This window comes from Excalfactoria chinensis, chromosome 4 (assembly GCF_039878825.1).
Source record: "Excalfactoria chinensis isolate bCotChi1 chromosome 4, bCotChi1.hap2, whole genome shotgun sequence".
Classification (NCBI taxonomy): domain Eukaryota; kingdom Metazoa; phylum Chordata; class Aves; order Galliformes; family Phasianidae; genus Excalfactoria; species Excalfactoria chinensis.
Genome location: NC_092828.1, coordinates 83,197,442 through 83,333,860, shown reverse-complemented (window position 1 = coordinate 83,333,860; position 136,419 = coordinate 83,197,442). Strand labels below are relative to the sequence as shown.

The 136,419-nt window shown below is 47.4% G+C and overlaps 5 protein-coding genes across 27 annotated transcripts; 1 reads left to right on the top strand and 4 right to left on the bottom strand.

Moving 5' to 3' along the window:
• Positions 1-15,783: 15,783 nt before the first annotated feature.
• LOC140251218 (protein FAM162B-like) lies at positions 15,784-28,186 on the bottom strand. Of its 3 annotated transcripts, none has more exons than XM_072334719.1 (6): positions 28,138-28,186; positions 24,814-24,929; positions 19,395-19,466; positions 18,253-18,349; positions 17,292-17,400; positions 15,784-16,621 (listed from the first exon to the last, which is right to left on the bottom strand). In XM_072334719.1, exons 2-6 carry the CDS (start codon positions 24,845-24,847, stop codon positions 16,514-16,516), a joined length of 420 nt encoding a protein of 139 aa, XP_072190820.1. In that variant the 5' UTR covers positions 24,848-24,929; positions 28,138-28,186; the 3' UTR covers positions 15,784-16,513. The 3 variants fall into 3 exon arrangements, with proteins under 3 accessions (XP_072190820.1, XP_072190817.1, XP_072190818.1); XM_072334716.1 differs by lacking the exon at positions 28,138-28,186 and adding an exon at positions 26,366-26,442; XM_072334717.1 differs by lacking the exons at positions 24,814-24,929; positions 28,138-28,186 and adding an exon at positions 19,970-20,170.
• Positions 28,187-30,651: 2,465 nt separating this feature from the next.
• SLC6A14 (solute carrier family 6 member 14) lies at positions 30,652-48,183 on the bottom strand. Of its 8 annotated transcripts, none has more exons than XM_072334709.1 (15): positions 48,075-48,183; positions 47,644-47,753; positions 44,238-44,406; positions 42,450-42,581; positions 40,860-41,021; positions 39,678-39,813; positions 38,855-38,987; positions 36,971-37,111; positions 35,738-35,966; positions 35,523-35,648; positions 35,311-35,429; positions 34,005-34,104; positions 33,650-33,759; positions 32,329-32,496; positions 30,652-32,035 (listed from the first exon to the last, which is right to left on the bottom strand). In XM_072334709.1, exons 3-15 carry the CDS (start codon positions 44,305-44,307, stop codon positions 31,886-31,888), a joined length of 1,776 nt encoding a protein of 591 aa, XP_072190810.1. In that variant the 5' UTR covers positions 44,308-44,406; positions 47,644-47,753; positions 48,075-48,183; the 3' UTR covers positions 30,652-31,885. The 8 variants fall into 8 exon arrangements, with proteins under 8 accessions (XP_072190810.1, XP_072190812.1, XP_072190813.1 ...); XM_072334711.1 differs by lacking the exon at positions 48,075-48,183 and adding an exon at positions 47,844-47,937; XM_072334712.1 differs by lacking the exon at positions 48,075-48,183 and adding an exon at positions 47,877-47,929.
• Positions 48,184-71,242: 23,059 nt separating this feature from the next.
• AGTR2 (angiotensin II receptor type 2) lies at positions 71,243-86,293 on the bottom strand. Of its 3 annotated transcripts, none has more exons than XM_072335595.1 (3): positions 86,179-86,249; positions 76,765-76,897; positions 71,243-75,128 (listed from the first exon to the last, which is right to left on the bottom strand). In XM_072335595.1, exon 3 carries the CDS (start codon positions 75,053-75,055, stop codon positions 73,934-73,936), a length of 1,122 nt encoding a protein of 373 aa, XP_072191696.1. In that variant the 5' UTR covers positions 75,056-75,128; positions 76,765-76,897; positions 86,179-86,249; the 3' UTR covers positions 71,243-73,933. The 3 variants fall into 3 exon arrangements, with proteins under 3 accessions (XP_072191696.1, XP_072191697.1, XP_072191698.1); XM_072335596.1 differs by lacking the exon at positions 86,179-86,249 and adding an exon at positions 77,184-77,249 and having other exon boundaries at positions 76,765-76,905; XM_072335597.1 differs by lacking the exon at positions 76,765-76,897 and having other exon boundaries at positions 86,179-86,293.
• Positions 83,124-84,329, top strand: LOC140251766 (uncharacterized). Its single transcript, XM_072335836.1, has one exon. The coding sequence runs from the start codon at positions 83,124-83,126 to the stop codon at positions 84,327-84,329; it is 1,206 nt and encodes a 401-aa protein (XP_072191937.1).
• A 2,596-nt stretch (positions 86,294-88,889) lies between the features above and the next one.
• Positions 88,890-133,439, bottom strand: PLS3 (plastin 3). Of its 12 annotated transcripts, none has more exons than XM_072335004.1 (19): positions 133,344-133,415; positions 128,527-128,616; positions 127,868-128,014; positions 106,470-106,557; positions 101,378-101,541; positions 99,197-99,326; positions 98,630-98,762; positions 97,802-97,883; positions 96,994-97,159; positions 96,235-96,377; positions 95,344-95,370; positions 95,126-95,221; positions 94,430-94,625; positions 93,767-93,845; positions 93,043-93,157; positions 92,765-92,898; positions 91,782-91,905; positions 91,141-91,265; positions 88,890-90,349 (listed from the first exon to the last, which is right to left on the bottom strand). In XM_072335004.1, the coding sequence occupies exons 4-19, from the start codon at positions 106,534-106,536 to the stop codon at positions 90,217-90,219; spliced, it is 1,914 nt and encodes a 637-aa protein (XP_072191105.1). In that variant the 5' UTR covers positions 106,537-106,557; positions 127,868-128,014; positions 128,527-128,616; positions 133,344-133,415; the 3' UTR covers positions 88,890-90,216. The 12 variants fall into 12 exon arrangements, with proteins under 12 accessions (XP_072191105.1, XP_072191106.1, XP_072191109.1 ...); XM_072335005.1 differs by having other exon boundaries at positions 127,868-128,011; XM_072335008.1 differs by lacking the exon at positions 128,527-128,616 and having other exon boundaries at positions 133,344-133,439.
• Positions 133,440-136,419: the final 2,980 nt, after the last annotated feature.

Sequence of the window (136,419 nt, the reverse complement as noted above, 5' to 3'; positions counted from 1 at the left end):
TCAAATCAACACATTTAAAAATAATACGTGGGGCTTTTTTTCTTCTTTCTTGCTTGTGACTCCAGCTTTTTGAGTTATCTCCATAACTACAGGCAGAGCTGAGCTGTCTGCAGGATGAGCTTCCCCATATGCAGCGCTCAGGTTGCCCCATCCTGGGAAAAGCTGATGGTCTGTTTGCTAAAATGCAGCCAGTAACTGCATCCCAGTCTACATATCTCTGGTATGGGAACATTCCTATTGCACACAGTTGTTGTCACGGACAGATTTTCAGTCTTATTGACGGAGGGATGCAGCAGAACAGACAGCTACTGGAATTAACCATACCCACGTTCCTTGCTTCTGGACATTGGACTTCTTACAAATCAAAGGGCTTGCATTAAAAATCTGTGGTCATTTTTCTGGTGTATCATTGCTGCATCCTGATTTATTTGGGTTCTGGACCCTTTTCATCACATGGTGCTCCATGTCAAACACTTCATAACACACGATGTTCCAAAGAGCACAGCAGCACGCAGGACGTCTCTCTAATAGACACTCACACCTTTTATCTTCTTTCACTTCAAAACACCAAACATTTCCAGGCACTCTAGATAGTCAGCACGAACTCCACAGCTCCCCGAGATCAACCTGCACTTTTAATGTACTTTTGTCAGAAGATATTAGTGCAGCTAATGGCAACATAATGAGGCAAAGCTTACCCCAGCTGCATGACAGCTGAAGGAGATGAATGTTATTCCACAGGATCTAGCCTTTCTGCAGAGAAGTCACCTGTCTGTCTGGGTGCCAGACAGTTTCCTCTGATGCGAAATCTACCTTTCAGCCAAAAAATAAAAGAGATACATTTGACATCGGGAGCTTAAGCCAACTTCATTTGCACTGATAATTTGTGGGTTTGAGGAAGTTGCCATCTGGAACAACTACGAGAAACATCAGAAGATCCTGGGAAAATGTAAAGCACGTAAAAGCCATTCATTCACTCCTGGGAGTGTGGGTTCAGGTGTTCAGTGATGGACAGAGGCAGCATCCCTGCATCTCACTGTCATCTTCAGGGTGGGATAAATCCTTCCCATCCAGAGCATGTGCAGGGATGCTCTGAAGCTTTTCACCTCCACTAATTTTGCTTATTTATATGAGAACATTTGCTTATTTATATATCTCTTGGCATACTTTTCAGATGTTATTTATACACATTTCTTGACTCATATCAATGAATTAGATGAATTGTAGAAATCAGTTGGCAACAGCACCAAGTCCAGCACGGCGAAGAGATCAGTACCATTTGGATAAAGCCTTTTCTTGTTACTGGAGAACACAACCCTGCACAGCTCAGATTGCTGGAGGCCCAGATAGGCAAATATGGGTCTGCACATGTGTTTCTGCTTCCTTTGGAAAGGCTCCTTAGCTTTTCATGGCTTAATGCTATTCATGAGAACTGCAGGATTCCACAGCAACATTTTCAAGCACCTTCATGCTGAAGGTAGAAAAGCAAACAAAAACAATAAGAAAAAACAAGACCCTGCCATAGCAAAGCCTGAGTACCCACCCCCCAATGTGTCCACCCAGCCATCCCCAGGAGCCACATGCGTTTCTGCTCTACCTACCACAGCCCCTCTGCAAATAGACCAGAGCTCAGCACTGCTTCCAGCCATACCCATCAGACAGATTTCAGTGGGGATCCACCCAACCATGAGAATGGCATTCATGAATAACCCATCAATTAGCCATCTGCTAAAAAGGCAGAGTCAATTAGACACCTCTTGGTCTCCCTGGGTCAGTGAAGCACTCCCGGGTGAGTGGGAGCAGCCATGAATGGCTCTTCCCATCTCCCATATTTGTGCCGTTGGGATCAGGAGCCTCATACTAGAATAGCTTTCATTCTCATCTGTTTGCTCTTCATATTTTATTTCAGATCTGGGACTAATTTAGTTTAAGATGCGCAGTAAATGTATACTGTATGTTGATAAATTATTAGCCTTCTTACATAGCATGCCATTCAGTAAATCCACAGAGAGCTCCTTACCATTCCCCACTGTGAATCTTAGGACATTTGCTTAATAACTCTATATCCAGATGCATTCAGTGAAGCACAGGGAAAGTGTCGTTGTTTACCAATCTGAGAGAATGTCCTAGATCCAAGAAGACGTAAATCCTACCCAGACCAGCTGTCAGCTACGTGTGTGCCTCTCTTTGGAAAATCTAGTTTAATAAAGGCAACACAAATATCTCCCTACAAGCCTGAGCACTACACAAACAGAGACGCCAGGTACCAAAACAATGGCCATATGGATTTTCTCCTATGGAAGACGTGCAGTAAATTGACTGGGACACAAGCTCTCCCCTGCATTAACTCTAGGTAGGTTCACCCTTCTAAACTCATTCCCTTGCAAAAGCTGCAAACAGGCTAAAAATTCACCTCCAGCTGTTTTGACTGACTTTTTTTTTTTCTTCTCAACTTTATTTTTGGAGCTGGCCTGGAATCCTATTGCTGCCCATTCTTAATGCCTTGTTTTCCTTCCTTCTTAGGAACCTGTTCTACATTGATTTGTTTATTTTCTTAAGTGACAACAGAAAGCAAGAAGTCATACAAAACTGGAAACACTTTAAAGCTGGCAACACAAGGATGCTTTGGCCATGTCATGGAATCACAGAATGGTTTGGGTTGGAAGGGACCTCTAAGATCATGCAGTTCCACCCCCCTGCTATAGCAGGGACACCTCCCTCTAGCCCAGGTTGCTCACAGCCCCATCCATCCAGCCTGGCCTTGAGCCCTGCCAGGGAGGGGGCACCCACAATCTCACTGAGCACCCTGCTCTGAGTCAAGAGCATCTCTTTTAGCTTTGCCTTTTATGAACTGATGAGAGCCTGCTCTTTCTCACAACCTCAGAACTGAAATGCAGAATCTCAAAAGTGCAGCCTCTAAAATAGTTGGGTTATTAACTACAGCGCTAAGATTATTTGCTAAATTACAGCATGGAAGTATTCTCCAGCTTATTATTTCTGACAACAGGCATCTTTTATTAAGAAACTCAACTTGGATAACCAAGAACCACCCACTGTGAAATGAATGTAGTGTGTTCTCCAGAGAGCACAATGACTTTCTTTACCAGTGCTTTGCCTCAACAGAATAGGAATACATCCCTGACTTGGCAAATGGGGCTTTGGAGAAGAAATGATGATTTTTTCTATTTTTCTTTCTTTTTTTTTCTCTTTCAGACAGATGAAATTGTGAAATTAAAGCAAAGTCTCGAGGAGTGAGAAGTTAATAAATAGTGAACAAACAGCAGACCTAATGGACCGGCACTAAAGGCAGAGTCCCTTCCTATCCATCAGCTCCTCATTCCAAAGAAACCCAGTGAGTAAAAGCAGTAAAAATGTTTCTTTTCAGACAAATTTAACTCTTTAAAAAACGAAATATAGATGTCAGTGAAAGGGTTTGCTGACACCACCCCTGTTTCACCATCATCACGTCTTTGTAGTGAAGGCTTTGGGACCCGCCAAACAGCTCTGCAGGATGAATTGGTTGTTTTGTACCGTAGGGTTGGCCAACTGAAGTGGTCTTGAGGTAAGCATGGCTGGGCACGGCTAAGCCTGCCTTCATGATTCCTTCCAGACCTGGAAAGACTTTCTTCCCAGTACAGATAGCAAGAGAATCAACCTAACTTTCATGGCCAGGATGCCCCTTGTTGGGGGAAGTTCCTATGCTCACCACTGAGCAGGAGACTTCAATGAGGGAAGATGACCAGAAAACTTGATTGTGTGGCAGCAAACAGCATGAGCTCAAAGAATTCACTTTCTGTGGAAAGGGAGACATCTAAAGAGGCTCACTGGTCATCCTGCAAGCAAGGATGAATGAGCCTCCAAATCAACCAGTTTCACAAAATGCAGCGTCAAAAATTAAGGAAAGGTGAATTTTATCTTATTTGGCATGGAAAGAAATGGATGCATTGGTTTGCACTCTACAATCCAGCAAGCTTGAATCCCTGGGTCAAAATGCCTCTTGCACAGTATCAAAGATTGGCACATCTGTTAGCTCTTAACACTTAAGGAACTTCCAGTAAGTCTTAATTATATCCATTTTGGTGCAAATTTATGTCTGCTGAGCTTTGCTTGCTGGACAGCAGCAAGAAGGATGAACTGTTCAGAGGCACCCTACTGATGTAGCAGCTTCACATCACGCATCAGGAAACTTCTACATAAAGATTTTTCCTTGCCCTCTGTACAAAGCTGTTGTGCCCATCCACATGGGCTTCACTCCCTCCTGCAGCAGCAAGGCAGGCTCTGCCTTTCTCCATCCTGCTCTGGAGACAGAGCTTCCCTATCAGCAGCAGTGCTGGACCAGCCCACTCCTTAAGCTTCACAAGACACATCACTGGGTTCAGGTTTGCATTTGGACTCCCAACAAAGAGAAACCTGTTCTAAAAGGTTCTCTTGGCCAAACTACAGATCTGAGCTTTTTTGTTGTTTTGTTTTCTTTTCCTTCTTTGTAAGCATGCACCATCCTAGCAAAGCATAGTCAAAGGAACACCAAGTTTGTTTTGTTTGCAGAACGCATTCTCTGAGGCACAATGCTTGCCGTAACAGTGCAACAAGCTGTTCCAAGGAACACAGAAATCAGACAGAATATAAACCTCCTCTACTGTATTGGAGCCTTTTCCCTATTTCCATGGAGATCGCAGCTGGAGGGATACTCTTGCTTTTAATTTTACTGGATTTGATGAAGTTCTGTAAAGATTGAACCATCAAGTAGTGCTGGATTTTTCCTTTTCCTTTTTTTTTTTACTACTGACATAACATCGTTATGTTGTTTGTAGGAATTACGGTTTTTATCTTCCTGTCAACAGAATATGCATGCAAATAGACTTAGATTATTTATAGAGCAACATCAAATTAAACTGCTTGTATAATGACTTAAAACTGGTTATCGCTATCCTGCATAATATCTGTTTAAACACACCACTCGCAACGAGCTTTCCTAATCAAAGGAGGAAACAAAAACACAATGTTGCTAATTTTATGAGTGCTGTGCAGCTCTCAGCACTGTGTCCATGTGCAGTGCTGGAGGATGATGCTGTTTTTACCCACATGTGCTCTTCAGTTTCCACAGAGCTTTTTGGAGAGCAATGAGTTGGCTGAATTTTGGATAGATTGGATATAAGGGAATAGTTTCTTTCACAGTAGGGTTAATGAAGCACTGGCATGGGATCCTAGAGAGGTGGTGATTCCCCATTGCTGTAGACACCTGAGGTCAGATTGGATGAGCTCTGATGGAGCTGTGGGTGTGCCTGCCCAGTGCAGGGGATGTGGACCAGATGGCCTTGAAGAGTCCCAACTCCAATCTTATAATTCTATGCAAAGCTTCTGGAAAATTCAGCCATGTCCTCCTCTTCCTGCCATGCATTACAGCAGGCTCCAGTCTCTCTTTGCACAGATGTCATTCCCCAGTTGCACACCCACAGCAGTGAGCACAAGACCCTTCCCCATGCACACCTATGAGCCATGAAAACCATGGGGACATGAGGAGCCCCATGCAGCCCATACCGTGTCTCAGTGCTTTGTCCCAGGCCAGCAGAGCCCCGGCCTGTTTTCACATTAAAGTCTGGGCTAATCAATTCAACACACCAGTGCTCCCTTTGTCTTCTTAGCCTTCATGCATAATGGATTTGTTTCTTCAGGGCAGACCACTAATGAGATAGTAACAGTATAAGCGTGTCTGTTGTAACTCCATGAGAGCTCTTCCACTGCTATGGCAATGAGCAGTTTGTTTGTTTCTCTTTGCAAGAACAAGCATAGGTCCATCAGCTTCATAAGTGATGGCACACAGAAAAGTACAGCTCAGATATCCTTCCCTGCCAGTCTGTGTGGGGAAAACATGGCAAGCCAGAGTACAGCTGGGGGGAGATGGGAATCACAGAATGGCTGAGGTTGGAAGGGACCTCAAAGCTCATCAAGCTCCAACCTGTGCTATGAGCTGGCTGCCTCCCACCAGCTCAGGTTGCCCAGGTCCCAGCCTGGCCTTGGGCACCTCCAGGGATGGAGCACCCACAGATCTCTTGGCATCCTCTACCAAGACCTCACCACAGTCTGAGTGAAGAATATCTTCCTAACATCTAACCAAAGCTGCTGCTGTTCCCAGTGCCATCCCTCTGCACTGTACTCTGCATTGCTCCGCTGGTTTGCATCACCTCCGGTGGTTCTGGAGCCCAGCATGGAGCTGCTTTCCACATTTTGCTCTTCCTGGCTTAGTCTCATCTGCTCACATCAAGTGAAAGCTGTTCAAATCAAAACTGCCTTCTGGCCACCTTCCCCCTGGCCAGAGCAATACCTCAGAATGGAAGGAGCCTTACCCCAGCACCACAAACCTCCCCTACCCCTTTCCTCACCCCCTCCTTGCCTTCCTGTCCATACACCTGTGACAGAGTGCTAGACAGTGTCCTGGCACCAGTGATAGAAATGCATTGAATGCCCGAGAGAAGGGTTTACCTGCAGTGACAGTTCATACTGCATTTCCTTGGCTGGAACAGGTGATGACCCCAAGAGATGATGGAAAAATAGGATTTATTTCCAAAACTTAACCAAACCAATCAAAACAATAAAAAGGAGCTGTCAGTGTATGCAGGGAGTGCGGATGGCTCAAGGAGAGTCTGCTCAGTGCTCACAAGGCAGACAGTGTCACATCGGAGCATGGGAGAACATGACAGGAAATAGATAGGACCTTCAGTCAACCATTTAGAAGTGGTAGAAGCTCCCCAGTGGAGGCTATTCAATTTGGTAAGGGGAAAGGAAAAAAAGAAACGGAGGTGGACACATCTCTTCCTGCCTTTCTATTTTTACCTCTTGGACTTGCTCTGCTGGTGACGGAGGAGCTGGTGCCATGAGAAGAGTCATTTTGGTGGCTCTGGTCCACACAGAAGCAGGAATTGCCCTCCATTTATATGAGCTGCTATTTTCCTGAACGCTTTAACGATGCTGGGTTTGAAGTGCTGCTGTTTGCTCATCCAGGAAAGTGCAAAGGGCCAAATCCTTCCATTTTATTTCTGCTGTTCATCATAACTATAACCCTGTCTTATGCCACTTATGCATTCACATAATTATGCCAATTGTGGGACAGGTTCTCCCTTGCAATATGGTGCTGTTGGCATTGGGAAGGGTGGGTGGCTGAGGAGGAGGAGCAAGGTCCTTCTAATCCCCTGAGATCCACTGCCTCATGTTGCTGCTGGAAGGAATGAGAAACCATCCCTGATCTCAGAAACCATCATGGAATGAAAAAGTAGTGACAAAAAAAAGTCAAATGAATCATCTTCATCCCAAAGGAAAGGAAGGCCAAGGTAAGTATACACTTACAGCTCCTACGCAAACTCCACTTTGCACCAACAAATGCCTATTTAAATGGAAGCAGTCCTACCCTCAGAGCTCACACTCTGCCCTCTCTTCTGACTCTTGCATAGCAAATTTTGCTTTCTCCACATTTTCCAGTCAGATTATGGATTCCCTGAAATTTAAAAGTGATTCAGCAACATGATACTGACCAGCACCGAAGGCAGGAGCTGTTCTGAGGGCATTTCCTAAGCTGTCAGAGTCCCTCTGAAGGGCACCTGAAAGCAGCAATCCTCTCAGATTACCCCAGAGGTGACAGCATTTCTAATGCCAGGGATGCAGGCCAGTAGGGCTTTCTGCAAACACGCTGCTACCTTTCTCTGTTGGTGTAAGGTGCCTGGATCCTACACGTGCATTGCTAATCTGCAGGGCAGGTGTCCTCTCTGCAACCACTCCACAGCCAAGGAATCCATTGAGGTGCAGGCAGAGAATGCTGCTCACTGTGTCCTGGAGGTTGCGCAGGTGACAGTGTTGGCACAGGAACCCTCAGTCAAACCAGCCCCATGGCATGGCCAGGGAAAGCTCCCAGCAATGCCAGTCCTCTGTTTCCCTGGAACCACGGCAACTGGAGAATGGCTTTAAAAACAATTAAAAATAAGTAAGTAAATAAACCTGCTTCTCAGCCTCTGCCCAAACACACAATGGAAATTTTGAGTGCTGTGAAATGAAGCAGGGGAGGAAACGTCTGTGCGTATTTAGTTGAGCAGAGCTGACACCAACCCCGTCTGGTGGCCGTGTGGCAAAGTTGTCATGCATGGCATGGTCACAGCACAGCTGGCACTGGAGGTGGCACAGCACTGGGGGCCACAATGGGGCTCCTATGGCCTCTGCCAAACACAACCAGGGCAGCCCAGTGCTGCCCAGCATGAAAGAAGAGGGGAAAAAAAGAAGTCAAAGAAGGACTGGAAAGCCCAACCAGAGAGAAAGTCAGGCTGTTCTGTCCTTTCCATTTGACAGCTTTCCCATCCTAACCGAAGCACAACGTTGGTAAACAATATCTCGTGTCCTCACTTTCCACTGACATGTTGACGTGCAATTCCTCATCCTTTTTTATTATGCATCCTGAGCACAGCACCCAGAGCCTTCCTGCAGTCACAGCTGACAGCCTGGAGTTCTCCCTCATCGCAGCTAAGGCGTTAATAAAAGCTGTTTTGCTCGCGTTGGTGAGGCTGAATCTGAGCTTAATGGATTTTTCCGCTACAAGAACGAAAGAAAAGAATTAAAACAGTATTCTGGAATGGCTTAAATCTTAAAGTCACACCGTGACGAGCCAAAGGGAGGAGAAAGTTCTTCTACAATGCGTCCAGGCTTCAGAGAAAGACTTCAGAAAGGGGCATTTTGTGGATGGGAAGGTGCCAAGAGGGCGTTTTCCCCGCAGCAGGCTCGTGTTGGAGGACCTGAAAATTGTACTTAAACACTGAATTGCTCCCATTGTTCGAAGCACTTAAAACATAAAACCTACCAGAAACACGTTTCCCTGTGCGGGCTGTGGGAGCGAGAGCGGCTTTTAGATCCGTTGTTATGCAAATCTGCCTCGAGTTCCAAGCTAGGTTAACATCTATTCTCCAGGCAATTAAAATAGGAGTCACTAAAGCGGTTCTCGCACCGAGGTTAATTTCCTACAGGTGTCAAGCGGTGGGTTTGCATTTTAAAGTAACGGGAGGAGCCCCCTTCCCCTCTACCAGGGACGGAAGGTCACTGGAAGGACATCGGTGTCGGTACAGGAGAGCTCTGCCCTGACCGCCCCCCCAAAGCCAGGCAGGAAATCCCAGTTTGCAGCTCCTTACCGAGCCCATCGCAGCCCACGGGAGCTTGCTAAGAAAGCTCAAGAAACAAACTCACCTCCCGTTGTGCCCAGCCAAGTGAACGGCCAAGCATCACGAACTAGCAAGCAACTGAGTGCCCCAGGGTTATATATGAGAGCAGCAGGAGAGCTGCATTTCCTGCATCTGGGCGATTTGGGCTGGGTTTTCCAACAGGTGGAGCGCTGCTGGTTGCTCTTGCATGAGAGGATCCCAGCTGCAGGCACTCAGTACCCAGCAGGATCAGTGCAGGGACTTCGGTGTGCTAAGGGTGGGCTGAGGACTGGCTCAGGATGCAGAGCACAGCAGGGGGTAATGGGGGGTAATGGCTGTGCAGTTAGAAGTCATATTCGTTCAGCCCACGCAGTGGGCTAGTTTCCAAGAGAGCCGTTATCTTGGCTCTGGTGCGTGGATATCAGAGCTCCTGTGCCCGTTTTATTGGTTAAGTGCATGGTTTTATGGTTGTTTATAGGAGTTCTCCTGCATACAGAGCAGCAGGGGGGACTACTGCATGGGTAGCACTGAGCTTGCACCAATGGCTGTGTGAGCATCCCAACCCAGCCAAGGCGTTTGGATTGGGTGAGCACATGCAGAAGGCTGCCTTAATTTCCAGGTCACGATCCCTGTAAAAACTGCTCCAACCACTTTCCCTTGCCGATGGAAAGATTAAATGGGAGCATGGAGGCAGAGGGAGGCTCACAGCCAGCCGCAGGCTTGGAACCACAGCCGTTCAGGAGGCCACAGCTCTAAAAGCAAAACAGAAATGGTTGCAGCCCATGACAGCCCACACTTGCACTTGTCTCCTCTCACAGCATCCCTGCTGAATTGCACAACCTCATTACTCAGCTGTGTTGCATGTGATACCTTTCCCGCATCTGGCACAGCAGGGAAAGCAGCTTTTTCTCTTTCCTTGGCAAAGGTGGGAATGAGAGCCCTGGCAGCACCCACACGTGTTCCTGCTGAGCCCATCACATCCCACAATGAGCACAGCACATGGGGCAAACAGAATGCGTAACACTAAATGCAGCTCTCTCCAACTGGTTTGGGGTTGTCTGAGCACTGCCATGAGACATAGGGAACTGCTTCTGGGACACCTCAAGCCGTGCCCATCCCTCACCTCCTTGCCTCTGAAATGAGTGAAATAGCAGCATCATCCTCAGGGAGCCATGGAGGCAGGCAGGGTGAGAGCCTCTGCTTTGCAGAGGTGGTAGAAAAGCAGCTCCTCAGCTGCCAGCTTAAAACTTCCACCTTCTTTCCGCAGGGCTGAAAGTGAAATCCTCATCATTCATCCATCAGATGAGACATCCGTGCTATTTCATTCAGTCTCAAGGGAAACCTGCTTTTGAGATAAAGATAGGATGCAGAGATTTTATTTTCCTTTATGTAAATATATGTGTAAAAGGAGAAAAAAAAACCCAACCAACCCAACAACCCCAAACCTCAGGGATATTGCAAATCATTTTCCAGGCTGGTGCACTGCTGTGTGCACTGAAAGTGACTGTGGAGGTGGGTGACTCAAGCTCATATTCAGACACACTTTTGCCAGGACTTTTTATTAGTATCATTTCTAATCAAACCAAAATAAGATAGCAGAGCTCAGGCTGCTCTGCAGAGCTCTCTGTCCTAGTTCTTCCTGTAGAGAAAGCTGAGCGGCCATAAAGCAGTCACTGTACATCCTGAGCTTCTCAAGGAAAGGCCAACGTCTCAACCCACAAACATCACAGCCTATGAGTTGTGAGAAACCTGGATGATCCCCAGCAGCTATCAGGGTGAGCAGAATAAGGACATGAGAACAGGAGGGTCCCTGTAGCTGGGCACCCTCCCCAGAGCCCCGTCACCCCCAGGGCAGGTGGGTCGTGGCACTGCAGATCATGCCTGTGCTGTGTAGTTGATGCTGCCTGTAGCAGCTGGGTTCTCACAGCCTGGCATTGGGAGCATGACACCATCTGCTGCACAGCACCCAGGTGCCAGATCAGAGCTTGGCCTGGGGTGAAGGACACCAGGTGACATCCAGGCAGTAGTTCTCTGCTCTTCATCCTGTGCAGATTGCTTCCCAGACAGCATCTCAGTAGGACAGCTGTGTGTTCCACAGCCAGGTGCCACCCACGGAAGTCAGTAGGCACCTGGACTTCACTGGCAATGAGCTCAAAATACATCCCCGATGCATTCAGCAAAAGCAGTAAGGAGATAAAAACTCCTCAGTCGGTACATATGGGCAGCTACAGAGAGGCTGTGGGAGGTGGCACGTGGAATGCTGCAGCTGCACAGGCAGCTCTTTGCCCATTCCTGCAGTGTCAGAGCGCAGTGCGTGCAGCCCCGCTGCCTCCCCAGCTCACGTGTGCAGCAGTGGATCTTCAGCTCACAGCATCCCCTGCACAGCCCACACAGCAGCTCTGGGAGGAAAGAAATGGATCTGAGTGGGAGAGCACAATGGGCAATGCTTGTATTTTTGTTTCGCACTGAAGTTTGTCAAGGAAAAAGCTTGGGTGCTTAACTTCCCATCTTTCAAGCCTTATTTTGGCCCCTTGGTACGATGTGAAACTATTGTGGAGACCAGAGCAGCATTACTTTAATGGTACTTTTGCATCCCTAGAGGATGCCCTTTAGCTCTGATGTTAGAAATCTGTTGCAGGACAGTGGTAGGACCATGAGAAAACAGCTCACAGAGCTGTGTGGGACTCGTGGTGCATTAATGCAGCCTGCAGAAACACCAGCCATTCGGAATGATTGTCATTAGCATATGACTAATTCATTGGGCTATTTCGGTTTCTATTTCATCTACAAAAAGTCTCCTGACCGTCTCTCATCTGCATATTACAAACTGGCATGCAGATCCCTTGATTTTCTGGTCTAGCCTCCCTGGCAGTTGCTATGAACAGCTCACACTGCAGAGCATACATAAGCCACGAGTGAGCTCAGCTAAATCCTGTTCCCAGACTGCTCTCCTCCCCTGCTGAGCCCTCATACACCCAGCAGATAACAACCCCTGACCAAACAGCAGAAGGTCTGGACCTCTTCACGGGGGAGATGCGATGCTCCAGAGGAAGAACCGGATCCAAGCTCCAGGTTTCTGCATAGCAGCTGCCTCTGTGCAGAGCCCAGGTGCGGGGCCAGCATGGCTGTGCAGAGCAGAAAGGTGCAGCGCTCCATTTGGAATGCTGAGCCTTTCAGGAGTCACCTACTCCTCATCTGACAGTCACAGTGGTTTTGCAATAAATCATACAGCCCTAATGACTGTCAAACCACTTAACCATGGAAAATTGCTTTAACGCTACCTCAGCGCATTAATGAACGATCCTTTAATTAATTCAAATTATTGAGCATTGGTCTTGCTTCCCTGCTAGGTTAGAATGACTTCGTGCCAAAATCAAACAGGAGAGCGGTGTTTAAACTCTCCCTGCAGCCACTATGGGTGTGAGCTGCACAGATCTCCTTTGGGCCAGCAGCAGCCACAGCTTATTTGCTGCAATGAGGGAGCACGAGGCTGGGGAGGGGAGGCCTTCAACCTTGAATCTCCTTTGAACAGATCCCAGGAACAAAAGCCTTCTCCCAGCCTTGCAGCCATGCTGCTCCTGCAGGCATTGGAGCCACAGGCACAGAGCAACCTCAGCCTCTGCAGCATTACCACTGTGCAACGGGATTCCCAAGGGCGGCTGGTAGAAGTCTGAACAGCTCTTAGATCTTTTCATGAAAGCACTAGATCAGGTTATTGATTTGATGCTAATACTATTCATTTTGATTGTTTGTGAAGAGGATCCTAACCTTAGTAAATCTCTTGCTACAGGAGCAAACCCAGTGTGCATCACCCAATGGGCCAGTAAGCCAGTGCCACCCACCAAGCAACAGTCAGAAACAACAGGTGCACAACCAGCTGCACACAGAAAAGAACTGAGATGGGGTGTTTTCTCCTCCATAGAGAGGACAACCTCCAAAGCCTGGAAGCTGAGTGTGGGTGCACCCTGCCTTACAATGAGCATTAGTTTCCAGCTTGGTGGGAGGAAAAACTGCAGAAGTCTTTAAACAGGAAAGGCTTTAAAATGAGATCTGAATGGCAAGATGTTGTCTGCATCTAGGGAAATTATACTCTGCTAGTGCGGGTTGACATGGGCCTTAATGCATACCAGAGAGGAGCGGTACATAGCAGATGGATGGGAGGAAACCAAGTGTCGCTAGAAACTCCCGAGTGAGTCAAAAAGAGAGGCAAAATGAGCAAGGAAGAGCCTGAGATCTCCAGAGCTCCGATTTTCAATCTCATCCTTTGTCTGAGGCACTGGGAGCTCATCGGGGACCTCATCACAGCGGCAGAAGAAAGCCCAGGTGCATCCATGGCTGCCCCACAGCAATCCTGGGGAAGGCAATCCTCTGTAAAACAGATGGATTTCTAAAAGCAATGGATAATGGATAATACCTCTAATTCACAGCCAGGAGGAATCACAGCATTGATTTTAATGGAAGTAGAATTAGGTAAACTCCAACCACTAAGCAAAGTATTCCCCAGCAATCACTATAAGACAAACCTCTCTGGCAGCAGCCTACAGCCCGCTGTTAACCATTTCCACGTAGGGGTTCATTAAAATGGCAAAAGCCCTACAAGGAAGGAAGCTTTCTTTCCTTCTGATGCAGAGGGATAAACAAGGAGGTGAGAGCTGAAAAGACTCACTTTTGAGCCCTGTGGCAAAGCAGTGCTGCCAGCTCCATCCCCTGCCTTACGGCCAGGCTGAGGAAATACAGTGCACGTTTTTAAAGGGGGAAGAATCACTCCTTCCTAACAACAACTTCTGCCTCCTTTTTAAACGGCTGTGGGATCAGGTGTGACTCTGAACCAACAGAGATGGAGGAGAAATAATAAACGCCACTAGCCTAAGGTGGCGAGGATATGGAAGCTGTGTTAATTAGGAGCTTTTCCAAAGGAGAGTCAAAGGACTCTGCAAACACAGATGGATACCGATTTTAGCAAGCAGTGCTACGTCCCACTGCTGGAGAGGCATCAGCGCAGTGTCCTCTGCTGGCATCTCCCGTTACTACAGGGGATGGCTCCAGATGGGGCTGTGCTACAGCAGCACAGTGCGAGCCAGTGATTAATCCGATTGATTTTGGAGGGTGAATATTGCTGTATTAAAATGAATTATCTTGTAGCCAGCACCGGAAAAGGATTATCCCCTACATTATGCTCATTGCTCTTCATAAGAGCCCAAAAGCAGCTGGGTCACTTGATCAAACCAAGATGGCCCATTGTCACTGGATCAGGGAGGAGGAATTGATTTTTCCTTCTTCTTAACGTCAGCATGTAGCACAGCAGCTTTACGCACTACTCAACAGAGACCAAGGTTATCCAAGAGGATTTGAAAATAGCCCATATCTGAAACAGGTTGGCTGCTTGTTTGTTTCCCCCCCAGGCACAGGGAAGTGCAGAACAGAACGAGTCACGATGAACGTGTTTGTTCTCTGAACACAGTTGTGGCCATCTCCTTTTCTGCTTTAGTCAGGCAAGTTCAGAATGCAGAAGTGATTTTGTTTATGAGCATCAGAATGGGCTCCTTTATGTGTTACATGCATCCTCTTAGCAATGGCCCAAGAAGGCCATTTAATAATTTAGAACCTATCCAGGGGACTGAGCGTTTTAGTTTATCCCCACACAAACATTAACTCTGAGGAAATCCTTCCAGGTTAGTGCACTAGCCAAGGAAACCATGCCACGTTCACCCAATGGGCATGGATTACCTGTGCCAGCAGAGCTGCCCTCTCAGTAGGCACTTGCTCACTCTATGCTTGTCCTAGCCCATTATTTTCACTTTCCTGAGATGCACTGTGAGGAATACTGCAGGGAGCAGGCATCACTTGTTACGATTTGTACTGCACGGCTCTGTGAGTCTGAAACAAGGGCTTCAAACACCAAGATGTGACAGATGTAACATCCCCTCACGCAGCCCCTCATCCTCCACGGGCGGTGCAGAAGGAAGAAATCACCACTAGCAAACGCCCAAAGAGCACAGAGCCAGCAGCACCAGAGCCCAACAGCTGCTGAGCGCTGACCCCAAGCCCTGGGGAAAAGCCCACCATTGCCAGCAGCTTCTTCATGGAGTGACACACCAGTGAGGAGTGGACATCATTTTTTGGTACAATAAACACAGATACCTGCATGGAATCTTCCAGACTGCTGGAATACGTGGTCCAGGTACCAAACCTTGCAGCAGCAGAGCCAAGCCTTGGTGTGACTATGTCGGTTACAGTTTTTGCCACCTCCTATGGTGGCTGGGATGAGATGGTGGGTTTTGTTGCTCCACATCCCCTGGTATCCCATGCAGCACATCCAGCTCCATGGGCTCAACTTACGGGTCTTAAGGGTTTATCTGTTTTAGCAGGCTTGATGGTGATGGGTTGACAGTTGAACTTGAACTTAGTGGTCTATTCCAACCTTAATGATTCTATGACATGAGTGATGCACAGAGGCTCAGACCACAGGGGTGAGCTGAGGTCTGTCTTAAAGTTGAATGACTTTATGGAAACGGAACTTTCAGTATTTCATGAGGATTCCTCCCATTAAGCATCATCTCAGAGTTTGGTGACACTTAAAACGAAGCCGTGAAGAGAAGTGTTTGTCTTAGATGTAATTGGACAGCTGTTTTATTATGAGTTAATGACCTATGGTGATTAAAAAGAATTCAGTTTTAGCAAACCATGTATTAGCAATTAATCCTAACTAAAATCACAACTAAGCAAGTGCTAGGGAGCTTTCATGCCAACGTTTGGAAGCAGAAGATGAAGAAGCAAAGCCAGTGAAGTGCAACAGGACGGGCAATGCCCCTGGCTGGGCTCCCTGCTCCTGGGAGGGCAGCTGTCCACCACCACCAAACCACCCCATGAGCCCACACTGCCAACCCACGTCCACAGCAGCTCCTCTGACCCAGGGGCTTTTTGGCCAATTCAGTCACCAGGGCTGCTCGTAACCCTCCATCTTTTCTTGCTCATGTCCCCCTGTGAGGGGCTGGAGAGAGGGGGTGGGACAGCAGAGTCAGAGGAGGAGATATTTGACCTCTTCTTGTTCTGAGGATACATTTCAGACCTGCTTTTTGCCTGCCCCAGATCCCTCTGGCCAAGCCTGTGTGCACTAGAGGAAATGCACAGCCTGGGATGCTGTCTGACATAGGGTTGCATCCTTCCAGAGGCCAAAGAAAGAAGCTGTGGGGGTTTCCACCAGAGCTTCACAGTTCACATGGAGCAGTCTTCACTCTGACAGAGTTGCAGGCAAAAAGATCCAAGGAGTAAAACGAAGACAGGTACATATGGCATGTGTGCAAATCACTTCTCTCCCGCTGTTAAAGCAAACCTGCTCCTGATCATGGTGCCTTCACAGCAGCTGTCTCCTGATCCTTCTTTGCTTCAGCCCTCCATTTAGCCTTCTTCTCTTCATTCACCCTCAGCAGCGTGTAATCGTTTTTAGCAGCCTTTGGAAAGAAATGGTGAAAGCCATTGCATGCATATATTTCCCACCACTAAAGCTCCCTGCGTTTGCACCGCTTGCTTTGACACCCCACTGTCCTCTTTGATATTTCGCAATGAAAGACATGAATGTGCTTCTTTGTTTTACTGATTTGTCACCATTTTCAGCTTCTAAGTAGCAGAAAATTTACACTGCGTGATGTTTACAGGTGCATGAGAAGGTAGGAAGATGACAGTGCGCTTGCAACTAGGACCAGCTGGGCTGCAGATCCACCTTCCATACATGTGGCACAGGTGAAGAGAGCATCACAGCCATGTGGCCACGGTGGCATGTTGAGCAGAACCACAGGAGCCCGTCACCCATGGCCACAGGGCAGGAGCAGGCTCTGCAAACACTATCTGAGCTGCTCCACAACCTTTGGACTTGCTGAAACACCGTGATAAGGAGGCACTATGCGCACGGGTTTATGGTGAAGTGTGCCAGAAGGAACACTCTAACAAGCAAATTGTGCTTCCCCATGCCAACCTCTCCCCTGGAGAATGGGGCAATAGAGATCTCATGCTAATATCGTTAATATGGACTTCATCTCAAAGCATGCCAGCTGGGTGTTTATTTATAAAGCAAGTCCACATAGACCACCTGATAAGTGTGTCATCCAGAAAAAAAATACTCACCTCTTTGCCTGTGATGACCATGGCCAAGCAACCCAGCAAGGTCAGTGCAATCATGATGTAGCAAACCTTTATCCTCACGGTGTTCCTTGCTGCATCCAGAACCTCAGGCCTGTGGAGGACAGAGCAGATTTCCCATCCTGCAGCAGCATGTGGGAAATGAGATTGCGAGGAGCTCAGTAAAAGATCCTCATGTCTTCCAGCAGCTGCCTGTTTGCACACCATGAAGTGGAAGGCTGAGCCTGAGCTGGAGCGCATGACCACCATCCATCCAGAGTCAGCGTCCCAAGCAGCTTTTCGCAACCACTGCTGAGAAATCTCCACTGCCTTCCACAAGTGACTCACAGCATTAATCCAACCACTCATGCTTGCAAGACACTGCAAGGTGACAGCCTGAGTCATTCACAAAATAATATCCACCTATGGATTCCACTATGTCTGCAAGGGAAAGAAAGGCCAACCCCCAGGGACACCACAAGGCAGGGGGCACTGGGACTCTGAAATGAAACACAACCCTGTAACGAAATACCTTGACAAAGGGGTAAAACCACAGACCAGACACCAGCATGTCTGTTTGCAGATGTCTTCCACCAGATCTGTGAATAACACTTAACGTTACTTTAATAAAGGCTAGCAAAACCTGTAAAAACCCAAAGCGGATGATGTTCTACCATGGTGACTCCTGAACTACAGAACCACCAGCCTTGCAAAAGTCACTTCTGATGAGTCTGAAACGGATGACAACAAAAACAAGTGAACCCAGTTTACATCAGAGTTCACGCTCCCAACAGTCGGGATTCATTTTGGACACCAGTAGCTGTGAGCAACATTGGCGTGGCAGACCACAAATACCAACCATGTGAGCAACCTTCTGACTGATGCAGGATGGGGTCTCAACCTGTAAGTTCACCTCTGTCAGCACCGCTCAGCAGAATGAAGATCAGAAGAAAGAAGGTCTACTTACGTTATGTACTTGGGAATGTCCTCCTCCTTTTTAAAGCGTCCTGCCCACACCAACACCTTTTTGTCAAAATTGGTAGGCCTCCTTTCATTCTTGAATACTTTAAGAGATTTTGCAAAAGAAAAGGGTGAGTTAAGAAGAGAAAGAAGAAGCCATTGAATCAATAAGGCTGAAAAGTCCTCTAAGATCTGACCCCAACCCACCCCACCATGCCCATCATCAGGTCCCTCAGTGCCACATCCCCACAGTTCTAGGACTCCTCCAGGAGCAGCTGTGCCAACACTGATACAACTATGGGGGAAAGGAACCCAAAGTTTAGAACAGCACTTTCTTATTCTTTGAGAACAAAATGTCAATAAGATCCAGCAGCTGGGATGAGGTGCTTTGTTGTATTTAGAACTGACTCATCCCTTAAACTTTTATTTTTTAAGGTTTAAAACTAAAAATCTCCCCAGCTTTCTCTATTCTGAAAGGAAGAGCTGTGGGGCTGCAGTCACCCATCCCACAGCATGCTGTCACCCTGCTTGCCTCCTGCTTTTCATCAGGCAGCTCAGCAAACTGCCAGCAGCACCAGGAACTCCTCCACAGCATCTCATTCAGAAAGGGCTGATGGAGAGATGAGGTCTGTGAAAGTACAGCCTGGTGGGAGGCTGTCGTTCTCATGCAAGCTGGGTACCAGGTTGCTGTACTCTAATGATGATACATGACACCCCAGCAGTGTGCTGCAGCAATGCCATTAGTATGCTGTCACTGTGAGCATCGTGAGAGAGAGACTCCAGCGCCTCTTGATGGAAACAAGTCCAATGACAGGCCACAGTGAGGCCACAGTCCCCTGTGGAAATAGGGGAAGCAATGGCCAGTCCAAATGCTGGCTTTTGCCTTAAACAACTGTACAGGCAACCACTGCTCACACAGCCAGGCAAGGTGCACACCAGATGCTGGGCGACGGTGACCTGTGCTTGCAGCTGTGGACAGGTGCAGTGCCAGGGAGACCAGAGATGGATCTGAAATATCACTGAGTCTGAATTAGATCAGCAGACGCACAGGTTGCTATAAGGACAGGTTCCAACCCCAAGGAGACCTGGGTAAAGTCCCATGCTGCAGACCTATGGCAGCACTGGCAGCCCCACACAGTCTGAACTCACCAGGGCGAGAAGTTTGGTGCAGAGACCTCGTCTGCAGCGGGCACCAAGCAGCTCTCTGGTGGGAAGACCAGCCTGGAAGGATGTGCAACCACAATTAGGACATTCATTCTCATTGGAAGGAGCAACAAACACATCCACTGCCTGGAAGGTGCTGTGCTGAGCCATTGCAGTGTCCCTGTTCAGATTGGCACATCTCTGGTTTCCATTGCGCTCTGGGTGGGATGTGGCAGCACCATACCTGTGGGAGTGGGGAGTGCACCATCCTCCTCCAGAAACCCAGCAGCAAGCTGCAAGAAGGAACTTTCACTTTCTTTTTCAGCTAACAGATTCCCAGACATAAGACATCGCTTTGCATTTGCCACCGTAAGAGCAGAACTATTCAGCACACACACAAAAAAAACCCTTTATCCCTCTACTTGGAGCTCCCAATTGTCTCCGTATCCCCAAAAGCATCCATAGCACCAACACAGCACTGCAGCAGCTCAGAACAGGGATCATTCCCCAAGCTGTTCCCTGCACAAACCCTTCTCCCCCATTCTGCAGCATGAAACAGCGACCAAAGCACTTCCACCCACCTGGAGCAGCTGTGTGCAGCACCGCACCCTGCGCACCCCTGGCACAGCACAGCACTGGTGGAGCAGCGTGGGGGTCTCGGGTGTGTGGGTGAGCCCCCCACCTCCACCACCCCACAGCACCACGGCCCAGAAGCCTCCCCAGCATCCCAATACACCACCTCGGAAGGCTGACCCTGGGCTTGGTTCCACAAAACTACCTCTTCCTGTGAGCAGGGAGGAGCACCCTTTCCTACGTTGGCTGCTGGCAGTTTGTTTCTACGTCACAGCATTCTCTGCTTGCCAAAATGACACACCTCCCATGCTGCACAGGCAGCTCACACCCTATGCAGGCACTGCACCAGGCTCCTGCTCTGAGTACAGGTGGGGACTGATATTAGTGTTCTCCCTCCTCATTATAATAGGGCTACAATAGGACTGCGTGCTATCCTTTGCACAAAGATAAGCTTTGTTAATTGTCACAGTTAGAGTTTTTGATTGTTCTCAGCTTAAAAACAAAGTAAAACAAAACAAAAACCTTGCAAATCAGCACCTCACCACCCTTATAACCAATAACTTCTTCCTTACATCCATTCTAAATCTCCCCTCATCCTGACACAACAAACCCTGCTACAGGGTCTGTCCCCTCCTATCTTACAGCCCCTGTAAGTACTGACAGGCCACTCTCAGCCCTCCCCAGAGCCTTCTCTTCTCAGCCTGCCCAGCGCAGGATCCATCCCTTGGATTTCAGATCTCATCGGATCAGTAAACTAAAAGAAACATACAAAACCTGAGGTGATGAGTGTTTGTCAACAAGCTCAACTGGCCTTAGAGAAATGACAGCTAAAGGATCGGCCCTCTTGGAGTTCACTCTCTGCCAAGCCTGAGAAGCACTGAGAAGTTTGTCTGACACCAGCTGTGCTACCCAGAGACCAAACCCCAAACGCTGCTGTTTCATCACTTTGACAGTTTCTCCTGCATTTTGCATGAAACTCTCCCTGATGGGTCAGGAAATGAAAATGCAAACGACTCGTCTCATTGGGAACACTGAGGTGTTTATTCTCCTTAAACATACAAAGATCTAAAGCTGACTTACAACCAGGGGAAAGGAAAAAACATCCATCTGAGAGGAAAAAGCCATTGCCAACAGGAAAATGATCAGAACTATTTAATAACACCATCAAGAGAAATATTGCAGATAACCAAAGTGCGTCTGACTGTGAAGGGAGGAACTGCAAGGGAACAGAGCTTGGGATGTTGGCAGGGAAGTTCTTTTATGGCTGAGAGGATGAAAGATGTGAGACAGATGCAGATCCAGCTCCCGGCCCCGAGCAAAAACTCCGCTGTTAATAGAGACATTTTATATGTCTGAGAACACAAAGTTACCAATATTGAGGAAAGGAGAAACTTGCAACAATTACAAACACTCTTTTTTTTCTCTTGCACTAAAGCCCTGCGACGCATCCGGGCATTACACAACACGTTCAGCTTAATTTGCTTGTAATTCACTAAAGTAAATTAGATCCATTTCCAGATTAGGAACCCATACAGAAAATAAATGGAGGTTTGAGCTTCCAGCTGCAAGCTGGATCTGCAGACAAGCAGAAACCAGCGGCTGTGATTGCACTGGAAGGAACAGAAGGGAAATCTGCTATGATCATTGCATCCTGCTAAGGATTGTCCTGGGGGGTACAGGATGTGCGGAGGGGAAAGCTACATTTATACAGCATTGAGTTTACAGGGCCCAGCACGCCTGAGCATCCCCATAGGCCCCTTCTCCCCCTGCAGAAGGGCTGCTGGGTAGGAAATACATCTTGTCCGCTTGGCCATCTCTATGTCAGGGCAGGTGGGGTGAGTGAGCTGCTGTCATTCCCACCTTAACAGCCACATTCTGAAATGCCAATTGCATTTAGTCCCAGAGGAAAACAGAGATTTAAAGAATGTATATATATATATATATATATATATATATATATACATATATATATATAGCTTCTCAAACAAGGAGAAAATCACAGGATTTTCACGCCTCTGCCCACTGAGAAGCTGCCATTTGTTTCCTCTTAAGGACACACCAGCAAACAGCTGTATTAACTGTGTCTGCTGCGAGCAGAAAAGCACTTCAGGATTTATTATGGCAGAACTCAGAAGCGCAAAGACACCCGGGCCTTCATGAACCCACAAAGGCAGTTATTTGCTCCTGCATTTTACTTCTTTCTCTGGCACTGGGAACAATTATGACCGGGATGAGTTTTGCTGCAGTGCAAGATAGCTAATAAAAAGCAAAACACACCACTGCTTTAGGAAATCAGGCTTTCCCTTGTGCACTGTGGATCTTTCTCCGGCTTAGAGCATCTTCAGTCCCTCCCTGAGCAGAGGAGAGATGCAGAGCCTTCTGCGTCACCCTCGCACCCTTCTCTGCTCCCATGGGCAGGAGCAGCAGCCAGTTCTCCTCCCCTCCCTGAATGTACACAAAAGCCTTTGTGGAACGGGAGTTGAAAAGGCCACACTATAAAACCCATTGCTCTTTGCTTTCTGACTGCCTTTATGCTGTAATTCCCAGCACCTTCCTTCGGATCTCAGCCAAACAATTGCACAACGAGCAATCCGGAGCCAGGTTCTCCTCACCTGTTCTGCTTCATCTGCTTTCAACAATCACAGGAATAAAAGTTTACCCCTCCAAAAAGCGCAGGTGGGACCAGAAGGCCTCTTCCCATCTCCTGGTTCATTTTCATAAGCTTGCACAGCACTTTTTAGTCACACATATAGAAAAGAACTCAGAGGATTGTTCAACCAACTCCTCTGTTTCCACATGCAGCATCCTCAGAGCAAAAAGGCTCAACATCCCTCAGCCTTGTGTGCCACAGGAAGCTTTACACGTTGAAGACACAACGAGGAGCAGAACAACAGCACACCCGGGCTCAGAGGGTCTGTAGGACCAAAACCAGGCATCAGCGTGAGGCTTCCATCACTTCAGAACTTGCTTTTTGATAATCTGGAGTGTTATCAATACAACAAGACACCTGCTAGAAGGGAGTCTGGGCAGTGAAGGACACCCCTTCCCTTTCTGCTTTAAACTTCAGTAGTGCTTCTAGAAATAGAATCTAGATTCAACTCCACACCAGTTCCACAGTTGTCGAAAAGTTTGCATTTTCCATTATTAGAGTCATAGAATCCTTAGAGTTGGACTTTAAAAGGTCAGTTAGTCCAACTCCCCCTTGTTGTTTCCATTCCTCCACTGCAATTAAATCACCCAGCACCCATAAATATGACATCAAACTCTACTAAGCACTCCACTTACCCAGGTAAATATTGCCTAATTTACACTAGATGAGCCTTCTTGCTGTTGGTCTCTTAATATGGAAAGGTGATGGACAGAACCTGTTTAGTGTTTTCCAGGGCTGGAACAGTCATTTTCCACAGGTGAGAAAGATTTGGGCTGGTCTCTACCTTTGCCTTCAACACAAGACGGCAGGATTTGGCCTCCTGCCTGAGCTGGTGTATTTTGGCACTTCATATAAGCAGAATAGTTGAATCTATTAGCTTGGAAAGACCGCTAACACCCCCAAGTCCAACCTCAAGCCACCCCACCATGCCCATCCCCACGTCCCTCAGTACCACATCCCAATGGATCTAGCTGTGTCATGCCCTTTGTACAAAGTGCAGGGTTTATAACACCTGGGGCCAGAAGGATGAAGCTAATAGCAACAACAGGGAGTTGCTGTGCTGACAAAGCCCCAGCATGACCTTTCCCCGGGGTTTGGGATGATGATAAAGAGGCAATAGAATGACGCATGGCCTTCAGCACAGCGGGGCTTGGCACATGGGCCAATGGGCTGAAGTGAGGGGTGGCTGCCTAGGGCTGGCTTTATCATGGGAGCCACAGGAAATCCTGAGGTGCTGAGGAAATAGTGAAATTGCAGGTTTTACAACCAAGGAAATCAATGCATTATGAACTTTGCACTGATTTCTGGGATACTGCACGACTAGACTCGATAGCAAAAAAAACTGAGCAAAACCCTCAGAGGAAAACAAAGCCATTGGAAGGAGAACCATTTCCATTTCGACTCAGGGTGCAGAGAAGCACTTAATTTAAACCTTGTCCACAGCTGTTATCCCAGCTGAGAAGCGCACTGCCAAGGACAGGCTTGTTGCTCACTTGTCACTTAACGATTTTCTTTCCTGAGAAAAATGGCATTGTCTTCAAATAACAGACACATTCAGAAATGTGTCAGCCCATTAGTCGATAGATGGGGGGGGGGAAAGAAACCTAATTTAAACAGATTGGACAATTCAGTGTGGAAATGCCTTTCCCCCACACTTGGTTTAATGTAAGGATGACTTGGACGTTTTAAGCTCCTGCAGAGGAGCTGTGTGCTATCCATCAGGCCAATAAACCTGCTGAGATCGTTATGAGCCTCAGCTTGATGGGGTCAACTTTTACTTTTTAGGGACTGGTTGAGCATGTATGTAATCAATATAAGAGGGAATGTACCCATAGCTGTACAGGAGGAGGTGGTGCTGCAGGGACAGGTTTGTCCCAGCAAGGCACACCATGGGAGTCCACAATAGGGCTGGGTGCCTCCTCAGATTTATGAGCTGTGTCTTGGTCAGCCCTCTGAAGAGAACACAGAACTCTTCCAAGCACTCCTAAGTGATACAGCTGACCCATATGATTAGATTCAGTTTCCCAGCAGCTTTTACATAACCAAATGTGAGGAAGAAGCACCTCTTGAGAGAAGCACAGTCTCTCAAGTGCAGCTCAAGGAGAAGATGTATGACAAGGTCTAGGGGCCTCTGTGCTCAAATGTTGCCTTGGTACCTTGTTCAAACCAAACTTGGTACCTTGTTCAAACCAAACTTGGTACCTTGTTCACACGTGCTCGTGTTGGGCTCAGCCATGCCTGGACTCCAGCTGGCGGCTCCTCCACTCCGTGCTTGGACAATATCTTGCAGAAGGAGTTCCAGGCTGTTACTGAAGCTCCTGCATAATACAGTAAAGAGATAATGAGGAGGAAGGAAATGAAACACTCATCATGAGAAGACATATAATGTCTACTAGCAAGCCAGAAGCTGGCTTCACCCTTCATAAACAAGATTTTACTTCTCTAGCCATAACACAAAGTTGTCCTGCATTATCTGGACCGTGTATATCATGGAAATGCATACAAAGCCAGAATTGTGGAATCACTATGCTTGGAAAAGACCACTAAGCCCAACCATCAACCCACTCCCACCACACCCACCTACCACGTCCTGTGGATCAGCTTAAGGCCATCACCTCTCATCCTGCTTCCAGTGTGCAGTCATAGAATCATAGAATGGTCTGGGTTGAAAAGGACCTCAAAAATCATCTCATTTCAACCCCCCTGCCATGGGCAGGGTTGCTAACCACCAGACCAGGCTGCCCAATACACATTAGGTGGGGAATCCTCTTTTGCTTAGACTTCAGTAGAACACCCTCCACAGCTACAAATGCTATGGTTGGTGAGCCATAAAAAAAAACCAATCAGTTAAAGAAGGAAGTAGCTAAAGTGAGGATGGTGTTGCCAAGGACACACAGAAGTCAATGAGAAGGAAATAATGTAGTTGAGATGATCTCAAGGGATTTTGCTGTGGTAACAGGACAAAGAGCACAGAGTGGAAGGTCAGCTCTTTGGGGCTAGGAATGAAGATTTCTGGGTGTAATAGTTTAACTCAGGATGGCTCTGGGCTTCCCAGGGGATGCTGCTGAAAAAGTAGATGAAGTTTTAAGTTGTACAAGAAAAGTCTCTCCAGCAGAGAGAGAACACGTGGGATCCTTGTGTGAGATATCTCTGACAGCGTACACTGTTCAATTAAGAACCAGAGAAGAACAGCTAGGTGGGCTAAATTACAGCACTGATACCTGAGCAGAAGATATACGTTGTCCCTGGTGGATGCCAAGGGCTTCCCATCCCTCCTGCTGCTTCTTGTACCATGAAGCAAAGAGAGGGACTGTTTCCACCCCTGTGTTAGCTAATGATGAAGCACATGTGGTAACACAGACAGCCCGGCCACGTGGCTCACCAGGCTTCTGCAGCACTGCTGGGAAGCTTAACTTTGGGCTGTAACTGCACAGTCATTAGTGTTTACAAAACAAGCTTCCAGGGAAGCAAAATTACACACTGAGGAAATAATAAGAAGCAATGTAATCAGATGTGAGGGGGAGATCATTTCATTACCTGAACCAGGCCTCATTATTCACCATTTCCCTGGCAAGAGCTGATAAATGCAGGTTAATGAATTTGAGTGCTGTGGACGAGGGGGAGGAGTGCTGGCTCAGCGCTGCCGCATGCTGAGCAGGACCTGAGGATCCAAAAGCACAATTGCAAGGGGTAAAACACTAATGGGCCCCTCACAGCACTGCAGGGAGACAAGAGAAGCAAAGACTAGCTGTACCTTTTTCTACTCCTTTTGTCCAGTTCACAAGCAGCATAGCTCTCATATTTCACATGAGGCATCAGAACATTTGGCAATGCTCCCCTGGAAGGTTCATACACACCACCAACATAAGATGAAAACCTATTCAGAGAGGAGCACACATATCCTAGTACTACAGGGAAATGTTGCCCTCGTCTATCTTCCAGTGACAAGTTTTATTTTCCTACCTACCATGCACAAACCATCCATCACTTCCAGAAAGAAAAGGTCACTCTGCTCTTGCAAGCAACTCCCAAGTCTGTACCTGGACCCAGGGCCATTAACAATGCTGTTGTTGGGAATTGGAGTCAATACAACTGTGCTGGTGCAGTGGGGTTTGAACATAGAAATATCTCGATTGTCTGTATTGAATGAGAAAATGGTGTCCTGGCCAAAAGAAGACCTTGTAGGTTCATTTATAAAGATAAAACCATACACCCCCATTGCCTGGGAGTGAGAGCACTGAGAGGCAGTGGCAGGCTCAGCAGGAGCAGAGGTCCTTCCAGCCATCACCTCCTCCTCACCTCTCCCAGCTCTGTGCTCCAGGGCCTGGCCAATACCTCAGCAATCACAGTCTCTCATTACAGCCTTTCTGCCCGGCACGTTAATTTGATCTGTCATTTCACAGCCCAGCAGCTCCCTCTGAACAGGTGGAACACAGCAGATTCCTCTCATTATTTGAGCCTTCGTCAAACCAACATGAAATCAGAGTATTCTACATATTTCTAGACTTTCCCCTGGGCATTCATCATTCTCTGATCAACAGCTGTATCAAATACACCACAGTATTACTACCTCCCACTGTGCTGTCTGCAACATGCCCTGTAAATACGACCACTGTTTGGCCTTTTTGGCTCATGCTCAACGTTTGCTTATTCATTTCTCTCTTTTCTCTCAAGGCACTTGAAAACTACTGAAAGTAAAACACAAGCGCATGGTTACAAGCTGCCTCGTGAGCTTTCTTTCTGTGTCTGCAAGAGGGGACGTGCCTTTCCCGAGCACTGAAATAGGCACACATTCACTGCACACCATTGATGCAATTGTGCCCAGCTCCCACCAGCACTGCAGCCTTCCAGCCAGTGCAGCCAGGCCTGCAGAGCTCTGTTGGCACCCTACCACCTCTCAGCTCTGCAGATGTGCTGCTAATCAAGGAGCTGCACTGTGCTCCAACCATTTCTTAATAAAACTCTCCACTGGGATCTGACCTGAGACACTCAGTTGAGCATCCAGCTCAGCAAACCTCTGCCCCTACTTCCCTGCCTAGAGGTTTGCATCCCACCTTGTGCAACACCATTGCAACCACAAAGCCGTGCACCCAGCCCCTCATGCTCAGTGCCTGTAAAGCTGCACCAGGTGAACATGGTGGGGTGCATCTCTGCCTGTGCACACTTACAGGTGAGGGGACAGCCCATGCTTTCACTCCACCCCAGGCTCCCACAAACAGAAATGCAGCTCTGTCTTTGTGCACAACCTTCTCAGTAGCAATGCTATTTATACCCAGCTGTGCTTTTGCTTTTTTCTGCTGCCATCTAGATTCTGACAGTAACAAAAACAAGTGAATGCAGTCCCTCTGTTTGCTTGTTTCCCTGTCCACTCTCTACCAGGCCTGACACAGAAAGTTGCTCACATCAACCATAGAGTTCCTTGCAAACTCTTCTGCACACCCAGCTGTTGGGCTGGGGGAACCCTGCGCTGTATTCAAGGTGCCTATGCAGATTTCACCTCCATACCTCCCTGAGGTGCAGTCTTACCTACATAATTGGCTGCATCTTCATGCACTGACAAAGCAGCTCAGGAAAGCTGTCTCACATTGGTTTAACTGGGGAAGAAAGTCTGCCTTTAATAGCTGTGACCATGCTACCAGCTGAACTGACCTTAATGGAGCTCAGGTGAGGCTGCCACTCCCCACAGCAATTCTTTCAGCAGAGGATCCAATTTACACGTTGCTGCCTCTTTCACCATAGCTTCTCAGCCCAACATCACATCCTGTGGCCTGGCCAGAGGCTGCTGTCTTTGATTTATCTCATTTCTACAGCTCCAGCCTTCCAAGGATCTACTGAATAATCCCAAGCCAGTCCAAAATCAACTTCTTTCCCTGTTCTACTTTTCTCTTTCCAAGAGTTTTTCTCTCTGTTTTGTTTCATCCATGAAATGAGAACAGGGCAACCCCAAGGACTGCATGGAATCATTGGAGTTGGAAGAGACCCTTAAAGGGGTCCAACTCCCTGCACTGAGCAGGGACACCCATAGCTCCATCAGTGCTCAGACCCCATCCATGATGACCTGGAGTGTCTGCAGGGATGGGACACCACCACCTCTCTGGGCACCCTGTGCCTCCTTCACCATCATTGGAAAAAAAAACTTCTTCCTTATATCCACTCTAAATGTCCCCTCTTTTAGTTTGAAACCTTTTCCCTTTATCCTGTCACAATAGACCCCGCTAAAGTGTCTGTCCCCTTCTTTCTCACAGTCCCTCTAGATACTGAAAGGCTGCTCTCAGCTCTCCTTGCAGCCTTCTATTCTCCAAAGAGAATTCAATTTTCAGCCTGAAATGCAAAGGGTAAAATGCTAACTTACCCCCTTACCACATTTGGGGGGGCACAAAGCTACATTGTAGGGCTGGGAAGGTCCATTTATGGGTACAACCTGTCTGCTGGGGTGACCATGGTCAACTTCTGTCATATTCTGTACATATATATTCTGTATTACCAACAGAAACACTTTGCTGAGACAGCGCAGAGCTCAGACAGAGCACTGAGCATCTTTCTTTCCATCCAGCTGAAACGTAAAAGATAACAATACAAACAAAACTAGGGAAAAAAAGAGGGAAAGGGAAAGAAGAGAAGGTAAGAAAGACCATTCCAGCCGGGCAGGAGCGAGCGCCAAATGACTCAGCTTTAGGAGCAGCGCTGCGCCCGCAGCACGAAGCCACGCTGCTCCCTGCTGGTCGGCGCAGCACCGCGCAGCCCCGGCTGCACTGCGAGCTGTGCGGATGGACGGTGCGACAGAAGTGCAGCCTGCTGGCTTTTGTAGCTTGAATTCAAGCCCGTGGAGCGCCTTCCCAGTGGAAATAAGTGAGGGGATTTATATTTGCTCTCCTGTGCTGGGCCCCGAACTAACTGCCTTGCGTACATCTACAAACACCGCTTGGAATACTTCTTTTGAAACGTTTCCATGCTGTAGATGTGGCTTTTCAGGCTTTCTGGAGCTGCTCACATGTCTGTGTTCTCTTTCTGTCTGGAGACATACTTGTGTTTTGAGCCAGCCCCAAATCCACTTCTGTCCCTCTTCTACTTTTCTCTTTCCAAGAGTTTTCCTGTCTGTTTAGTTTGATCCGAAGCAGAACCTTAAAGGAACACACAAACAGAGTATTTAAATCCCTTGCCCAGCACAGAATGCCCTCCCATCCCAGTAACATCCCATACCCTGCAACACAATGAGCACTGAGATGTTTGGCACCAGCCCTCACTGCAGAGGAAAGCACTTGGATCAGCTGCCTCTGCACAGAGGGACAATAACTCCTCATGTAACCCCCAGGGGCCATCCTACAAACCCAGGGGATGGGCCAGAGCCATGACTGGAGAAGAATATGAATGCCAAGTCTTAAATATTCTTGACAGCTCCTTGGTGGATGGCAGCACTCAGCATATAAAGGAGAAAATCAGCTTCTCCCAAAAAAGTGAACAGGAAGTCTGCATGCACTGGGAGGGCAGGCTATGCAGATGTCCAAATCTGGATCTCCAGCCCACGAGAAGTTGCCTAATATTGCTCTTCTGGGAGGTTCTACTGGTACAACATCATGAAACTGACTCTTATACGCACCTATGAGCAGAGGAAGCCTCAGAGGAACAGCAAGGACTCTCTGCAGGGCAGTAGATGGGAATCAGGCGTAAGCCTTCAGTATCTCTTGTCCAAGCTCTCCAAGGACTCTTTTGGAGCTAGTTTGGCCAACCTGCTTCCCCACCACCTCTTGTTTACCTTCTGCATGACTGAGCTTTGAAGCATGGCTGTTGCATTCAGTCCTAGCTTCTATAAGAAGAGCCTTCCTGCAGGCTGAACCTTTCCTGTTCAATGTCCCCAAACATTAGAGAGGTGGTGGTACTTCCCACCCCACCAACTGCTGCCCCCACCTCCATACAAAAGGCTGCCATCTCAATTTCCAGCTCCACACAAAAGGCTGAAACCTCATTTTCCAGCTCAAAAGAGCCATTAAAAACAGAAAATTACATTTTATTTGCAGTCAAGTGTTGATTTGTCACAAAAACATCAGTATAAAACATAGAGCAAGGTGTGCGTCTTAGGCAACGAGCCACTATCCGCAGTCCTTCACTGTTCTGAAACGGTGACAAAGCCCTGAGAGGAAGGGATGAGAAACCCTGCTGCATTGTTCCCAAGGAACCATTATCACAGTGAGAGAGATATGCCCCAGCACAGAAAATGTATGCCTTCAGTCCACAGAACTTGGTTTGAGGGTTGTTTGGTGGGGAGGGGATTCAAGTCTTATCGTGAGCGAGGTCAGCTCTCTCCAGCTATCCCACTAGTTCCAAGGTGAAAAGCAAAACTCTGCTCTCCCAAATACATCACAAAGTGCCCAGCTTTTTCAGCAGATGTTGGACTACTGGTATTACAAGTCAATTCTAACCTTCATTTTGGGGTTCTGCTTCTTTCAGCTCTACCCAAAGACTGATAACACTGTTTGAACCTTTAGAAAGCACTCTGCCCTCACCTCGGTGGCTGCACGGAGAGCAGAAACCAAAGGTTGTCATTTGTGTCTGCAGAACCCAAGGCCAGATCATTGAAGATATGGGATTTCTGAATTACAGATGGCCAGATGCTGGGCATGGAGCTTGACACAACAAAAGTGACTTGGTGAGCTCCAGGAGAAATAACGATAGAGCAGCCCACTTCTCACCACATTTCCAGTGAGGGCAATTTCTTGCCACTCAGTATTTAGGTGCATAGACAAAGTGAAGACACGGTGTAGTGAACACCAGATCCTGAGCAGCCTCACAGCACTGAGCAAGGTTTAAAGAAAAACCTCTTCATGTTCCCTGAGCTGCAGGGCCAGGCAGCAGCACAGCCCCACACAGCACTGCAGAGGGCACAGCAGAAGGAAGAGCTGCATGCTGCCCACAGCATAGATGTGCATGCATATACAGCACCTTTCGGCTTAAATTTCACATAGCTGGGGAGCATCAGAGTGCATTTTTATTCTCCACACCAATAGTCACAGTCCAGCTGGATACTGGTGGGATGGAAGCAAGCATGCCCAGCCCATCAGCCTCAGGAGGCTACAAAGCTTCCTCCTGCCCTCTCATACCTGGTTATCTGGGGAGATCTGTTCCTCCCCAAGCATACAACATTACAAATAAATAACAGGGCTTGCTTGCATTTGAAGTTGGAAGGGCAGAAGGTTGATTGTTGTTTTGCATCGTCACTTTCTAACAGTTAAAGTAAAAACCACATCTAAGTTAAAAGTTGATCATCCAAAGAGCCATCTCATTCTCGAATGTATGTGAAGCCGGACACAGTAGGAATCTCGTGCTCCTTTTCCTTTTTGGGAGTTACAACGTGGCTGTATCTTTCTCCTCGGTGACATTCCAGGTAGGGACCCCAGTTTGCTGTGGGCCTGCAGGAGCTTGCAATGCGCTGAAAAGCAATAGCAAGAGACTGTTCATATCTTACCTTACACTCTGGGCCATTTTTAAGGCTCAGTAAAGCTGTAACTCTAAACATGTCCCAAACCTCAATAAACAGCAAACAAACCATCTACGTTTCATAAAACATTCTGGACTGATTCAGCTACTGATGTCAAACAGGCTAAGAGAGCTGTGACCAGCAGGGCTCTTCAACATGCTCTTGAGAAGAAGGCACAGACATTCCTGATAGCGCCATGAAAAGCAAAACTGGGGACAATGACCACTTCTTCTTTGTGCCCTTACCTGAAAAAGGTTTCCTTCCGCTTTAAGGATTTTTATCACAGCCACAATGGGAATCCAGATGACACAGAAGATGATCATACACCAGCCAACAGCAGTTCCCCATGTTGGGTATGGCACTGAGCCATAAGTGGGAGCTGAAAACGTCACTAATGACCAGACCAAAATTGCCTGTTTAAAAATATAGATAGGAGAGAAAAGCAGATTTCCAGTTAACCTCAACTTGTACCACATTTCCAACTTAGGTTGAGTTGTTTATTTGTATTTTTAAACTATCTACATATTCTGCAGTTTCTTCTTGCTTCCTGAATGTGAAGTTTGTTGCACAGGATTCAGCACTCAGCCATGGTCAAACAGTAAGACTGACAGACAGAACTCAAAGAGGATGTTGACATGCAAGCCAACATTTTAAGCATACCTGCATCTAAACAGAACTGGATTTCTGGGTTCCGTTGAGCCCAGCATTGGAGGAAACACGTTACTGAGTAAGCTCAGCATCTTTTTCTGTATGTTTTATGTGCTCTAACGTTCCTTTACTTACAGGAATGAAAAGTAATTGAAGACTAAATGGTGGCAGAATGAGGATATTTATAAGGAACATTTTCTTAATTATAATCTGAAGAGAATAAAGGCAATGCCTTCTGGCCAGAGAGACCTGCCACTACTCCTGGATTTCTGTCATACAGACAAAATACAACCACCTACAATCACAGCTAGGAATAGAGGAGCAATGGAAACATGAGAGACTTTAAGTGTTTTTACAGAACAAAAGAGAAATCTCAGACAGGTGAACATCTGGACATCCAAAGAATAAACCCATGCAAGAGATCTGTCCAGAAAATAGGATTTCTATCAAACAAGAGGCTAGGTTTTCAATATGTATTCTCTTAGTCTACAATGGTGAGAAGCCAGCTTCTAAAATAGACAATTTATTTGGCTCTGCATTACTCCTTGGTGTGTAGATCCAGCTTGCTGGATCTGAAGGTGTGACTTGTCCTGGAGAGGATGTTGGAGTCACTGTCCCTGGAGGTTCTCATGGAACGTGGAGATGTGGCACCAAGGAACGTGGTCAGTGGGCATGGAGGAGTTGGGTTGGTGGTTGGACTTGGTGGTCTTAGTAGTCTTTTCCAACCTTAACAGTTCTATGATAAGTGGCACATATTGAAAAGTATGGATAATGCACAGGATGCTCCACTGACTCAGTCATACCTTGTCTTTGCATACAGAGCTTGGGCACTCATCCCTGAACACTTGCACAGAAACCTATCCATTACCAAATCAATGAATTATATCACATTAATATAACCCATCCATCCGTACTCACCACTAGCAGCACGGGAGTAATGAAAAACCAGCACATCCTCCACCACATCCAGAAGAAACAGCTCTTCTTCCCAATCATCATTTCAATGTCTTCAATAAATCTGTTTCCTCCTGTGGAAAAACAACCACATGGTGTGTTGTAAAGCACATACGGACCTCGCCAGTGAGCCTATTCCAAATGGTGGAAGGAAGGAGGTGGTCAAGGTCAGCAACTCCAGTTCTATGATAATTAAACAAAAATCTTTAACCATTAAGAGGTTATAAATCTTTCACTGCAGAAACAAATGTTTAATGTGTGCTCTGTCTGTATAAATAATCTATAGCCAAATCGTGCCTGTTCAATGTCAGTGACTTACCATAAATGTAGACGATGCCTATTATCTCCAGGACTGCAGCAAAAAGGATTCCCCACCCAGCACAGAAGTGATCTATTAAGTTCACCCAGTAAATTCCTGCCTGCAAAACAAAACAAGAAAGAGGTAAAACTTTACCCAGTTCCTGCAGTATATTTATGCAAATAAACTTCTGTTGTTCAAGCCAGTTTAGCTGACCATCAGTCTGAGCTTTTCATATTCCCAGTTCATTGGGTTAAGCACACACCTGCAAATGTTATTTCATTTAAACATCCCTATGAGAAAGTAGAAAGCACATATGCAGATCTATGGTGTTTTGTCACATTAACGAGATCCATGTATATGCAAAGTGTGTATTAACAGCTGATAGCAGGATGTAAATTTGGCACTTACGGTATTAAAGCATCAGCTTCAATGTAACGTGAGAAAGAAATAAGGTTAAATGTTAGCAAAGACTGCTTCAGCCACTTTAATGCTGAGCTACAGGAAGGGCTGTGCCTGTTAGCAGCTCTGATAAGCTCGTCTTCTTACACACACAAGTTTCCCACATTGATAGTACAAGTCTTTGAACACTTGTATGCAGCAGTGGGATCACAGGGCAGGGAACAGCTTTATATATCTCACTCCCTCATACCACGTCCTTTGCAAACCCCCCTGTCATGTTTCATTACCTATGTAATTTTCTTGACCATTCGCCACAGCGATCTTTACATTCTCAGTCCAATTACACACAGAAATCTGTGTTCCTGGATGTAGTCCTTGCAATTAACCTTTATAGCTGTAAAAGCAATTGCCTCAAGAAAAAGCACACAGTGTACTGAAAATTCCATGTATTTCTGGAGGAGTAATGATGTGCTAATGGGTTTTTTTATGACTTGAACAGAGAATTTGTCAAATGCTGTCCTGTTCGGTAGTTGGTTCTGAACACAAAGGTCCTACCCACAACCAGCAGCAGTTCCCACAAGGCTGCAGACACACTGTGTACATATGCTTGAAATTACACAGACAATCTTCTAATCCCAGTAGCAAATGGTCAGGTTGATGGCTCACAGGCTATTTATAGGCCTTCTATTTAAAACAGACATCTCAGTTGAGTAACCACACAAAGGCTGAAGTACTCCAGCACTTCCCCATGGGAATTTCCTATTTGCACATCCAAGCACTTGCACAGCGTTGGTGATTCTCTCTGACTCATGCAAACAAGGAACTCTTGGGGAAGCTCTTGTCACATTGAAAGGGATGTTCTGAACCGAGTTTATCACTTGCAGAATAACTAAAGCCATTGCCAAAACGAAGTGTAGTACCTTACCTGAGTAACACAGATAAGACCAAGGAAGAAGAGCAATACACACACTCCCAGGGTTATAGGGATTCTCAACTTCTTCATCATTTTGGGATATATGTCTTGTATGGTGGTTGTAAGTGTTTCTGCAAGGAAAGACAAGCATGGGTTTTGAAGAGCACAACTTAGAAAGGTACTGTTCTTTTAGGAAGCAATCGGGTTCTTAAAACCCTACTCACCTATGGTGGCAAACTGGGAGTCAAGGCCCAAAAGCAGAAGCATGAAGAAAAATAAGAAGGACCAAAGAGGGGAAACTGGTAACTTGGAGAGAGCCTCAGGGTAGGCCACAAACGCCAGATCGAATCCTGGAAAGAAGCAGAATGATGGAGTTTACTGTTATGCTTTGGTCAAGGTCAGTTTTATGCTCACATCAACAGCACAATGATCAGCCTACCTGAGTCCACGACCTCTGAGACAGGTCTCTTCAACACAAATGCCATATGTCCCAGGACAGAGAAAATTGCAAACCCTGCGAACACGCTGGTGAGGCAGTTTGTTACACAAACAAAAATAGCATCCGAGTAGCAGTTGTTGTGGAACTTGTTGTATGAAGACAAAGCAACCAGTCCACCCCATGCCACAGAGAGGGAGTAGAATATCTGAGTAGCTGCATCCTTCCAAACCTACCAGAACCAAAAACACAGGAGTTACATTACTTTAAACACATCATAACTATTCAGGTCTGCTGTCCATGTAAGCTCCAAGATTTTTCTACATTTATACTAAATATCTGATTTGACTTCATTTGAATTACAGAACAGGCAGGATATAGCGTGCTGGAGGTGCTGCAGTCTCCAGCACTAACAAGGTCCTCTATGAACTCACAAAGGCCATATCCCAAGTATGTTACCAAATACTTAGGCCTTTTTGGGCCAACTCTGAAGAAGAGATTCAATTCATTTATATATGTAGGTTGTCAATATGTGAGTGTTGACACAGTGCCAATGAATAAGGAAAACCAGGAGAGGTCACAGAAATGAGCTTCCATGTGCTCAGTAACTTTTGTTCCTCAATCCATGACCCAACCAAATGGCTTATGTGGGAAACTGCCCCTGCTGCTTCCCCTCATTTAATGCCCGACTTTCACATATGACATCACAAATAAAGCACACTGAATATTTGCTTTTCTTCAAGTGGAACTAGTGGTCTGAACTATAATAAAAAAAATAATCCAGGCTTCCTTTGCACAAAGCACCCTTCCCTACTCATCTAATTTCCTGAGGTGATTTACTGAGCAACGCATAGCCTGAATTCCTCCCTGAAATTCTTAGAACCAAAGCAAGAGGGCATCGTGCAAGAGCAATGCTTGATCCCACACCAAGGGCCATCTCAACAGGCCTTGCTAGGGTGAAACTTTGCCTCTGGAGAACTGCTCAAAGGCAATGGGATAGAATTTGCTGCTGTCCAGTGTTGCAGGGTGGGTGCAAATTGAGAGCAGCTAGAACAGGGGCATGAAGCTCTCATAGAACTGCAGTTACTGGAAAGCCAGAAACTAATTGTCGATACAGAACTCAGGGCAGGAAGTGAAGAAGCTTTTGGCTGGATAAAGAATAAATAGTTCTGTAAATGCCAAGCCCAGATAACCTCAGAAATGTGTCATGCTTCCGGACCTGACACCACCTCTCACCTCTGCCTCCATCAACTTGGTGATGTTGGACTGTTTCCCAATGTAATATTCGATGCCATCCAGAGCACCTTCCAGGGTGGCTCCTCGCACCAACAAGATGAGCAGGATGACATAAGGGAAGAGTGCAGTAAAATAGACAACCTGCAGAAAGAAGAGCAGGGACATAACATTAGCAGTGATGGGATGCACAGCCCTCCATGCATGAGGAATGCCAAGGGTCTAGGCTGAGAGCTGCTGGTACAAAGAGCTGATAATCAGGGAAGTGGGACTGGAGGTGAGCACACGTCAAGCACTAATCATCTGGCTTAGCCAGTTCTGGAGCTTCATTCCAGCAGAAGGCTCAAGCCACATATCCACTTTTCAGATAGCTCTTGATCAGTTTCAGAAACGTTTTCTGACATAATTTATTGCTGTGGCAAGGCCTGGACTCAACTACCCCAGAGGTATCTTACTAGGCAGGCAAAGCTTCTAGCAAATGAGACCTGAAGCCAGCCAAAATTAGGCTATCAGGATGGAAATATCTCCTGTTGAGACAAAAACCAAAACAAAATAAAACAGCCCATGCTGGAAACTTTCCTTTTTACTGAGAACAAGGACTTTTCAGCTCTCCCAGACACAAATCCTGGTTGTTTGTCTATACAACTTCCAGCATGATGGGATCCAGGCCAGCAGCAGTGCAATTAGCATGCAGGCTGTGTTTAACAATGCTATTGTTCCTCAAATCTTGGTTTCGGTGTTACGCAGGCAGATAATTAGAAGAATGGAGCTGGTTTCACCAAGCCATAGCCCTGCACCATCGCATGGCAGTCTGCCGTTCTTGAAGACCTCTGTCATATTTGCATGCAATAGTCATTTCTCTCAGCTCTTCATCTCTTGCTTACTCCTGCCCAGCTAGATAGCTCTGATTGTTACCTTTCTCCTCAAAGAGTCTTACCTTCATACAGAAGTGACAGTGAGAAGAGCCATTTGCAGGGAACTCAAAGAATGCAAGCTTTAAAGGAACAACGTGGCATTACAAACGATGCTGGGAAAGCACAGATATTCCAGTCCAAAGTTCTAAGACAGAAGGCAGAAAACTTCAAATAGGAAGGAGAGCGGGAGGAGATATTAGACTGAGCAAAGCAAGACAGGCAGTATGGAGATGCGGAAAGGCACGGTGAGGGAAATCAGGGATCAAAAAATAACAAACAAGTGCAGAAAGGCTGAAAAAATATAACAGATTGAAGAGAGAAGTAATGGAGATGCAACAAGGGGAAAAGAAAGAGGAAGGAGATCAACTAAACTGAGAGAAGGGCCTTGGGCAGTGAGGAATGAAATACAGCCTGAGGTCTGGAGAGGATCCTCCCTACCCAGCAGAACCCAGGCAGGCCTGCTAATTCAGCAGAGTTTGCAAACAAGCACCTATGGACCTGGTCCCTGCAGGCAGCTCAGGAGTCCTGGGTACAAACAAGATTTCACAACCTGGTAGGTACATGTACAACTGCTGGCAGGACTCGACCTTTATTGTCCAAGCATCTCAACCACTCTGTAGGTGCAAATAATTATTGGGTGTTACCACAATGTATGTGCGTGTGCTGTCACATACACACGTTCATCACTGCCAGCCTGGATCACCTGCATGACAGCATGGACTCCAAACACAGGGCAGCCCTGGTGGAGCCCACAGATCGCTGCCTTAAGTAACTGCTGTGCAATCAGCACCTTACTTATATTTTATGTAACAGTTCTGAAGCCAAGGAGCAGCAGCAAAACCTAACAGTGGGTCCAGCAAATAGTGGTGGGTTAGCACCGCATCCTGCCTTGTGCTGGCCTCCTTCTAGTCCAACTGGGAGTGCTGCTGGGTAGGATCAGGCCAGAAACTGCTGTCTGCTTTTCCTCACTTACCTTCCCAGAAGACTTGATGCCTTTAAACAAGGCAGCTCCGACAATCATCCAGGACAGGAGCAGGCAGAGGGCCAGGTACCACACGATGTTGCCAGTCTCATCCAGCCCACTGGAGCGCTGAAGAGCCACTTTACTGGAAGCACAAAACAGCACAGTGAAAACAGGGACAGAAGCACCTGCACCTTTTCAGCCCCTTCCTGAAGGAAAACAAGCTGCTTCCTATAAGCATTGGCACTGAGGGACATAGTTAGTGGGTGTGTTGGGGATGGGTTGATGGTTGGACTAGATGATCTTAGAGATCTTTTCCAACCATAATGATTCTATGATGTATTTACAAGATTCTGCAGGCAGCAGCTATAACTGCATGATTGGAGCTGGAATACACAAACATAACCACGTGTTTTTCATTCCTTAACATCCACCAGCCCTCAGCTCCATGACTGACTCCATAAGTCCCATCGTGCCTTCAAGTTAACCATGACGTTCTCACAGCAGAAGAGCCCATGGCAAGAATCAGTTCCCAGGCAGATCGAAATCACACGGCTAAAGAAATGGAGATTTCAAAATAGGCTCTGATTATGAATAAGTATATTCTGCTGCATAAATCCTGAAGTAAAAAAACAGTTCCCATATACAAAGACACCACATAGTCCCTACCAGAACTCAAGAGAAGGCTTCTTTCACTGGGTTATTTTTCAGCTTGCTACATATTGGCTCATTTGCTTCCATAAAATTATGGGCCATCGCTCATCAATGAGAATTTAAGTTCCTCCTGCATGGATTTCCATGCTCATCCCCATTGATGAGATGGTTTCTTACTTACTTCCAGTACTGTTCGCTGGGAAATTGCACTGGTTTATAGTTGATGGTGTCATTGATACATGTGAGGTTGTTGCTTGCAATGAACGAGTAGTTTGCATGAATCATTTGTCCATCTAACGTCGCATTGCAGTCATTTACTGGAAGAAAAACAGCAAGGAAAAAAAAAAAAAAAGAAAATCAACAAGCAGTGACTGAAAAAAAACGAAGTCAGCCTAAGATGGCCAATATGTTTTCTAAGCAGTTCTAGCTCCAGGTAGCGCACACAACAAATATAACCTGCTCTCAATATTCAAGAGCCCTGTATCAACATTTAACATTAAATCTAGTAGAAGGTTATTTGAGACAATACCTTCAGCTGAATTTGGTATTCCTCCAGCACAGGAACTCAAAGTTAAAACATTTTGCTTCTTATAAGCAAGCAGCATCTATTTGCTCAATGAAGAATCTCAACGCTGCTCTACAAAGCCTGTGAATCTTATGAGATACTTTCAAATACACAGCTGTGTTACAGTCACATTCACATTTTTAAATAGCACAACCCAGCATGATCCTGTCCCTGGTTTAATAGGGCCAGAGGTTACACGGCAACTTGTTTCCAACTGGGCTAATAACTGATAATTGTCACACCAGCTTCACCTTTTGCCTTAAACTATTCTGATAAGAAAGCTGGGGAGATAAGCGTTTGGCAGTACATGCATTGCCAAACATCACGAATAATAGCACTGAGATACATTTTAAACAGTTAATAAAGTATGAAATTGACGCTTTATTGGTGCTTAGCATTATGGTGGCTACAGGAAGGCAAAGGATAACGAAAGCAGCCCTGATAAAAGCTGTAGGAATACTTTTGTTTCCTGTAAGAGAGGTATTTGCTTTCCCATTAGGCCTGGCAAAATAGGAATGCAGTGTTTCTTCTGGTATGTGCAATTTCCAGTAACATTAGAGTTTAAAGAGGAGGGGAAAAAGAGGAAGTTCAGCCCAGGTCTCGGTACATCTCCCACAAACCTAACGTTGGTGGAAAGAGAAGATGATAAGCGTTATGCTCATGAGTTTAGAATCAAAAACCAGGAATTGATTCCTCAGGCCACGGCCGCCATCTTCCTCCTGTCACCTCTCCCAGAAAACTGCACAAAGCACACTGTTTCAATAGAGTAACATTGAGCCATATCTGTTAGTACAATACCTAGGCGGGTTTTGCTGCAGAACTCATCTGCCCAGGAAAAGCAATCTGACCACGGAAGGACTTTTTGAAACGAGGCAAACAAGTAGTAGAGTGCATAAGCAATGATGACGTTGTAATAGATCGCCACAAACGTTGAGATGATGACCATCGTGACTCCCACTCCTAGGAAACAAAATGATGCAGAGTTTTCATTACCCCCAAACTCAAGCTGAAAAGCTGGAGAGCCTTCAGTTGACTTTTGCAAGGCATCTTGGGACAAAGACTACTTTTAATACCTGCACACAGTGACCAGACAGAAAGGGTTAGTCCATGAAATGAAGGGTATGATCCAAACTGACCAGCCCAGGCATGCTTGTGAAACAAGGTTCAACTTAAACCCATAGCAATAAGTGGACTAGTTATCAAGTCTAAGGAAGAAATTCAATAACTTTTTTCTTCTCCTAGCTCAGTGGGAAGCTTTGATTTCTTGGGAAAGTAGAGGAAACTATACAAAAACTTAGCACAGATCATCTTAACGATACCTTTCTAATTACTAGTTTTGCCAATTAAATGAGAAATAGCTGAAAATGGCAAAGGTCTGCCATTTATACCAGTATCCTCCTTTGCTAAAATGAACTTTGTTCTGCAAGCTGGAGAAAAACTGCCAAACAGTTCCTAATCACTCAGGGAATATATTTAAATCTATATCTTCACAGACACACAAAGCATTTGCTGTGTCTATAGAGTAAGTCAACCAGCCAGTTTGTAATCTCTTTTGTTTTGTAGGAGGTGGTGACTGAAGTACTTATTGCAATCACAAAAGAAAAAAAAAACCAAGAAAAACCTTCTTTGTTCCTGTATTAATGTCTCAGGTAGATAAAGAGGACAAACAAGACCAATTACATAGCCCTTTACACCCAAACACACATAGTCTGAGTGGAGGCATGTGAGTAAAGCACATGGTTGATTGCTTCCAGACACAAAAGTCTTCATGTAAAATCCAAACCCCCACATAGAAAAGCAAACCACCACTACAGAATACAACAACGCCTCTTGTCATGAGAGTCACGTCACTGTATGAAGCTGGAGCCTAACCTATTGGATCAGTCTTCTACCCACTGGAAGTGCCGTGACCTGGTTGACTGCATACATCAACCAACTCCATATGCCTGCACCAACTCTGGTGGCCAAATGCAGCATGAGCACATTAACATGGAACTGTACTGCAAGTTGTTTGGGACATGCAGGGTAAAGAAAGAGCAACAAGGTGAAGTTTGATTCACAATCTTTTTTGTACAGTGGCAGGTATGCAAGTGGGGTTTTCCCCACCAGGAAGCAAATGTGGTGATCTTCTTCTCTCCAGATAGCTGCAGTTACATGAATCACTGATAAAGCTTCGCATAGTTAGAAACTTCATGGGAAATCATTACCCATATCTGTTTACCTGTTTGTTAATAAGGAAGATGCTTATCTGGGAATATAACACTAACCCAGTTCCAGTAGGAGCATTCTCCACATATCGAACAGGAAAAAGCTTCTCATAGTTAGTAATTCTATGAGGAAATTGTCAATCCGCATCTGTTCATTAACAGAGAATTGAACAGTACCAACCTTGAAACAATGGTAATATTCTCCAGATAGAAATGGGCCCGAGGCTGGCAAACTGCCCGAGGGAACATTCCATGAAAAATAAAGGCAAGCCAGCTAATGCCAACATCAACGTGTATGGGATTAGGAAAGCACCTGAGAACAAAGAAAAAAAAGCAGAAAACAATGAGTCGTTCAGTATTCACTGCATGTTATATGGCCTCACTGCATTTTATATGGCCACTTTGCCCCATCTCAAATACCTGCTGTGGCTTTCTTGCTTTTTGCAGAGTATAGAGTTCTATATGTAAAACTTGTTTTCTATAAGACTAAGTAGTGCCCATGAAGAAGAGATGTGGGTTACCAGAATTGGTATACATGGGATTAGTCCTCCTATTGAGCTAAAGGGATTTTACAAGGACTACTGAAGATACCACTGTCAAAGAAACAGAACGCTGCTCAGCTGTAGGCTTGCTCTGCTTTCTATTCCTTTTAATTTAAGCATGGTCAGAAGCATTTCTTCACATCCTTAACAACAAGTTTCAGCTGCACCGTCAGAGTAGCTACAGGATGTCAAAGCACGAGAATTATTTTATACAGTTGGCTGACTCCTATGTCAAACAGGATCCCAGCATGGCTCTTGTGTAAGCCCCATTTTAGAGCTCACATTAACCTGACATCAATGAGAACCCTGTTCTGTAGAAGGGATTGGCACTCCTTTTGTGCACACAAGAAGAATGAGGGAAGAGAGAACACAGCTTTCCTGAACACGACCCAATATCCACATACGTAACCAGACAGAAAACCATCCTCTGTGCTGCCTGACTTAAAAGCCACTGAGGACCCAGTTCTACAAGGAACTGCAAATCCCTGCTGTAATTGAACAATATGAATAGCCCCCTTGAATTAGTTGGGGCAAAGAAGGTCACAAGAAGCAACACAATTGTGCTTTAAATGCTAAGCTTTCTGCTGCAGCAGATGCAAACCACCTAACAGACAGGCTGATGTCCTGACTTACTTTGTTTTCACAGTTTTGTTGAAGAGCCATAAGTAAGGCAATCTGGCCAATAATTCAAGCCAGTAAAACTTCTGTACTAAAAATGCCATCTTGTGTTCCACATGCAGCTGGATGAACTGCATTGTATTTAGAGTCCAATATTTGACTCTAAATGGCTGCTGGGCAAACAAGTACACAAAAGTAAGTATGCTGCACATTGGACATTTGCACTCTTCCTAATTACCAGTGGTTGTTTGGTGGGTAGAGACAGAGCTCTGGAAGAGCAGCCAGAGAAACTAGAGCCTCCATTTGGCTTTGCCAATTGTTTGCTGTGTGAGCAGGTAGAGGCTTTCTGCCTCACACTTCTGTAGAATCTGATGGGGATTATTGCTGAGCTTGGATAATTATTCCAGTTTAGCTCATCTACCCGAGCAAAACAAAGGCTAAGAGAGGACTCAACTGTACTCTATAAACATATCAAAGTGGTAAGCACTGAGGAGGGAGAACAGCTATTTAGGTTGTCAGTGAATATTGGCACACTGATAAAGAGGTGCAGGTAGGCGATGAGTTCTGCAATATTCAGATGGAAGCCTGCAGTTAAAACTAAATCATATCCCTCTTCTGAGCCAGTACTCAAAAAGCATAGAGACGCTTCTTCCTGCTCTTCCCATTCCTATCAGCAGGCAACATCCCAGTTCTCAGTGAGATGCTCACATCCAGCTTTGACAAAACACACAGAGCCTCAGGGCCAGCCTTCATGGCTTTTGGAGGATAGCAAGGAGTGCCCACCCAGAAGTGCCATTCAATACAGGTACCTCCGCCGTTCTGGTAGGTGAGATATGGAAAACGCCAGACGTTGCCCAGGCCCACGGCATAGCCCACCATGGAGAGCAGGTAGTCAGCTTTGTTCGACCAGTTACCACGATCTGAGTTCTCATCACTGTCACTGGTGTGGGCATCTTTTTCATTTGACAGACTGAAGTCCTTGGAAGAGAAGAAGAGGGAAGGCTCAGGATCAACCCAGGGGTAAGCAGGACAGTCGTATCCTCATTTATCTGTCCACAGCATCACCTGGACATCGCTGAGCAGGGCAGTCAGACGGGGTGGGCAGAGCCAGGTGGGGTGACCAGTCCAACTGGTCCTTGACCAGACAGCATGAACCTATCAGGGTCCTCCCAGGGAGCCCAAAGATTCTTCAGAGCCAGTTGTATCCTGATCCTCCTACCTTAGCCTCCTCTGCTGCCAGCTCCTGGGGGCAACACCTCCAGGGACCCCCTCCTCTGCTGCTGTATGTGCCCAGATATACCCATACTTGCCTAAATACAGACCTTTTGCCCACCTATTTAGGCCCTCCCATACTCCTGTATTTACCTACATCCCACCTGGATTAATGCTTTAATGTCTGCCTAGGTACAACATATCTCACCTGCCCAGCACTCTCAGGTAGTCATACACTATTTACCCAAGTGTCCCTATGCCCACCTGGAGCACTTCCATACCCTATCTACTCAAGTGCATTTGTAACCTGCCTATTCCCCCCCAAAACACACCTGTCCAGGTGCTTTTCTACCTGTCCAAGTGTCCCTATACCTCCCCGAATACCCGCACAGCCCACCTGCCCCGTACCCCATCCCCACCTTCTTCTTCCCGCAGGAGAGGAAGCCCGGCAGGCTGAGCATCCCCATCACCACCGCTGCCGAAGCCGCTCCGCTCTGCCCGCGCCGCCCGCTGCGGGCCCTTTATCGGAGCCTCCTCCCTCCAGCCGCCCGCCCCCCTGCCAGGAACTGCGGCCCCGGGGCTGCCCCACGCTCCGGGCGGGGCTGCGGGCGATGCGGGCCATCCCGCCCCCAGGAGCTGCTCGGGCACCCCTTGGCCGCTCGCCCCAGCCCGTGCCCACTTCCCCTCCGCACGCCCAACCCCTCGCCCACTTCCTCGGATCACCCGCCCGGCCGAGCTGCCCCAGAGCCCTGCCCACTTCCCCTCCTAAATACCCCCTGCCCTCTCCACTCCCGCTCTTGCCCGGAGCCGCTTCCCTTCCCAGCTCCTCATGCACCTGCCAGAAGATCTGACCCCGCATCACCCCCTGCCTCTCCCCACGGAACCGCATCCCGGCCGCCTCACCTCCTTTCCTGCCGCACAAGCCGTTCCCAGCACACCGGTCTCCCTTCACATCCAACACCCGCACCTGTCCTTTCCTCCTGTTCCCTCTCTCCCTCCTTCACCCCGGAGTCTCAGCTCAGGAGACGCACGACAGCAAAAAGGGCACAAGAGGGGTTAAACTTCGGTTTCTAAACACCTCCCAAGCACAGGGCGCACAAAGACAAGACAGGTCATAAAAGCAAAGCCACCCCCCGAGGAGGAATTTAACAAGCAATGGCTTAATGACGACAATGGCTTAACCGAGGACCGCCTGCACTTCACCAAGTTGAGCAGCCTTCCCCAGGCAAACCCTATGGGCACTCAGGAGCACAGCAGCGTGGTGGTCAGCCAGCTGCCTCCCTGCTCTCCATCCCACCCCCCCTTTTCTATCACCTTCCTACCTGTTCTCTCTCTGTTCTCGATTAGTGAGACTCCTGGTTAAGTAACACACTACCTAGCCTTGGTCACCATGTGTTGTGCTGAGAGTGAGAAGTGTGTGGGGCAGCATTTCAGCTGCAGTTAGGTCAAATCAGACTCTCATTTACCTCTTTAATCACCCTCAGAGATTTCTATTTTATAGCCCCTGGAAGGATGCCCGGATTCTGTGCCTTTAGAAACAAAAGCGAACACAAGCGTATTGCCTTGGCACAAGGTAAGCTCTGCAAATTAAAGGTAACCAAATTAAGAAAGCATTCCTTGATGGGCTGCCTGTGAACTGTGGGCTCAAACAGCCAACCCTGAACACAGAACACCAGTTCTACATGGCACAGCACACGGCTCACACTGAGGGCCAGCTGAGATTCTTCTGAAGCCTGTTTGGATTTAACAGAAGCTGAATCAATCTGGTCATCCCAATGTGAGTTGTGAACATGGAATTTTTAACACGAGACAGCATGGTTTTGGTTTGGGTTATGGAGAGCTCTGTGGACCACCAGCTCCTCAGGTGGAAAAGAACACCTTCCTACAAACCGAGTGTGACAAAAGCACCCAGATCTCTTCCGAACTCGTGATTCAAACTGGTTATCAGCTTGTTTAGAAACAGAACGAGATGAAAAACAACCTGTTAGCCACAGCCTCTCCCTCCTTATTAGGATTAAGTGTATGTTGTAATGCTGCGGAGTCACCAGCTGTGGCATTTTCTCTGTGTAACTCAAGATGACTAAAAGTAAAGCTATACCAGAGGTATCGCTCCTGGGATGCACTTGGTTTCTGACCATGGGAATGTTCTTTTCTCATGCATTTAAGGAAGTCGATAAATAAATCAAAGATCCAAGCACAGTCAGCACTCAGGGGGCGATCAGTGAAGAGATGAGTACAGTTAAAGGAGAGAACTTTGCCAGGGTCAGGCCTTTGTCTTTCTGCTTGGTAGACACACAGCTGAATGGCACAGCTGTTTGATCTGCCATTTCTAGAGGATGAAGATCAAACTCAAACCCTGAAGGCTGCTTCCTCAAAGCCAGCAGAGCTACCAGCACCATAGCAGCTGACTAAGTCACTTTTTACTTTGGAAAATCACCTCCAAACTATAATGAACTCCACTTACTGAGCATTCCATCAACCCAATTAATAACACTAATAAAAATTAGGATAGCTTCAGTGCTCTGACAAAGCAGTAAACAACCCTGAAACTTGCTACAGATATCTGTGTTTTCCATCTAGTTACACCAGTGGTTTTGTCACACGTTGGATATGGCCCTTAGCAAACACAAACACAGCTATAGCAGTAAAGTGTGCTTATTTAAGAACAAGATGAGTGAACTATTTCTTAATCTCTATCTGCTGTGATAGCAGTGCTAACTAATATTGGCACCTGGCACACATGTTCAAAACCAGATCAGCAGACAAAACAGTTGTTCATTTACCATTCCCACTGCCAACAAGCAGAAGCTAAAGACAAGAAAACCCATTCCAAGAAGAGGAGTGACAGCTGTTGAATAAGGAGGTGACACCACGCTGAGTACCAAGAGGCAAGTGTCGTGAACCTGCTCCACACCTAGGAATGGCAAGGGGTGTGCCAACGTGCATTGCATGGCCATGATAGGGATTGTTGGTGCATTCCCACAAAATGAAGTGAGGGACTACATGTCTGTAGTTGCTGACTGGCAGAAACAGCCTCCTCACTCTTCCTCTGTAACAGCATCATCTCAGCAGCAGACAAACACCAGGTAACCAGATAGCAGCAATGCATGTAACTAGAGAAAAAAAGGAAGAACTAGTTGGTCTTTGGGGTCTGAGGAAGAGGACCTCAAACACCCAGCCATCCAGCAACAACACGGAATTACTGTCATCCATATAGCTCCACAGCCACGTCATACTCTTCAGATGAGCAGAATCAGACAGACAGAAGGGACCGTCTGGTGGCTGGTGACCCTGCACACAGCAGGGGGTTAAAACAAGATGATCATTGTGGTCCTTTTCAAACCAGGCCATTCCATGATTCTATGACTGCAATAAACCAACAGACCAAGCAAAGCAAAGGCAGGCAGCTGGCTCCTACAGGAAGTTGGAATTACCTTCTCCTGCACAGGTGAACAAAGTTTAAACACAAAGCATTAATTTAAATATGAATAGTAGGGCTTAAAGTTTCAGCCTTGATTAAAGGATGGAGTGATAATGAGTAAGATTGCTTCCTCTGTGGTTGACTGACCTGCAGGTAATCTGGAACAACCTTTATCATTAACTTAAACCACTGATTGGTCGAGCAGTCCATAAAAAAAAACAAACGACAGGATTCTCCACCTGTCAGAAATGTATTATTTCAATGTGTGCAAGGTGGGAGAACATCTAAAAGGGAGGGATATCAAGAGCTGCTCAGATAATAGCGATAGTGTTAATGAAGGCACGAGCTGTGCAAATTGCAGAGACGAAACCAACTGCTTCTGATACTCGCTTGCCCCATCCTAATGGCTTCCATCCAACAGCTGCTGTGAGTCAACCAACAGAGACAAGAAGCATACTCTGCTTCCAGCCCTACTGATCCCTTCAGGGCAAGGGTGAGATTTAGCCCATGGGAAGAGGAGATAATCTTTTCTATATCCTTATTCCTGGTTGTGTTGTTGTTCTTTATCAGTTTTGTGCCTTTTTTTTTTTTCTGCATAGCTGGGAGTTCTGTTGCTGCCATTCAGGAGACCACAAAGAAGCTCACGTCTACTGAGTTGTGCTCTTGGCTGTGAGGTCCCGTCTTTTAAAAGAGTTCATGGAATGAGAGTTCCAAAAAGGTTGGATTAATTGCCTTAGACAAGTAACTTTGGGATAGGTGTACTGGAAACATCTCACTATTTGAAAGTCAACTTTTGGTACAAAAGAGGATTTAAAGTAAGAGGAAATAAAATGGAAAGTGAAAACAAATTAATCTTCTCTTTGAATCACTGGAGAAATACTCCATCAAGGCTTTCACCAAAATGGACATATTTCCATAAAATGTTTTTGTTTTGAAGAGGTGGCATTCTATGAAGGGAAACTCCACCACATCCTTAAAGGAACTCCTTATGCATTTTGTCATCACGTTAAAAGTCTGTATTAAGCCAACTGCAAGTAATGGTACCCCAAAGTAGGGGGCTGATAGTTAACTCATTGGTCTCCTCCAAACTGAGCAGCTGGAAAAGCACCGTAATTGCAAAATGCGTTAGTCCCCATGCACTGAATTAATAAAGGTGTTTTCAGGACTATTTGCAAGGCTGACAGCTTCTTATCTACTGTAGCTGATCTATACACTAGAAGTTCCTGTCACTGAGAATCTGTTGGTTTGTCACATGTGAATATAATGCTTCTCAAACATGGAGCTCCATCTAGAGTAAAGATCAAAACAAGTGGAGAAAAAAACAAACAAACAAACAAAAAAATTAATGAATCTAAAGTAGGATCAAATAGAGGGGAGATGCTTCTACCAGCTATGTCAACCTGGGAAAATTCTCAGCTGAAACACTGATTCACTTTGGAATCACTATAATGAGGTGAACACCTGCATTTGTAGCCCAGAATGCTTCATTCCTCCAGTTCTGCTGCTAAATGTGGCCCAGAGCAACTCAGCTTTTCATGGGCAGATAAGCCTGGTGCCAAATTAGCACCCAAGGCTGTAAGACAACAGGCCAGCCTCACCTCCAGCTGCCTCCTCCCTGACCAAATACCTTAAGCTCGTCTTCAAGCAACAGAAACTCTGTGTAAATGCAAAACCTTAGGTGAGTATCCTGAAAGTCATAACAACAAACACAACTAAAGAAAGGGAAGAAAACAACTACAAGAGAACTAAAATCTGGGAGGGTGCCATAACCAAAGCTTAATGAGTGGGGAAGGCAGGGGTGTCGGAATATAATAACTTACTTCTTGGGAAACACTCCAGAGGCACAGCCAGTAGAAACCAAGGAGTCATTTTGAATTGAGTAAGACCAAGCCTACAAATGAGTACAATGCTATTATCAAGTATGCTGAACTGAGTCCCTCACTCTCATTAGCAGTTTATGAAATACAGGCTTTGACTACCGTAAAGCAGAAAGGAAAGCTTTCAGCTCAGTCCAACTTTCATTGGGGTAACTTTACATACTAACATACCATACTGTTATGTGATCTCTAATGGAATTATTATTGGGTGTACCTTCCTTCACAAGGGGACAAAAGCCATGCTGTTTGCCATGCCTAATATATCAGGTAGAGAAATGTCTCCATCAATGCTTTCCTTTTTGTAGTATCTATTCCTGTAGGTTACAGATACTCTCAGAAATGGCTTATCCGAGCCAGTGGGACTTCTCACATGAACAAAAGCAACCTCACCTTAAGTAATAACACCATAAAAATCACTTGTTAAATGACACAATCCTAAGAGTAAAAGGAAAAAGAAAACCATACTTTAAGACCTGCCACAATATACAGCATGTAGTGGTACTTCTCCACGTCACCAAACAAACGACGCTATTGAGACGCTATAACAATAATGTAGCCAAATACATCTAAATTGTAAAAGAAAAAAAGAAAAGCCATCCAAAAGAATACAGATGACATAGACACCGTTATTACCAACATGCAGATCTTCTACAGCGCTTCTCATAGCTAGATTTTGAGTCCTTATAACAGAAATGAGTGATTTTACACTGCTTTTATTAAGAGGAGAGCACAGGTTGATTGACTATTTCAGCCCTCACTTGTTTAACAGAAAAGGCAGAAATTGTAGTTGAACTCCATGAATCCCCAAACCCATTATTTCTTTAACCTCCACCACAACATCTCCTCTACAAAGCCAGCAAGTGCATTCAGATTCCCTTCAAGCAGAGAAGAAAGCAGGCACCCCCCCCACCATCCCCAGTTAATCCATAATTGGTTGGAAAGTCCTTTAACCAGGAACTCCATCAGCCATATTAATATCCACAGTTGCCACAAACCTTGCCACTCCTTGGCTTTCTTCCCTCCCACAACCAGACCTTTCCAGCCCAGAGGCTCTTTCCCTCTGGCACAAGTTTCTCTGAGCATCCACACCTCCAGCCCATCCTCTCAAATTAACAGCATCCAACCCCAGAACCAGTATGATTATTTTGTGCAGAGGAGACAGTCCTATAAGGCATATGGGACCACTGTAGCTGATATGTTTTGACATATGAAACATACGTATTTCATGTAACGCTGTAGGTTATATGGAAATTTGCTTTAAGCTTTGGGATGAGGTTGGCTTTCTTTTTTTATCGCCTGTTTTGGTTTTATTTTTCTTTCTTTCTTTCTAGTGCTGCTTTTGTGGAAATTGACCCTGGATGTTGGAATGAATTGTTCATTGTGTAACTTGGTCACTTGTAGTCTGATGAATGGAGCTGGAGCAAGACAGTACCTGACTATTCCTAGTGTAAAAAAACTGTGGTTGCCTTCCTTACCAGAGCACCAAGGAAGTGCCCCAGCTGTGTGCACAGCTTAAAATGACACCAATTCTGAAGAAGAGATTTGTATTAGAAGAGTCAACACGTGAATCCTTCTAACAAAGGGGTTATAATACAGGCTGCCTTTCTCTTTTGTAGCTTTCAGTGCTCCTCATTTCTTGGCTCTTTGCTCATATATAGTATTTCTTTACGATCTAAATTACACCTTTGTGTCCAAACTTGTTTAACTAGTATTCTTCCTTGCTAAGTGAATGCTGAAGAATGGGGGGCAGGGGAAAAGAGGAAACACCGTTGGTAGAAAACAGAGTGAGCCAATGGGAGTTGCATTCACCCAAATGCTTAACCCATGGGAAGACTGTCTTGTGTTCATTTACACTCAGTGACATGCACTCAGGGCTCAGTCCTGTCCTGCGTCAGTAACTGGCTGAGACACAAGACGAGTTATTTGCATTCATTAACCTCAGGAACATTACAGGGAAGTTGGTCGTGCTGTGAAGCAGTTTTTCACTGAAGACTAAAAGGCTACTGACAACACACGTTCAATTAGAAATTCTGATACATTTATCTTGATTGCTACCTGATAAATTGGGCTTTTTAGGAGTCATTGGCTCACTTAGCTAAGAATGCACTTCCTCCACAGGCATGGATTGGCTGATAAATTGGATCTGGATTGCTGAGGGGGAAATAAACCTTAGAGAAGAGTTTGATCTGTGATACTGGCATACAGATTTACTGCCATGGAGATAAGTGTGTGTATGAACACTTACATCCAGTCCTTCCTTATTTACTTAAATCAAGGCCAGATAACGTGTCCAATAGTTCGAATATTTCAAGCACAGTGTTTAAGGACACGGGCACCTGCTTTAGTCCTTTCACTTAGAAAGATAAAGATTGCAAACTCAAAAATGCTACGATCACGTGGCACTGTGAGCCAGGTCAGGGGTTCCCCAGGCATACTAAGGTCACAGGTGATAAAATGGACTGCAAATAGCTCACTTGGTATCTTTGCTCCTAGGTGAGTGGATATTTACCTGCTTGGCACTTGAATATTCTCCCTTAGCAGAAGAAAGTGTCAAGCATTATTATGATGATGAAGGCCTTGGAAGGAAAAAGAAAGAAGAGTAAGCTTTTTAGAATGGCTGATCTGAAAGAGTTTATCCTAACCAGCTTCTGTAGCAGAAGGGTTACTGTAGTGCCAGAAGACCCAGGGTTCTTACAGAGGACAGATCTAAGTGACACTACATACAGCAGTGCCATTCCATTCCCCTCTTGAAACGATCAGACCTCATTAAGGTATTCTCCCTTCTTCTCCAGGTAGAGCAGTGTTCTGCAATCTGACACATCTGATGATCAAAGGTACTTTTTTAACAGCCCTTCTTTGTACTTAATTAGCTTCCTTTTCCTTCTTTGCTAACCCCACCTTGTGTTTTTCCTCCCATCTTTTCTTTTGCCCTCTATCTGTTGGGGTGTATATTATCTCCTCCAGTCTTTGGTATTTCTAAGGTAAATAAACAAAATTCTTCAGGTCACATCTTAGTTCCTCTGGTCATTCTGATATCCCTTCTCTGCTCCTCTTCCAGCCTGAATTTGTCTCCTTTGAACGTGGGTAAATCCAGGCAGAGACAGAGAGAGGAGAGGACAAGGATGCAGCCTTTGAAGACAATCTAAACACTGTGTTTACATCAGAGCCCAAACAGGTGAGCGCATTCTCCAGCCATTTGAAAAGCTGTTGATCGCAGCATGGTGATAAAGCAGAGCCAGCAAGTCTAAAGTTTTTTCCCACCTTAATACACTTACTGATTAAGGCGACAATTTGGTTAACATTTGAAGGCAGTTTCCCAGAGGAGACAAAACGATCTAAACTACATTTGCAGGAGATGAGGTCATATTAGTCGGCTTTGTAGTAAGAGAAGTGTCTAGGAGGAAGTCTAGGTATAAACATTACAACAAGAAAAGAAAGAAAGGAAATACGCTGAAGCGCATAAACCTTTTTGGAAGGACTGATGTTTTTCTGTTGTATTTATTAGGTACCTCTAATCCAGTCTCCTGCCTATGGGAAGAATGGCCATTCTTCCCTCCCACAGGAAACAGAATAGGATAAAACAAAATTGAGATAATTTTGCACAAGACGTTATTTAAATTCCTGGCTTTCATTTTTAAGATGGTATGAGAAGGAGAAATTCAGTCAGATTCCAGCTTTATGAGGCACACTGGAGCTAGTGAGATGTTTACAGAAGAAGGGCAGTCATTTGGGGCTAGTTCTGGTCATCCCATCAACCCTTCTTCATCAGTAACAGAGTCTCATCTGGTGTAAAACTATATCTAATGTTGGAGAGAACAAAGATCCAGGTTGAAGTAAGGACTTGGGTCTTGCTGTATCTACCTGCTTTGCTGAAACTGCCTTTTCCTTTGAGAGCTAGCCAAGAGAAATACGTGATCTTGGTCTCCAGCTGAACCAGGCAGTCAGGCATGTCCTATTTTAACACTGCTGCACTAAGCATTTCTGTTGGAAGGCCTGAGATCAAATCTAATGAATATCCGTAGTAATATGAGTAAAGTTCCTAAAAAGAGAGATTCAGAAAAATAATCCATGCTTGAAAAAAAAAAACCAAAACCAAGCACCAAACTGAAACACTGTTGGAGATGAGAAAAGCAAACAATAGCGTAATATAAAATATGGAGTTTCTAAAACCTTGAAAAGATTTGAGGTTATTGAGAAAATAATAAAGCAAGGTTTTGCCATCTGCAGAGAAGCAATTGTACTGGAAGAGGTAGATAAAAGGTATTCATATTTCTGAAGTATGAGATGGAGCTTTGATATGGTTTAGCACTTCAAATTCCCTGCTGGTGGAAAACAGCATATAGCTCATCTCTTCCTGTCTGTGAAACACTCATTCTTGCCAGACTAATACCAAGAAAATATAAGATATTTGTCTGGAAAAATATACAATTCCTTCTCATTTCTTCTGCTGAAACTGCTTTTGAGATGACACTGGAAACTGAAGACTTGACAGAGCCATGAAAATACGTAATCACAGCAACTAATAGCTCCAGATCCACCTCTGCCTGAGTCCCATGGCTGGGCAATATGGCAGGTCTTCCCCATAAACCACAGGCTGGTGATGGTGATACAAAACCCTTCACTAATGAAACAATAAAGCTCTGCGGTCATCCAAACCCTGCTGCTGTCCCTCTGCAGCTGTCTATGAGCCAGTCCCCTGTATCCTCAATGGATATAAAAATCATTAAAAAGCTCTCCAGTGAGACTGCAGGATGAAATTTCTCACTGCTGTTGGAATCTTCCAGGCTCTGAGGTTGTTGAACATGCTGATTTTGTCTGAGGAAGAATTTACAGGTGAGGTCGATAAGAGGTGTTTGTGTTTATGTTAGCTATTTCCTTTTCTCCCTTCAGCCCATTCCTTGTGCATCTATCTATTCCTGCTGTTTGTATTGACTGATATGTACCCAGACACCATGTAACCAACATACACAACATCTAAGCCATAGAAAATCACAACAGAAATTCCAGTTTCAGAGCAGGCTGGTGAGAAAGAGCCAAAGTTCAAGCTTACTTGTGGAAGAAAGATAGCAAGTGTAATTGTTTGACAAACACTACCTCAGTTCCCCACCCGTCTAATGAGATGCCAAGCTTGGTTTGTGTACATGCAAAGCTGAGATGAGCACGAGCCTTGGAACCTATTCAGTCACACAGGTCACACTCAGACGACCTCCAAACCATTTGTGGATGTAACTTCTCTCCTCTCCTCTCCTCTCCTCTCCTCTCCTCTCCTCTCCTCTCCTCTCCTCTCCTCTCCTCTCCTCTCCTCTCCTCTCCTCTCCTCTCCTCTCCTCTCCTCTCCTCTCCTCTCCTCTCCTCTCCTCTCCTCTCCTCTCCTCTCCTCTCCTCTCCTCTCCTCTCCTCTCCTCTCCTCTCCTCTCCTCTCCTCTCCTCTCCTCTCCTCTCCAGACTTAGAGGCTCCGTCCTCAGCAGTGCATCAGGGCAGATCTTCTGCCAGCCTGCGCCCAGGGAAACTCAGTGCTTACACAATGACAGCCTATGTTTCTGACTCAGACCCTCCGGGCCAGGGCTGGCACAAGCCTTACATCTGCGTGTGCTGCTGTGGTCACCCCAGGCAAGAAGAGCAGCTGGGTGCCTGTGGCTGGGTGAGAGAAATGACCTCGAGGTGTGCAGTGTCTGCCAGGAGCTGCAGGGTGACTCCTCCATGCCCTGTCACTGCCTGCCCTTTGACATCTATTTTCTGTAGTGGGATTACTGGTCTTTGCAGTTGCTGAAGAAACCAAGCTGCCCGAACAGCACTGAAACCCATCAGGCTGCTTGTCATGGCAATGGGGCCAGCCCTGCTCCGAGGCCCAGTTTTCAGACTTCAGTGATGATTGGAGCCCTCTTTCCTGGGCATCTCCAAGGGGGTCCAATGGTGCCCTACATAAGGTAGAGGCAACACATGGGCACCTGGGGAGTGCTGGCAGTGGTGGCTCTTTGCTCATCCCCCTTTCTCTTCAAGAAGTAGGCTGGATATTAAGCAGCAGCCTTCTGATATTAGGAGTCTCACGTATACATTCCAGCTGTGTTTGCAAATGAAAATCATTATCTGGATAAAACACCATTACAGCCTAAAAATCACTGGGAGCGAACCATAGCAAAATGCTGCTTTCTCTATCTTTCGTTATTCCTGTAGCCCTTTTTTTACGACAAAACACTTGGTTAAAACCAGGGATTGGTTCTCATTCAACAAAGGAAATCTTTTTAAGAAGTAATTATTTTCCCTCTCACTGTTTTGAGGGAAGAAAGAAGCCAGGTAGCAGCTGTGACCTAAGCTAAGACCTATTCAGATCTTGTCAGACAACACGTTGACTTAGTTCTCGTTCAAAATGAGAAAACACCACTGATTTCCTTATCGTGGCATTTTATTTTCTGCCATTGTGGCACCTCTGTCAGTCCTATTTCTTTGTTTTTCCTCTTTAAAAAGCTCTAAAACTGTAACATTTTTGTGCCTGTATGCTTTCTGTGGCTTAGATGCGATGAGAAAGGAAATATTGCTCCTAAACCTCTGTTAAACTACACTGCCAATATCTTCCTACTGCATCCCCATGCTGTTTTTTCCCTGCTCCCAAGCCACCCATAGGGCCAAGACAGGTGGAAATGTGGGAGGCCCTGAAGCTAACATTAAGCTGTGTAAAGAGGCAACTCCCAGATACTACCCATTGTTGGGCCCTGTTTTTGTTTCCTGGTTGATTGCTTTCAAAGGTCTAAGGGGTTTTTTAAATAAACTTTCCTTCAGGTTACTTCCATGGAGGAAGCTGATTTATTTACATACAAGAGGCTTGAGTTTAGACACAAATATAACCCAAGATAACCTTTTCTTCTCTGTTTTTAGCCAAAGGGAGTTTATTCAAGGACTTATCAGACCCTCTCTTCCCACACACTTGAGAGCAAGAAGACCACATAAGTGGATTAGCGTGTAGTTACACCTGAGGAGGTCACAGTATAAAGGCCAACCTATGAAAAGCTCAAGACAGTCGGTAAATACTCACACCACAAAGGTCTGACTGCCGTGTCAACAGAGCCTTGTAAAACACCCACTCAACACGAGAGCTGACAACCTTTGAAGCAAAAAACTGGAAACAGGACTGAGTTTGACATTGCAAAGAGAGGAAATCCCCAGGCTGGGCCATAAGAAGCGTGCTGATGCTGGCTGTGAGCTCTTAGCGCATGACTCCACTCCTGGGGGCCAACATGTGCCAGTAAAACCACAGTGGGATGAGGCAGGAATGGCTGTATACCAGTTCTGGGCACAAATGGCAGCTCCAGAGCTGTACCTATGTGGGGACAAATGTCACCTTGCCCATCAGTCCCCTCCAAAACACTCTTAAAATGTTGGGTTTCTCCCCATTCTGCACACAAAGCAAGTCAAAGTTAAGGCTAGGAATGTGTCTACCTTCATAGAGGAACCCTCCAAGGGAAACCAGCCCAAGCTGTGAGATAAACCCTAAATGCCCACTCTTTCACTGCAGCTTTGGATTTATCACTGCCAGCCCCTTTGTGCCTCCACCAGGGCTGGGCTAGAGCTCTAGTGACAAAGGTGGACGTGTCCAACACTTACAGAATATTTTGTGTGTATTTATCACTGGAACTCACCTCTACAACCTAAAGGCAAATAAAATAAAGTAAAATAAAAATAAAAGCTAAAATTGGATCAGATAGAGAGATTACAGTGCTGGGAATTAGATTCAATGTTGTATAACTGGAAATACAAACCAGCATTCCTGGTCTGGAAACATAACTCAAATCCAATCATTTGTCCATTTAGATGTTGCTCAGGAGAATCTGGAAGTTGTTCCAGTAATATAAATAAGAATTTGATGTACTTTATGAAGATTCAAGATATCGTTTGATCATCAAATTCCTTAACTTTCCCTCGGATTAGAAAAGGATTGTGGAAACCACACACTCATAGTTTGGTGTTCTGTTGACTTCACCTCTTGTTTAGGTCCTTCCTTCTTGCATCTTCTTTCTCTCCAGATAAGAGGGAGATTATGAGATGATTTACACAAGAAATCTGTCCCAGAGCTGGAAATAAATGATTCCTTGCACTCCCTCCTTCAGTCTGTCATTCTGCCCAGCCCTGTTCCCAAACCTGCAGTGTACTTTCATGTAGAGTTTGTCCATTTCTCACTGTCATTTCCTTCTCCTTCTCTTACCACCCTTGCTGCGGCCTGGTCCATTTCTGGTATTTAACACAATAAAAAATTAGTTTCTTTCTGTAAGTTGCTGGCCTACAATTTAGCTGAACTACTGCTGTGTATCAAAGCTTCATGCACCAAACACCACTGAACACAAGGGACTCCGGGAGGCACACTGAGATTGGAATACAGATGTAACCAAAGCCACCATTTCTCACTTACAATCTCCCAGGGCTTTGCTGCTTGGCAGTGAGTGCTGAGGAGCTGAACTGGATGGCAGCTGCTTCCAGTGTGCCAAGAAGTTGGCACCTGGTAGAGGAAGTGTAATATTCAGCATGACATTCTTCATATCTTGGCCATGGAGCAGTCACCTCCGATCCCTACAGACACCTTATTTGCATTGATAACAGAAACGTGTCTATGGAAAGCACTCACCACTCTGGCTTAAAAAGCCCAACTGCACAGTCACAAGCAGAGTGAAGGAGTGTGAGTCAGTGCTCCAGCAGGCAGAGCACACAGCCATGACTAAGATCCTTGGAAGGAAAAAAAAAGTTGGCAGGTTGATGCCTAACCCAGGAACAAGAACCTTTGAATCATCATCTCTCAAAGCATCCAGAGCAGAATCAAGTTAGGTGCCAGGTTTCTGTGCTGAGAAGGAAGATCCGAGCTGCACTCCCTTCGCTTCAGCGATGGAAGGTTCATTCATTACACTTTCAGATGCATCAAACGTGCAATATCTGGGGAAAAGTATACACAGAATCCTCCTTTGCAATACCCTCTTCCCTGGGCCATCCTTCTTCCCTGTCCTTATCATGTGCTGTAGAATTACAACCCAGTAATCATCTAAAGACATGAAGACTTGGAAATACATTTTATGGGATGCTCATTGTCTAACGTTATATAGATGCCCACCTTCTCTGACACCATTCCAACTGATGCAACAAAATACATTCTTGTAAGGAAAAACTAGGATGAGATTCAGCACAGACATACAAAAAGGCTGTAGGAAGACCCAGCAGTGTTTGGTGTCAGCCTACATGGGAGTGGTGCCCATTCTTGTGCTCTATTTCGTCACATCACTGTGGCATCCAGGTCAAGCTTGGCATGAGTTTCAATCTTGTCTTATTAAATGTATCAACATCAATTACACTTTAGTTATTTGCTCTTTTAGTTATGTTTCTGTTTCTGATGTTGATTTTCTTCTGTAGGTACACGGCAGTGAAAACATTAAATGAACCTGAAGTGAGCTTAAGCCAATGCAGCGTAATCACAGTTTATCTGTTGTACCATAAAAATGATACGAGATCACACACAGTGCTGAGAGCAGATTGTGTAAACAAAAAGAAGTGTCTTATACAAGCTGCTATGGTGTTCTTCATCAGGAAGCTTTCATTGCTGTCAAGTTTATTTAGCCATTAAACTAGCTAGGGGTGTTCAGCTTGAAGAAGAGAAGGCTCCAGGGAGACCTCATTGCAGCATTCCAATACTTAAAGCTTATAAACAGGAGGAAGGTGTGCTTTTATATTACATCTGATAACGTAGAACAAGAGGGAACTGTTTTAAGCTGAAAGAGAGGATGTTTCGATTGGAGGTAAGGAGGAAACTCTTTACTTGGAGGGCAGGGAGGCCCTGGAAGAGGTTAAGCAGAGGAACTGTGGATGCTCTCTCCCTGCAGGTGCCCAAGGCCAGGTTGGATGGGGCCCTGGGCATCCTGAGCCCTGATGTAATGCTTGGGAACCCTACCCATGGCATGGGATTGGAAATGGATGGCCTTTGAGGTTCCTTCCAACCCAAGCCATTCTGTGACTCTATGATCTTGACTTCCATCTGTAGCAATCAATACTCCTTCTACTCAATGTGATCATTAATTTTGCACAAAGCAATGCACATTGCTGTGTTCAAACCGAACAGCGGGCAATCATCACAGACTGTTCAAAACACTATAATGACAAAAGAAATTGTTACTGCATGGAGATTTGGATTAGGCTTTTGGCAAGGAAATACTTCTAAAGGTCACTTAAGATTACAGAACGGTTACCAAAGGCAGGGAAAGAGCAAGGTGACCGTTTCCAGGAAAGAGGTGGGGAAAAGACCGGAATAAAAAGAGTCAGAGCAGAGCTATTCATTCTACTACCAACTGGAATCCCCCAGTGTAGAAATGGTCTGACCCAAATGAGTGGCAATCACTACAGGGCCAAGGAACAGCAAACAGAGTACACAATAGGGCACTGCCAACAGAAATGGCACTGCAGGACCAGGGTTTCATCACTCCAGAAAAGACTGAGCAATCCCATGGGGAATACTGGAACAGCTGCTCTTGCCCTTGAGGCATATGGCTGAATCCATGGCAACTGCCAAAGGCAAATGCTGTAGAGAGCGAACTGGAGGAACCCATCACCTGCCCTTATGGTGAGGGGCGCAGGCATCTTGGTAGTGCTGTGAACAGAGCAGTTTCAAGGCCAAGTTCAGAAACTCTAACAGTGACTGGTAGCTACCAAATGAAATCCCCTGAACCAGATGTCTTACTTGCTTTGTGATTTCATCTTCCTGTGCACCACATTGCTAAGAAAAGCTGTGGGTCCGCTCATTAAAAAGCGTCCCAAGTTCTGTGTTCCTGTAAAAATTACATTTAAAAAGCCATGAAATGCTTGATTTGGTGAATAATAACAATAATAATAAGGTTGTTCTCATCTTTAGAAGTGAAGCCTACCATAAAGTTGTTTCATAGCAAACTGTCAGCTCTTGGTGATTCCAAAGAAAAGAATTCACAACATCCCAACATTTCTAAACAGAAGGTTTTATTGTTACTGTAACTGCAAAATCAGGTGAGATAAATGGAATTACTGGCACAGTTTCGTATTTCTCAATGCATATAAAGCTCTCACAAACTTTGATACTGAAAACATACGGCTCGCTAGACAGAGCATCAAGCTTGAAACTAAGAACACCCATTGGAGTCTGACACTGCTGCCCAATTTGCATCTTCATTCTGCACCCACAGCTGGCAGTGAGGATGTAGGAGGCTGGGACATGCCAGGAATGCAGACGCTCATCTTGAGAGGGCAACTTGTTCTTTCTCTTTCCTCTTACATAAAACAGGGAGGACAATACTGTGTTACGTATCTCACCTAAGGTTATCTCTGCATAGCATTCTGCAGTGCAGATCAAGTCGAGACCTCCCACTTGTCTGATTCTTCAGTAGGACTGGTACAGTGTTAAAAGCTGTGTGTGATTAGCTCAAAAGGATGCATATACAAGTATGTGTAGTCTTCAATCCCAATAACTGGTGAGCCTAAACACAGCCCAGGGCCTGTGCTCCATCTGAATGCAGCTGGGTGAAGAGGCAGATGCTTCTCCATTGTTCAACCAAAATGCATGTCTCAACCTCCTTCTTTACCTCACCCACCAGCAAATCTGCCTGAAATTTGTATTTCCAGCCTCAGACTGGCAGTTCCAGACCTGATCAGATGTGGGATGCTTTATCAGAAGGCAAAGCTTGCTTGTGTGCCAGCTTGTTTCCCAACACTTGCACAAGGATTGCACCGGAGGTAGAATGGGCAGGACCACATACAAGGGGAATGTCCATCCCTGCAGCCCTTCTGGACACTGAAGCTGGACTTCTGGCAGCCTCTCAGAAGCTGATAGCAGAGCCAGACTGGAGAGGGGAGGGCTGCCAGTAACAGATTATACTGTTTAACCTCTCCTGAAATTACCACGATACCAGCAGGTAACATGCTATTAAGTCTTAGGGCAGCGTAGGCTCCGAGGGTGTGGGAGGGGGTGTTTTTCTCTCTCCCAAAACTCATAAGCACATTCCTCAGCTACAGTGACCTCACCGAAAGGGTGGAGGAAGGAGGATTTCACCTCAAGATAAACATGTTTCTGCTGAAGCAGAAAGTAAAGATGTCACTGAAATCTCCTCCTTCCCCCTAGGCCCCTATCCGACCACATCCAATCTCTCTCGGGACTGCACTTCAGGAAGGTTCAATCCACACAGTCTGCATCCATTGGCACGAACCCACATGCTCTGTATCTGGTGTCACTGTATGTGACTGTGGGACACTTGGACACAGTGTGCACTGAGACTGGCATAGCAGCCCACCCACCATAGTGCAACAGCAAGGAAAATATGGACAACTTTCCTCCTGCACAAGAAAATCCTCTCTTAAAAGGCTTCTGCCCTCATATTCAGCTGATAAGCACAGCTGGGACCTCTGTTGACTTGCACATAGCTGTAGTTGGGAAGAACATTCCCACTCATCTGGCTCTGGTCCAGCTATCATGCCCAAACTAAGCAACGTGGGCTCTCTTAGCTACGAGGCTGCTGAGCACACTGCAGCAGCCAAGCACAGCCAGCTCAGTGCCAACCCTTCCCAGCTGCTCCAATCAGACCTTGCCATTCAATGGCCCAAGACAGAAGCCAGCTCTGTAGTCCCTTGCCCTCTGTGCTCCAGCTGCACCGTTCCAAGACAGTTACGCTCCCAAGGAGCAACAATACTGTTGCCCAATGGGGAGAGTCCGACTGCATGAGACAACACTTCCAAAGAGCTGGAATCATACCAGGAACCTGTTAGCTGCCAGACCAAAAACAAATACTGAGCAGTCCCTTTCCCTCCCTCCCTCCATCCAAAAGTAAATACAACAGCAACCTTTCCCCCCACACCCTTCCCGGGTGCTCCCAGCAGCAGTTTCCTTCCCATCATCAAAACAAGTGACAGTAATAAGCTCAACAACATGCCTCCTGGTGGGAGAAAGAAAACACTGTCCTTGGTGTCCTTGAGGACACTGCTGAGAATCAGAGGAATGCCTTGATTAAGGATTAAACCTTGCAGCACAAATGTGAGGGGATCCACTAAAGCAAAACCTGACCAGTTCTTCAGGAAGTATATGGCGGGTTTTTCATGACGTAGAACTTGGGGGTAGTTTTCTCTCTGCAATCTCTATGGAGATCCAGGGGAGCATTACACCCGAGTTACACCTACACAAATAATTGCTTTCTATGACTCACACAAGTTCAGGTTGTTGTGAAAAAGGAGCTGAGTCTTACAAAGCTACAGCATGAAAAACCTTGGGCAAACTCCGCTAGTTTTCCTACACTGGACAGAGATAAAAAATAATGGAGAAAGAGGAAGGCAATCAGAAGCTGAAGGAAAGAAGGAGCTGAAGGGAAAAAAATGCTGGAGCTTCCCACTTTGTAATGTAGGCAGCAAGCTGACAGCCAGATTGGGTGATGGGTTTGTTTATTTAATGCAGTACAGGAGGGGATTCCTGTATTGAGCTCTCTAATTGTTAGATATGCCAGGAGCCTCCCAGCACTGCCCTGCGTGTTTGCATGATGGATTTACGGAAAGGAAGACGATGTTGACACAGTTGGAACAATCACAAGGTTAACAACCAGCTCTTGTGTCCTGCCATATGCATCGTGCTGTGTTACGAGACTGAAATCAACAGCAAAAGCATGTATTCAATGAGGAGAAAAACAAAAACCAAATCTTGACTTGTTCTATGAAACCAAGGAATATTAGGAGTAGGAAAGTAGCCACGCACAGGAGGCAAGAGGTGGGTAAATCTGACACGAAATCTACCTTCAGCTCTGGAATGCAATGCTAAAGCACTGCGAGAGCTGTAAGCCCGGCAGAAAGATGCCAAAGTAGAGATGGCCAGAGATTTACAAGATAAAAGAGTACGTTTCTATGAGTAAAAATCCAAAGAAAAAGTAGAACTGATGAGATAATTGCTAACAAGGGTGGCTGGCTCTAACCCTACCTGAGGCAAGGACAGTCAAGTTCAGCTCTGGAATGCAGACTCTGGAGCTTCCAAAAGCTGGCTTCCCCCTGTACTCAGCTCTGGTGAGGCCACATCTCTAGTACTGTGTCCACTCTTGGGCCCCTCACTGCAAGAAAGACATCAAGGCCCCGGAACATGTTCAAAGGAGGGCAACAAAGCTAGTGAGGGGTCTGGAGCACAGGCCGTATGAGGAGAGGCTGAAGGAGCTGGGAATGTTCAGCCTGGAGAAGAGGAGGCTCAGGGAAGACCTCGTTGCTCTCTATAACTTCCTGAAGGGAGGTTGTAGTGAGCTGGGGGTCGGCCTCTTCTCTCGTGTAACTGGTGATAGGACTAGAGGGTATGGTTTCAAGCTATGGCAGGGGAGATTTAAGCTGGACATTAGGAAGTATTACTTCTCAGAAAGGGTGGTCAGGCACTGGAATGGATGCCCAGGGAGGTGGTGGAGTCACCGACCCTGGGGGTGTTCAAGGAGCGACTGGATGTTGTGTTGAGGAATGTGGTTTAGTGGGAGCTATTGGTAATAGGTGAAAGGTTGGACTGGATGATCTTTTAGGTCTTTTCCAACCTTGATGATTCTATGCTACTATGACTCAATGGGCTTACAGAAAAGCAAGGGGGGAAAGGGAAAGCAAAGGGAAATTCGGGTGCTTTTGTCTTTCCTCAGGAGTTATTGGAGCGGATGTGGCTGGTGGGCAGCATCATGTTTCTCAGTGGTAACTTCAGCTTTTGATGGTTTCAAAAAAGAAAAGAAAGCAAACAATCTGATGGCACCTCGTTAAAAATAACCTCACAAAGGAATGTTCCCTCTTGGATGAAATGCGGCATTTTTGGCCCCGTGTTTGTTCTGTGTGCATTATCTACATTATTTCTTTGGGTTTGGAGAGTTAAGACATTAATACTATCGGAATTCAGAAGCTTATCAGGAAAGCTGAGAGGCATTCCTTCGGTTCTTTATGTGAATGGTTTAAGAACATTTCCTCGATTGCACAAGACAGAGAACACTGCAGGACTCTGCAGGCTGCAGGAAAGGAAAGCTTGCTGCTGACAGATCTGCCTGGTGGGATTTATTTACTGAAGGAATTGTTTTGTTTCAAACAGAAGAAGGTTACATTTATACCAGAAAGTCCCAGCAAATTTGCTCTGGGTGACTGTACATATTGCAAACACAGCTCCACTATTGAACTCAGCCTTGCTGCCTGGAAGATGGCCAGAGGAGCACTGCTTGTTGCAATGAACACAGCCAACACGCTGCTCTTACACTCTGGTTAGAGTGCACTCTTCCTACTCTATGTTATGAAGAAAGCCATAGAGATGCAACCCTCTGCTGCCTAAAAAGTTAATGAAAAATGAATAATTAAATGTTTCATGAGAGCTTTTGAGGACCTCTCTGTTGTTTCTTAGCTATGTATAGTCTTAGGTGGAATCTTATCTTGTCTTCTTTACACTTCATTTCTATGTAGAATTATTTTTAGGACGCCATTTTAGGTAGGCAAGAAATTGACCCTACTGTCATTACACACCACTGGGACCATAATATGAGCTACACTTGATAACTCATGTAGTACAGGGCTAGCATCCCCTGTGCTTGCACATGCTGATAAAACAAAGCCCTGATGGATGTAGTGAATATCTGCAGTAAGGTGTTTTCAGCATAGTGCTTGAACACAGTTGAATGGACAAGGTGATTATACTGAGACATTATACTGCACCCATTGTACAGCAGATGCCTTTGAAAGCAAGGGTTCCGCTGAAAGACCAGCCAATCACCCCAAGCACAAAGTCAATATTTAACAGAGATGCTTGACACACGCCTTAAGGAACCATCCGTGACACCTACATTTCTCATCCAAGTGAGATTAAGCAGAGCCAGCTAGGAGCCCCATTTCCTTGTGCAGACAGTGTGTGAAAACCATGTTATCTCCAAAGGACAACAAAGAAACACGAAGTGGAAAACCCATACATCCAGACCCTCCTCCAACCATTCCAGTAGCTTGAGACTCCCTTAAAGGCCAATACAGAGAGAAGAGCAACACCAGAGGGCCCATGAAACAAACTGCTGGGGGTCCTTTCTCAGAGCTGAAAAGGAAAGAAGTCAAGGATCCTGCTCTGCTCACTGATGAGAATAACACACAGGGATTTCTGCAGCTCCATGCAGGTGGTCTGGCTCCAGAAATCACCTTTTCTGAACAATTTTGGTCAACCACACTTCACCTCCCTCTCAGCTCTGATACCATTCTATGGGGCGGTGGAGCTTATATTCAGTGAAGTTATCAGGTAGAGCAGAACTGGTTTTCCTCTGAGAGCCACAGCAAACTGTCAGCAACCTCAACACTGCCAAATCAGACCAAATGACAAGCAGTGAGTCCACACGTGAAATAGAGAGGTGGAATGCTTTAAAGCACAGCCAGTTGCAATCTGAATTTCCATGTCGAGCTCTCTTCTTTTAATAATAGTAATTAATATTATTAGCATACCATTGCTTTCCAAGAAAACAGTTTTCCACTGCAGTAATTAAGCATTAGGTGGCCCCTTTCTTCTTTTGGAGAAGGTCTGAGATATCTTTTTATGACCTAAAGACTTAAGGAGAAAAGAAAAGGAAATTGATAGAAGTTTGTTTAGCTAAGGTTTAAGATCGTTACTGCAAAATAAGCCATTGTTTCCCAACTGGAATGCATGCACTGTAAATCAGGGTATGGAACAGAGTATCCTGGCTAACAGCCTGAGCCTTAAACAACGCCTCACACAGCAACCTCCCTAGAGATACAGGTAGTATCTTAACCTGAAAAACACAAACCTGTATCTCTCCATCCAGCTCAGATGTAAGAACACACAGGAAGGATCTGAAGACAGAATTGTTGCTCTCCTTTACCCTGCTTAGGTTTTTCCAAGTGATTTCCAGAAGCATCATCAGAGCCTCACCTCTCCCTTTGAACCAAGATCCTACACTGCAATGATGTCCATTTTCTGCCCACTGAAGAAGCAGAGAACTGTGCTAAATCACAAAGTATTTAAGAGACTCACGTGGACAGTAAAATCCTAATGGGACTGAAGCTTCTAACACAGAGACCAGCACGTAATAGTTTTATGGGAGCATTCAGCTTTCTTGAAGAGGCTAATGAGGAAATAAGGCATTGCCTACAGCAAGAGAGCAATCTGGCACAATGGCTTCAGGACAAGGTTCTTCATTTGCCCTTCAGTATTTCCCAACCACCTGAAAGCACAATTGCTTTCTTGCCAAAGCACCGTGCTTTTGCAGAATGAACTTCGTGCTAAACAAATGCCTGCAAGCATATTCAGTCCTTAGAGCAGTATGAGCTGTGATGTGAGATTACACGAGGAAATAAAGCATGCTTTGCCATAGTGTGGCTGAACAGCAGCTTCCTCTGTCAGTAGAAAGGAGCAGAACTTGTCTGCAGGACAGAGAAACGCTCCCGTAGATGCTGTCAGCACTGCAATACATTTTCACGAGCTATTCAAACACAAGGCTAGAAGTGACTGGATTTACTGTTACCTCTTAAGCTGGTCAAACACACATCCCTGCAGTCATGGTTATGGCAAGGATTGTGAGACAAGCACTGGTAGTAACAACAGCACAACAAAGATTTATGGCAGGATCCACAGCAGGGGGGAGCTCTGGGAACAACCATTCTTCATGTGCCTCCAACTGCATCAGTGTGGCTCACCAGGCCACGTGCAATCAGTGTCCCAGCGCACCAGGATATGTTCTCAGTGCTGTCGCCTGCTCTACGACCCAAGGAAAACCTGCAGACATTCCCCAGCAATTATTCAGAGGCATTCAACTTGCCTTTGTGCTGAATCCACCCTGTTTGTTCCACATCAACCTCTGACTTCTTTTCAAATGGCAGGATTCCTTTTTGACGATATGCCCGAGGAGAGTCTTGCTTAACCCAAAGGTTGCATTAGCAGTCAGTAACAATATGATCTACCACCCAGCTTGGGCATGGATCACATCTGCTCCTGCCTTCAGCATGAACATTAAGAACATTCTCATCCTTCCAGTACCCCAATTCCTGGAGAGAGCTGCCTCCAAAGTAAATCCCATCAAAAGAGCCCCTACAAGCATATAGTCCTATTGCAGCACAGATCCAACCTGGACTTGGATTTTTCCGGGTAATTTCATCTGCAGGATGAAAGAAAGATCTCTTTGCAGTCCTTTAGGGGAACAGGATCAAAATGAAATCACTGCCAAATCCTGGGCTGAGAGCCAGTGCTGTCCATGGGACTTCCCCCAGTTAATGTGGTACATTTAGTATCATGCTCTCAAATCCTTTTTCCAGGCTTGTCCTTGAAAACAACTCCCTTAGGTTGTATAATTTCTTTGCCAGACAGTGACCTATTGCCACACAACGGAAAGAAAGAGCAACTTTTCTCTTATTTGATATGTTGATTATCTCATGAATTATATCTGGGTCTGAATGTGCATTTCCATCTAGACTATTGTCAAACAGACGTACTGCACAACGAACAGCACACGGTGGAATCCTCTTCCAAAGAAGCTTGAACAAATTCTGCACAGCACACTCATCTAAAGGCAGATTACTGACACAGCGAAACAAGGACATCCAGCACATTACATTACAGAGGGATCCAGGATGCTCTGAGAGTGTGAACAGCAGGGATTTGTTTAGCTAACCAAATTCTGCTGTCCTTACTTTGGAAGGGATCTCTTGCAGTCAGTGAAGGGGTTCACAAGGCCAGACGTCAGCAGCATCGGGGTCATGAGATCTATTTCCTAATGTGTAGAATTCCTGACATTACTTACCAGAGAGGCTGAAGGAGTGCAGAGCAATGCTGCTAAGCACCTGCAAAGAACACCTTCCACGTTCTGCAGGACCCTGCACAGTAAGAGGCCGTATAACCACCACCTCATCAAAGACTGGAGAAGAAACAGGCTGTGCAATGCATGAAGTGCTTTGCTTTCTCAAGAGACATTGGTAGCCACTCCATTTTTCCTACGCTGTCATGACACAGCTGCGTGCCTTGCACATTTTGTATCCATTATTTTCACTTTCCTGTCATTGCGAAAGGACTGCATGTTTGGACACCGTCCCAGTGCTTAATGCAGTTGGTTTTCTTTCAGTTTTGAAGGGTGCTGCGTGTTGTGTACATCTCTGCACCATGCCAAGCAGGGCACTGTGGGGCAGGGCTGGCTGTGGCCAGTGGCTCCCCACTTCCACGCTCAGCTGCCAGCTGCCTGCATGCATCTGCTGGCAAAGCACAGGGGTTGGGGGGACGGTATCGGTGTGGGATGTGTCACATTTGCACCACCGCAGCACACTGAGATGGATATTGTTAGTGACTTTCTTATTTGCTGTAAAAACAATACAGCATTTCAACTCACACATTTTGGAACCAAAACTCACGCTGGATCTTGTCTGTAGGGAATATAGTGGAGCTTTGCACGCCTATGTTTGCTCAAACAGAAGAGCCATTGGCTGTCAGAGGGGTGAAGGTGTAGGTTCAGATCTATCTCGCAGCAGGAAAATCAGTGTTACGACCCATATTCTCTTCTGTATCCCTCTGTTTTATCCCTGTGAAATATTTTGTGGATTAGCAGTGTTCTGTCTGGAGCTTATAGTATCAAATTCAGATTGACTCTCAGCTGCAGAGGAAATGGAAAGCAAACATGTGAACGAGGCAGCAAGCAGGGCTGGCTCGCTCCCTTTCCAGGCCAGAGCCCAGGATCATTTCAGCCAGGACTGCAGCCATATCACCCTTGTAAGCCTCCTGCTGGCTTCTCACCCCGGCTTAATGCCAGGAGCAGACAGGCAGCAAAGTGAAAAGAAGTCTGGTTTTGGAAGTTGAGGGAAGTGACACCACCATCTACAGACACAAGGGCTGGCATTTGAGGCCAACAAGATTACAGTCTGGGCATGGCAAGGGAGAGATGGCTGGGTGGGTGGATGGATGAAACCTGTGCTTTCCCAATAAGAAGATCCCAGTTTTTACTATTGCTTCTTTTGAATTGATTGCATCTTTTCATCTCATTTCTTGAGAAACCTATCAAAATGGGGGAACGCTGCTTCTCAGTTAGGCACCTCAGTAAACACTGCAATTTGTCAACCACTGTATCTGAGGTAAAGGGTATGTGATGCTAAACAGAGCAGCCCTGGGCTCCTTCCACATACAGGCACCATACAGGTAAGGCAAAACCACAGGAGACATGAGGAGAGCACACCCCAGGACAGGCTGCACAGCCCATTGCAACAAGAGCTTCTCTGAGAGAAGCAAACAGTGAGGCTGCCAGCATCGAGAGAAGGCTGCCAGACCACCTCATCCCCACGTTGTGTCTCTCCTGTGTTCCTGCCAAGACAACTCCCACACAATATCCAAAGGCCCTCATTTTCATGGGGAAGCACAGCAATCTGCTCGCCCCTTGGCACTCTGTGCCCCACAGGCAGGAAAAGGGGACCCATCACAGACAGCAGCCAAGCCGTGGCAGTTGGTTGCAGGGCAGCAAGATGATATTTCTGCCCATAATGTGGCCTGAGGAACAAGACAAATGTGCTGAGTGTATTCCAGGGCATGCTCGAGCTGCTCTGACTTCTCAGGGAGAACATGCTGTACCAAACATTTCTTATTGTATATCTTGTATAAACAAGGCATTTAGCTCACCACTCGGCACTGGCTTGTGCTAATAAATGCCAGTGGTTTTCCTTGCTTCATCCATCGAAGTTGCATGTTAAAGTCAAACCAGAGATGCACACGGGATGTGCAGTTTGGATCAAGGCAAATCTTTGCAATTCATTTAAGCTATCAGTAATCAGGTACAGCTAGAAAAGGAAGCTGCAAATAGGATTATATGTACAACTATGACAGAGACCAAATGAACCTGAGGAAAAACCATCCCTTCCAGCCATCTCTGGGGAAGAACACACTGACAGGCCCGGAATTGTTCCAGAACATTCCCATATCCAAACAAACCCCGATGCCACTCAACTTTGACTCCAAACCTGTTAACATTTCCATCTGAAAGGGCATCATTCACCCCTTTGCAGCGGATTTTCTTCAGCACTGCTACACACAGCCCTCTGAACTCCAACTGCTGCTCAGAAACTCATCTCACTGCGCTCATAGAGCAAGTAGGACACTGAGCAACCACTCACTACCCTGGTAAAAACTGTGTGCATCACTGCAGGGCAGCAAAGCAGCACCAGCGGGGCTCCCCAGCCTCCACACAGCTCCTTGGGCTGCATGGCTGTTTTCTAGCAATCCCTATGGGAACACGGGGCTTGTGAAGGACTGGGACATGGGAGGGAACTAGGGTTTTGGCAGAGAAATGTTGTGGTGTCAGACAACTTGGAACTGCTTGCAAATATCAGGGAACCGTTCGCTTAAAAGGAAAACAACAGCTTCTCAATTAGAAAGGAAAACAAAACAAAACAAAAAAAAGTCTTATATTTTTGTCTACGTTCTTCTTCAGAAAATAAAATAACATAAAATAGATGAACGCAACACACCGGAGCTATGGAAAAATCCCATTTTCCATGGGATAAAAAAGAAAAGCCTGAAAAATGCCATGAGAAACTCAAGCATAAGAAAGGCACAGAGCTCACTGTATTCGGGTTGCTGTGCAAACAAAGCAGCGCACTAACACAGCACCTCCCTGCTCCCCGCTCGGGTTCCTCTGCAGGCAGACGTTTGGGGCTGTTTGTTTTAGCAAGGTACTGGAACTCGCCACCTGTTTGAGATACATGGGATATCTGGCAAGTAATAAATAGCATCACCGAGCTAGTGAGGTCTTTTGCTCTGTCACTCTTGCAGAAGGTGACCTTCTGGGTAGGGGTTTGTGGAAGAAGTGATTTTCCTCCCCTCTCAGCCTCACGTCCCACCTAACCCTTCCTCTTTCCAATTCATTCCCGAGCAGATAGCAATGACCGCACCGCCTCAGCCCCAGGAAATGCTTGTTAATCTCTGCCCTCAGCCTGAAGCAATGGGAGATTCTGCTTTGCTGTTCTCTCATCCGGACAGCTTTCCCAGCCCCTTGCAGGCATAAACGCTACCACAGCCAAGACCACAGATTCCTCTCGTACTTTTCTACCTGCGCATCAGGCAGAAGGCACGAGACCTGTTCAAAGCCATTCTTTTCGAGCAGGTCCAAACAGACACACTAACCCCGTGCCTTAGCCTGGTAGCAGGTAGGCAGCACTGGGGTCAACTCCTGTAGTTTGTTTTGTGACTACAGAGATCACCAATTAGTGGCACAGCTGTGCTTATTACTGACCTCATCCATAACGCAGCAAAGGTAACGAGGCTCCATAACCTCTTATTACTACTCTGAGCCGGACACTTTGTACACCTGGTGGTTTCCTTTATGTAATGATTTGTTTCTCTGTAGCAGGACTGCGTTGTTTTGCTGACTGTTGAGCAATTAACACTTTATCCTTCCAAAAACATCCGAGGCCGCAGACGCCATGAACTCGTTGGAACATTTTCAACTAAAACATTCCAGGGGAAACTCAGCAGCTCCTCTTCCCCTTTCTGGGACCAGCACCTCTCCAAGCACATCCCCCAGCATCAGAACACCACAGCAGGGCAGCACCATCAGCAAGGGCTTATTCCAGCCCAAGCCTTCATCCTGCCCAACCTTCTCATCCCCACATCGCTCTGAGGCTAGCAAGTCTCTCACAAAAATCCCATTCTCATGGGCACTGGTGAAGAAATTGACCCTCACCCTAACAGTGACGAATGGCTCTTGCACCACGTTCCCATGGCTTCCAGGCAGCAGCCAGCTTTGCGTTTTCAGAGAGGCCAGAATCTCAGTTACCCTGCCAGCATGTTTAATTCCTGACCTCTGGACCCAGAAGTGCTTAGATGAGCTTCAAGAGTAACTTGCTGGACAGACTTCCCTGAAGCCAGCAATCTTTTGGTCACTGCAGGTCATTCAGCCTGGGAACAGCCTGCTGGAAAGCAATCATAGTACTACCAGATCCTTCTTTTCTAACGAGCCTATCCAAAGTGATCCTTTCAGAAGGATCCAGATCGGTGCTTAGGATCAGTACCTTACAAAAGCAAGTCTGAAATAACCAAACACAACCTCCAAATAAAATCCCTATTTGACAAATACTCACTATTTTCTCCTTGCTTTTACTTACAAATGCCTGCACTGAGATGTGAATAAGACTTAGAAGTCCCACCACGGTCTTGTCTATGGGTATTAAGATGGAGTCACAGACCTCTTGCTTACAGTACCTAAAAATTACAGTAGTGGTTGACATTTGAAATGCAGAAAATTCCAAAGGATCAGAAAGTCCTTCCCTTGCATCTGCTGGGCAGCGTGAGGCACTTACACACGTAGCTCCACACACATAGCTCCAGGACCTGAGCTCAGTTCCCAGGCTGTTACCATCACAAATGAGCACAATGGAGCAGAGCTAAGGACCGTCTGTCTGTAAACCTGCTATGAGAAAGCCATAAAAACATGCATGTGGAAGTACTTCCCCTAGGAATGCTTTCCTGCCTCCAGCAATCTGTAGATCCGTGTCTCCATGTGTTCTCAGCATACTGGGCAGGAGCAGGAAGCCTATCTGTAACATTTAACATACATTATCTCTAACTATACATATGTATACAATAAAAGTCTAATGTTTTCTCACATAGAGGTACAAAAGTATCTTCATTGCTTTATTTTCACACTCTCAAATGAGAATCTCTTTAAGAAAATCAGCTTAGTCAGGTCTGCTACTCAGTACCATGCAGTCGTAGCTACAGTGCGAGGTTTCTTTGGTCTATTTTGTCTTTCTGTGCCACATGAAGCACTTGCTTGATCTCAGCCACGTATAAACTGGTACTTAAAATGCCATCAATTGAGTTTCCCAGCCAGAATCTCCCCTCTGTGTAAAACTTGAGCTCTCATTGCAGAAAAGAAGGAAGAATAGAACCTCATGGATGAGAAAAGGACTCCCCTTCAAATAAACGATGACTGAATGATGACAGAATGAAAGGAACAGGAGAGAGGAGCATCCCCACAGCAGAAGCTGCACTGACACAGCCCCATATCACACTGCTTACAGCCAGGACTCGGGCTCCCTCTCCCTGCCCACTGCTGTCTCGGTGTCTCGGAAGCAGCTCCCTTTCCTCAAAGAAGAGCTCTCTCTTTGGCTGTTGAACTGGTAAAAAACTCGACGCTTAAACAAGCGATGGAGCTTCTCCTGGAACTGGTTCCCAATAAAGCAGTACACCAGCGGGTTGATGCAGCTGTTGGCAAAAGCCATGCAGATGCCAAACGGCAGAGCCGTGTCGATGATCCCTGTCACGTCACAGTCGTCAATGACATTCATATGAGCCAGGGCATCTAGAAAAGTCAAAACGTGGAACGGGAGCCAGCAAATTAAGAAGGCCACGACAACAGCAGCCACCAGCTTTAGGACTTTGTCCCTCTTCTGTTTGTTCTTACCAAACTCCTGTGCTTTTATCAAGTGCCTCCTGATGCAGACGTAGCACGTGGTGATCACCGTCAAGGGCATGAAGAAGCCAAGCGCATTTTTCAGGAAGGCTGTTCCCACAGACCACTCCGCATAGCTCTCAGAAGGAAATGCCATAATGCAAGCTTTCACCTCCATGCTGTTAATGTAGTGTGTGTCCCGGAAATAAAAAGTTGGGAGGGAGGACAGACAGGCAAGGCCCCACACAACCAACGCTATAAAATACGCCTGATGCGGAGTTCTTCTTTGGGAGCGGATTGGATGGACAATGGCATGGTACCGGTCCACGCTCATGCATGTAATGAAAAATATGCTTGCAAACATGTTCAGACACAGGACAGAACTGGAGATTTTGCACATGAGAGATCCAAAGATCCAGTTGTACCCCTGTGCATAATAGGCAGCCCAAAAGGGAAGGGTGGTGAGACACAGAAGATCTGCCATAGCCAAGTTGAAAATGTAGATATTAGCAACAGTTTTGGGGCTACTGCGATGACAGAGCACCACAACCACCACGCTATTGCCAACCAAACCCAGAGCAAAAACCACCGAGAAGAACGCTGGAATTAATGCATACTGGTAATTGGAAGAGGTGAGTGGGCAGGGAGGCGACGAGTGAGAGGCAGCCGATGAGTTTGCTTGTGCTGTATGGAGGATCTGCAGAGTTTCCCTGGTGGTGATGACCATGGAGTAGTTGCCCTGCATGTTGGTTCTGGTAGAACGGAAGGTTCTGTAGGAGATTCATATGATATCAGCACCTTGCTATCACATGGCTCACCTGCAGATGAGAAAGTGAGTATGAGACGTACACTCTGCAGCCATCTCAGCTCTGGAACCACACTGTCATAATAAAATAAAACCACTTAAAATGATGGCAGAAAGCTGAGGGCTGAAATATCAGGCATCCCTGCTGGACTCCTTTCTTCCATCCCACTAATAGGATGCAATTAGCACTGGGGAGGTCACGGCACTTTTTAATTAGCTGGGCAGAAAAGGGAACAGCTGGGTTTTATCTGCTATTACAGATGGTTCTTGCTGCAGCCAGCGGGACAGAAAGATGATTGACTCGGGAGCTACAGATACTTCAGGAACTTCTGAGGCAAAAGGCAGCACTGGAGCTCCTTGCAATCGTTCTCTTGGATTTCTCATTCCATTCCCAGCACTCTGAACAGTTAAAATAATGCAGAAAGGCAGCACTTGCCAGCAGGGATCAGGCCGTTCACACCTGAAGATCTCCTGGGACTTCATAGGCGTGAAAGCAGCCTTTTAGTGAGGCTATTAAAAAGCAAGCTTTGACTTCTTTAATTCATGGGGCTGGATACAAAGACACTGAGGGGTCTTTGCAGAACATCACTTACTGTTAGAGTCGTTATCAAAGCAAATCCACATCTCTGGCTTCCACAATGACTTTTAATTAGAAGGGTAAAAGAAATATATCCCATGCAGATATAGGCAGTAGACACCCAAATACGTGGTCCTTGCAGGCAGTGGATATAACAGCGTTATTTATCATTCAGTTAGGAAGATTGGGACTGGTTTTCAGTAGGGATAAATATAGCTACCAAGCATCTGAAATGGGAAATTCTCTTGAAAGATCAGACATGCTTCAAGCAGAGCGTTTTTCAAACTTAAAGACTTGTTAGTTAATAAAGAAATCATACCCAAAGTTCTCATTTTACTTAATGAAAAGACAATTCCTTTTTAATTAAGTCCTAATGGAGCCAGTCTGGCATTTAAGAATTCTCAGAGGGCCCTTAAAGCAGCAGAGATTTTGACCAAGCAAAGGCAACAGAGCTGAGTGTTTTCAATGAGGTGTCATTGAAAAGAGGGTAACTGATCGTTTCAGCAGTGTTTTCTGCATTAACAGTTTAGTGCACAACTCCTTATCATCTGCTTAATGCCAAAGATGCAATTCCTTCTGCTGAATGCACTGACAAAACTGCATTACAGTTGTGTTGTCTCATAATAATGGCAATTCAATAGGGAATTATTAACACACATTTCAGCAGCGTGCTGGTATTCAGGGTACCGGACCGCAAACCCACGCTGTGTAATCAAAAAGGTCTTAAACTGAGCAAGATACAGCGTGGGGTATGAAGTCATCTTTGCTCCTTAACTCTGATGTTCTGAGCCCTTCACATGAACTGCTGGGAGTTCAAATCTCAGACCCAGTAAGAAAAAACAACCTGATATCCCTGATTTAATAGAGGGACCTCACCATACCCGAGTTTAGCCACATTAGTGGTAACGTTTTGTTGATGAAGATTCATCCCTCCCTGCACACAAACGACTCATAGCTTAGAAATTCGCTCCAAAATTCATTCCTACTTTTACCTGAGACACAACGAGGCATTTGATCACAAATAGTATAAAATCAGCGAAAATTCTACCCCAACAACAGACAGCAAACATACCTCTGAAACCTCACTTCGGACTGGATGGAGCTCCAGAGTTACACGCTCCTCTTTGCTGTTCTCCTTCTGGCAAGTATCACCACCAGCTCTCCGCTCTCTTATATCTCCCCTTTTCCCACCGGGAGGCTTTACCCTAAATAACTCGAGAAGCAAAATATGAATGCCTGCCAGCTCCTTTTCCTTTTGGAAGCAGAACGCCTTCAGAACCCCCCTTTCCAAAGCCACGTGAGCAAATGCAGTAAATCAGGAGAGAGGAACAAGACAACCAGGAGGGAAAAAAAAAAAAGCAAGCAAGCAAAAGGAAATGCACATAAATATCACCACAGGTTTCTCCAACAGCACTTGGGCCAGGAGAATGCAGCCAGACACAGCTCCCTTCTGCCCCACTTCCACCCCCCTGTTGTACATGAAACACATACGAGCCTGAATGCAAGGATCTGTGCTTTTCAGCAGGCAGGGGGATTCCCACACACTGTATGGAGTCCCAGTACTTGCTTTCATACTTGAGAGATGAATGTTCTGCTGTTAGTGCTGGCAGAACTGTCCGGAATGTGGATGTACAGAGGCAGAAAGCAGAGCAACATCACAGCATCCACACCAGCGTCTCTTGTGTAAGGGCTCTGAGCCTGTCTCACTATTAGTAGCACGGGAAAGACGCTGCCCAAGCCCTTGAGATGATAACATGCCCTGCTCAGAGGGAGGAGGGCAGCAGAAAAAAATCCACGTGGCAGAGAGAAGTTTGGATCTCAAGCTGCCACGGGGGAGTGCGTGATCAATGGTAGCACATCAGCAAGACTGTGAAGTCCTGCTAACTTCCCATCCACGCAAAGCTGAGTTTATCCATCTGCTTCCTCCTCACCTCTCCTGCTCTGCCTGACCCCAGGCTCCCTCTACAAGAAGTTCCTGCCTTACCCAAAAGGGCTGAAAGAGAATAAACACTGAGGCAAAGAAATCATCCATCAGCCTTAAACATGTTGTGCTCTGAGTGTGATCTCTGCAGCAGCAGCCCATCTACTGTCGAGATGGGCACTGTGCTCCTCAGGCAGGCTGCACTTGCCAGCCACAAAATGCCCCTCATACAGTGGGGGTATCCAACCATGGTGGTGGCTGGGGGCAAGCCCAGTGATTGCCCTTGCAGACAACAATACCCGTGGTAGTTCAGGGGCTGAAAAAGTAAAAGACTTAACTAATTAGCTTTAAGACAAAAATAATCTGCACTCCATTCAAACATACCACAACCAATGCTGGGAGACAGCAGCTCTGCTCAAGGGGCATTAAACACACGTCCTTAGAACCCCATCCTTCCTTCAAACCAAGCATCAGCTGGATGTGCAAATGCAAGAGATACGTGCCCTGCTGCAGAGCAAACAAAATGCAGCCAGCCCTCCTCTTACACAGCCTGCCACAGCTCTGGAGGGCGACTGGCTCTCAGATGAGTGACGTGAGCTGTCAGCACTCCCTCTTACCCAAATCCATTACATGTTTTACCAACCATACGTGACAGCACACACTCAGCTAGGAGCTGTTGCTGCTGGTTGTTCCGTGTGCAGATGGCCGCTTAAAGCTCTTGCTCTGCCCTTCATCCAGCATCCACAGTGCACTTTGTATGCGTGGAAAATAAAGTCAGAAGCATGAGAATGTTTATTTTGCAAAGATAACAACCTCAGATTGTTTAGATTTCAATATAACATTTTCCCTTCCAGATATACTTCTGATCCTCACAAGTACTGGCATTCTTTCCTGTTCTATCATTACCACAAAAATGTCTTAAAAGTGTATTCTGGGTCCACGTCTCTTGGTAGAAAAGACCTGGACCTGATGCAGCCAGCACAGTGCGAGTCCCACCTTGGGCTGCCCTTTGCCAAATCCTGCTCTTCTTCTCCCCATACATCATTGCTCCATGTATGGGATCCCTTATCTTGAAGAGTGAGCAAAGCCCCAAAATCTAGGAAAGGTAACACTTTGCTATAGAAAGGGAAAGGGGAACTTCACAGAAACCAAGACAAAGGGTAACTGTAGATAGTTTACATTTAAAAGGACAGGGAAAAGGGGAATTACAGACACTTAGTCAAAAGAAAACCAGAGAAGAGGGCAATAAAGATAAGAAGGAATTGTCCGGAGACCTCTGACAAGAAGAAGGATTAGATACCCCCAGGCAAGACGACGCTGACATGGGAGAACTATAACAGCAGATAACACCAAGAAGAAAACAGAAGAAGAATGTCACCCCAAAACAACAAGGGGAATGGGGTCAGGGGGAATGGGGGAATGGGGCCATAGGGAATGTAATGAATATGTAATCAAACTGGGGAGGGGACTATTGATTATGTATTAGCTTGACCTATATCTGTAACACACTTTTCTCCTTACAGTGTGCAAGTTTGGAGGAGCTATCCCCCTTGCACCTGGCGCTGCACAACACTGGAATAAACATACCTGCTTTATAACCAGTCTCTGGATTATAGAGTTTGATTCCGCAAGTCAATCTGATGTCAAGTTCTGCTCCAAAGCTCCATTTAATCATGTGCAAAACTTCTGCCTCTTCTATTCCCGTGCCTCTTGTTTCTTTCTCCTGCTGTTTCTGAGCAAACTCAGGCTTCCCTTTCTACTCTCAAGGCTATACACCCAAAGAGGCCATTAGAAGTCTTTAAAAGCAAGCAAACAAAAAGCAACCACACAAAACTCACGTCCACCATTCAAGTAGCAGCTTCTGGATCAACCCTTCAAAAACATGGACTAATACAGTCCAGCTTCAGGATCCTGGTCTTTAGCATGACAGTGCCGCTGTCAGGGCTGGAATATTCCAAGCAAGCAGCATATCAGATGGCTCCAGCAGACTGTCAGAGCCAACTCCTGAGGTTAAACCTCGCCAAATTCCCCAGGCAACACAAGACCAGCTATAGAACATATTCATGGGCTTCATTTGTTTCTTTTGGAGAAAGTAAGAGAGAAAAATCTCTCCTAAATGTGCTCCCCACACCAAGTCACTCTGCGTGGGTCAGAAAGGCTCTGACCCTTTCAGTGCTGATTTATAGCAGCATTCCCTGACTGTCCCCATCCCTCCCCCCAGAAAAACCACCCACAAAAACCCCACAGTCCCAGTGAAGCAGCAGAGGACGGGGACTCAGTGCCTTCACATGGCTTGGGGGGGTGATGTGGCTGCACTGTGCTGGATGCTGAGCCTTCTGCAAACACACACACACACACACCAAAACAGTTCCTCCTACAGCTGGGCTCCCACTGCACTCCATAAAGTTTTATATGCATTCTTCCTTCCCACTTTTGTTTAAGAGTTTCTTTAGGGATTAATTGTAAGATTGAAGTACCCACATCCCTACTCCACAGCACACTTCTGAGGGACCCTCACATCTCTTTCAGGATGCAGCTGTGAGCAGCCCCCCCATTAAAATCTGATGTCTGAAGCAGCGAGTCTTGCTCACACACAGTAGTGTCTGTCCAACCAATAGCAGTGCCAACACTGAGCTTATCCAACACGACAGTGCTTGGACAAAGTATTGGCCCCAAGCACTTTACAAGTTACTAAAAGCAGTACAGAAAACAAGCACGTAAGTAACTTTGGAAACACGCTGCACCCAGTGCCAGCAGAAGCAGTGCATGCACTCACACCCCAGCACTTCAGGGTGAGCAGCACAGCATTGCCTGGCCTGAGCTCCATGCCCAAGAACTGCATGGATCCGAGCCATGCTCCAGGTACCAGTGCTTGTCCACAACAGGCACAGAGCCCACCTCCCACTGATGCTGCTAAGGACAAAGCATTTCAGGAATGAAGACCAACTCAGCTGGAATGCAATGGGAACCCTTGGGAACTCACAGTCAGCATTGGTTAACACCAGCTTTTCCATCAGAGGTAGCTCTCACCTCCTCCCTTCCCCCACAGACTAGTTGCTGAAGCCAAATGACCCAATGCCAACAGCCTGTAAGAGGGAGCTCCCATGTGCCCAATCTCTGCTTTACTAGTACTAATACATCTGTAAATAACCCAGCATGTAAAGGACATTTCTTTTTATGTTCTCAAAGCGTGTTTTTAGGAGCAGCTGAGAGCTCCAGAGAGCTCAGAGATCATAAAAAAGATAAATAAACCTTCCCTCTTTTCAGAGCTGCACTCACTGTAAGCATCACATCACCTCCCGCTGTGAGGGATTCCCCTCATCTCACCTTTGTTCACCAGGAAGTTTAAAGAAAGCAAGCCTTCCTCTTTTAAGTCATTAGACCCACATGACTGTCCCAAAGTAGATGCTTTGTGGACTGCTTATAACTACTGTCCAGAGAAATTAGTGAGTGAAGAACAGGCAGAACACACCAACGGCCATGGTGTGGTGTAGTGCTTTCTGACAGCAGACCTGCAGTGGCTCAGCCTTCCCATCAGTGCCAGAAGGATGAGCCACCACAGCCAAACACATGATGTACTCCAGAAAAGCCTCCTAGCAGATGGAATGGGACAACCACAGAGAGACGGACTTAAATAAGGGCTAAATTGTGGCAATAGCCATGGAATAGCAACCAGAAAGGCTGCGTAGAATTAAAAGGACATCAGGGCAAGTGATCTGTCTTCTGCAGCCTGTATTACAAAGCTTCAGCCAGAGGCAAGACACACCATTCCTGGCTGGGCACACGGAGCCCAGCAGAAACCTGGCTCCTTTGCAGTCCCATCTGAGACGTGGAAACAGAACACACAAAGGTTCAACCATTAAAGCCTTCAGTGTGGCCCCAATGGTGACAGCAGCACCTTTCCATCTTCTTCTGGTGCTCTCAGGACAAACCCCTTGCCAAGGCCATGACGCCTCTGCTGTCAGGGTGAGAACCAGCATTTGGCCGATGCAAAGCCTGTCTAACTAAATAGATGATGTTATTTACAGCTGGAAGATGGGCTCCATTACGCAACACAGCAACCCCAGCCAAGCTTACTGGGAGCAACTATTCTTTGGAGGGTTGTTGCATGAAAAAAGTGAGGAGGAAAACAGAACGTGGTGATCTAACAGCACAGGAAATCTAATCTGCTTCTGCACAGAAAACAACGGGGTTTGTAAACCTGCCCAGCTCACACCATTGGGCATATCATATACTTTGAGCCACTGTTTGGACAGAGCTGACAGGCCAAGTTTTGACAGCCAGAAGAGGGGAGAGTGCTGGGGAGAGACAGGAAATCCAAATCTGTAAACCAGGACAAAGAAGAGCCAGCAGACCAAGAAGCTACGAGAGGCACCTGAATGGATGGGGCAGTGATGAGGGGTTTCAAATACATCACAAAATAGATGACTTCAATACAGAGAAGTGAGGAGCTCCCAGAGGCTGCTCACACTTTCTCCAGGGCACGAGCAACAAGAGGATTGATTTGAGCAGGGCAATTTGAGGATGGCTCAGCAATGAGGATGGCTCAGCAATGAGGATGGCTCAGCAATGAGGATGGCTCAGCAATGAGGATGGCTCAGCAATGAGGATGGCTCAGCAATGAGGATGGCTCAGCAATGAGGATGGCTCAGCAATGAGGATGGCTCAGCAATGAGGATGGCTCAGCAATGCCCTCGTGTGGGTCCTGTCACTTGGTCCTTTTCAGAAAGCAGTACCTGCATGGCAAGAATGAAAACGTTGAATCTTGTAAATGAAAACAAAAGCTTTTTCTCTGCCCTCTGGATATAGGATGAAATACAAATCGATATGTTTTAGGGACCCAAGCTCAGCTCTTTCTGCTCAGTGGCACCTTCAGACACAGGGAAGAGCAGCATGTCCTTGGGGTGCTCTGAGCTTTGCCCCCCAGGTTAATCATTCCCCACTCAGGGATGGCTCTGGGCTTATCCCGAAGCAATGCAGCATCAGGACGTGGCACTGCTCTGCATGTTTCTGGCTGGCAGTGAGCACAAGGTTTGCTCAGCTCATTACATTCTCCCTTTGAGGGGCCACATTCATCAACAGAGCCACTGAGGTCGCTCATATCTGGGGGAAGTCTGTTACCTGCTGCTGTTTGCAGAGAGCAGGAGGTGGGAAAAACAACACTGTGCAGCACGATGCTCAGCTGCAGAAACCTTTCTGCCTCTGCCCTTTGCAGCACAGCAACACTTAATCAGCTTTTATCCGCCTAAGACTTGATCCCCATTGGGCTGCAGCAGACAGAACTGCCTAATTTAATTTCACTCCGTGCTAAAAGCTCAGCCCAAAGGTCCCTGCAATGCTTGTGGTTCACGTATCCAAAAGGTACGTGCTCTTTTTCTTGTCTTCTCCACTATCCGTGATTAGATGTGGTGTTTGACCTGTGGCAGATCATGTTCTTTCTTGTTATATTTACATTTAACTGTGCAGCGAAGGCTGGACTGAGCCTGAATATCTCTGATTCGTGCCCAAGCATGTGCAGATGTGCACCCGAGGAGGTTATCCACTGTAACAGAGCTGGATTGAGAGCCCTCCCTGGGGAGATCGCAGCATCCACCGTCTCCCTGAACCTCTCCAATAATTACCTGCGGATTCTGACCACCAACACATTCAGCAACCTGACTTTCCTCCACAGCCTCTGGCTGGATGGAAACAACCTGACCTTCCTCTCCCCGGGGACCTTCCATGCTCTTAGCAAGCTGAGGGAGCTGGATCTCAGCAGGAACTCACGCCTCACCTACCTGCACGCAAACACCTTCAGAGGGCTGTTAAACCTCATCAGCTTGGACTTGTCTCACTGCAACATCTTTGAGATCCATCCGCTCCTGTTTTCACACCTGCCCTCTTTAGAAAGACTCGACTTGGCCTCCAACAACATGCGCTACGTTCCACAAGCCTTTAGCAATCTCTCCAGCCTCACGAGGCTGTCCCTGGAGAGCAACCACATAGAAGCCATTGGCAGAGATTCACTGAAGGCCCTGGAATCCCTGTATGATCTGAATCTCAGGAAGAATCGGATCTGGATCATTCAGGATGGCGCTTTTACAAAGCTCCTCAGGCTGGCCGTGTTAAATTTAGGACACAACTTCATCTCTGATTTGCCTAATCAGCTTTTCGATGGGCTAATCCAGCTCAAGACTCTGCACCTCGAAGCCAACAGGATCACTGACATCGACTGCACCTTCAGACTGCTGCTCAACTTGAGAAGCTTGTACCTGAACAACAACCAGATCTCCTCCATTTCAGACTCTGCTTTCTCTTACCTGAACAAGCTACACTTCCTTCACCTGAGCAAGAACAACCTCAGCTCGCTGCCCCTCCGCCTGTTTGTAGGGCTGCCCAAGCTGAGGTACGTCTTCCTGTCCCACAACCCCTGGAAGTGCGACTGCAGGATGGTTTGGTTCTTGAGGTGGACGGCGATGTTCAGGGGAGCACTTCAAGGCCTGGACTGTGCCTTCCACATCCACCACAACACAACAGCCCTCAGCATCCCCCAACCAGGGGACCCCATGGACTGCACGGCACCGCCTGAGCTGGAAAGCAAAGACAAGTGTGGGGCAGCCGGTATCAGCACAGCTCCTGGGCACCCTGCACCCACCTGTAAGGTCTTCCTGCTGGTAATCCCCTTCCACACATGGTATTTTGCAAGGAGATGGGTCAGCTCAGCAGCCTTGCTTTGACAATATCTCTGTTACAACGTGGAGGTCACTTATTTACTTATTTTCCTGCTATTTGCATGTGAGCAATGGTTTTCATCACAGGTGATTTTTTTTTTTTTACTATGAAAATAGAGCATTACTATTATTTTTTTTTAAATAGAGAAATAAATGCTTTCCTTCACAGGCAGTGATTAAATCTGAAATGCTGGTGTTGAGATTTAGTGGTAACATCTGTGTGCAAATAAAACCCAACGTTGGCAAGCACAGGGCTGGGGGATGTGCTGGGGGATGGATGGGGGGCTGGGGATGGATGGGGGGCTGGGGATGGATGGTCCCACTGCAGCCTTTTGCTCACCCTGTTTGCTGACTGACTGCAGCCACGTGTGCTCTCCTGGGGCAGGATTTCCTGTGTTCAGTTCATACTGAAATATGAATTGCTTGCAAGTGTTGCAGCGCATCTGGAGCCCCTGTAACTGGCTCTGTCTGTTAGTGCCTTCGTGGTAGCTGATGTATGGATTGCTTTGCTGTTAGAATACAGGGCAGTGTTGAAGGAGTGGGCACAAACAACCCAAAATAACACATTCAGCCCTCCATTGTGCCTCACAGTACCGGCCTCAGCTAACAAAACACTGCAGGAGCCCCTGCAAACAACTCCAGTGTCTCCGGGTTGGTAGCAAGCACACTTACGGTGTAGTTCAAGGCTAAATAAGGCTCCTTCCTGCCCTATGATTCAACTGATGTGATCAGAGCTTCATCAATCACTGCCCATCATACCTTCATCACTGCCCATACCTTCCCCTGAGCTCCCCAGTCACCATCCCCAGCACAGCTGCTCCAAGCACCCCACTCAGTTTTGTTTAAGTGGCCAATAAGTGCCCTACCTCATCTCATTTGACTTATAAACATAAGAATAGCTGGGTAACATTGCAGAGAGATGACCGAGTTTCCAGCACTTATCACTGTGGAAACCACTGTGGATATCCTTGTTCAGTACAGGGGAGCTGGGCTGGATGACCTTTAAGGGTCCCTTCCGACTCAAACAGCTCTATGTACTGCTATGAGATTTGCCCTATGGCTACCGAAAGCACAGAAAAGGAGGTAACAGCAGGTGTTACAGAGGAACAGTTCCAAGCTAATACGAGAAACAAAGCTTTGCTTATTGCTCAAACCACATCAAACAGGACATTCCCACAGCAGAAACCTCCTCAGCAATGTGGAATGAGAGCAATCCCTGCTGGTACTGCAGCGAGGTGAGAAAGCAATGCATGCTGCATCCTCCCACTGCTCAGATCTGTAATGAGACTTGCACCAAGCATTAAATTACTGATGAGACATTTCTGCTCTACCTTTTGCCTGCTCTCTCTCCTACACAGATAGATTGAATACAACCCCAGGCATCAATGCAGGGATTACTGTGGAATAAATACTTCAAGCAGCTACTGAAGTTTCAAAGCAAGAATTATTCCTTAAAGGTGGAAAATTATGATTTTCACCCTAAAAAAAGGGAGAGCAGAGCCCTGTTTCCCTCCAACCTGCCCATAGGCACCTCTAGGGTTGTGGGTCCCATCCAACCTGCCCCATAGGCACCTCTAGGGATGAGGGTCCCATCCAACCTGCCCATAGGCACCTCTAGGGATGAGGGTCCCATCCAACCTGCCCCATAGGCACCTCTAGGGATGAGGGTCCCATCCAACCTGCCCATAGGCACCTCTAGGGATGAGGGTCCCATCCAACCTGCCCATAGGCACCTCTAGGGATGAGGGTCCCATCCAATCTACCCTATAGGCACCTCTAAGGATGGAAATAATAACTTACAAAGAGGAGATGAAAAAGAAACCCAACAGAACACCCTGAGCCCCAAACAAGTCACCTGGAGGGGGGTGTCCTGCAGTCCCAGCTGTCCTGCACAGCTCCTCTTGCATGGGGCTGCTGTGCCTCCCACTGCCTTTATCAAGGGCTGCAGAGCTGGGGCAGCTCAGGGTTTAATAATGGGTGTCAAAAGGTCACAGCTGGGAAGGTTTAGGCTATTATGGAGGGCTCAGGGAGGTCTGGGGTTGGGGCTGAGATGGTGTGGAGTGGGTTTATATAGGGAAGGCTTGGAGTGGGTTGGAGCAGCTGGGTGATGTGATGGTTGGGTTTTTGAGGGAGAAACGTGAGTTATGGGAACGGCAAGTGTTTGTAAGGTAAATTGAGGGGAATAGGAGTGAATTGTTGGGGAAGGGAGCTGGAGTGGTGTAATACAGGGGTGTAAAGTGAGCACTGTGGGAGCAAATTGGGGTTATTTGGACGGCAAAAGACCCCAAAGCATTTCAGGGGGGAAATCTGAGCACAAAGTGAAGGTTTTCTGAGGGAGAAACTGAAGCGACCTATAAGGGTGGTGGGGAAAACTGGTGTGGTTGATAAGGGATAAGGGCTGGCTTCGTGAGCTGTAAAACATGGAGGGAATTAGTGGGTAAAAAGAGAGTGATCTTAGAGGGAACAGCTGCAGTAAAGGAGGAGGGCAAAGGGGGGGTTGTAAGGGACAAGATGAGTTAATAGGGATAGCACAAAAAGGCACTGAGATGACGCGTGGGGCTGAGATGTGTGTGGGACTGAGCTGGAGGTGTGTGTGGGGTTGAGGGCTGGGTGGGTTCAAGGAGGGACTGGGATGTGTGGGTCTGAGGAGATGAGGAGGTGGTGGGATGCGTGGGGTTGAGGAGATGATGAGGAGATGCTGGTCACAGAGTGAGGAATCCTGGCTGGACAAGCTGAGGTGAAAAGGGGATGAAGGTGGAGATTGTGGGTAAAGCTGACATCACATGTAAACCAGTGCTGTTATGGCTTCTTGTTGGCATGGAGGAACCTGATGAACATGTGGGGCTGCTCTGCAGTTCAGGACGGGACTGGAGCTGGACCTTGTGTGCGTGGAGCTGAGACGATGTGTGGGGCTGAGATGCTGCAGAGGGCAGAGCGTGGGGACAGCCCTGCAGGCACAGATTGCACGTCCATAGTGCTCTGAGACCCTGAAACCACGGTGTTATCTCTGGTACAGGCCTTCCAGAGGTGTGGGGCTGAGATGGAGACGTGTGTGGGGTGGAGACACGTGGGGCAGAGACGACGTGTGGGGCTGTGATGTGTGGAGCTGAGACAGAGACACAAATAGGGCTGAGACGGAGTTGCACGTGGGGCTCAGATGATGTGTGGGACTGAGACAAAGATGTGTGTGGTGGGGCTGATTCCCTCCTTCCTTTGCAGCACCAATGGAGAGGGAAGAAGAGGCGAGGGAAAGACAGAGACTTGAAAGGACTTTCAAGCCCTGTTTGCTGTATAACAACTTCAGCTATCGCTGCAGACCAGCTGCATGGCACCGCCGTACACGTACGTGGTGCTGGTGCTCCCTACACGCAGCCTGCTGCAGCGCACTACAGCACAGCATTACCCGGAGCTGCAGCGTGATGTCGTTGCGTTGCCCTGCTCAGCTCATTGCACTGCTCGGTGGCAGCGGGGGCTTTTGGCTGGCCTGGGGTCATCCCAGCTGGTGGCTGTGGTGATGATAGAGGTGACGTGTCGTGCTGTGACAGCACCTTGCTTTGGAGTTACTCCTCAGTTCAAGCATTATGAAGCCTATACCAGCAGGTCCGGGTGCACCCAGCATTGTGGTGCTGACAGGCTGCTGCCCCACAGCGGAGAGGAGCCCTGCTGCCAACACGGAGCCGTGCTGTGGCTGGTAAGCAGAGCTGCTGCGGAGCACAGTGCACGACCGCAGCACCCGCAGCCGGGCGCACCGTGCACGCATAATGGAACAAGGCCATTATGCCTGAGGGACAGATCTGTGCAAGACATGAAAGTCGGTCCCGATCCAATCAGGTTTTTCCGTTGAGATGCACAAGCGGCCGGCCGCGTTGGGTGAAGGAAGAACCGCAGCGCAGCAGCTGCAAGGAGGAGCAGCGGCCCCCGGAGGGCGCCCGGCCCCGCACGGCTCCCCCTGGTGGCCCCGCAGCCTTTCGGCTCCACGCGTGCTGCTGCTGCTGCTCTCCTTGCGACGCGCATCCGCCGCCGCTCCGCAGAACTCCACTCAACACCACTTTCTCAACATGAGCTGTACCAGAGGAGAAACCTGCTTTGGGGTCCTTCCTTCCCTCTGGCAGCTGGACACACAGTTGATGGGGATTAGCAGTGACTGTGGTGCAATCCACCTCCCACCGCAGAGAGGCTCAAAGGCCACGTTTGGTTGCTACAACCAGCCCTCAGCCCTGGGCTCTGTGCTCATGAACCTGCACAGCACATCCCTGATGCTCAGCAGCTTCCCATCCTACTTGTCCTGTGGTTTGAGCTAACAGGGCTTTTACTCTACATCATCCGCAGCCACACAGCAAGGCCTGGTTTCAATAGCAAGGCTTCACAGAAGCAACAAAAAGACCCACTGATCTATAAGGGTACAGGTTGAAAATAACCACTGTCAGTTACACAACCCAACCTCAGACAGCTCCCTCTATTCTGAGGCTCTTCCAGATCAATGGGCAGAACACACCGGTAAGCAAAGTGAAAAGCAACTGAGAGCAGGCTGCCGTGCTGGGCCAACGCAAAGAGAACACTGCATTTAAATGGCTCTGTGGTTTGTTTTGTTTTCTTTATTATTATCTCAACTAATGCTTTGCCACCATATGACATCACTTGGAATAGCTCAGAATAGCAATATGATCTCAAAAATATAGCAAACAGCTTGCCAAAGCAAGATAATATTAACTCCTATGGATACGGCGTCTTCCTTCTTTGGCGACAAGGCTTCCTTTCACCTGTAAAAATACTTCTATATTCCAGCACTTTTTGCTCTTCGGATTATCGAACCCTGCTGTTCAAGAATATCTGCCTCTTCCCTGCACAAAACCTCCCCCCAACGTAGTGTGGTTTTATATCCAACAGCGTTTTAAATAAAAACCAGAAGTTATATATATATATATATATTTCCATGCAGACGTCTGTAAAAATTACGTTCTAGGTGCACACCGCTGAGCCGAGGCGCAGACAGAAATGCACTCGCTTCCATTCTCACGCTCAGCTGTGCCCTCAGCAAGGAGATATCAGATGTTACGGCAGGGAGTTCAAGGAGGGTGCTATTCTCAGATCAAGCCTAACTGAAAAATACAAGGAAAATAACCCTTCTTTATAAGCGGCAAGAGGGGAAAAAGAACACCGACTGCCGTGCTTTGTTTGTAAGGTCATCAAAGTAGTGAGAGGTATAAAAAGAAGCACCACGTAGAGAGAAGAGCAGGAGATCCATCCAGAAGTGAGGCGGTTCTCACTTAGCATCATGAGCTGCCCTGCAGGCCCCAGCTGGAGCTACAGAAGGTTCAGCGTGGCTTAGCAGGCAGGACTTTGTGCCAAGCTTTGTCTGCCAGGTCAAGGAAGTGGTCAAACCTAAAATGAGCTTGGACCAAATGACAGCAATTAAACCAGGCTGCAGATAGAAATACAACTCATCCCTGCTGCAATTCATACCAACCACCTCATACGGCCCTCGGGGGAAAAAGGATAAGAGGGAAAAAAAAAAGGAAACAACAAAAAAAAGAAGAATCGAGAACTACACAGCGAATATTGGAGAAATAACAGGGCAAAACAACTCCAGAGCAGCACTGTAAGATGCTGGTCTGTTCTGAATGCATTGCTGTGAGCTCCTGCTAAGTTCAACTTGCCTTTGGGAAAAGAGCACATCTGTTGGGTAAGGCTCCTCTCCCTGAGAGTTCTGATACGTTTGCCTTGCAAAGCAGAACAGCATCCCTTGAACCTCAGCAGTTCCTAGGCCAACAGCTTTCAAACATGGACACAGCTGGTCTGCTTGCTACTCGTGCACCCAGGGTGGCAGGTTGGGGTTTTTTTTTTGTTGCGTTTTGTTGTTTGTTTGCTTTGATTTTTACACGGATCTCCCCTTTTATACTCGCTTCATCCCTCTGCCCATCAAGCAGGCAAACACGGTCATGACCATCTTCGGTTTCACCTCTACAAGATCCTCTGGAAGAGCGTAGACTCGGGCACCAATTCTTCTTGCCATGGATACAGCATACCTATTTGCCATGGAAAGAAGGCTCTGTTAGCACGTGGACTGGGAACCCATAACCTATCCAACACCATTTCACCTCCTGTACTAGGATTGGGCTCAGCCTTTGGGGTGTGCAGCAGTTCTCTCACACGTCTATTGGAACTTCTGCCACGTTCCTTTCCAATGGCACAGGCAAGCCATGTGCAAACTGACCTTTGAAACATCCAGCTCACTTTATCAACAGTTTAAAGTTGTAATTAATGTTTGTTAGGGCTCATAGCTAGCATGCATATACAGAGGACTAATCAGTTCACGTTTATATTCCTCCCTCTGTTTGCTTTTTAGCAATAATCAAGAGAGGCCGTTATCTATGTGAAAACCTCTCGTCATTCTGCCACTGCAGAACACACTTTCCAAAGGCAGGATTTAACACACATTCTAAAGGCAGGATGTGCTTTAAACTTGACAATCTACGGTGATTCAACAAGATGAGAGACAGGCAAGGTTCAGTCTCTAAACCCTCATTTCTGGCTGAACATTTCACAAGCCTGAACAAACAGCAATGATCTGTTTCTCTCCTAAGAAGTGCCTGGGCTATTCTGCATTCCTCAGCAGGCAAGAGTCCAGCCAAGCACTCCTCAGGCATTACTGAGAAGAACAGCAATTCAGTTTCAAAAAGCACTTCCTGTCTGAAAGATTAAGTGTTAAAAGAGATTGAAAACCACAGAACTACAGCAAAAATGCTTGCAGCTTTAAGTCACGGCATAGTAGATGCACTCTGCCAGGGCAAAGCAGCTTTCAAGACGATAGACTTACTTAGCATTATTTTGTTTGTCATCTTCCGATAGATGACCAGTCTTTACAAGGTCATAGTTGATGCAGCCAGGCTGTATAGCATCTATTAAGTCCACAACTGCCAAGCTTGTGCTGATAGTCTTGTCCTGCAGAGTAAAAGCAGAGGAACAAAGATGAACATCTAATCCTGAAGCTACTTCTCACCTCACTTCAACTGCCCTGCAATGTGCAACAAAACAAGCTTTAAACAAGCTGTTTCCAAGCAGCACTGTGAGTGATCATTCCCAGCTGGACCACAGGGAAACCAAAGTGTTGCTTCTCTTTTTGTAATAGCATGAGATCAGGACTCCAATTTACTGTAGCCAGTCTGCAAAGCATTTACAGGCAGCAGATCCATTTCATTGACCAGACCACAGGGGAGAATGCCTAAAACATTTGTCAACTCCAGCCTCAACACTTAATGGCACCTCAGTCCCAACCACTGCCCTAGAGATCAACCACACTCCTCCCTCTCCTGTGACACCCCATCAGCTCACTGGGCTCACTGCTACTCTCCCACCATGGGCAGTTCTCAAGGACTCCTGTATGGCAGCCCAAAGCCACTTTATTCCCAGCACAGTCTGGATCTTGTCTTGTTTTGGATGTAAGAGGGGAACCTGCACCTTGAAATTCTGGATGGAGGTGGACTTCCCAGCTTCTTTCAGTGTCTGGTTTACCCAGTTGACTATAATGTCATCGTTGGCTTTCTGACCATCACCCAGGTCCTCAAGTACGTTCAGTGTGTACCTGAGCAAAAGCAGAGAGAACGAGGTTAGGCTCAGAGCTTGGGCTAAGACCCAGAGAGCAAACAGCCTGGATGCAACAAGAGCCAGCACAAGTCCATGGCAGCAACCCTTACAGCAAAAAGGAAGAGCCATCTATCCTACCTGAAACGTGATTTATATTAAAGCATTTAGCCTTTTGAGTCCTTTAATGGAGGATCACAAAATTGCCTGGGCTCAGGATACTCTTAAACTGTTTAGTGTAAAACTGTTTGAGCATTGGCAATGTGCTCAGAGGGGTAATGCACACCTCCTAGAGGCCTAGATCAATTCACTCGTTAGTATTCTGGCCTCTAGAACCACACATGGAGATGATGCACAATAGGACTGCAGATATAGCTTACGTATTTTGTTCATCTCGTTTAGAAGAATTCAAAGACAAGAAAGAAGGATCTCAACTGGATCATCTGTTTTGAGTCGATATCCAGTTTTAAGTTTCTCCTTCCTCCCTGTTCCACTTCCAGGGTTATGAAGGAGCACTGGAATGTTTCTCTCATCACAATATTCTACTAAACATTAGAACAGAGATGTAAAACAGTCCTGCTTTGGGTTCCTACATGCAGGTCAGCCTTGAGTAGGCGATTCTAGCCAGCAGCATGCACACAGATCCACTGCGGGCTCCCTAGAGGTCTGTGCTCCAGCTCCATGAGCAGCAGGACCAGCCCTGCCTGTTTATCCAGCTGAGTCTTGAAACCTTGCTGAGGACAGAGGTTTGGCAGCCTCTGATGGGTGATCTGCTCCACTGCCACAGTGCCCTCCCAGCAGAAATCTTCACAAGCTCAGTACTGCAATCCAAAGCTTTACGTGTTTGAGACAGCCCTTACCTTCTCATCAGCTGCCAGACTAAGGCCAGTGTCAGCGTTGGGTTTCCATCATTCAGATCCTGCCCTCCAATGCCAACCAGGGAGAATTTGGCTGGGTTCTTTCCCAGGTCAACAGCATAGTTACAGTTTTCTAGCTACACAGGAAAAGAGTGCAAAGAACGATCACTCACAAACACACTCACTTGGATGGAAACCTCAAATAGGAATTTCTGGGTAGTTTACATTTATTTCTGCTCCTGGTGCTCGTGGCTGCTTGGAAACTTGACCCAAATGCTTACCTTTTTCATATTTGCTCCAAGCTTCGGGTATGGGGGTTTGTTAACCTTATTCCAGTCAACAGGAACTTTGATCTTTTCATATAGCTGTAGTATTACCAGTGCATCTTGTAGGTCACTGAAGATGGAACAAAATGTGACACGTAAGGTTTGGAGTCCACTCTAATATGGTCATATCATGGATAATTACTACTATTTACAGGCTGTTGCAATTTTAGTAACTCTAAAAGGAGAACATCTTGTGATTTTCAGTGCAGGTGAAATACTCCCTTGTTTAACATTGGGGAGCTGCTAAGCTAATGCAGGCTTTCACGTGATCACCACCACCAGATCCAGAACATAATTCCAGAGACAGACACCTTTCCATTGCCCACAGGGGCCCAGCATATCCTGCCTCCAAACTACAATCATTTGGTCAAGCCTGAAAATCAGACCACATATGAATGTAGGTTCTGTTGCTCAAGCTGTACATGCATTGGGAACTCAGTGTGCTAATTTAACAAGGCAAGGAGAAAACAAACCATCTTCAGCCCTTAAAACCAACTGCTGGTGTGCCAGCACCAGAATTCCCTAAACTAAGGGTTGCAAGGAGCATGCAGTGAGCACTGCCTGTTCCCTAACAGCCTTCCTCAAGCTTCTCCTTCAGTACTGTGAGCAGCAGGACACTGGGGTGGGCACATCTCCAGTCTGACCTAAGCTGGGTCCTTCCCAAGAGCCCAACGCTTACCCATAGAGGTGATTCACATGGGGGTTCACACCAAGGGAATTCATCCAGTTACGGAAGGTCCGTTCCTCACGGGTCTCTCCTAAATGAAAGAGAAAGAGTTCATGCACCTTGCTGCAAGCTCAGAGCTGTCAAGGGGTTTCCTCCTTGCCAGAGGGGGAGTTTTGGGCAGCAGAGCTCAGAGTGAAAGTTATGGTGGAAATAATAATCTTCATCAAAGAAGGAGAGTTGCTCTAATCTTGTTCTGGTATCAGATTGATTCCACCAGTCACGAGTGCCACACTTTCTGGAACAAAATGGAGCACTTTTCTTTCACATGGAGTTCACTAACACCCTTACCCCAGTTCTGCCAAGAATTGGTGCTGCTGTGAGCATCTCACCACACTACTGAGGTGCTTCCACCTGTGGCAGGAAACTATTAAACCACCTTCCCAGCCCTGCCACGGGAAGCCATTGGCAGCGCTCCTCCAGATCCACAGCAGCCAAACGGGCCCCCAAGTACCCTCCTCACCTGCCCCAAATGAGTCAACAACCATTGCAGCACCAAAACCTCAAATGACAGGTGTTACATCAATAGATGCCTCTGCTAGGCACAGCCTCTTGTGCTACAAGCCTTCACTGGAGATATATCCCTCCTGCTAACGTTGTGACTGATAAGGTCATCACCTTCCAGCAGAGTCCAGTCAATGTCCTGGTTTTCAGGCTTGGTAAGCGCCGGGTACTTGTTGAAGAGGTTTGCAACGAAGGCCAGGTTCAGTTTGGGATTTCCACTGACCACGTCAGCTGGCGTGACAAACTGCCGGCACCCGAGCCGCTCTGCCTGCTGCAGCATGAACTCTGCTCTGCGCAAGTCATCCTTCTCCTGCCAGCAACACAAGGGACAAGAGCTGTCAGAGAAGAGATAGGGCTGCAAAGCAGATGGGAAGCTGCCAGAGCAATGTCACCACTCCACCCGCCTTCACTAGGCATCAGTTGCTAATCGATTCAGCAACTGAAGGGACGAAGCATCCACATTAATCCCTTCTGCTGTTGATACATTTGTCCCAGTTTGTGCCTGCTTTTCCTAGCAAAGCCCTTTCCAAGTTTCTATACTTCCCATTCCTTTTAAATCCTTGGGTCAAAAGCAGGATTCAGCATGCTCCCAAATGCAGGAAGAATGCAAAATGTTTCTCAATTACTCTTGTTAGTTGGCATGTCTGCAACAGCCACTCATTGAACACAGACCCAAGGTGTGTACGTGCCCACTGACACCCTACACACACTTGAAATTAAGATACCAGGTTACCTAGAAGTCATGAGGGCAACGACAGGGTCACAAGTAGCAGCTGTACAGAGTGAGGACGCAACAGCCTGAATACTTACATTGAAACCCGACATGTTAATATCGATCTGAGGCTCTCCTTCTTTCTGCCCTTTAGGTGCAATTTGATTGAGAAGGTGGAAATAAGCTCTAGAATCCTGAAATGGGTGAAAAATAAAGCTCAGGTTGCATAGCACGTGAAGCACAGCAGTGCAGACACCACAGCAATTCACTTCAAGCTCATCTTTACCAAGTCACCGTGGCTAATTGACTTATGTACCTTTACTGAATTACCAAAATCTGTCAGCTTGACAGACAGTAACAGAGCACGATGGCAGAGATCCAGGCAGCAGAAAAGAAAAAGGAAAAGGAAGAGGTTAGAAATATTTAAGGTGAATAATTCTGGTTTTTAACTGTATGAACTCTGCCTTTATGGCACACCCTGCTGTGCACTTTTCCAAGGGCCTCTATCCCAGAGTCCACTCCAGTTGTCCTTTTCTTCCTCCCAACTCTTAGCCAAGAAAATCTGCTTCAGAACATGATGGGGTTGGCTTGCAAGAATCCCCCAGTGACCAAGAGCTATCATCACCCCCTGCTTTGCACCATGGCAGAGTGAGAAGAGAGACACCCCTGGCACCTGAAAAGTCCTGTGAGCCCCTCCTCTCACATTAACACTCAGCTGAGAGCAGAGAACAAGGGGTCTCATCTCCCCTCCTCTCCCAGTCCTGTGATACTTTGGATGAAACATCAGCAGCCACAAAGAGAACGTGGATATCACAGAGCGCAGGGATGCAGCTCATGACTGCATCCATCTGTGTGAGCTGCAGCACAGCCCTTCTTACAAGCCCTTGGAAAACTGTCTTCTTTAAAATAAAATAGATGGACTAAGAACATTTGAACATCCATGAAGAACACCAATTAAAACACACAGTAGCTGTGCAGCAGGATCCCATTGGAGGAAACACTCATACAGTTGCGTGGCAAGAGATGGCATCATTATGATACCTTCAGTATACTATTAACGAAACCTCTCTTAAACCTATTATTTGGAGCATTAAGGTTAAGAGAGGTCCTTGTCTCTGCATTAAGGGCCTCATAGATGCATGCAAACACAGTCCTGAAAACTCCCAGCCTTTTCCCAAATATATGTGGCCAGGAAAGCTCTCAGTACCTTGATGTCTGTGCTGAAGTTATTGATTTTGTGCCAGCCTGCATTTTCCAAGTGGAAGTTGGCCCATCTTAGGAGCAGCTCTTCTGGGGATAGTTTCATAAGGTCCTCCAGGTTTTCACCATCACGAAGTAAGGCAGCCAGTGCTGGAAGAAAAACACTTGTGAATGCAAGGAATGAGCTTCAGCAAAGGACCGAGCGAGCACAGTGAGACTGCTGCAGCACAACGTTCCCACAGCAAGAGGGATCTGAAGAGAAGAAAGCCATGGCAAACACATTCCCAAGGAGCTGAAGCCTTCCTCTGCCCTGAGGAAGAGCTGCGGGTGCCCCATCCCTGGAGGTGCCCAAGGCCACAGGGATGAGGCCCAGGGCAGCTGAACTAGCAGGGGGGCAGCCAGCCCATAGCATGGGTTGGAACCGGATGTGCTTTAAAGTCCACTCCAACCCAAGCCATTCTGTGAGAGCAAACTACAAGCGCTATAACATCCACTTGGACCATGTCAAACATGCACATCCCACACAAGCAAGCCAACTTCTCAGCTACAAACCAGCTGGCGGGCACTCAGCCTGGCGCACGCTCTCGACGAAGCTGATGGCCAGCGCTCCCCTTTCGGCACAGGGGAGGGAAGAGGTGATGGGGCCAGAGGTGACAACACGAGCAGCGCAGCCCGGCGAAGGCACAGCAGCACATCGAGCCCCTCGGCAGCGTGGGAGCAAGTCAGTATTCATGCTCTGCAAGTCATCACTCAGAGCTTCATTTACCTTCATTTCTGCTGAGCTCAATGTCGGCAAACAAGCCGATCTTAATGATCTGCCAGAGAAGCCCAAGAACCAGGTGGGGTTTCCCTTCCCTCAAGTCCTCCGCACCGATATTGACAACATGACACCCGATGGCGGATGCAGAATTCAGCGCCAGGTTCAAGTTCTCCTGCAGACAACACAACCACGTCAGACACAGCACAGGGAGATGCCACTTTGCCTCTCATCCAGCGTCGGCAGAGCAGAGCAGGGAATTCCCCCTCGTCCTCACTCCAACAGCTCGGAGGAAACACTCGAGGCTGAAGCTTTAATGGAGCTGCCAGCAGCAGGCTGAATCAATAAGAACCGAAGGAGGCACAAGGGTTTAATTTCAGCCTCTGGTATTTAGTTTCAACCTTTGAGTCGTTTGCATTTAGTGGCATCCACAAGAACATGGATGGAGACGTGTTGAGGTATCCACGCACACGCACGTGTGGGCATCTGTGCAAAACCAGCCTGCTTTACTACAAAACAATTCAAAGAGTCCAATAACCACACTGTTTTGGAATGACTGCACCGTATCTAATGACCTCAGCAACGTAAGTGGGAACAGCATTCCAGCCATTTTGTCCTTATCACTCCTGTCTTTTGAACTGTGCTCATTGCACCATGATTGTCAGTTACACACCGGGCAAAACTGCCTTTAATAACTCAATGCAAGTTAGAAAACTCCATCTTTTCCATGTTCCCACAGTAACTCTTGGAGCTGATGTGCTGACTTCCGCATTACTCTGAGTGTGCATTTCTGCCAGCATGCACAACTGTATCATACCTGAATGATGAACGGCGTGAGTTTCTTCTTATTAATTGCTCTTTCATCAATTGTGTCCGGAACAGAAAGATTGATCATTTTGCTGTCAGGAGGAAAAATAACAACATTTGAACAACATCCAGTTTCTCATCTCAACAAGTTGTTGCATTACGACGATGCTCACCGCAGCACATTGCCTTTTATCTCCCTCCTTCTGTGGGCTGTTTTGGTTTGTTTTTCTAAATCAAGGTTGTGTAAATCAGAAGTTCATATTTATGTTATCAAGACGGTATTTGGAACGTATCTGAAACTAATAGCTAAGCCTGAAACCTTAAACATCTCCCCAGCCACCATTGATCTCGGCTGCTGGAGCAAAAAGAGCACATGAATTATTCACAGATGCAGACACTGAACTACTGAAGGCTCATTGCTGTGTTGTCACGTGCTGCAGTGTAGTAAGACAACCCTCTTCCTCCTGTTGTGCAGATGTGCCACTGCTAACAAGAGAAACTGCACCAACAAAAGTGCAAACACGGAGCGTTTAGTGGGGAACGTGTGAGCAAAATGGATGTTCAGTCAGCAGAAAACACATTTTTCTTTACATTGTCAACTATTTCCTACTCGGTTCAGTCCTTGCCTGAATAACTGAATTGCTTTGAAACTGTGGAAATAAACTGCTTGTACCAAAACAGACACATCGCACATAGAAGTGGGTGACTGAGCCCTTCTTCATGCATGCAACACCATACAGGCGCATTGGTGAACAAAACCAGCCCAGCATGCAATGGAAATTCCCCTACCCGTGGAATCTGGGGTGTTGACTTTGTTTCTGGAGCCATCATGACTTACCACAGCACAATCCCATCTCCCACCGCTTTGAACAGGTCGTCTGTATTTGGGTTCATTGGAATAACGTGCCTACAGTCAGGATCATTTTCCAGGGCTTTGTTTATCCAGTTTACAAAGGCATATTTCTCTTCCTCTGCGATTTAATTCAATTTAATGTAAATTTAATACAGGTTTCTTCACAATGTAGCAAAGATTTTCCCAGAGCTGCGTACAGTAGCTCAGAATGAAACACTCTGCCACTATTTTATTGGATGCACAGAGTTCAAAGGGGCCTGAAATTAACTTCCATCTATCAGAATGTTCTTGTCATTGACCCATTATACCCTAGCCACGTCCACGAGGCTAAGTCCACAAGGACTTCATCAGCAAGCACAGTTTACAAAACAAATAAGCACATGTTTAATTCACACGTTGCTTATCTTCCATTACCCTGCACCCAGTCCTGCTCTTCACCTCCATCTGTGATCGTTCAGCTATTGAGAAAGCACAGCACGTGGCAGGCTGCAGGAATCTGCTCTCTCTTTGCCTCCCCTCACCCAAGAGAAGAGCAGAGAGTCAGAGATGTACCTGAGTACGAGTGCTGCGTCCCCTCGCTGGAGAGCTCGGAGGTGCCCCCGATGGCACAGATGCCTTCCTTCCTGTTGATGGCTTTTCTGAACGTTTTAGCAATGTCGCTGCTTTTCACCTCTTGGAATATCTACAATGGAAAGGGCTCTGTTAGAGAGACAAGAAATGCCTTCACAAAACGAGAGGGCTGCAAAGAAGAAACAGGGGAAAAAGAAAGCTACATTCTGCTTCTCAGCTTTGAAGCAAACTCTGTGGTACAACCAGCACACGTGAAGGGCCTAGCAAAGTCGTAGTGGGGTTAAATGCAACAGGGGCAGCGGGCAGAGCTGACCCACTCGAACACAAACTGTAAGTGGCCATTGAGGCAGCAGCAGTAGGTTTGCAGTAGCTCTCACGCACTGACCTTCCCACATAGATTTCATGAGACCAGGAGCAAAAAGTGAGAACGTTGCACTATGAGAGCAGGTCCGCATGCAGCAGCTTCCACAGCAACAAAGCTGTTGTGCAATTTTAACCCTTCTGTGTAAGCCGGATGCTCACGTAGCTGTGACTTTAGTTCACACACAAGGCTTTGTCCACAACCCACAGGAGACAACAAAAACATCACCTATGCATCAACACAATACATTGTCTGTGCAATCTAATCCACAATAACCTGCAACAACAGGTAAGGTTTTTTTTTCCTATCAGGCTTAGACTAGCTGTCAAAACACCCTGCATTTCAGGGAAGAAGGGTTCTTCTAGCATGGGATTACACCATGTGGTTTCTGCAGGTTGCATGCCGCTATTAGTGGCCTTGAGATCCTGTAGAACTGAGAAACCATTAAACAAATGCAAGGTCATATGAATGACAATAGAAGGTCATTCAAACATCAAACTGTAATGCCCTCAAAGCTTAAGTGAGCTGTTTCCAGCCAAACTGAAAACACAAACCAAAAAAGCCTGTGTCTTTTTACATCTGCTGGAGTAGTGGGATTATACAGCTTCATTGAAAATACATGCTTTAATGCTGAGCTGTCACCAAGTCATTTGACCCCAAACTCAAGGGGTTTCGTGTCTTACCTGGCACTAGAAACCCCAACTGAACTGCTCGGAGTTGGAAAACAACAGCTCTGTTCACAAAAATCCTACAGCTAACCACTGCTTCTGCTTATAGACTGGCTGCCTGTAAGGCATTGGTACCATTCAAGTCTGACAGAAGAGATTTGATTTCTTCCTTCCCAATGCAAAGTTAAGAGTCACGGACCACTCCAAACCAACAGCTGAACCATGCACCCAGCATGCAAGTGTTCACAGACTGCAAACAAACTCCAACTTACTAGTTGGCTCCGAACTCAAAAGTTCAGAGGGTCTGAAAACAATTAAGGAACAGAAAGAGGTGAATTTAAGTTGACATGAGAACAGCTCCCTAAACATAGGAGGAGAGCGGCTCCTCTACACGTATTTTATGGTATTATTCTTCCAACGTTCAGAGTATAAAAAGGATGAAGAGATGGATACTGAACCAGCACATCAGAGGAAGCGTTGTCCTTTTGAGGAGACAAAATAAAGCAAGTTAATAATAAAATCCGACCTATTTCTGATGGTTGGACCCATCCGCCAGCTTCTCCCACCTCCCTACTCCTGTCCTTCCCATTTAAGGCAACACATAGACCTGAATTTTCCTGGATTGGCACCTAGAATAATTTCAAAGCATGCCTTGAAATGCCCTCTCAAATCTTTAGCAAGTACTTGTGGGCCAATTAAATTAAGAAAGGAAGTGACACTTCCCATAGGGGAAAACAAGCCTTCATCCACATGCCTGGAAAAAGAGTCACTTCCAGTCAGTCCTCGGAGCCTGGAAAACTGGAAGTCCTTTTTCCAGTTGCTACCCCACGTGGAAATAGAGTTCCAGCCTCCAATGGGCTTCTCATAAAGGAAAAGCACATAAAATTGTTTTGCTTGAAAAACAATGAGTTTCCACTTTATCCAAATCTACAGCCTGATGATAAACAGCACAGAAGACTGTAGAGGTCTCTATAGGACCAAAGAGCTGCTCGTTACCTCAAAAGCAATCTGTGTGTGGAAAGAAAACTAGAATTAGGGCAAGGTCAGCCCTTGTCAGAATGTTCCTTTGGCTCTGTCTAAAAGGAGACCCCAGACCATATATGAGAGTGCTGGAAATTCAGAAATAGCACTTACGTAGACAAACTCCTCAAAACTAATCTTCCCATCCTTGTTCTTGTCACTGTCGATCATGAGCTTCTGGATGATCTCTCTCACTTTGTACCCAGGGAGAGGCAGGTTGGCTTCCTTGAAGAGCTCGTGCAACTCATAGTCACAGATGAAGCCATTGCTGTTGAGGTCTGGGAAAGAAAAAGGGATGGAAGAAGGCAATTTAGAAACACAGCAGGCATCCAATGGGCCAAGCTCCAGACAGTGGGGGAGAAACACCATTCCCATGCTCAGATGTGCTTAATGGAGATGGATGTCTACAAGACACAGAGTCTGAGTGTGACTGGTCATGGCACACCTGTTTTAGGGCCACATTGCATGGGTCATGCGTCTTTGCTGAAGTCAGAATCTGTGTAGGATGCAGATACACAGTGGGACACCCCCACTAAAAGCACCAAGCCCAAGAAGCACACACTCAACAAACACTACCCAGGAAGCAATGGCACAAGCTCAGTGCACACAGCTCACCCTCAGAGAGGGACACAGTGTGTGCCATGAGCTCAGCCCAGCTTTGTGCAATGGCAGCTTCCAGGCAGGGCTGAACAAGGCCCATCTGAGTGCACATGACCAAGCCTGGGCTAAAAGTTTCACAAGAGAACATCTGCGTTCCCATAAATCATCTCCAGAGCATTACTTTTTGCATCTGAATTGCACCGCAGCTGGCTTCTGCAGCGAAAATAGAAGGTCACCAAACACAGCATGTTTTTGCATTCTGAACTGAAAAGACTAAGTCAGCTCTGCATTCACTTTTTAATCACGCTGATAATGATGTTCTCCACTTAGCACTGACAAAAACAGATGCTGCCAGATCTTTCAGTAATGACTACGAATGCTCTGCAATGGCATTCCGGCAGCTACCAAGGTACAGCAGCATGGCATGCTTAGCAAGACTTGATCACCTACATGATTTGCTTCTTGTTTTCTTCCTCTGCAAGCGGAAACCTCGAGCTTTGCGTGTCAACACATCCCAGCCTCTTTGCTGACAGCGTCCCATCTACAGACCACACAAATCCAACAGTCCTGCTCTTTCTGCAGGCAGGCAAGCTTTTGCTGCAGCCAAGGAACGGCGCAGGTTGAGAGCTATTTATAAGGCAGCAGATTCTCCATAAGGCCACAGAATTCAACTGAACTCCAGCAGCAGCTTCTGCTCCCCACACACCCTTGCAGACCACAGCCTGCATGAAGGGAGGGCTGCAGCAGCCCCAGCAATGCTGGCTTTTGTACCCAAGGGAATCTCACACCGCAGCCACCGGGGTCAGAGATGCTCTCTACAATAAAAGAGTTGGGGTGGCTCAGAAGTGCAGTTTGCCAGCAAATTTTGAAAGCCAACTGGCTTGTAATGAAGCGTCAGTGGTGGTTTTTAAGTTGCATTTAAAATACTACTATAATAATAATGTTCCTGCAAGCAGCAGGTCCTCACCACCACCAGCCCAGCCCTCCTCATCTTCCACATCCACGTGGGATTCCACAATTGTTTTGAGGAGTTAGCAAGAAAGTGACATTCAAATGCTTGCTGGCAGATGTCCAAAGGAACGGCCCCTAGCTCTCAAACTGAAGAACACCACCAAGTCCAGCCAATTAATAAATACATTAAACTGCTTCATAAAATGTCAGCGTTTCCAATAACGCTGATGAATTACAGTGGTCGGGGACAATGATTAACGAGAGCAACCGGCTGCTGCCCGGCCTTCAATTTCAGAGTTTTATTCCAAAATAACATGAGCTTACAGAGGCAGGATTCATCAAACAGCCCAGTCTGAGATGTCATCAGCGAGCTATTTCCCCTGCAGATACATCACAGCTTCCTCTGCTTTCTTACTGCTAACTCTAACCACACAGTCTGCATCTTTTTCCCATCTCATATCCAGGATAAATAAATAAATGAAGAAATAAAAACACACTGATAAGGAAAAGAAGGGATTTGCTGATCTCCGGGGCCTATTAACCTGAAATAGAACTTCAGTTTCGCCTCCAGCTTGCCTTAATCCAACACCCACTGCTTGAGCCTGTGCTCAGCTGAACCAACCACAATCCTTCACCATGCTGTCAAATAAACAGGTGAATCCAGAAGCACCCGGCCAGCCCTCCTTCCAACCAGCTCACCACCTACAAATGCAATTTCACATCATAACGAAATGAAAGAGCTCCTACTCACCAGTAGGAGCTTTAACACTCATTTAAGTGTTAAAGAATTGCACCTAAATGCACCCCAAACCCCTGGGTCTCCACCAGACAGCTCTTCCAACACTTAACGACACCCCAAACACCTGCCTCTAAGGAATTACACTTCTACAGCATCCTGGGGAAAAGCTGTCGCTGATTTACTTCATGGATTAAAAGGAAACACACCCCCCAGACACTGCGGGAGGGGATTTACCAGCAAAGCAGGTCTGTTGGCTCAGGTGCAAGACCCCACACTGAGCCAGAGTTCTTCCAGTACGGATAGTCTCACATGAAGCTCGAGCTGCTCAGCCACAGAAAGGCTCATTTAAGTGTTAAAGCCTGCCGGATGTGCTAGCCCATGGATCTGGCTTGGAAGCAGAGCCTGGTAACTAGCAGCTCACTGTGCAGGGGAATTTGGACCCATTCTTTCCCTAACACGTCAAAAAGGCATTATGCCACAGCCCTGTCAGGGCCTGAAACCCCATCCCACAAGGCAGCTACCTCCCTACTCACACTCCCCCTCTGAAAACACAGTCAGTATATCACATAGCAGCAGTAGAAAATTCACCTTTGCAGCACCAGCAAGCTCTGTAATCGCGTGCAGCATCACTGCCGGTCCACCATATGGCTGCCTTGCTGGATGTCCTGCAACAGGGCCAGCCTTCAGACAGGAGGGGGGTCTAAAACCCCACTCCTAACAGAACCTGAAGTGGTATCCAACAGCTGAAGAGGCTGTCAAAATAGAAGCTATCCCAAACAAAACCCCTCGGCATACGACCCAGAATTACTAATGGAAGAAAGCAAAATTGTTTTACCAGACAAGCTACAGCCTGGATTCATTATAATCCACCCGATGGAAAGGAAACTACAGCACATCTGAAGTTTCCTATTCCCACTGAAAGATGCATGGTGCCAGCGTGCTCAGCCTGCCAAAGGTCAGCGCAGTGATAGATGGCTCCATCTTCTGCCCGTACACAGGTGGCGCAGCAAAGCCACAGAAAACAGATCCTAAAAGCTGCTTCAAGCTCTGGCTCAGCTTCCTCCAGACAAGTCCTTAAAATAGCTTAAATAACAGGATGCAAGAGGGGAAAGTAACCACATATTCCCTTTTAAGGACACAAGCTCTCAGCAGGGTCACAGCTCCCTGCTTGCCATAAGCCAGCATTTCGGAGCATTGTTTTACCACCTTGCAGCACTGAACAAAATGTTCGTCCGCTCTGTGTTTTTAAGCATAGAGCATTTCCAGAAATGATCCTTATCTCTGCTTATCAGGAACAGGGAGAAGGAAGACAAATAGGACTGCAGATTCCGTACTGCTGTTACTCCTCTACCAAGAGCCACCGTTTGGCCAGGAGCAAACAGACACAGCAATATCCTGCTGTTGAATGCTGGGAGCTGCTTGTCTGCACTGCAGCTAACTTCAGTGCCCTGTAACATCCTAGGCAGTTACAAAGCCCAGGGTGGAGGTGGCTCCCTCAGGCACAAAAGGGAGCAATAAAGATGCTCTTGACAGACACCAGGGCAGCCTCTGTGGGTTGTGTCATGATTAAACCTCACGAACCAAAGGCTGCTGAAGAGGACAAGCAGAGCCCATCACACCTGTGGGTGTATACTAATGGCTAATTACCACATTTCTTGTTACTTAAGCTTTGATGCTTCCATTTAAACTGAACAGAGATCCATATCCCTTAGAGCGAGCTGGTTCCCTAACATAAGTCACTATCTGAATGGGTTTCCCAGCTCAAAGGCAGCCAACCAACCTCACTGACAACAAGCCACCCCACTGCATCCAGGTCAATCGTTTGCAGTTTACCCAAGCACAGAATGGGCTGCCTGCACCCTACTTTCAACAACACCTGCCTTTAGTAGTACATGATGCATTGAGAAGCACAACATCGCTGCTCTCCTCCCTCTGTGCCAGCTGACTTCCACCTGCCCTAAAGGTCTGGGGGAAGAGCAAAACGAGAGAGCAAACTGCCAAGAACACAACTCGTTTCACGCCCCGCCACTGTTCGGTTACCTCTGAAATCCACTTTTACTGCTGCAGATTGTGAATTAACAGCAAGACAGAGCTTTGATCAGATGCCAGGCAGCACTTGATGTGCAGCTGGGAGGGTAGTTGGGATTGGCCTGCACTGCACAACCCGCTCCTGCCCAGTCCCAACCCCAGCTGCAGATTCTGACCTCAGCCTGCTGCTGCCACCCAGCTCCCTCCCATCCTCCAGCAAGCCCCATGAGGAAGCGAAACCAGCAGAAAACAATTTCTCTCTATCACGTCAGCTCTCTGCCCATCTAAGCTTCCCCAGGCAGACTGCTATGGGCTCATGCCACACCAGCTCAGGAGAGAGGCAGGAGCAGGCAGAGCAACCCCGAGCATTGCCCACAGCCAGGGGGGTGGGACCCAGGGAGCCACCAGAGGGCAGTGCAATGCACAATGCCCACAGAGCATCTTATCAGCACAGGTGATGGCCAGGGATGCAGCTACTAACTATACTTTGCTACGTATGCAAACCAAACTCAGTACCTCCACGCACCAGAAGTAGAGCTACATTTCCCCCTGCCAAAACAGCCCAAAGCAGCACTCCTAAGACCAAGTCCTGAAGCAATGGGGTGATGGGCTGACTGTTGGATGAGATGATTTTAGAGGCGTTTTCCAGCCTTTATGATTTTATGATACTAAGTGCTGCCTGGCCAAAGCATCACAATACTCACATCCTTCCCTTTGTGCTCCTTGGCTAGAAGCGACACGCAGATGCAGTGATGCTGCCAAGTGACTCCTGGGCATGGAGAGCAGGAGAGTGCCCACATCCTTCCAGCACTGCTGCTCCCAGGAGTGGGAGAAACAGTCCAAGCACACAGTAGACAGATGCAAGGCGTCCTCCTTGCTCCCACTTACCAACTTTGGCAAAGGCCTCCTTGAGTTCCTCCAGCTCGTCTTTGGAGATCTGCATGGTGACTGCCATCTCATGGATTTAGGGGGGTACCTGAAGAGAGAAAAAGGCGCTGTGTGAAACCAAGCTGCACTCAAACAAAGGCAACTCTGAACAGCACTATAGTAACAAGCAGCACTAAGGCTACTGTGGCTCTCAAAGTCACATTTGCCTTCCCAATAAGAAAGATAGGTGTGAAACTTGGAAGATGGGAAACACGCTCCTTACCAAGTCAGAAACCCCACTCACTTTGTTAATATTAAACTCTGTGTCTTTATTTGACAGGCTGTGTTTCTCTGCTCACATTAAGGCACCCACTGCGGCTGCGTGCTGCAGTCAGGAACAGTTCCCACATCCAGGGATTTGCACAGCTTTGAACAACAGAAACCTATGGTTTAAATGGTAACGTAAGAGCAACCAAAGGGCTCTGCCTGCTCATCTGCACACAGGAAAGCACACAACTATGAAAACCAAATAACAAAGCTACCAAATAGTACCTGAAGAAAAGCCTTCTTGCACAAAGTAGCAGACCCGATACTTTTGGCCCAAAGGAAACAGTCTGTTTTTCAACAACAAAACTGAATAAACACCGATTTCCTGCAGTCAGTCCCTTGAGATGTGCTATAATCCCCTGTTCTGAACAGCAGTTTGGTGCCACCTGCTAGCCTGGAGAACAGGTAATGCCATAGGGATGGTAAAACATGGATCTGCCCATGTCCCCTTCCTGTGACAGCAGCTGATGCTGATGTTGGCACTTTGGTCGATACAAACAAGAGAGACTGGTGATTTATTGGGTGTGCAAACAAGACAAGCTTTGCTCAGTGGCCACTCATGAGCAAAACAGTGCACACTGCTGAACACAGCCCAGCACACACAGAGCTACAGCTCAGGGCTTTGAAAATGGCGATGTGGGCAGGCACCATGCAAGATCCAAAGAGATCTGCAACCCAAGACTTTCCAGCTCTCACTTTGTTAGCTACAAAGAGGAAGACTAAAAGGTTTCCTCCTCTGCCGATGGGAACAGACGCAGCCTGCTTCTCTGCGATGAATGCAGGTTTACAGGCCTTCAGAAGAAGGGATCCCAAAGGGCTGGCTCACAGCTGGAGTGAGAACCCAGGCTGGGATTCAGCAGCACCCGTGCTGTGATGAGCAAACCTCTCTTGTTTGAAGCTCCCAGCTGCTCTGCAAGCACTTGTTTGGTTAAGAACACGAGTTTGCCTATCATTGTCAATCATCACTTTCTGCAACACGCCTCACTAAAGTCTGGAAAGTTGTTAGAGATGAGAGTGATGGGCAGGTGCGGCACCCCGGGAATGCAGCACCCATGGGTGCCAGCAGCAAGGAGAAGCACCAAGAAGCTGCACCACTGCAGAGCGCAGAGGAGAGCTGAGCAGAGCCCACCTATGAGCTCAACAACCATCACTGCCAGGTTCGTACTGCAAGAACAGGGCAGAGGAGGAATTACTGCAAAACCCAGCCATGCTGATGGAGCAAAACAGCACCATGGTAAGATTTTAACAGCCACCAGAGCAGGACCTTCACTGTTAGCAAGCCAGGTTCCCCTGCAGCACTTTAGCAGCCCCATCCTCAGGGTCCACAAAACCCAGTTGCTCTCCCAAGGGTAAAGGAGTCACTCAGCAAGAAAAGTCATCTCTGAGTGAGCGCAGGGCATGCTACCAAAGGTGGATTTCACAACTGGCAGAAACACGCTGTTCTGGAGATGAGCAGCAGTTCTGGCTCTGTGTGGCATCAGCTGGCAGGAGAGGCAGAGCTCCAAAACTTCAGCCCAGCCTCCCTCACCACTTTTTGCCTAAGCCTCCTTTTCAAACCATTGGGTCTTCCCTTAAAAAGGGATCTCCAAGCACAGCGCTATTTAAGCCCTTATCGGGTTTGCTGCTCTCTCTCCCATCTTTAACAGCAGAACGAGCAGCTGAGATGAAATCAAAGCTGCATTGTTTGACTTTATCAGGGAACGATCACACACTGGATACACTCTGCAGTTGGTGATGTTGGTCTTTTGCTTAAAGAACATTTTCCTTTCCATTCCCTACACTTTTCATCTTACCAAGTCTATTACAAGGGTTAGCAACAGGTGGTGCTGTTTGGGTCCATCCCCCCCCAACCCTCCTTTCCCCCAGAGGAAGGGGTTCCACCTCCACTTGGCACACGGGGCTGGAGAGGCTGGGAAAGCTTTTCAGCTTTCTGCTTTGTTTCTTCTAAGCGAAGGGCATTCAGAATTGTGTTCTTTCATTCAGATGCGTCTTTAAACAATCGGCTTTGTCTTCTCACGGTCATAACCCCCCTTTGTAATGCAGCGCTGGCCATCACACATCAGTTGTCTCACTCAGACCCAGCTCTGCAGTCCTCACCACGTCCCACTGAGTCCTGCTGGGCAAAGCCTCTGGCAGGGCAGAGCACACAACGCTGGCCAGAGACAGAGAGTGGTTAAAACCCCATGGCAGGAGAAGGAAAGAAGGCCGAATGAACACGGAAAACAAAAGATGACAGAAGGAAGTGATCCCACACCCATTTTGTACACTGGTGTAAAGGTGTAAATGGGAAAGCCTGCTGGTTAACGTGCACCGAGACACAGTGTTAAAGAGATTCCTGCTCAACACCACCCCAGTCCTACCTCTTACCTTTATCTCTTGGGCATGGAACAAGAGTTTGTGGGGCTCCCCACCATCACGGTGCAGCAGCAGTTCCCCATAGCACACAGCCACGCTGCACTTGCAAGACCTCACTTGGCTGCAGATGAGAGTGGCTGTAAGTGCATCTCAGGTTTTCCAATATCAACTCCCTTCCCAGATAGGAACTGCATCCTATTTCTTTGTAAACAAGCTTTATAGCTTCTAAATGCACCACAGCCACCGACTTGGGGCCCGTTTATTTGTGCTCCAGACAGAAGTGCCATACCGGCAGGTCACATCCAACCCCTGTGCTTCCACAGCTGGGAGCCGCCTGGAGATGAGCAGCAGCAGGGATGCTCCATACAAGTGATGGGTGCCTCTGCTTGCATGCTACACTTGTAGCACAGGTGCAAGCACCAGGAGCTAACTGGGGCCTCTGACTGCTCACACAGCAGCTCTAGGCACTCCCATCGGTGTCAAGGGTCCCCAGATGCAGACCCAGGAGGGAAGCACTGGGAGCTGCGTCCCATGGAGAGGACTGGGGGGAAGGAAAGTCAAACAGCTGCACATCTCCCTGAAAGACAGAGGATTAATCCAATAAGGACACAGCAACCGGGTATTTCCTGCCAGCCAGTCGCTCTTCCAACAGAAACAGAGCTGGAATTTGCTTCTGATCCAAATGGAAGAACTTGCTTTCTTAGCAGCTCTGCACTCGTCTGAAAACTGAGCTGTTGTGTCCCTCCCAGGCCCACCCTGTTCTAATATCCCTCCAACTGACTGATTAACAGCACCGACTGATTTACCCAAACACACAGACACATTAAAGCGTCAACAAAAACATATTAAGAAGTCCCTTTTCCATTTGATTAAGACAGAGATGGAGCCATCAGGGAGCAGTGACTCACATCGCATGCATTCCCCTTTGCAGAGGAACCTGTGGCTTTGCTGTCATCTCACGACAGGCTCCAGACAAGAGAAGGCAAATCAGTCAGCATCGGTAAATTAAAAATACTTCAGAGCTTGCACATTTCTGACCACTAATCAGCAAGAAGTGCCACTTTTGCTTCAGGAACGAGATGCAGGACAGCCAGCCTATGGGTACTCCTGAAGACCCCTACAAGTGTGTTTCAGCCCATCCCACAGGGCCAACAGCTCCGTGCCCACCCAGCACAATGGAGCTGCCAAAGGCCAGGCAGACAGAGGGACACACGCACACCCACCCCCATATGGCAGCGGCACACCCAGCAGCTCTGCTGGCTCCTTTCTCTGGTCCAGCCCAGGCAAAGCCTTTGGGGTTTTGCAGACAGCCGCTTCAAACTTGACAGCTGAAGGAAGAAGTGAGAGCTCGTGGCGTGCAGAGTTTGGTCTGGGGAGCCCTCCAGGATAAACACTCACTGCTGCTTTCTGGGGAGATGGGGAAGCTGAAGGAGTGATGGCCTTTGAGTGCAAACCAATCAAGCAATCCATCATCTCCTGCTCCTCACCAGTGTGCATTTGAAGCTGTTTTGTTCATCAGCTTCCTCCCTAGCACAGCGCTCACTCGTTACGTGTGGCTATTGGCAAGCATCAGGATGCACAGAGACTTGAATTTGGCAACTGCCTTCCAGACAGCCACCAGCGAGAGGCTGAAAGCACACCTTGCCAGGCCTTTGTATTGCACCAGCTGCACCCAGCACCTCACCAGTGCTGAGACCCACCTGCAACCACCATTCCCCAAGAAGTGAATTTGCAGCTTGCTGCTCTTTGCACAAACAAAGCACTCCTGCACACAAAGCACAGGGGCAACCCCAGCACCTCGGTGAGCTGCTTCCTTAACTCAGGAGGGGAAGTGGCACAGGCTTTGAGCAGGCACTGCTTTGCAGTGCTAGACTTGGGCTGCATTCTACAGCTGTGGCTCTCCCCTCCCAACCAGTTTCTACATCCCCACGCACCCTGGGCTGAAACTTCAGTTCTGCTCTCTAAACCTGTGACATTTAGTGACTGAACAGCACCAGGCTCTTGTGCCTGCAGAGCAAATACCCGCAACTCAGCTTCATTTCAATGGGACAGCAGCCCTCCCCATTCAAGCGTATCAGCAAGCAGGCTGACGTCCACCTTCAAGCAGACTTGATTTTAATACAGACTTTACCTAAGCATGTCCTGTTCTCTCAGAATTGGCTGCTCTTCAACTTGTCCATCCCAGGCCTGTGCCCCACCAGCAGCTGTATGGGCACTAACTGCATGGCAGCGAAGGACCAAGGTCCCCTGCATCCTACCCTGACACAGACATCACCTCCCGCTACTGTCTGTGAAGCACCTCTACACCAGCACAAGTCCCATTAGCAGGCCTGCTGTTTCAAATTCCTCTCTGCTATGCTTATTTTTATCCAGGAGCAGACCATGAGACCCCCCTCTGTTGTTACCCAACTCCTCACCACTATGAGGAGACTCTGTTGAAGCCCTGAGGAGCAGAGGAGCACTGCAGCCCATCACTGCCCTTGGATGGCCAGTAGCCCTCTGGATCCAGAGCAGTGTCCGCAGGGCACCCACCACCTCTGGTTATACACTTTCCTCCAGCAGGTCCAGGTGAAAAGCCTCATTTTTCCCAGCTAGATCTGGCTGGAAGAACAGCAGGATTGTTCTGTGCAGACGCACAGCAGGAACCAGTGCTGCACAGAGGCGGGGTGACTCCAGCTGTATGGAAACTGCAGCAAGCTGATTTTCCTAAACCTGGACAGACCGAGCCTTCATTTTTTTGCAGCTGTTTTCTCTCCCAGGACAGAACCAGATTCACTGCTTTGATCCTATTAAATCTCCATTAAAAACAACTGCTGGAGCCACCAGCCAATTCATGTGCCTCAGACACTCCAGCTCAGCCAAGGTGTCTTTCTGGGATGCAGCCAAACAGAAAGTTCTGTGTCTTGTAGATACAGAAAGACAGCAAGAAATAGAGGATGCTCAACCACACAGCACCCAACTGCCCGAAGGCTGGAAGAGGAGGGAAGGAGAAGTCAAACTAACACAAACACCCCACTCCATCTGCACAAGGGAGGAGAAAGCCTTCTCAGGTCTGGATGCCACCTCCACACTACACTGCAGGCTCCCAGCTATGGCACCCTGCCTGCCTCACTGCTCCAAGCCCATCAGGGTTATCCGCAGAGCACTTGGAAGTGGCTGAAGCACTGCTGGAGGCACTGGATGATCAGACCTTCAAAGCCCATTCTCCAAATGCTTCTCCAAAATGCCGTACTTTGGCATGCCTCTGTTTTTAGCAAAGCAGCTGCTCCAGGATGAGCATGCGTCCAAGATCGTAACCTGCTAGATCAGTTTAACTTACTTCTGAATTCGCTCACATCAGTGGAAACAGAACGATATTGCCCATTAATTCATTGTCAGAGAGTGAACCAGGTCGTTCTTTCAAGACCTCTCAGAAAAGGAAGAGCTGAAGACTCATCCTGTCTGGAACTCACAAAAGCAAAAGCAATCCATCAGGGAGAATTCCAACCTAGAGGCAAGAAGGGGAATGACGGGGGTCACATGTCAGCTAATGGACTAAGCCTCAGAAGGCTGGGTTTTCATTTCTGGCTCTGGCACAGAAAAGTCATACTAACATCTCAGGAAATTCTTATGCTCGTAGTAATCCTTGTTCTTGTACAGTCCCCCCTCCAGAAAAGAAGAACATTAAACACTTTCTTCTGCCTTTTCTGTTTCTTAACCATAAATGACCAAGAGGTGGGTCCTCTCTTAGCACCCGTGCACAAAACCCAACAAGGCAGCCCTCATCCTACAACGGGAGCCCCAGAGCTCCCTGCTGGCAAAGCAGCAGATGCCCCGCCTGCATGAGCAAGAAGGTTTGAGGATCACAAGGGTGAATCAGAGCAAATTTCCTTCCCTAAGAGCAACTGGAACCTGCTTGCTGAAACCTGCATGTTACCCCCAACATTCTTCAGGCATGCATACTTCCGTTGCCCAGCATTCAGCCCAAAAATCAGCCTAGTTCCTTACAAGGGCAAACTTGGGCCTCAGGCTGTGCCCTGGATTTACAACAGCTGGCTAAAGCCCTTCATAGATACAAGACAGTTGTGGCCACACAACCCAGACCTATCCCCATCCCTACCCACCACGCACAGGATGCTGCTCCCTTGCCCAAAAGACTTTCCCTTCCTTGAGAAGTCACAGCAGATGCTTCAGCCATTGCACAATGTCCACAGCAGCTCCCTGCTTTTGCCAGGTGTCCTTATAGCACCGCAGAGCCCCTGGCTGGGCTCCTCAGCCCCTAAAAGCTCAACACTCCAAGAGTTTCTCCCACGTGTTTGCTACAGAACAGCCATTCCCAGGCAGCACCTCTGCTTGGCAGGTGGAGCTACTGATACTGAATATTCCATGATTAAGAACAGTATTACTCAGTCTGCTGGTTACAACTCCTGCCTCTCCAGGAAGAGAAATCAACCCAATGCCTACATTAAATCACAGCACAGTCACTGCTTGTTCCATGCCAGCAAACAAGCTCCCACAAGCCAAACACCCAGCGTGACGTTGCTGGTCCCTGGTGAGCTGGATGACAGGGAGCTGCAGCAATTAACTGTGGTTGGGTTAGGTTTGTGCCATCTTTCAAAAGCCACGGCCAAACAATTTGTTGCAGGCTGTTCGATCAGCTCGGAAGTGAACAGAGCTGTCCTGTGGCTGCACAACCAGGACTGAAATCCCAACAACCATACAGCACACAACCGATGTTGGGAGAGAAGTGTGTCAAGTGCTGCAACTACAGACCAAACCTTGAATGTCTTGTTATGTTTCACGCTGCATTATGTTCCAGAATCATCTGAAGAACAGAAATCCCACCCTAGATGATCTCTTACTGGAAAGAGCTGCTGGTAACAGGAGAGAAATCTTTCTCTGCTATTCCTTGTTACTTGCAATCTTGTTTGGAGAGTACTTGGGAGAAGGGGAAAGAAGTCAAAGAAAGAAGTCAAAGCAATTTGATTCACTGAAAGAAACAATGCCAGACTGCAATAAGTCAGTGTTGTTGCACAGCCATCCCACTGGCTTCAGGAAGCAGAAAGAAGTTTGAGTTTGACACTCATTTTCTCTAGAGAAGATGCTAGAGATCCTATCTAGCCTTAACAAAGGCAGAAGCATTAATCTCAAAGATTAATGTGAAAGGCTTGGAAGAGCAGAAGGGAGCTGCTCTCTCAGCCTCCCAGGAGGTTGCCATGAGAGTGAAATTAGGTTGACGCTGACAGCAGGGTGTTCCCCCACGCTGCTCCATGATATAAATTGCAACAGCAAGGAGGGAGCAAAGGTACCAAACTCACAGCCACACACCTGTGCTTGGAGAACTCACCTCTGCTGAACACATCTTGATGAGCACAGTATACAATTGGGTCTCCTGGGACCCTACACTGCTTTGTTCCCAGCTCCAGCAGCACAGTGCTGGGGCAGACACAGAGGGAAGGAACCCATTCTGAGCACGCAGTCCATCCCAGCTCTGGGAGAGCAGGAGGGCTCCAGCTGCAGAATCACTGCTCCCAGCTGGATGTTTCATAGAACCATTGCAGGGTAAGAGCAAAACATCACTAAGCGACACCTGAGAGCGACAGGTTGAGCATAAGCAGAAACAGGCTATGAAAAAAAAACAGCACCGCGTGATTTTCCAACTCCTTAAGTCCACGCTTTCCAACATTTCAGTATGTTCCAGGACTTGGTGTACAAAAGTGCTACAGTCAGCATTTGGGGAGGTCGATCCCAGCTCCCAGCACCACCAGAAAACATTGCAATGCGAGATGAACTCGGCAGCTTGGAAACAAACAGCCGCTGCCTGCGGTGCCACGTGCACTTCCCAATGCACAGCTGAGCTGCAGTCAGAGCCCGACACCCCCCCCCCACAGCAACACAGCCTGAAAGCTGGGCAGCCACCGAGGCCAGCAGCCATTTCCCCACAGCTCCCCATTCTTTCTGCAAGGAGTACGTTTAAGTATTCCAGCCTGGCTGCAAGTTGAAGCAGTTCTGCTGTTTAAAAGCCTGTGAGTGGGGAGGACGTGCCCCAGGCGGGTTTCTGGGAAGGCACACCCTCGGTGCTCACTGGCAAACAGATCGCTCCTCCGCGATGCAAAGTCGCTCCCAGCACCCGCCGTGCTCTGTTTACACTCCCAGCTCAATCAGGTGCACAGATCGGCAACGATCCTCCACCGGATTAAAGACTCGCTGTTTGCCTTTTCGCCCTGCTTTCGCCGCTACCGCCCCAGCGATCGCTATCCGTTTAGCAAAGGGAAAAGAATAAGGAAAGCAATGAGAAGCACCGCCTGCAGCCGCGGGGCAGCGAGCAGCGCGCAGCCCTTACCTCGCCCTGCTCCCGCTGCGCCGACTCAATGCCGTGCGCGGCCGCTGCATCTCCCACACCCACAGCACAGGGAGAGCCCACAGCTCTGCCACCAATGGGGAGAGCGGGCAGCAGGGCGGCACTGAGCATCCCACGGACAGGGAGCCCCAGCCTGGTACTGAGCCAGCATTGCTCAGCAGCACGAGGCACTGAGAGAGAAAGTTAGGCAAGCAAACTCGTTTCTTGGTTATCTTTACTGTTACAGATTAAACACTCCCAGCGTGTGCAGCCAAGAGTTTCTGCTTCCTATGACAGCCTATCATTGTAAGATTTGATGCTCTTGGTTGATGGATGCCTTCAGCCCATCGGATGCAATGAGGAGCCAGACCTCCAGGCACAGCCAGTCGCCCACTGCTTCAACCCCACTGCTCCTCTAAACAGAAAGCAATGCAGCCAGAAGACCCCACGGAGCAACAAAAGCAAAACAAACAAGCAACACAAACACGGTCGTAAGTTCCAAGCTCAGAGCTGGCACAGCACTGTATTGCATTACCTCAATTAAGCCCCGTCTGCTCCACAGGAAACAGAGCCATCTGCTACCAACCAAAAAGACACAACCAACCACAACATCGTGCTATCGTGCACTACTTCTCTTTCTCTTTAATTTGTTTGCTTTTTTTTTTTTTAATTGATCCATTACCAAAAAAGTCCGAAGGAGTTCCAAAGAATAACCACATATATGATATATAATAACCACACACGTTAGAGGTCTCCTGTTAGGTCCATCCACACAACATCTGAGCCCTCAGATAGCAAAAAGGAGAGGATGTCACTTACCAAGAAGCAGAACACTCCTATTAGTAAAGAATTTGAAGAACCTGTGGCCATTATAACAAAGACTTGACCAATAGGCTCATAGTTTTCCTTTCTTTTCTCCCCCTCCCCCTTCTTTTTTTTCCCCTCCTTTCTTTAATTACATCAGACAGGAAGGTGAGTCATTGCCTGGCCCCAATTCCTGGGCATTACCTGAAAATCGAGCTTCCAGCTGTGAGGTTTCAAAAAGAGGCATTTAAAAAAGCACACACATACACGCACCAAAACCCACCTCCAAACCCACAACCTGCCAGCTTCCTCGGGATGGGAAATATAATGAAAACCAAAATAAGACGTTTTTATGCCCCAAAACTGTAACTGCAAAAGACAAAAGATGGAGCACATAAGTGCTTTTCAGGCCAACAGGGCCAGGTTGTCTGCACGTCAGGTGGGGATCAGGGAGAGCAGCCTCAGCACCGCTCCAATTTGCATCAGCAGCAGCTGGGTTCATCATTGTGGCAGAGCTGGGTGCAAGGAGCTCAACCACAGCAGTGATGGAGCCTGGCACAAACATGCATCAGAATTGAAGAGCTTTGTTTCAGGATGTTTAATCCCTCTCTGTTTTTGCTTTACGTGCAGGTACAACACACAGTAAAACTTCACGCTGTGTTAGGATGCACCAGGGCTTTGGGGCTTCGCAGGTCTTGATCATGCAAAAACTCAGCTCCTAAACTAGATGGCAATTTCCTCTATCAAGCCCTGTTGCAGGAAGGGCAGAGCTGTCACGGAAGTAATGGAGAGCAAAGGAGAGCCTCCCTTTGCCTCTAGCATATCCACGGTGCTGGGATGGAAAAGCAACACCTGCAGGTTTGTAGGTGGCAGCCCCATGTTGCAGGGGCAGCTTCTCGCTCCACTTATTCCATTTTCTCATTCAGGTGGCAGTCATGCTCCCTAGGTGGCAAATAGCTGCCAGCAATCTGTTTGCTGGGTAGGGAAAAGGCATCACGCCCCACAGCCAGCATAGATGCTCAGCAGCTCCGGGGTGAGGAGAAGCCGAAGTTATGCACACAGGGCGTGCATGAAACTATCTATATTTACAGAGAACCAGTGGCAGCCAGAATGAAAAGCACTCAGCTCTCTAAATATCCTCAAACCCAGCCCTATTGGTGCAACCTGCAATTACACCCAAGCCCAAAATAGTGCTCAGGCAGTGCCAGCACTGCTCTCCCTGCGGCACACCCCGGGTGGGTGACGGCATTGGGGACACGCTGCTCCCAGCCCGTTTCCTCCAGCACAGCCAGAACAGCTCCTACCCTCTTCCAAAATAGGAGTTCTATGGTCAGTTCAGTACACCAGCGTATTTTCCTCTTCCTCTCTCTAAGAAAGCCTTTTAGGGAAGCACAGGATGCCCAAGGAGCTCGGAAGTCGCTCTGGTTGGGTGACAAAGCACGTCTTGCACCAAGCAGAAGGCACCCATTCCTCAGTGAGGGACATATCCAAGATGAGCCCTTCCCTCATCATTGCCGGCAACTTGGAAGCATGCAACACACCTGGAGCAATCTGACCACAACACATTCAAGATTTACCATTCTCCCGCTGAAAGAGCAGGATCTCCTGCACCAGTCTCAGTTGCAGGGCTCTAGCAAGAGGATACAATGTTAAGGTGAAGACTTCCCCTCCCTGTAAAGCTTGCCAAAGCCACTTGTGTGCAGGAGGGATGTGGAAGTACCACGCCATGGTCACAAGATTTGCACAGGGGGAGGACAGCAGTGCTGTCAGGGTCAGCAAAACGCCCTTCAAGCACAGGGAGGTGCTGATGCTGACGCACAGGGACAGAATCCCTCCAGCGCATCATTGCGCAAGGAAAGGGCACGTCTCCTCCCCAACTCCAGCTGCCAAGTTTCACTGGGAGGCCACTAAGTGGGTTTGCCCTCCAGAGGTTACTGAGCAGGAGCTGCCAGCCAGGTGAGGCAGCACAGAGAGCAACCAGGATTCAACTCATCCCCCTCCTCACACCATCCTAGAAAACCTCCACCTGCTCCCGGACACTTTGCTTTCCTGCCTCTCCGGAAGACTTTCTACCTCTAGTTAGCAATGCCAAGAGATGCTACGTTAATAATGGAAACTGTACAGGATAAGCAATGAAACCCAAGAAGAAGCACGAGTTCCCAAAAAGCAGCCCTAGGGTACAACGTGGGCAGGGTTCTACCTGCAGGCACCTCCAGCTCCTGCAGCAAAAAGCTGCTTGCTGCACCACAGCCTGCCCCACACCCTGTCATCCAGCCAGCTGTAGGGACCGTGCCCGTCCCATACCTGTCCCATGCCTGCTCTAGTGCTGCAGGTCAGCTCTGTGAGATGGGAAAACAGGAGGGCAATTCACAAGCAGCTCCAAAAGCCAAGGTAATTTAATCTTTTCAGCCTCCCCACAGCAGTACAGACACACATCCTGCTCGCTCTGTCTTAGCTCCTTGGTGTAACCAAGCCTTTTCAAGTGCATCTTCCTACTTCAAAAAGGAGAGAGAGGATATAAGGAAAAAAAGTAACCAGTTGGAGGAGAAACCAGGAAACCTAAATAGCCTCTTCTAACAGAGCCCCCAGATGTTGCAAAGCAGGGATTTTGAGAGCAAGGCTGATCACCAGCCAGCATCCCATTTTGTAGCTGGGATCAGCAAACACTTACCAAGCCATCACTGCCCCCTCCCCCATTCTGTGCACATTCTCTTTAAAGATAAGGGTTTTAATGAAGTTATGTAGGATGGATGGAAGCACTCTCCCCTGTGCTTTTTAACATACTTCGAGGTCTTATGCGCTTCTTGCCTTCACCTTCATAGCTGATCAACTGCAAAGTACATTCCATCAATGTAAACATCTATAGAAGGCTTTGACAACAAAGGAACAAGCATTTGACCTCAGCTCCTCAATTTATCAGTCCCTTTAAAGAAGAAAAAAGAAATGTCTTTGCTGGGTTTGCCCCTTAAAAGCTTTCTGAGCCGCTCTTTCAACAAGCCTGTCAGCAGGAAGAAAGCAAGACATTAGTCAGGCTCATGCTTATTTAATAAAAACCTGCATATGTGGTAGAGTCTGAAAGTTTGCCTTTATTTTTAAAGGGCCTGCAAACCAAAGCCTGAATCCGTAGTGTAAAACAGACTCAAAGACTTGCCCAACCCACCCTGCGCTGCGGCAAAGCTCAGCACAGCAATTAACTGAGTAGTTTATTCCCAACTCAGAGCAGGGAGCCACGCAGTCACCGCAGAAGTCAGAAAGTATGCCCAGAACACCGTGCAAAGGATCTCTCATGTCTTGCTATTTCATAAGGAAATCAGAGGCTCCACTGATGTCAGCTCCAGGAAATGAGCCACAGGCAGATGATGCCGGAAGCAGGCTTTATATTTAGTCCTGAGTCACCCACTTGATTAAATTCTAAAGACAGAGGTGGGTGTGGAGAGGGGGGATATGTGTAGTGGAGAAAAGATCTAACAATAAAGAACAAGCTATTCCCTAGAGATCATGGGCAAAGGGGACTTACAGGGCTTTGTTTGGTTTGTAAAGCGAGAAGCTACAGATGGGCTGGGAACCCTTCCTGCACTGTCACTGCAGAAAGCAGCTGTTGGATCTGCTGCATTTCATGGGCAGAAGCAAACAGCACAAGGCTGGGCTGGGCACCACCGCTACGGGGCACTTCCCATCCTCCCTGCAATGCCTTCTTCCAGGCAAAGCAGAGGCAGCTAAAAGGAACCTAAAGCAGAGAATATTTTGAAGCCAGTTTTGCACCCCCACCTAACCCAAAGCCAAACACATCTGGCATTAAGTCGGTTCCAAGGCAAATGCTTTTCTCTGGGTGACTGCAATGGCACGAGGTGAAGGCTGATGAGGACTGAAGCAAGCAGAGAGCAGGGGGATCCGGACACAGGGTAGAACTACACTGAAGCAGGAGGAAGAAAGCAAGAAGCAGCAGGTCTGCAAGTTGGCACAAACACGCTTCTGCATCTCACTTGAAATGCCAGGACCGTCCATTAGCCTGTATGTAGCTTAGGCATTCCATGCCACTACAGAACACAAGGGACTGCCCACATAGACGACATCTGAACAGAGAAGCTGTTCCATTCCATTATCTGGCAGCGCCCAATTGAGTCACATTTACAACTGAGACATATGGAAAGCCTAAACGGACTGTATGCTCATGGAATAAACTTCAGGTTAATCTGCATTCACCAAAGCCCAGCTCTTTGTATTGGACCACAGTACAAAGTACAGCACAGATTTGTATCTTCCTACCAGTCTGCCATGAGCCATCACCTACCACCACCACTGAGTGCTGTGCAGCCTGAGAGGTGGCAGCATCTCCACAAGCATTTCAGCAACCCCAGCTGGAGTTTTCCAAGGAGAAGACCCACTCAGCAAATACTAAAACACTGATACAAAAGCCACCAACTCTACCTCACTTTGACTTGAAAGCCGACAGCAAACAAGAGCCATCTCCAGTGTCAAGTACAACCAGTGACTTGCCCACAGAAGCAGCCTATTAGATTACTAAGCAGAAAGCAAATAGGTATAATCTTCAAAACAAGATTTCAACAGCAAAAAGGATGTGGCTCTCAAAATAAATCTGTGGACTGTAGCAAGACTGGCAATTATGCAGAACAAGAGGTCAAGAGCTGCTTCGTATCTTCCACCTATATGCAAGATGAGATTACTCCACTGCAGTCATCACAGCATTCTCAGACCACTGAGTAGGCATTTGACCAGTTGCTGACCACTGTCCAGACCAGTCTGCTGTAGAATGATCCTGGTTGGTGGTGAGGCTGTGGGAGGCAGCCACTGGGTGGCTCTTCAACCCCACACAACCCACCAGCAGGTGAATATTGCTGTCAGGAAGGTCCCACCAATGATGAGTCAAGGTAAAGACTGTGCAGTCAGAGCAGTCAGGTGCCCAGCCCAGCCCTGCAAGACCTTTAAGGATTTGCTGGTATCTCACCCAGGCATCCTGCCTGATGCTGGAGGTAGCCAAGAGCCGTAAGACATGAAGGTTTTGGCACACGACTCTTTGAGTTGTGCAAGTTGGCCTACAAACTGAGCTGCCTTGGACTAGTCCACAGTCTTATCTCAAGGGACTTTGAAGCTTTTCCTGGTATTTAGCTTTCGGGCTGGATTTGTTGGCTTCTCCCACAACTGTTCCTTCCAAAGGCCCCAGCAGAAAATCTCTGTAGGTTGGATCTACTGGAAAGGCCAACTCCAGCAGTGCTACATCCACTGCACATTTCTATGATGTGTAAAAAGATGAGAGCACTAGATTGGGTTGCCACTGACTCGCATGTGAAGTGCAGTTTGTCACTCATAGCCTTCAGGTCCCTAGACTGCTATCTTCACCATACAGCTCATTATGCTGCTAATTAGTAAGCTTCCTCATATTTTCCGGACCATAAAGAGAGCTACTAGCAGCAGGTTGATCTCTGTGCTGTGAAGCCATTCTTTGCTTTGCTGATTTCTTGTACTCTAAGAGTGCAATTGCTCTAAAAGTCCATTGCTGCTACTGAGTATTATAATATATGAATTACTGTGGGGGAAAAAAAGAACACCCTCACGTTTCCAAGTTTAATAAAGAATAAATACATACATTTATGGATCCTGCATGAAGCCAAGCCTTAAGGCAAACTATTTCATAGCAGGCACAAAGCAACTGCAGGTCAGGCAGGAAGAGAAGCTGTAGCAGCAAGCAATAATATCACGAGGTACAACCCAGATTAGGCCAAAGAGATCCAAATGCTGACCCAGAGTATTATCTGGGAACATAACACATGAAACAGCGATGTGCTAACAGTGAACTACTCTACTAGGTGTTCAACAGACAAAGTCTTAACAACTAAAGTGAATTATTGACTGGTGCCAGTCATAAAGATGCCTGCATAAGAGAGGGCTTCGAGGCCATTAGCACGGGGTTGAACTGCTGAACCCCAGTGCATTTAATGGCTTTCCAAGAACTTCTTATATAGACCTTCAGAAGTCAGTGAATAAAGAGATCGGCTAAAACAATCCCCTAGAACCCAACAAGAGGTCTCACACCTCTCAGAGAAGGCAGAGGGAGGGAGGCCTGCAAGGCCGCACCATCAGCAATGGCTGTAACTGGGGGCTGCCGTAACCACCCGTCCAGAAGAGCAATGGTAACTCCCAAGAGCTTCTTAGCCAAGCAGAAGCAATGTACATTTTTCAAGTTTTCAATAAGTAGTCTGGCTACACTGCCTCAAATAAAGCATTTGGTTTGTATTAAACAGTGGCAAGAGCCCAGCTGGAAATCAGATCGACGAGAACATTACAAAGGGGGTGGGCAGCAGCGGGGCAGAGGCGAGATTGCTCTGGAATGTCCTATCTGTGTCCTCAGGGAGAGCTTAGGCCTAACCTTGGCCAAACAGAGCAGAAAGGAACAGACTAAAGTTGAGGTCAGACATCCAGGACACTCACTCAAACCATTTTCAGCCCTCAGAAGGCCTCGTTTCCCTTCTCTCCTCTAAGCAGAGGTAGATTTTACCTTAACAAAGACCAAATTTGCTCATTATTTCCAAGCACACTAAGGAACTTGAAGGAGGTCAATGGAAAGCAAATGGAAATAGTTAAGATGTGCACTCAGAAGCATTACAACCACAGAAAAAGCTCTGAAAAGCAACACCAACCTTCTCCCTGCCCATCTGCAACACCAATCATGATGGGATAACTCTACACACACACCTTCTGTCTTTCCCAAAATAAGGTCCTGGCAGTCTATTTTTGGAGGCAATAAATGTGTTGTGCAGAATTCAGGATGAAAAAAGCTTAATTGTAATATTGCTTTTCAAACTCATTTCCTTTGTTCCTGTGACCAGCTGGAGGCAAGCACCTTGTTCTATGTTGGAAGCATTTAACTAGAGGATTTATAGCGGTATGTGTATATATATATATATATATATATATATATATATATATATATATATATATATATACACACACACACTCCACTGCAGTGCTGCAGCTGCCCAGCAGCCCATAGCAGAAGGCAAACACTGTTTTAACTCAAAGAAAACAGCAAAAGAGTCCAGCATCAGCCTGCTCATTAGGGTCCTGCCACAAGGGCTCCAAGGCAGGAAAGCATCTAAGCCAATCCCTGGGACAAGACTCAGCATCCTGGAATCTCAAAACCACAGCCCTGCTCCAAACCCAAACAATGCTCAGCAGACCCTTCCCAGCTGATTATCAGAAGGGGTGCAAGATTGGAACAGCAGCATAAACAAGGACCTGGGATTTATGACCTTTCAGATGTTGTTTAGCCAGAGACCCAGCTGAAATGCTGCTTCATGAAATGCAACTGCCAATCACAGGGATGGGGTGCTTGAGTTGAAGTTTCCACTTGGGCAGAACTGTTCTGGAGACACTGAAAACTCTGGTGCTCACCCAGAAGCTTCACCTGCCCCAAAAGTAGGGGAGCAATTGGGACTTGTGTGACCACTGTATCAACACAAACAATGTCACTCCCAGCCCCTTTTCCTGCCACTGACAAGCCAGTATAACATGGGGCTTCCAGCATGCACAAGCAGGATCACACCTCAACTTGTCAGCTCCTGCAGCGCCAAGCTACAAGATACCTGAAGGAAAAGGGCATACAGAAAAGTGGGATTTTAGCTACAATTCCCTGATCCCAACAAGACGAGCACAGAAGAACACACAGGTGGGACACAGGTGACAGCACAGTTATTCCAGACACCCCACTGTGCATCACCTTCCATCTGAGCCAGATAGGTGTGAGTTCATTATCCACTGTCTTCCATTTTAAGCATCTCTTGTGAACTCAGCTGTGGCAAGCCCTAAATTAAGCCCAAACATACTGGCAAAAATCGGTCCCACATGTAAAAACTCGAGTGCAGAATCACGTGCCTTCCTATTCCCCTTCTAGGATCTAAATACTTTTCATATGTCCATCTTTAAAGAAGGGAGAACAAAGGGGATTTTCCTTAAGCTTTGTTTCCTGCCACCTCAATGAGATGCTGTAATTCCAGTAGGGATCCAAAGGACATCCCTGCTGCCCTGCAAGTTATGTTCTAATAGCAGGATGGTCTCTCCATCACTTGGAGTCAAGGCAAGAGAAGCAGTTGTGCCCAACAGACCTAGCAGGAGCCACACAGCTGGACCCCAGAGCAAGGGGAGGATGACTTCCAGCACCCAGAGCCAAGCATACCATCAGTGCACTGCTTTCACCCACAGCATCCACCCAAAGCACAGCCTCACCAGCACCCAGTGCTGGAGAAATAGGTACAGAACAGTCACACCACCTGCCTGAAGGACCCCACATCAATAGATTTTCTTCCTTATGTTTTTCGCTTCCTTCTGCTTATTTTGCAGTTGCTCCCATTGCTCCCAGCGTCCTGCAGGTTTCCCTTCTCTCGGCTTGCTTCTGCAGCAGGCAACAAATCACATTGCCTCACAAAAGTTCCTGCATTTATATAATGTTTAAAGGCAGCCTTGCTAGCATTCTTTTCAAGGGGAAATAATAAAATCAGTTCCCTTTAGCACAAAAACGTCTGTAGTAAAGGAAGGACTGCAGGAGTCAGGTTTTCCACTTTAAGAAATGGAGAGGTGAGCTAACAGACTCTTGACTCTCAGCTTAAGTAAAAACACACAGCTGAATTAAGCAAAGGCTGCAGGCTCTGTCTCTAGACTTGAGGAGGAAAAAGGTCCTCCGGCTGCCCTTCCACACTCAGCTCCACAACTGTTTACAAAGGTTTTAGAAACGAGACAATATTTCCTCATCTTGAAGTGTTTTTTTTTTTTCCTGCAGTCTAGCCTAGATTAGAAGAACCAGAAACAGAACAGGCCGAGGCGGAGTCCAAAGAAATGGAAGAGAAAAAGGCACTTCAGAGAGACGTTTGATCATCAAGGTCATGTAAACCATTCCAGGCCTGTGAAGCATGCTAGTCAGAAATAGCTGTGAAACAGGCACCAGGCAGGGGCTCCCTGCTCTCCTCCTGTCCCTGTTCCTCCCCTCCCGTTCCTCTGTTTCTTCTCTTCTCTCAGAACATCAATATAGGATGGAGGCTGCCCGAGTCCTACAGGCACCACTTGCCACCATCCCTGCAGAGCAAGCAGGAGACAGCAACTGGCTGGCACTGCTAGAGCAACTCGCTGCTTCGTTCTCTGTTGTCCTTGGCCATGCTTACAACATAAAACAAGGCAAGAAGTCAACAGCCGAGGTTTAACTACACAGAGAACTGATGCCCAAAGCAAGGACAGCAATCCCAGAGCCAACCACTCCAACTTGCCCGAGCAGTCTTGGCTTTAGAACTTGACTTTTCTAATAGGCATGGGGCAGAATGAGATCACCATCCCAGACACTGATCGATCTCCTGCCCTTAATGTTTGGGTTTGTTTGTGGGTTTTTTTTTCCAGTTGTTTAGTTTTATAAGAGGATGGAAGATTGTGCAGCTCAGGTCCAGACAGACAGGACCATTTGGGAAACAGCAGGGCAGGAGCAGCCTCCAAGCCTTACAGCTCTCCTGGGCTGAGACTTACCTCAGTTGGCAGCCCAGTGCCAAAAGCACCCCCTAAAACATTGCTGCGGTTCTTGCTGGGCATCAAAACGCTGCTTACCAAGAATGCAGGCTGATACAAGGCTCTGCTTTGGGACTAGGGCTGCTACCTCCCAATGAATGCACAGCACAGATACAGTTTCTCACCAGACTCTCTACCAAGCTCACAAACTTATGAAGCACAGCAACTTTCCTCTGTGAAAGCACCTCCCCAGCCAGGATCCCATCTTAGCCCCAAACTCTCCTCTCAGAGAGCTGGGGGTCCTCCTAAGGGTCACCCCATCCAACTAACCCTCTCCACTAATGAGGGTGAACCGGGGGTTTCCTCCAGGCCTCTGCAGAGAGGGACTGCAGAGCCCTGCTGGCCTACACTTTTCAACTCTCACTTCCTGCCAAGAAGCATAGCTAAAAATTATACTCCAACTGCATGGGTAGAGGTCACTTTGGGCTGAGCACTATGCTGACAGGGGTAACCCTTGCACTTTCAGGTGCATTAGCAGCAGATTTTCTAAGGCATTTTGCAGCTGAAGGGCTTCCTATGGCTGCCAGCATCCCAGGAGCCAAGACACGGATGTGTTGCTCACAGCCTTTCTTTTCAGCAGGCTGAAAGCTATTTTCAATCCAAGCCCATGTAGGGTGGGGCTCAGTGTCCAACCAGGCCAAAAAACCACTACAATCCACAAGACCAATGCCTGGCAACCTTTGCTTGCAGGCTGATGTCTGTTCTATTTTGGGGATAGGAGAAATTTAGAATAAAAAAGGAGATATATAAATTAAAAAACAAAGGCGGCTATGAGAAGTGAATAGAGGGAAGGGCCAGATTTATCCTGTGTATTTTAGTCTAAAGAACAAGGCTGTAAAGACCATGAATCAGAACTGCTTTATTTTCTATTTCCAAACACGGCTTACAAGGTATCCTTTATATCTGGGGCTGAGAACAAAAGAGTGCAGCCCCAAAATATGTTGTACAGGAGGAAAATTCAAACCACAGCTCCATGCACAACAGTGAGACCCTTGGGAGGATGAGGCAGGAAAGCAGCCACCAGCCATAGACATAGAACCAGGATCCCAAGCAAGGAGCTTTCCTCTCTGACACCACCGCAACATCTGTTGGGACACCTTGTTCTTTTCTGATGCTGGGATTGCAAGAAAAGGACAAAGAGTCACCAAAGAGACCTGATGATTGGAAAATAAGAGAAGTTTTGCATATTTATGGTAATGGCCAACAGGCAACCCACCACGAGCAGAGGTGGTTCACATACTCAGCACCTACAAAAGAGTCAGATCACACAGACTTCCTACACAAATAGACCCCTAAGTTCTACTTATTACAGGTTACATCCCAACAACTCCTTAAGACAAAGGCATTCAACCCAACTTGACGCTGCCATTTCTTCCTATCACTTTACCTCCACCTTCCTCACAGCACAATTCGTCTAAAACAGGGTACATACGGCTCCTCTTACTGCTTTCAGATGCTCCTTTAACATCCATCCACAGACTGCAAAACGTTGGCAACAGTATCTCCAGAGTTCCTTCCCTGCCTGACCAGAGCTGGATTATTAACATCGTTACAGAAGTCTGCAATTACTTCTCTTGGCAGAATGCAGCAAAGAAAAAGGGCAGAAGAGAAAAGAAAGTCCACTGGGCTAAGTGCGTTTCCATTATTCTCCTGTTTAGCCGTCCCTCTTTAATTGCTCTCATCATCCAGCTCCACCAGAGAAGTGAATATTCAGTGAAATAATGACCATCTGTGAGCTGTCAGACTAATGAGAACCAGAACAAAGCTGAGGTCCAGCACTGCTGCACCCCAAGCACCACCGGCATCTCGCTCACTGCTCTCCAAGGAAAAAAGTAAACATCGATGCAAAGCTGTGAAGCTCAACGTGAGATTTCATTAGCAAAGCAGTATGAGGGGTCCCTAGATGTCTCTTAACGCCAGGTGATGTTCACAATCAGTATCTCCTCTTCTCACCTTGTTCCACCCACAAAGGACGGCACCTGCTACCTGCTCTCCTGCTTCCCATCACAGCGAGCTACTTTCAGCTTGAAAAGAAACAAACAAACCAGCTTACTCCAAAACATCCGAAATTAGCCTTCCAGCAGAGACACTGCACCTTATCTTCTGAAGATCACACTAACAGCCTCTTTTCACAGCTATGCAGCAGGGACTCCCAGGAGCATCTGTGAGCTGTCGGTCTCTCAACAGGAACAAAAACCTACTGAAGAGGCAGGAAAAACAGCTGTAAGCATTTCAAAGGAGGAAATGAGACAAGGAGGCTGCTTATAAGCATCTGGCCCATATGGATTGACGCGAGCAAACGACCGCAGCCCTGACCAGAGCTTCCCATGTCAGACAGTTGTCCTGCTCCCCACATCCTCAGCTGCACGTCAAACCAGTCATTATTTTATTCATGTCAGTAATGCTGAGGCCACCGTGTCCTGTGGGACAGCCATGGTGGTGCAAGAGTGTGCTGCACCCCACCTGGGCACAGCCCCAGCAGCCAACCTGCCTGGGACGCTGCATTTCCACAGGCAGCCGCCATCCTCGTGACTCCCAGCTGCTGAAAGACAGAGATAAACTAACAGGGGTCAACCAGCAACACATGCATAAAGGGAAAGAACAGCTCTTTGCTGATAGCAACCCCATTAAGGACACGTGGGCCGCCACTTCATCCCTACATCACTCGCAAACCCAGTGACAAAGAGTGGGCTGGACCCACAAAACACACACCTGACCCACTAGTTGTTAGAGGAGCACACCCGATCTCATTCCTCCAAGCAGGCCAGACAGGACTTGCTTGTCGTTCTTCACATTTTTAATCTGTGACCAAAAAAGCCAACAGTTGTCAGGCTGCCAAAATGCCCCAGCACCCTGCCCAGCCTGGGCACCCCATGCTGGGAGCAGCCCTGTGCACAAAGAGCTTTGACATCTCAGGACTGAGCAGCCTGGTGTTGGCAGAGCGCACACTGGCACATCCTGCTCTCCCAGCCTTTGAAGCAGAGATTTCTGCCTCCTTGCTCCATTGCTTCTCACTCAGAGAAGAGGGTTTGCCATGTGTATGGCTGACAGATCACAGAGCTCACCAACCTTGCTACGCCCAGCACCAGAACGTATCTCAGACACGCAGCCAGTGGTGCCCGCTGCCCAGCACTGGGCCCTGCAGCCATACACCAGCCCAAGTCCCACCCTGGGGCTGCTGTCAAAGTCACTCCTTGTCAGGAAGGTATGCATCAGGCACACAGAGCTGCAAAGTGCCCATCCTGGGGTTGTGATGGGGCCCAACCATTCCTGACAGACAGGATTTCCTGACCCCACACTGGCCATAGCAAGGCTACACAGTCTTATGTTGCTTGCTGCTAAAGCAGAGAAAACAAAACCTGGTAGAAATGAATTTTGTGAAGGAGCTGAGCAACACAGCAAGATCCCTTGCACTGATGTAAAGCAGGGGGCATGTGGGATTGATCCCCTCCAGGCATGGCATCAGCCTTGCTGTACCATCAAACTACGCCAGGACAGGGCTGGGTATCTACAGGGCTGCACAAGCCAGCAGTGCAGGCTAAGACTAAAGCTATGCTAAATGCTGGCATGCATAAGCACAACCCAGCCCTTTATCCCAAAGCATCCCAGCACTCCTCCAGAGAAGCCAATAGCAGGGGCACCTTCATTAAGTCCCTTGCCATCCAATTAGCTCGAGAGAAACAGCACGTCCAGCTGAACAAAACCCAACCGTGTGCAGCAGAGGACACAACAGTGGCACAGTGACGGGCAGCAGTCACAGGGCTGGCAGCAATTACAGCCACCCACTGTCAGCTGAGCTGCTCTGCTCGGAGCCATCAGCATCTCTCAGCTCCACCACCCAGAACCCTGGTGCCAGATCACTGCTCAGCTGCCTTCAGTCCTGAGATCACACCTCTCACCTTCCCACCTGTTCCCATAAACAGTCGTGAGAACAGCAGGAGCCTCCCTGGGCTGGAAAGGGCCTTAAGGTAAGGATGCAGGCAGGGAATGCTGGCAGTGTGTTACAGCCTGAGCAAATCTCAGGGGCTGTTGGAGAGGACAGAGGTCCTCGTGCACACCCAGCCACCAGCACTGCACGCTGAGCTCAGCCACAGCTGCTTGTGCAATGCTCCAATCCTCCCAAGGGTCAACAAGAACATATGTGCAAAGATGTCAACAACAACAGCTGCCTATCTAAGGGTTGGGGGAGAAGCACAGCAAGGTGATATTGTGTCATTCATTACACTAACCCAATTACAATAGAAATAAAGCATTACTTAACACAACCTTGCATCACCCTCATCACAAAACCAGGACCGGCTCTTTTTAATCTGCTTGGAATGAATGTTTTGTTCTGTGAATGAACTTCTTCCAAACCGAGCTCCCAGCTTTTATCTCTGACATGAATCCAGGAACTATCTGCAGCTAGATTTACGTTTGGCTTTTTGATGTCATTAGCAGCTTTATGGACATAGAGCTCACAGAGCAGTTAAACACATACAAGCAGCAATACACACAGCCTAGCAGCCAGCTCCTAAATACTAACACCTCCTATCTCAGCTGTTCCCAGGGTGGTGAGGAACTTCAGCCTTGTAACCAATAGGTTACAAATTAATACCTGTGATTGCACCATGGGGTTGACAGCCCAGCAGTCACATGCTCGGTCAGCGGGCATTGAGTACAACCAGGAACACCTGCCTTTCCATGAAATGAATTGCAACGGGCCCATCTGCAAACTGCAAGGTAACAACGTAGCATGGGAAGTCAAACCGACCCCCCAAGGAAAAGCCAAGCCGGCAGGTCTACATCTATAGAGAGACCGACCTCCCTGCAGGGCTCTGACCTACAGCGTTCAGCGTTTTAAAGGAGGGGGATGCAAAATGTTGTTACTTTAAAAGAGAAACAACACAAAACTATCCGAAATATGTGCTGTGAAACACAGAAGCGTGCAGAGCACGTGTGCGGCTTTGCTGAGCTCATGGCCCCCTTGTGTCACCCCACCTACCACTCATTGCTATGGAAAACAGCTGACCAAGGACGCAGGTAGGGGCAGCCCCAGCAGGTTAGCTTCTGCCATCTGACATACAGCCACCAAAACAACCACCTCAGGGCCAAAAGGGGCTGTGCTAAGTGACAGACGGTGCTCACTGCCAGTCACTACCCCCAACTTTCATATAGAAGTGGATTAAAATATCCATGCAGGTATAGAAACATCACAGGCACTTCCTCCCTCAACCCACTGCCAACCAAGTAAGAAGAAAAGCATTTCTCTTCCCTCAATGCATAAAGCCAACCACGCTAGCAAAAAAAAACGCAACCTATGCACTGATGCTCCAAGAAGTGGAGCATTTGCATCACTATACACTTAGATCACCGGCAGCTGAGCAAAATTACTCTCCCTAACGTTCTTTTTGAGCGGTCATTAAAAGCAGCGCTCTCCTTTGCTACTCGTTTCTCTACAGCAAGTGAAGCTGCTGCACGAGGGCCAAGAAAACACAGGAAAAAGTTCAGAGAAGATCCTGCTGGAGTGGATGCAGCATCAATCCCGCTGGAAGAGGCCGCAGTTCCTCCACTCACCGCCTTGATCTCACGGCTATTGAAACACAGGAGGCAGGAAGGGAGCCCCAGGGGTTGGGGGGGGTCCCTGCCTTTATCCCAAACCTGAGCATCCATCAGAGCAACACCTAATGAAGTCTTCAGTCCCCACAGCCCTCCCCACTGCGAAGCTAATCCAGACAAAATCAACAAATAGGTTTCTGGCAATCTGGGCATGCTTTAATCCGGGTGGATATTTGCCTACTTTATAGGAGGGGTGACTTTGTCTGATTGGCTTTGATAAGAGAACAAAGACCCCGGCTAAGCACAGCTCTTGATATCCAGTACTGAATAACCGACTTTTATCATCACGTTACAATCTCTTCACCAGACAAAGAATGAGTAATTCTAACGAGAGCTCTAACGAGTCTTTCACAAGCACAGAATTCTTCCTTAGGAGCTCAGTTACAACCAGGCAACATCCTCAAATTGTTCAATTCCCGGCAAGATAAGAGCAGCGGGGCCACAAAAATAAAGACTGCCCTTCACAAATGATCCTCAAACGAGACTTTTTTAAAGCATTCCAATGCCATCCTAAGTCCTGCACACACAAACCGCCGTGCCCCTGGGGCTGAAACGTGCAGAATATTGCACCCAAGGGACGGACCCTGTGGCAGCTAATCCCCTGCACGGCTGCTGCCAGACTACCGGCAGCTCCTCTTTGAACAAGATGCCTTTTCAAACCGGATTGAATTTCTATACATCATTATGCGCAGCACTAACATATGTTGATCTCGGCAACTATTCCCTCTTTATATCCAGGTTCCAGCTGTTGTCTTTAAAGTGACTCCATAAGTCTCTCAAGCACGAAGGAGGTTTTCTTCTCAAGTTACCGGGCTCACTCGAGGAGTCACAAGTGTTACCCGCTGAACAACGGCTCCAAATTCTCGCGTTAAAGCAATTTATCCGAGATATCTATTATCTTTTATAGCCTCTTCCCCAGACTGACCAAAAACAGGAAGCCCAGCTCCAGTTTGCACACACATTCCTCTGGGATTGTGTAACAGCAATAACAACCCCGAGGCTGATTCAATGGCATTTGCTCAGAGCTATGTAACAGCTCCCCTGAAAAAGAGAGAAACGAGCCCAAGCGATGCTCTGCTCCACCGTACGGACGCTCTTGCAGAGCAGAACACGTGCAAGCCGCAGAAACACAACCGCTAAGTGGAAGCTGGATCCCCTTCCACGCGTCTCCACCGCTCTCACTCAGATTAAAACTTAACAGTCACTCAGTCGCCCCGGAGGACACGTTACCTCCGTCAGCATCAGGGTTTGATGCTACCTCCTACCGGGGCTCTCCAGCCTTCACCGTGCCAAAGAAAGCCCAAAGCCTCGCCCTCTCTGAAAGCCCCCACAGCTCCCCTTCCCTTCGCAGCCTCCCAACAAGAAGCCATTGTTCGGGGGAGCGCGGGGACGTTTCCTCTCCCGGCCCCAATTAGAGACGTACAAAAATAAACCCGCACGCTCGCCCCACGACTTCGCTTTACGCCACCCCCATCATCGGCTCCGCTTTCCTCGCTCTTTCTGCCGTCGGCCACGTTCCTCTGCACAAAAGACCAAAGTGAAGCGCAGCCCCCGTTTCCGTGCCGCCCTGCCGGATCCCACAGCGGCAGTTCGGCTCCCCGCAGCCGGCCGCTGCTTTCCCAGCTCTCACAGACCCGAAGTTTAACGCAAGTCGGTCTCCGGCCGTTCACCGGCCCGGGGCGGGGGGCATTTTCCACGGGGTTCAATCACCCAAAGTCCCTTTCACGGCCGCAACGTGACCCGGAGCGCCCCATCGCCCCCGGGAACGCACCGGGGCCACTCGCCGGCCGCGGGTGGGGGGGAACAAGCAGGGCCGGGCCGAACCCCACGGAACCTCCGCGGCCGCTGGAAGGATGCTCGGCCCTGAAAGAGTGCACAGCAACTTTTCTCCCCAAGTTAGAGCAGCGCTGAGAACTCCCAGCAGCACTCACCGCCCGTACGCCGAGCCGACCCGTGCTGTGCAGTCCTGCCCCACGCCGCCCCGTGCCGTGCCGTGCCGTGCCCCAGCCCCGCTGCCCGCGCTCGGTGTGCCCCAGCCCCACCGCCCCTCCGGATTGGGCCCCGGAGGCCGCACATCACGGCGACCCGCCGCGGCGATTAGGCAGCTGCGGAGTCACTCAGGGCGGGGAGGAGCCGGCCGGCCCGGAGCACCGCCTGCTTCGCCTTGCTTTGCCTTGCCGTGCATCGCCTTGCCTTGTCCTGCCCTGCTCCGCGTGGCCCTGCTACCCCACAAGCACCCCCACTCCGTGGATCCCACCTCCCATGCGCGCGTTGCTCCGGTCTTGCAAGCTTTCCTCGTTCTTCCCTTGCGTGCGTTTCTCCTTCCCTGCTGGCTGCCATCCCTTCTGTCCGACAAGCATCCCTGGGTATGCGTTCCTCCTCCCGGCTCAGGGCTCCTCTTGCAATCTTACCATCCCCACCCTGAGCTGGAGGTGCTGAGGATGCCCAGGTGGAGCTGATGCAGGTGGGTACAGCAGGTAGGGGGCTCCCAAGAGACACCCCCCACTGTCCCCAGCAGTGGGGGTGTGCGTGTGTCTGTCTCCTTGCACTCTACGCTCTGCACTCCTGCACATGGAGCATTGCTGTGGCCTTTTACTGCTTTCCAACCACCCGATTTGGGATAGGTGGCCTCATTTCTGTGTTTGCTGCACAGACATTCACACTGAAAACTGCTGGAAGGGCTCAGGAAGCCAGGGGCCCTGGGGATGCTGCTGCACAGAAGTGATGAAGAGCAGAAGTTAATTCAGAAGGAAAGCCTTGAGCTAAGAAAGAAAAACAAAACCTGCTCTGAGTGGAAGGAGGTGAATAGAAAGAAGGGATCTGGAGCTGCAGCATGGAGCTGGGCCTGAAAGCTGTGTCCCAAATAAGAGACCTTACACCTCCCAGCACCACGAGCCACCAGCGTGGCACTGCCACCTCCAGCAGCACAAAACACAGGCTGAGGCCTGAACGCCTTTTGCTTTTGGTTGAAGGGAGGTGTGACACACAGCCTGTTTCAGGTCAAAAAGATAAGCTGTGTATGTGCCTGGAGGTGAGAACAGTGCAGGTGTAAACAGGAGCGTGAATGCGAGGTGTTAGTTAGGTCTTGTAGAGAGCAATAGCACGTGTCCCGTTTCTTTGTGCTTCACTATTTTCCACCATGGCGAGAAAATGGAGCTTGCAGAAAGGCACTGGTTACTTAACAAACTACAATTAGATAAGGCCCACACCAGCAGTAGATCATTCTCATTCTTCTGTTTAAAACTTAAATAGATGTAGGACATATTTAGCTTGGACTGACCAGCAGGATCCATCGTGATGAATATTTATGCACGTTACCAATGTTAGAGGTGCACATTTCCAGATCAGAAATGTACGGTCACAAATGATACGGCTTTGCATGAATTATTTACAGCAAGTCTGCCGGTCTGGTCATGACAGAATAAAGAAAATCACATTTCATTGTCAAAACCATCAGGAAAAAAACATTTTGCAGCTCATTTTCCAACTCTGTGTAATGAAAGGATGTGGCAGAGTGGTTCCACATGATGGGAACAACACAGCTCACAGTGGGAGGTTCCTCATCCCATTAGCTGGAGCAGCTCCCGAGGAGAATCAGACTCTCTTGCTCCCAACCTTTTATTCTCCTCTTACAGCTGAATTTCCCATTGGGTGTCAGGAACGTTTACATATTCATCAGTTTATCAGAGCGGCTCTCTGGAGATCACAGTAGTAATTTCATAGCCATCTATACTTGGCATGCTATGGTGGGAGTCCTGCGCTGCTATTGGGCATGTTTCATCACCAGCATGATAGAACTGCCTATGGTTTTGATTCTGGTTATGAGTTTTAGGAGGGAGAAAAGACTCTTGAGGGTTGTTGGGGGGTTTTTTGGGGGTTCAGATTTTGGAAGCATGGCAACAGAACAGAGCGAGAGGCAGGAAATCATCTGGGTAGATCCTCACCACTCAGCAAATGCAGATTACACTTTTGCGTGCCCTGCTTTTGTCCACAGCAGGACTATGAAACAGGCCCCTCTTTGTTCTCCGAATGAGGGAGTAAAGTGTTAAACATATTGAACGTGTACCAGTTGTCTCTTCATTAGGATTTCCCCACGTCTTTGGACACAATGAAAGTTTGGCTCCAGAGGGCAAGTCCATTCATTCAGCAGGAATACAACCGCCCCTTATTATCCTGATATAGACATCACACTCTGGTCCCCAGGCTTATTGCACAACCAATGTAATTTCTCTGTTCTGAGTGGGACGCTAAAACGTGTTCAGTGGAGATTTGTTTCTATATAACCAATGAATGCCCGCTTTCCAAAGCCAAAGAAGCTGCCCATCCTTAGGTAATTTGCAGATGAGTGTCAGCTGGGCATGGCATGGAGCAGCACTGACCCTCTGCAGGCTCAGTGCTACACAAGTGAGTTACATGAGTTGTAAGTACATCTGCTTAAATGGAAGCCTCCCTTATGGCACCTCAGTAATACATCTGTACTGTTTCCCTGCACAGATGTAACTGCACCAATCTGATGCCTTCTCTTGCGGCTGTGTTACTGAATAATACGTACATTTAGCAGATAACGATGGCCATTTGCATATGGCTGTTGTATCATGGCAATAGTCACGTGAAATGAGGGGACTGTGAGGGTAAACAATGCTTGTCTGCTTGGTGGCAGCTCTCCCTGCTTTCAGGCTGAGAGCTGCTGCACCACTGCCAAGGAAAACCACGTTTTGCTTAAGTGGAGATGGTGCCTTTGGAAACCAGCATACAGGAAACAACACAGACCTCAGAGATAGAGCCCAGCACCGTATGGCGGGCGTCTTTGCAAGGTATGCCTGACATCCCATGCGTAAAGCAGCTCCTTTAAACCCTCATAGAGTGCAGCTGAGGGGTGGCAACAATCTGGATGAAGGGAAGGCAAGGTCAGTAAAAATGCATGTGTGTGATGTGGGGTGTGCAGAGGAGCTGCAAAGCAGACGGAGGGAGCAGCAAAGCCCACATCAGAAGCGGGCTTTAAAGAAG

What these genes read in the sequence shown, in the direction of transcription:
- LOC140251766 (XM_072335836.1), top strand. Translation starts at nt 83,124, where the DNA reads ATGTGCAGATGTGCACCCGAGGAGGTTATCCACTGTAACAGAGCTGGA.
- LOC140251218 (XM_072334716.1), bottom strand. Translation starts at nt 26,427, where the DNA reads ATGCCTCATGTGAAATATGAGAGCTATGCTGCTTGTGAACTGGACAAA. An exon ending in CACGAGCACGTGTGAACAAG is followed by an intron (nt 19,467 to 24,813) that starts GTACCAAGTTTG and finishes ACATCCTTCCAG; the next exon opens with GCTGGTCTTCCCACCAGAGA. An exon ending in GACATTCCCAAGTACATAAC is followed by an intron (nt 17,401 to 18,252) that starts GTAAGTAGACCT and finishes TGTCCTCCACAG; the next exon opens with GCCTGAGGTTCTGGATGCAG.
- AGTR2 (XM_072335597.1), bottom strand. Translation starts at nt 75,055, where the DNA reads ATGCAGGGCAACTACTCCATGGTCATCACCACCAGGGAAACTCTGCAG.
- PLS3 (XM_072335008.1), bottom strand. Translation starts at nt 106,536, where the DNA reads ATGGCAGTCACCATGCAGATCTCCAAAGACGAGCTGGAGGAACTCAAG. An exon ending in TGAGCTCAGCAGAAATGAAG is followed by an intron (nt 96,378 to 96,993) that starts GTAAATGAAGCT and finishes TTTTTCTTCCAG; the next exon opens with CACTGGCTGCCTTACTTCGT. An exon ending in CCTCCATCCAGAATTTCAAG is followed by an intron (nt 91,266 to 91,781) that starts GTGCAGGTTCCC and finishes TTTACTCTGCAG; the next exon opens with GACAAGACTATCAGCACAAG.
- SLC6A14 (XM_072334708.1), bottom strand. Translation starts at nt 45,107, where the DNA reads ATGGGGATGCTCAGCCTGCCGGGCTTCCTCTCCTGCGGGAAGAAGAAG. An exon ending in TCTCCTGCGGGAAGAAGAAG is followed by an intron (nt 44,407 to 45,059) that starts GTGGGGATGGGG and finishes TTCTCTTCCAAG; the next exon opens with GACTTCAGTCTGTCAAATGA. An exon ending in CTGCAGCAAAACCCGCCTAG is followed by an intron (nt 39,814 to 40,859) that starts GTATTGTACTAA and finishes TTTTTCTTCCAG; the next exon opens with TAAATGACTGCAATGCGACG.